General features: G+C 43.1%; 6 protein-coding genes across 7 annotated transcripts; 2 read left to right on the top strand and 4 right to left on the bottom strand.

Annotated features, from left to right (window-relative positions):
• Positions 1 to 3752: 3752 nt before the first annotated feature.
• LOC141161012 (histone H2B 1.1-like) lies at positions 3753 to 4232 on the bottom strand. Its single transcript, XM_073645806.1, has one exon. It carries the CDS (start codon positions 4183 to 4185, stop codon positions 3805 to 3807), a length of 381 nt encoding a protein of 126 aa, XP_073501907.1. The 5' UTR covers positions 4186 to 4232; the 3' UTR covers positions 3753 to 3804.
• A 285-nt stretch (positions 4233 to 4517) lies between these two features.
• LOC141161011 (histone H2A type 1-like) lies at positions 4518 to 5008 on the top strand. The gene has a single exon (XM_073645805.1). It carries the CDS (start codon positions 4518 to 4520, stop codon positions 4908 to 4910), a length of 393 nt encoding a protein of 130 aa, XP_073501906.1. The 3' UTR covers positions 4911 to 5008.
• Positions 5009 to 6057: 1049 nt separating this feature from the next.
• LOC141161359 (histone H4) lies at positions 6058 to 6369 on the bottom strand. The gene has a single exon (XM_073646166.1). The coding sequence runs from the start codon at positions 6367 to 6369 to the stop codon at positions 6058 to 6060; it is 312 nt and encodes a 103-aa protein (XP_073502267.1).
• A 2081-nt stretch (positions 6370 to 8450) lies between these two features.
• LOC141161010 (histone H3) lies at positions 8451 to 8865 on the bottom strand. The gene has a single exon (XM_073645804.1). The coding sequence runs from the start codon at positions 8859 to 8861 to the stop codon at positions 8451 to 8453; it is 411 nt and encodes a 136-aa protein (XP_073501905.1). The 5' UTR covers positions 8862 to 8865.
• Positions 8866 to 16907: 8042 nt separating this feature from the next.
• COG7 (component of oligomeric golgi complex 7) lies at positions 16908 to 59932 on the top strand. Its single transcript, XM_073648161.1, has 18 exons — positions 16908 to 17016; positions 18526 to 18708; positions 25471 to 25619; positions 25697 to 25813; positions 29486 to 29654; positions 31393 to 31475; positions 34150 to 34272; positions 36676 to 36874; positions 40715 to 40842; positions 42641 to 42795; positions 46575 to 46691; positions 48291 to 48356; positions 52857 to 53040; positions 55877 to 56017; positions 56731 to 56814; positions 57001 to 57115; positions 57418 to 57561; positions 59552 to 59932. The coding sequence occupies exons 2-18, from the start codon at positions 18543 to 18545 to the stop codon at positions 59716 to 59718; spliced, it is 2307 nt and encodes a 768-aa protein (XP_073504262.1). The 5' UTR covers positions 16908 to 17016; positions 18526 to 18542; the 3' UTR covers positions 59719 to 59932.
• A 7062-nt stretch (positions 59933 to 66994) lies between these two features.
• SCNN1B (sodium channel epithelial 1 subunit beta) lies at positions 66995 to 135521 on the bottom strand. Of its 2 annotated transcripts, none has more exons than XM_073648160.1 (13): positions 135110 to 135521; positions 114041 to 114360; positions 113659 to 113953; positions 110342 to 110532; positions 109505 to 109611; positions 81350 to 81513; positions 77923 to 78030; positions 74513 to 74630; positions 74223 to 74298; positions 73824 to 73881; positions 73181 to 73242; positions 72135 to 72210; positions 66995 to 69727 (listed from the first exon to the last, which is right to left on the bottom strand). In XM_073648160.1, the coding sequence occupies exons 1-13, from the start codon at positions 135128 to 135130 to the stop codon at positions 69383 to 69385; spliced, it is 1941 nt and encodes a 646-aa protein (XP_073504261.1). In that variant the 5' UTR covers positions 135131 to 135521; the 3' UTR covers positions 66995 to 69382. The 2 variants fall into 2 exon arrangements, with proteins under 2 accessions (XP_073504261.1, XP_073504260.1); XM_073648159.1 differs by lacking the exon at positions 135110 to 135521 and adding an exon at positions 115981 to 116001.
• Positions 135522 to 144179: the final 8658 nt, after the last annotated feature.

Raw genomic sequence — 144179 nt, 5'->3', positions numbered from 1 at the left:
ATACAGGCTACTCTATATACTGTACAGGCTACTCTATATACTGTACAGGCGGCACTATATATTATACACATTGCTCTATATACTGTACAGGCTGCTCTATATACTATACACACTGCTCTATATACTGTACACACTGCTCTATATACTGTACAGGCTGCTCTATATACTGTACATGCTGCTCTATATACTGTACACACTGCTCTATATACTGTACACGCTGCTCTATATACTGTACACACTGCTCTATATACTGTACACGCTGCTCTATATACTGTACACACTGCTCTATATAATGTACAGGCTGCTCTATATACTGTACACACTGCTCTATATACTGCACACGCTGCTCTATATACTGTACAGGCTGCTCTATATACTGTACACACTGCTCTATATACTGTACAGGCTGCTCTATATACTGCACACACTGCTCTATATACTGTACACACTGCTCTATATACTGTACACACTGCTCTATATAATGTACAGGCTGCTCTATATACTGTACACACTGCTCTATATACTGTACAGGCGGCTCTATATATTATACACACTGCTCTATATACTGTACAGGCAGCTCTATATACTGTACACTCTGCTCTATATACTGCACACACTGCTCTATATACTGTACAGGCAGCTCTATATACTGTACACACTGCTCTATATACTGTACACTCTGCTCTATATACTGCACACACTGCTCTATATACTGTACAGGCAGCTCTATATACTGTACACACTGCTCTATATACTGTACACACTGCTCTATATACTATACACACTGCTCTATATACTGTACAGGCAGCTCTATATACTGTACACACTGCTCTATATACTGTACAGGCAGCTCTATATACTGTACACACTGCTCTATATACTGTACACACTGCTGTATATAATTGTTGTGCAGTCTGTGCACTATATACAGCTGTGCTCTATGTGTAGACGCTTCATTTTGTGTCTTCTCTCAGTAGTTCACCTTTTGCACAATAGTGGGGTGTACTTATATTACAGGTCAGGGAGGTGGCAGTCAGCGGAGACCATCGCCTGTGTTACCCTTCTGGGGTCTCAGCAGCTCCAGATCGTCTCCACATCGTACAATCCGCTTTCTGTACGATAGACATTATCCGGGCAGGGAAGCACAACTGGAGTGCGGAGCTTCTCTCGGTTGGGAGGAGACGGGGCCCATGTTCAGTGTCAGTGGATAAAGAGGGAGAGGACAAGAGAAAGAGCAGAAGAGCGATCAGTACCTGAGCAGGAAAGAATCTCCTGAGGAGGATGTGATGACTGAGGATCTAACTGCATGCCTGACCTATACTGCATGCCTGACCTATACTGCATGCCTGACCTATACTGCATGCCTGACCTATACTGCATGCCTGACCTATACTGCATGCCTGACCTATACTGCATGCCCGACCTATACTGCATGCCCGACCTATACTGCATGCCCGACCTATACTGCATGCCCGACCTATACTGCATGCCCGACCTATACTGCATGCCCGACCTATACTGCATGCCTGACCTATACTGCATGCCTGACCTATACTGCATGCCCGACCTATACTGCATGCCCGACCTATACTGCATGCCCGACCTATACTGCATGCCTGACCTATACTGCATGCCTGACCTATACTGCATGCCTGACCTATACTGCATGCCCGACCTATACTGCATGCCCGACCTATACTGCATGCCTGACCTATACTGCATGCCCGACCTATACTGCATGCCTGACCTATACTGCATGCCTGACCTATACTGCATGCCTGACCTATACTGCATGCCTGACCTATAGGCTCCTGACAGCAGAGTGTAATGTTTTGAGCAATGAACTCTCAGCAATCTGCAATCCACAATCGTACGTGTCCTGTCACAAACCTCCTGCCTTTAGCTGTAGAATTGATCTGTAAATGGATTACTGGAAAACTGCTGAGGAGATGATCGGGGAGACATAATGAGATCTGCATGGGAAAGTAGAATTGATCTTTCTAGAAATGTCTCTTGTAGGATAAATCCCCGATCAGTGATTGTGATGCAATGTACTGAAGAAAAAGATCTGCTGCCCTAATCCCGAAACTCTACAGACTCCTGTATGTGATGTAAACGAGGAATAATCGCTGCACACATGCAGGTGTTCCCGATATCGGCCCGACATAGGACCACGTGTTATATGATGACAAAGAACAGAAAATCCATCAAGCACTGAGCGGGAATTCACCCATTGGTAACATTAGCTCCTCCTCTTCCTCTGCGGATTATGAATTTCCCGCTCATTGTAGTTTCCACAACTTCTAAATGTAATGATGTAATTTCTTCCGCTGTGAAAAGAAGTGTCCGGAATTATAGATAAATTCTACACAAATGTCTCATGTTATTCGGAGAAACATGAACTAACCGAATCATGTTATACAGGATGAAGGAGACCCCGGAATATCAGATCTGGGGAGCAAGGGGTGGAGTAAAAAGCCACTGAACACAGGACAACTCGCTCATAAGATTACTGAAAGGATCAGAGCTGTGAAGGACTCATTCATAGGTTTCACTATCAGTCTAGGAAAGAGTTAATCAGCTCTACTAGCGCCACCTGCCATTTACCCTGTGAATAGACAGAACACAGGAGCAGCCACAGCTCTGATGTAGACGGGAGAGGACACAGGAGCAGCCACAGCTCTGATGTAGACGGGAGAGGACACAGGAGCAGCCACAGCTCTGATGTAGACGGGAGAGAACACAGGAGCAGCCACAGCTCTGATGGAGACGGGAGAGGACACAGGAGCAGCCACAGCTCTGATGTAGACGGCAGAGGACACAGGAGCAGCCACCGCTCTGATGTAGACGGGAGAGGACACAGGAGCAGCCACAGCTCTGATGTAGACGGGAGAGGACACAGGAGCAGCCACAGCTCTGATGTAGACGGCAGAGGACACAGGAGCAGCCACAGCCCTGATGTAGACGGGAGAGGACACAGGAGCAGCCACAGCCCTGATGTAGACGGGAGAGGACACAGGAGCAGCCACAGCTCTGATGTAGACGGGAGAGGACACAGGAGCAGCCACAGCTCTGATGGAGACGGCAGAGGACACAGGAGCAGCCACAGCTCTGATGGAGACGGCAGAGGACACAGGAGCAGCCACAGCTCTGATGTAGACGGCAGAGGACACAGGAGCAGCCACCGCTCTGATGTAGACGGGAGAGGACACAGGAGCAGCCACCGCTCTGATGTAGACGGGAGAGGACACAGGAGCAGCCACAGCTCTGATGTAGACGGGAGAGGACACAGGAGCAGCCACAGCTCTGATGTAGACGGGAGAGGACACAGGAGCAGCCACAGCTCTGATGTAGACGGGAGAGGACACAGGAGCAGCCACAGCCCTGATGGAGACGGGAGAGGACACAGGAGCAGCCACAGCTCTGATGGAGACGGGAGAGGACACAGGAGCAGCCACAGCTCTGATGGAGACGGGAGAGGACACAGGAGCAGCCACAGCCCTGATGTAGACGGGAGAGGACACAGGAGCAGCCACAGCTCTGATGTAGACGGGAGAGGACACAGGAGCAGCCACCGCTCCGATGTAGACGGGAGAGGACACAGGAGCAGCCACCGCTCCGATGTAGACGGCAGAGGACACAGGAGCAGCCACAGCTCCGATGTAGACGGCAGAGGACACAGGAGCAGCCACAGCTCCGATGTAGACGGCAGAGGACACAGGAGCAGCCACAGCTCCGATGTAGACGGGGTGGTGGCTCTTAGAAGAGCCTTTGGGGTGATAGCGGAGCAGCAGACGGAGCAGATCACTTGGCGCTGGTGTACTTGGTGACGGCCTTGGTGCCCTCGGACACGGCGTGCTTGGCCAGCTCTCCGGGCAGCAGCAGGCGCACGGCGGTCTGGATCTCCCGGGAGGTGATGGTGGAGCGCTTGTTGTAGTGAGCCAGGCGGGAGGATTCCCCTGCGATGCGCTCGAAGATGTCGTTGACGAAGGAGTTCATGATGCCCATGGCCTTGGAGGAGATGCCGGTGTCGGGGTGGACCTGCTTCAGCACCTTGTACACGTAGATGGCGTAGCTCTCCTTCCTGCTCTTCCTACGTTTCTTGCCGTCCTTCTTCTGAGTCTTAGTGACGGCTTTCTTGGAGCCCTTCTTGGGCGCTGGCGCAGACTTGGCGGGATCAGGCATGGTGAGTATACAGCGATCACAACTCCGAGGAGAGAGAACAATGTTCCTGCTCCTGCAGCGCAGCGGTATTTATAGCCACACATGCAAATGAGCACTGCTGCCTGCTCCTCTCCTACTGGGTAAGAAAGTCATGTGACCTGTGTAAGCTTCGCCCGCTGAGTCTTATTGGTGTTTCCACACGTCTGCTCTCCATTGGCGGCTTCAGATCCATCCAATGATAAGGTAGGAGGTCGGGGCAGCAGCGGATAAAAAGCGACTGAGGAGCCAGAAGGGGCATTATTCTAGAGTTCAGTTCTTTCTGTGCTTTTGACTATTTGGAGAAGATTACAGCGATGTCTGGACGCGGCAAACAAGGAGGCAAAGTCCGTGCTAAGGCAAAGACCCGCTCATCCCGGGCAGGACTCCAGTTCCCAGTCGGCCGTGTGCACAGGCTTCTCCGCAAGGGCAATTATGCCGAGAGAGTCGGCGCCGGCGCTCCGGTCTATCTGGCCGCTGTGCTGGAGTATCTGACTGCTGAGATCCTGGAATTGGCCGGCAATGCCGCCCGGGACAACAAGAAGACCCGCATCATCCCCCGTCACCTGCAGCTGGCGGTGCGCAATGACGAGGAGCTCAACAGGCTGCTGGGTGGGGTGACCATTGCCCAGGGAGGCGTCCTGCCCAACATCCAGGCCGTGCTGCTGCCCAAGAAGACCGAGAGCAGCAAGGCGAGCAAGAGCAAGTGAGCGCCGCTCCTCCACATCTGTCCGAACAACCAAAGGCTCTTCTAAGAGCCACCACATCCTCCTCATCAGAGCCGGCACCGCTGGTGGATAAGAGAACCATCGCCTGCAGCGTCAGATAGAACTACACGATACATTGTTTACTATAGAGTAGAAGCATTAAATGCACAGGTAGATCCTGCTACATGTTACTGGTGTGGTGATGGTGCAGTGATCTAGTATATTCAGCAGTGTACAAGGGATGACTGGTAAATATTTCCGTAGGGGAAGATTAAGCATGGAGTCCAGTCATTATGTTTTTTATTCCACAAAACCTATAAATTGGACGATTACTTTGCTTGGGTTTTCTGCGCTCCACACAATCCTCATGTAGGGGGAGAGGGGGTTAATTCCAATCAGTGCCGTTATCTGTATATTCAGCAGTGATCTGATGCTTCTCCGCTCCATCTACACGTGCAGGAGGCTCCTCACTCACCCGCGTATTATTCTTTGCGGATTCCCTGTGGTGTCGGTTCCGATCCCACCACAGACTAAGACAAGTCTCATGTTCTACCAGGAGCCTGATGTGAGCGCTGCGGGTCTGTAGTGGGGGAAGGAGCCGCTTGAGTAAAGCATGTGTGTGATCAGCAGTCACACGGCCACTAAGGAGTTAAACGGAGGAGGAAACCCCTATATCTGGTTACTACTCATTGGCTAAACAGATCCGCGGTCATCACATTGGAGTCTACATACCGGGTACACAGGGCGGCCATCTATCCAGCTGCCTCATGCAGTGAATATTCGCTGCATCCTACACTGATCTGAAAAAATATCATGTAGCAGAATCAACACATTCATCTCATGGCAAGACTTGGATTTCTGTTCTGTAATAATCGCATCACAGCAGGGTATGAGCTGTGTGCACAGAGCTATATGTATCACCACTCCCCCGCATCCACCGTGTGTAATATTTGTTATAGATCCATAAGAAGACACATCACATCACCCAAACCGGACACCTGAGCGATCTACCAGCCAGAATACAGAGATCACCAGTGCACAGTAGAGATCAGCTCCCGGCACAGCAACAGGAGATTGTAGCCTCTCACTTAGAAGATGTGGTGGCTCTGAAAAGAGCCTTTGGGTTGTCAGGATGGAGCAGAGAATACAATTAACCTCCGAAGCCGTAGAGAGTGCGGCCCTGGCGCTTGAGCGCGTACACCACGTCCATAGCGGTGACGGTCTTCCTCTTGGCGTGCTCGGTGTAGGTGACGGCGTCACGGATCACGTTCTCCAGGAAGACTTTCAGGACACCGCGAGTCTCTTCATAGATGAGGCCGGAGATGCGCTTGACGCCTCCTCTGCGAGCGAGACGGCGGATGGCAGGCTTGGTGATGCCCTGGATGTTATCACGGAGCACCTTCCTGTGCCGCTTGGCACCGCCCTTCCCGAGACCTTTCCCTCCTTTACCGCGACCAGACATCTTCCAAATAGTCAGCAGGAAAATATGACTAACCCGCACGACTCTTCTATTATATAGCGTATAGATGGACCGGAGAGAAGACTGCAGAGATGCCGCGTTTCCAGGGCGGGTCTTACAGAATCGACATTAGCTCCTCCTTCCTCTGCTGATTGGCTGAACACTGAACTGTTTGGGAGTTTGAATTTCCCGCTCATTGTGCAGTTTCCGCAGCGTCTAATATATATCTTTTCCCTGTGATGAGAAATGTGTCAGATACAGTCCATAAATAAAAGGGCAGACACGACACCAACCTCCTGCAAGTGAGATGAAGCTGAGTAGAAGCATCAGATCACTGCTGAATATACAGATAGCGGCACTGACAGTGATTAACCCCCACTTCCATCATACCAGCATATTCCTACCATGCTATTCACATCTCCATGGTCATTTCCGCATCTTACTACTCCCCTCATCATCCCTTGCCATGGCTTCATTCTGTACAATCTACATGTATTAATACATGTGACATTCTGGCTGCTCCCGGTGACTAATCTATAGGATCCTGACTGAGCTCTGTGACGTTTCCAAAACGGGCTTGTCACTTCTGATAGAATTGCTCTTGGGGTGCGGTGATTTGCCAGGAGCAGCAGCATGTGACCATGCCTGGACACGATCAGAGGAGGATTGTGGCAGCCAGGATTATTGCCTCTTCTAAGGACAGTGCAGGGAGGAAGCCGCGGTCAGCAGCACTGCTCAGATACTTAATATTTTGCCACCACTGGGATTTTCCGCTCATCAGAAATGACAATATTTACTTTCTCCTAATAACACTTGTATTGTAATTGACAAAGATCATAAAACTCAGATATCACTTGTTTCTTCATTTGAGGATTTGCACTTAGAGAACATTTGTTATCTTCCTGTAGAAGATAAAGACAACAGCTCAGATTGGGCAAATAAAAAAGGAACCGTATAAATAACATAATCACTGAGCAGCTGATTGATTCTCATTCCAGTGGTCCCATATCCAATGGAGAATACACTGTGATCTGGAAGGTGACTACATGAATGTGCTCAGTGGAGTTTATCTATAGACCGGACACTTCTCTTCACAGCAGAAGTAGTAACACAATTACATGTAGAAGCTGCGGAAACTACAAGGAGCGGGAAATTCAAACTCCCTAACGTCCTGTGTTCAGCCAATCAGCAGAGGAAGGGGAGGAGCTAATGTTAATAGTTACCGAATAGGAAGTTCCCGCTCAGGGGCTGATGGCTTTTTCTGTTCTTTGTCCTTCTGGATCACGTGGTTTCAGGACGGTCGGATATCAGGAAATTTGCTTGTGTTGAGCGATCAATGGTCTCTTGGTTCCATACAGGAATTTCTATCATTTCCAGGATCGAGGGAACAGTATCCGCTTTCTATAATACAAAGTGCAGAACTGATTCTAACAATGGTGACTCCATCACACCAGCAATATTCCGAGTGCCGGGAATATAAAGAAACGAGATACTGCAGTTTACAGAGAACTTTGAAAGAAGGAGGCGGGGATTTTATAAAATGTCGGTTAATATTATCTAGATAAACCTACTACAGAGCTGCAGAGGATATTAGTCTCTTAATCCTGATGCGTTTTCAGGATCAGACCCGTGCGGCTGATAGGAGTCAGCGAGTGTTCACAGGAGATAGCGCTGGATAATGGACGTCCTATAATGATCGCATCATATACACCAAGAAATCTGCGCATTTATTCCTTCAAAACACAGTCCAGGCTCCTAATACATTATATAAAGCTGATATTATTGGATGTGCGGCAGGATCGGTGCGAAAACTAGTGGGGATACGAATATTAAGTGGTTGAATGAGTAGAATGTACTTCGTGTAGTCATCAGATCATTTCTACACACCCTTATAACAGAAATGAAGGGAATAATCCCCCCAGATACCAATTAGACTGAGCAGAGAACTGAGCGCCCCTGATGTTACTGAGCACAAGTGAACACTTAGCAGAATATGAAGCAGATGTGAGGGATCAGCTCGTTATTATGGAGGATTTGGTGGCTCTGAAAAGAGCCTTTGTTATAGTCAGACGTGTAGGACGGATCTAAGCTCTCTCCCCACGGATCCGGCGGGCCAGCTGGATGTCTTTGGGCATGATGGTGACCCTCTTAGCGTGGATCGCGCACAGATTTGTGTCCTCAAACAGCCCCACCAGATAAGCCTCGCTGGCCTCCTGCAGCGCCATGACGGCCGAGCTCTGGAAGCGGAGATCGGTCTTGAAGTCCTGGGCGATTTCTCTCACCAGGCGCTGGAAGGGAAGCTTACGGATCAGCAGCTCGGTGGACTTCTGGTAACGGCGGATCTCACGGAGAGCGACTGTCCCTGGCCGGTAGCGGTGAGGCTTCTTCACTCCGCCAGTGGCGGGAGCGCTTTTCCTGGCGGCCTTAGTGGCCAGCTGCTTGCGGGGAGCTTTCCCTCCGGTGGATTTACGAGCGGTCTGCTTAGTTCTGGCCATAGCTCTGTATAGAGGAGAACAGAAGTGATGAGAGGAGCGGAGAGAGCGGGATATTTATACTCCTCTGCTCCTGTTACCGCGTCATGTGAACACGCCCCCTGCACTGCATTGATAATATCATAAATTAACATGAGCCGCCAAAACAGGTGTGATATCCGCGACCAATCATTATTCCCAAAATCATCCCAACGCCCATTAATCCCGCCCTCAAAAAGAGGGGCAGGGTCTCTGTTCACACTCTTTTCTGGCTGCGGATACTGGCACAGGGTCACACCATGTCTACATGCGGCTTCTACAGCAGGAGCCGCCGTCGTCACTGTTCTTCTATGTCACCAGTACACGGAGCTGTACAGGGTCTACTCTATCATCAGTCAAATCACTGGTTCTCCAATTCTCACATCGAAGTAATAACCGCACACTAATCCTTTCACTAATAAAGACGCAGGTTACAAGTGGTGATTGATTAGGATGATGTAAGAATTAGATTTCTGTAGGTCCCCCATTTTAATAGCTAGTAAAGGCTAGGTATTCAGCTGGGGGCTGATATTAGTAGCCTGGGAAGCTCCGTGGGTATTACCCCCTTCTCAGGCTTCAAACATCTGCCCCAGCCGTCTGCTTAGAGACTAAAATTACGGGGAACCCCACGCCAATTTTTTTTTTAATAAATCCTTTATTTTAACACTAACTGACAAGTACAGTAACCAACACTGTCACTGTACTTATTATACATGTGACTGACATGTTTCTATGTATCTAATCTATGTGTCATGCTCTATTCTTTCTGCTCTAAATTGTCGGGTACCGGTGTATGCCGCTGATGAATTGCTGGCTGGCTTTTTTAAAGAGATGGGTGCATGAAAATCGGAGGGCACTAGTGTGTTCCAAGTGCCCTGCTATGTTTTTCATGCACCCTCCTATATACCCTGCCTGTCTGCCGTTTAATTGAGCACTGTTCCCATCGATTTGGGCAATTTTTGACCTTCTGCAGACCTCCGGGGGGGACCGCCAGAAAAATGCTCGAGTTTCCCATAGAATTACATTGGGCTCGTTGCTCGACTCGAGCTTCGAGCACCCGAGCATTTTAGTGCTCGCTCATCACTACAGATCACCTCACACGTGACAGTGGTACAGTGTAAACACTAGTGATGAGCGAGCATAATAATATAATATAATAATAATAGTTTATTTTTATAGCGCCAACATATTCCGCAGCACTTTACAAATTTTAGGGGGGACTTATACAGACAATACAGAATAAGCATATCTCATATCGAACGGAGTGAGGGCCCTGCTCGCGAGCTTACAGTCTATGAGGAAGTGGGGGAGACACAAAAGGTAAAAAGTACATATATTGTATAATGCAGCCTTGATTTACTGAATAGGATAAATAATAATACATGGACTGGTCGCCAGCCAGTATGTGTGCAGTCCTGACAGAGGCTTTTATGTGCATGGTTGGTTTGAACCCGAAGTTGAAGAAGATTTTAATATGGGGGAAAGCTGGGATGGACAGAGTGTGTTTAGGTGATACGCCAGTCTAAAGAAATGTGTTTTTAGGGTTCGCTTGAAACTGTGGGTATTGGGAATTAATCGAACTGTCCTGGGTAGTGCATTCCAGAGAATTGGCGCAGCACGCGAGGAATCTTGGAGACGGGAGTGGGAAGTTCGGATTATGGAGGATTTTAGTTTCAAGTCATTTGCAGAACGGAGGGCACGTGTAGGGTGGTAGACTGAGACAAGGGAGGAGATGTAGGGGGGTACTGAAGCATGGAGCGCTTTGTGGGTAAGCGTGATAAGTTTAAAACGAACTCTATATTGGATGGGCAACCAATGCAATGACTGGCACAGGGAAGAGGCATCTGAGTAGCGGTTGGCGAGGAATATGATCCTGGCTGCTGCGTTCAGGACGGATTGGAGAGGGGAGAGTTTAGTAAGAGGGAGACCGATTAGTAGAGCGTTGCAATAGTCAAGACGAGAATGAATAAGAGCGAAAGTAAGAGTTTTTGCCGAGTCAAAGGTGAGAAAAGTCCTGATTCATGCTCGCCACTGCTCGGTACTCGCCTGAGCATCTCAGTACTCGAGATGCTCGGAGCTCGCCGAGTACTTTCGAGATGCTGGGGCGGATGCTCGGGTCCCCGTCCTGCATGTTTGGTGCTATTTAGAGCATTTAGAGCCATGGTGGTTGTGGAATTATAGTGATTGCCAAAATCGATGGGAACAGTGCTCACAGTGAAGCATGAAAAGCCGGCAATTCATCAGCGGCATAAACCGGTACCCGACAATTTAGAACAGAAAGAATAGAGCATCACACATAGATTAGATAGATAGAAACATGTCAGTCACATATATAACAAGTACAGTGACAGTGTTGGTTATTGTACTTGTTATTTAGTGTTAAAATAAAGGATTTATAAAAAAAAAATAATACTGTTTTCATGCACCCATCTCTTTAAAAAAGTCGGCCGGCAATTCATCAGCGGCATACACCGGTACCCGACAATTTTGAACAGAAAGAATAGAGCATCACACATAGATAGATAGAAACATGTCAGTCACATATATAATAAGTACCGTGACAGTGTTGGTTTCTGTACTTGTCATTTAGTGTTAAAATAAAGGATTTATTAAAAAAAGAATTGGAGTGTTGTTCCCCGTAATTTTAGCCTCTAGCAGAGGTTAAGCAGACGGCTGGGGCAGATGTTTGAAGCCTGGGAAGGGGGTAATACCCACGTCAGCTTATAATGCCAGCTGACATCAAGCCCAGGTTAGTAATGGAGAGACGTCTATAAGATACCCCCATTACTAACCCCATAGTGAAAGTTAAAAAAAACCACAAACACCCAGAAAAAAGTCCTTTAATTGAAATAAAGACACAATTCTTTAACCCCTTAACAACATCTGAAGTACTAATACGCGTCTGTGCCCTGGGACTTAAGGGCCAGACCCGTATTAGTACGTCATCGCGATCGCGCGCGCACACAGGCTGTGCGGGCGCGATCGCCGCCGGGTGTCAGCTGATTGTCACAGCTGACACCCGGTACTATGTGCAGGGAGCGGTCCTGCACCGCTCCCAGCACATTAACCCCTGCGATGCTGCGAACGAAGTCAATAAAAGTACACATATTTGGTATCGCTGCGTCCGGAACAACCTGACCTATAAAACTGTCCCACTAGTTAACGAAGCAAAAAAAAACTAAGCAAAAAACAATGCTTTATCACCATACCGCCAAACAAAAAGTGGAATAACACGCGATCAAATAGACGCATATAAATAAAAATGGTACCGCTGAAAACGTCATCTCGTCCCGCAAAAAACAAGCCGCCATACAGCTCCATCAGCCGAAAAATAAAAAAGTTATAGCTCTCAGAATAAAGCGATGCTAAAAAATATTTTTTTCTATAAAACAGCTTTTATTGTGTATAAGCACCAAAACATAGAAAAATGATACAAATGTGGTTCCGCTGTAAACGTACTGACCCGAAGAATAAAGCTACCTCATCAATTTTACCACACGCGGAACAGAATAAAAAAAAAAAAAAAACAATTCCTGAATTGTTGGTTTTTGTTTATTCTGCCTCCCAAAAATCGGAATAGAAAGCGATCAAAAAATGTCACGTGCCTGAAAATGGCACCAATAACAACGTCAAGTCATCCCGCAAAAAACGAGCCGTCACATGACTGTCTGCCAAAATCTGGAAAAATTATAGCTCTCAAAATATGGCGATGCAAAAACTAGATTTTACAAAAAATGCGTCTTTTAGTGTGTGACAGCTGTCAGTCATAAAAACCCCATATGATTCTGGCATTGCTGTAATCACACCGACCTGAAGAATAAAGTCGTCTAATCATTTATACCGCACAAGGAACGGCGTCAAAAATAAACTCTTGGGTTAGGATTGGGCTAGGGTTAGGGCTGGGTTTGGGGCTAGGGTTGTGCTGGGGCTAGGGTTAGGGCTGGGGTTGGGATTTTTTTCAAAAGTAAGAAAAAAAGATGACGATATGGCGACTAGTGTTGAGCGCAAGTGCTCGCTACTTGAGTTTGCATCGGGTGCTCTGGTATGCATTGAGTATCGTGGGTATTTGAGTGACATGCTCGAGTCTCCGCCCCATATGCTTCGCGGCCAAAAAACTTTACGGGGATTGCCTGCCATGCACGAGCGATCCCCGCATGTTTTTTTTTGGGTGTCTAATAACCGTGAAACATGCGGAGCAGGGACTCGAGCATGTCACTCGAGCACACGCTGTACATGGTGCATACCTGAGTACCCGATGCAAACTCAAGTAGCGAGCACTTGCGCTCAAGAATAATGACAACTTATTCAATATGATGACCTAATGTAAACAAATTCTGTGCCGTACCTCTGGGTTCAAAATGTTCACTATACACCTTAATAAAATCCTTGAGGGGTATAGTTTCCAAAATGGGGACACTTGTGGGGGAGCTCCACTGTTTAGGCACATCACGGGCTCTCCAAACGCGACATGGTGTCCGCTAACGAATTGAATGGAAAATCGGCTCAAATTGTTAGCGGACGCCATGTTGCGTTTGGAGAGCCCCTGTGTGCCCAAACTTTGGAGCTCCCCCACAATTGACCCCATTTTGGAAACTAGACCCCCCAAGGCACCTATCTAGATGCATAGTGAGCACTTGGAACCCCCAGGTGCTTCACAAATTGATTCGTAAAAATGAAAAAGTGAAAAAAAAAACACATTTTCATTTTTATGAATCAATTTGTGAAGCACCTGGGGTTCCAAGTGCTCACTATGAATCTAGATAGGTGCCTTGGGGGGTCTAGTTTCCAAAATGGGGTCACTTGTGGGGGAGCTCCAATGTTTGGGCACACAGGGACTCTCCAAATGCAACATGATATCCGCTAACAAATTGTCGGCTCAAATTGTTAGCGGACACCATGTTGCGTTTGGAGAGCCCCTGTGTGCCCAAATTTTGGAGCTCCCCCACAAGTGACCCCATTTTGGAAACTAGACCCCCCAAGGCACCTATCTAGATTCATAGTGAGCACTTGGAACCCCAGGTGCTTCACAAATTGATTCATAAAAATGAAAAAGTGTTTTTTTTTTCACTTTTTCATTTTTACGAATCAATTTGTGAAGCACCTGGGGGTTCCAAGTGCTCACTATGCATCTCGAAAGGTGCCTTGGGGGGTCTAGTTTCCAAAATGGGGTCACTTGTGGGGGAGCTCCAAAGTTTGGGCACAGAGGGGCTCTCCAAACGCAACGTGGTGTCCGCTAACAATTTGAGCCGATTTTCCATTCAATTTGTTAGCGGATACCATGTTGCATTTGGAGAGTCCCTGTGTGCCCAAACATTGGAGCTCCCCCACAAGTGACCCCATTTTGGAAACTAGACCCCCCAAGGCACCTATCTAGATGCATAGTGAGCACTTGGAAGCCCCAGGTGCTTCACAAATTGATTCGCAAAAATGAAAAAGTGTTTTTTTTTTCACTTTTTCATTTTTACGAATCAATTTGTGAAGCACCTGGGGGTTCCAAGTGCTCACTATGCATCTAGAAAGGTGCCTTGGGGGGTCTAGTTTCCAAAATGGGGTCACTTGTGGGGGAGCTCCAAAGTTTGGGCACAGAGGGGCTCTCCAAACGCAACGTGGTGTCCGCTAACAATTTGAGCCGATTTTCCATTCAATTTGTTAGCGGATACCATGTTGCATTTGGAGAGTCCCTGTGTGCCCAAACATTGGAGCTCCCCCACAAGTGACCCCATTTTGGAAACTAGACCCCCCAAGGCACCTATCTAGATGCATAGTGAGCACTTGGAAGCCCCAGGTGCTTCACAAATTGATTCGCAAAAATGAAAAAGTGTTTTTTTTTTCACTTTTTCATTTTTACGAATCAATTTGTGAAGCACCTGGGGGTTCCAAGTGCTCACTATGCATCTAGAAAGGTGCCTTGGGGGCTCTAGTTTCCAAAATGGGGTCACTTGTGGGGGAGCTCCAAAGTTTGGGCACACAGGGGCTCTCTAAACACAACATGGCGTCCGCTAATTATTCAAGCAAATTTTACAATCAAAAAGTCAAATGGCGCTCCTTCCCTTCCGAGCCCTGCCGTGCGCCCAAACAGTGTTTTTTCCCCAAATATTGGGTATCTGTGTGCCCAGGGGAAATTGCACAACAAATTTTGGGGTCCATTTTTTCTTGTTACCCCTGTGAAAATAAAAAAAATTGGGTCTAAAGTAACATTTTTGTGAAAAAAGTTAAATGTTCATTTTTTTCTTCCACATTCAAAAAATTCCTGTGAAGCACCTGAAGGGTTAATAAAGTTCTTGAATGTGGTTTTGAGCACCTTGAGGAGTGCAGTTTTTAGAATGGTGTCACTTTTGGGTATTTTCTGTCATAAAGACCTCTCAAAGTGACTTCAAATGTGATGTGGTCCCTAAAAAAATGGTTTTGTAAATTTTGTTGGAAAAATGAGAAATCGCTGGTCAACTTTTAACCCTTATAGCTCCCTAACAAAAAAAAATTTTGGTTCCAAAATTGTGCTGATGTAAAGTAGACATGTGGGAAATGTTATTTATTAACTCTTTTGTGTGACATATCTCTCTGATTTCAGGGCTTAAAAATTCAAATTTTGAAAATTTCAAAATTTTCGCCAAATTTCCGTTTTTTTCACAAATAAACGCAAGTGATATCGAAGAAATTTTTCCACAATCATGAAGTACAATATGTCACGAAAAAACAATCTCAGAATCAGGGGGATCCGTTGAAGCGTTCCAGAGTAATTACCTCATAAAGTGACAGTGGTCAGAATTGAAAAAATTGGCCTGGTCATTAACGTGCAAACCACCCTCGGGGCTTAAGGGGTTAATGTTCTAAATTAAACTCTACTTACCATCACGCCCATTCCAGCTGAAGCCAACGATCTCCTGCAATAAAAGAAAAATAATTATAACAAAAACTGGACATTTTTGGTATCGCCGTAATCGTACTGATGAGCAGAATCATGCTGCCAGGTTATTTTTACCACAAAATATACACTGTAAAAACAATTTTAAAAATAACAATGTCAGAATTGCATTTTTTCCACTATTTCTCTTCCATTTGGAATTTTTTTTCCCATTTTCAGTACATTATGTAGTAAAATGAATGATGTCATTCAAAACTACAACTCGTCCTGCCAAAAATAAACAAGCCCTCATATGTCTATGGGGACAGAAAACTAAAACAAAAAGTTATGGCTCTGGGAAAAAGGAGAGAGAAAAAGGAAAATGCAGAAATGGAAATTGGGGGTGGCGTGAGGGTTTAAAATTTTGAAAACATCTCAATTTATTCATTAAAGAGTATGAGCAGAAATCCCGGCACTTCCAGCCTCGGCTGCTATCACTGAGGTCATTAATGGTTGTCTGAGGAAAGTTCTGCCGCTGAATGCACTTTGGCAAATCATCAAGATCTGCTGCTGGCAGCTGCTTTTCATTCTCAACCAATGACGTTTCAGATGTGCTCAAAGTGAGACAAGTCAGAGACATTGCACCCACGGAGCACATATAGGCCACGCAGGCAGCTTGCAGTAGCATGAGCAACATGCGGTCTGTGGTTGTCATGGCAACAAATGTCTCCTGAGACATTTTGGAGAAATGGCCACACCACTTGTTCTGTGACAAATCTATTAATTGGCAAAAAGTTTAACAAAAAATGGAAAAGGTGTTGCTCTTACAGAAATAAACAAAAAAATAACACACTCTGGTTATTCCTCAGATGTTTATCCTATTATAGGATGGAACATTATCCCAAAAAATATTAAATAGACAAGAAATGCAAAGGAAAGTGTGTGTGTATCTACACGTCCTCCTCTGCACCCCACACAGCAGAGTGAACACACCACAAGGCTCGTGTTTCTGCACTAAATATAGGGGCTTTCCTCAGGTCACACCCGCAGGACACGAGCAGTAAAGCGAGAACTAAACCAAAAACAGCAGTGAGAACTAGAGCGGAACGAATGTCAGCGGTATAAGTTCCGAGGGATGCATAAACTGAATGGACAACGGAAGGGACGTCACGCGTCGTGTCACCATGGTTCCCCCCTCCCCCCCCCCGTGGCCAACCCGGAAGTGCAGTGCCTGCAGTGTGTACAGAGACCGAAGGATTAAGCAAAGTGGCAGTCTGGATTAGGCATCTTTCTTTTCTCGTAAGTATCCGCATGTGGCGCTGTTTGTTTTGTATAAATGTGCTTATTTGAATGTTGTCACTTCTTGGAGGACTACAAGTCCCTGGAATAACAAAAAACGATGCATGGTGTGCAATACTTTGTATTGTGGGTGCTCTTTATAAGACATTGAGTGTCCAGAATACATTTTCGCCCCCCATATACAGTGTCCGACCGATGCAGCTGCCCACAGTATAACTAACCTGCCCTGGGGGATATCGTGCATTGGCCCTGTTCTAATTAAAGGGTAACTCCCTAAAATCATGTTATCCCCTATATGCACAGGGTAGGGTCTACCCTGCTTATCGCTGGGGGTCTGGACCCCCACTAATCCTGAGATCGCTGCTCTGGAGCCCTGAGAACGAGCTCTCCAGCCTTTCCTTTTTGCGCAGGTCGTATTTATTGGAATGGCCCCTATCAATGAATTGTTGGGCATGAGACCAATGTTTCACATGCAGTTTTGTCTCTCGCTCTATCTGAAGATGGGACAGTAGAGGAACATTGCAGCGACGCTGTAATCCTCACATTTACTCCTCCACACTATTAGTTCTTGTGCGCATCAATTAGTTTGTGTCAGTAATGAAAGTGGATCCCATCGGTGCAGAATAGGACAGCAGGGTAACGTAAGCCATTGCACTTAGTTATAGGGTTATTCTTCATCGATGGATATTGTCGGATAGAGCTTGGAAAAACAAACACTTTTGCAATTTACTGTTTATTTTGTTTTGCAGCCGTTCTTGAGATATTAACACTTTTTTCTTTTGTGTACAGCTCGTTGCCTAGGAGACCGACCCCTGCTGCTGTCTAGTTTGTAAGCGCTGTGCTGAAGCTGGATGAGACATGGAGGTAGCAGTATTCTGTCAGGATCCTGACCAGCTTCAAAGCAGTGGTCAACAGCTCAGTAGATAAAGGCTTATGAGCACAGCGCATGTTCTGTTGTCTGGCAGCGGTGGTCGGTCTCCAAGGCAACAAGGTGTATACAAAAGAGGTAATATCTCAAGAACATCTGAGAATATTAATAAGCAGCAAATTGCAAAAGTGCTTGTATTTACACAATTCCCTTGTATGAGGAGGGGAATAACCTTTTAACTACTATATCAGGCTAGGAAGGGGATAAGTGTAGTGTTATCAATAGAATGACTGCCACCAATTCTGAGAGCTTCCTCCCCTCCTTGATCACTGGTATCTGCACTAATATTTAAAAAAAAACCTAAGGGGTTGTCAACTTACTGAGTATTTTGTAAGATAAGGCAGGCTTTTTTCCCATTGACTCCAGCAATGTCCATCACTGGCCTCAACAGTCAGGAGGCTGAGGAATGGGGCATCATCTTTTCCTGTTCTGGAGCTGACCACCTGAGCCTCCTTCTTTGGAGCAAAAGGGGGTCACAGAAGGTGCGTATTCCTCCTTGTCTTATTTTAGAATGCTCCCTTCCATTTTTACCAAGTCCCTAAGGCATTTTACTGTGTAAATAACATTCCTATTTTTCTCAGCTGACCTTCCCTGCAGGATGGATTTCTCGAGGTTCCTCGCCGATGACTTTGAGGTGAAGGATTGGGTGAATGCTGCTTTTAAGTCCGTACAGAAAGATGCTCCAGGGAAGGTGGATGCACACGCTGCAACCCTGGTTATGAAACTGCAGCTCTTCATCCAGGAGGTCAACAACTCAGTTGAAGGTGTGTAAGACACCAGCTTGTCAGTGTAAATGTTCCTGTACACATTAGAGTGAAGTCAGCCAAACCCACCAATTTTAGAGGGACAGGTCAACTATCTAATGCAGGGATGCACAATGTTTTTTAGTCTTTGGGCCACATTGTCACATTGAACAACTTCCAAGGATTACGGAATCATCCCTTTCCTTCTTGGAATTTTAATTTCAATATTGAGGAGTGTAGATAAATATGTTTTTCAGGTTTCCATAAATATCTAACATTTTTAAAAATTTGACTTGAAAACCTGATTTAAACAATAGGTCATTATCTGATGACACATTACTTTTAAGTTGAAGATACAATCCTTTTTTTTCTCCCTAGAGACAAGCTGCTGCCAACAATATCTCTCAGCAGTGCATTTCCCTCTCCACATACAGAGCACATGCATGCTTGGCTAAACTGATCGTGCATGTTTTTGGAGGTCCATCTGGAAATATTGTTCTTGGCTGACAGCCATCTTATGTGCAATCTTAGTGATGTATAACCTGTAGTTCTCCAGCTGTTATGACATTATAACTCCCAGCACCCTTTGCGCTTTTGTCCTGATCAAGCTGATACATTTTGTGTACGCATGTGAATGCTGGGGACAGCATTGCTAAAGGGTTTTTCCCACAAACAAAAGTTCATTTTAATCAATAGATCTTGGAATGATGATAATTTCCACAATTTAATATATTTAAGTAAAATGTTCCTGTGCTGAGATAATCTTATAAATGTGCCCCTGCTGTGTACTGTGTAAAGGCTGTGTCTGACCGTGCAGGAACATGTTCTGATCATACCACATCTGTTGTGCAAGGGGAAGCAAAAGTGTATACAGATATTACAGAAGAGGATTGCAACTGATTATTTCTTTGAAGTAAAACATTGTTTAAAAACAGGCAAGAAATGTTTTGCCTCACAAAAATAATCAGCTGTGATCCCCTGCTGTAATGTCTGTATACTCTTTTGCTTCCTCTCCTGCCCAGGAGCTGTGGTATGATCAGACCATGTTCCTGCACAGTGAGACACAGCAGGGACACATTTATAAGATTATTTCAGCACAGGAACAATTTTTTTTAAACACATCCAATTGTGGAACATATTATTATTATTATTATTATTATTATTCCAAGATCTATTGATTAAAATAAACTTTTCTTTTGTGGGAAAACCCCTTTAAAGCGCACCTGTCAGCAGGATTGTGCTCAGTAAACTACATACACTGTCAGGTGGGTGCCATTACACTAAATAAAATGATACCTTGGTTGAAGAAATCCATCCTGTGGTTCTTTTGTAATCTTTACGTTCAGTTCGGAGATTATGATATGCCCGTGCTCCGGGGCAGCCTGTGGGGGGCGTCCTATCTGGTGCTCTGCTTACATATTCATCTGTATGCTCTTATGACAGCTCACTGTGCCTTCTATTTTACATAATACATCTAGTAGTGTGGGGCTAGGTAAAATAGGAGGCAGGTCAGTGAAGGCACAGTGAGCTGTCATAAGAGCATACAGATGAATATGTAAGTAGAGCACCAGATAGAGCGCCCCCCCCCCCCACAGTCCACCTCGGTGCACGAGCATATCATTATCTCCAAACTGAAAGTAAAGATTGCACAAGAACCACAGGACAGATTTCATCAACCAAGGTATCATTTTAATCAGTGTAATGTCACCCACCTGACAGTGTATGAAGTTTATTGAGCACAATTCTGGTGACAGGTGTGCTTTAAAGTGCTTGTTTATTATTTAGCAATCTTGGTGATCCCAGGTTGGTTTAAGAATAAAAAGAATTGAAACTCACCTCCCAGAACACCATCATTTCTCTCTACTCAGTGTTGTGTTCCCTGGAGATCTCCTGGCATCAACATCCAGTGAAAGCATCACTTGACTGCTGATTGGCTGCAGTGGTCACATGACCTCCCACTGAACATACCAGGAGACCAATGGGGAGTGGGACAGCACTGAGTATGGCGGATCGGCTCCTGTCCAGTTAACCACTTCGCGCCAGAGCCTGTTTTTGCCTTCGTGACCAGGCCAATTTTTTCAATTCTGACCACTGCCAGTTTATGAAGTAATTACCCTGGAACGCTTCAACGTATTCCCCTGATTCTGAGATTGTTTTTTCGTGACATATTGTACTTCATGATAGTGGTAAAATTTCTTCGATATCACTTGCGTTTATTTGTGAAAAAATCGGAAATTTGGCGAAAATTTTGAAAATTTTGCAATTTTCAAACTTTGAATTTTCATGCCCTTAAATCAGAGAGATATGTCACACAAAATAGTTAATAAATAACATTTCCCACATGTCTACTTTACACCAGCACAATTTTGGAACCCAAATTTTTTTTTGTTAGGGAGCTATAAGGGTTAAAAGTTGACCAGCGATTTCTCATTTTTCCAACAAAATTTACAAAAACATTTTTTTAGGGACCACATCATATTTGAAGTCACTTTGAGGGGTCTTTATGACAGAAAATACCCAAAAGTGACACCATTCTAAAAACTGCACCCCTCAAGGTGCTCAAAACCACATTCAAGAACTTTATTAACCCTTCAGGTGCTTCACAGGAATTTTTGGAATGTGGAAGAAAAAAATTAACATTTAACTTTTTTCACAAAAATGTTACTTTAGACCCAATTTTTTTATTTTCACAGGGGTAACATGAAAAAATGGACCCCAAATTTTTTTGTGCAATTTCTCTTGAGCGTGCTGATACCCCATATGTGAGGGAAAACCACTGTTTGGGCGCACGGCAGGGTTCGGAAGGGAAGGAGCGCCATTAGACTTTTTGAATGTAAAATTTGTCTGAATAATTAGCGGACGCCATGTTGCGTTTGGAGAGCTCCTGATGTGCCTAAACAGTGGAAACCCCCCCACAAGTGACACCATTTTGGAAACTAGACCCCTTAGGGAACTTATCTAGATGTGTGGTGAGCACCTTGAACCCCAAGGTGCTTCACAGAAGTTTATAATATTGAGCTGTAAAAATAAAATTTTCATATTTTTCCCACAAAACCGTTTTTCATCCCTTAATTTTGCATTATCATAAGGGTAATAGGATAAATTGCACCATGAAATTTGTTATGCAATTTCTCCTGAACACGCCGATACCCCATATGTGGAGGCAAATTACTGTTTGGGCGCATGGCAGGGTTTGAAAGGGAAGGAGCGCCATTTGACTTTTTGAATGTAAAATTTGTTTGAATAATTAGCGGACGCCATGTCACATTTGGGGAGCCCCTAATGTGCCTAAACAGTGGAAACCCCCCACAAGTGCCACCATTTTGGAAACTAGACCCCTTAGGGAACTTATCTAGATGTGTGGTGAGCACCTTGCACCCCCAGCTGCTTCACAGAAGTTTATAATATTGAGCCGTAAAAATAAAATTTTCACATTTTTCCCATAAAAAATGTTTTTCATTCGCTAATTTTGCATTATCATAAGGGTAACAGGATAAATTGCACCATGAAATTTGTTGTACAATTTCTCCTGAGTACGCCGATACCCCATATGTGGGGAAAAACCACTGCTTTGGTGTACGGCAGGGTTCGGAAGAGAAAGAAGCGCTATGTTGGCTGGGATAGGCAGCAGACACCATGCTACATTTGAAGAGTCGCTGACATGCCAAAACAGCAGAAACCCCCACAAGTGACCCCATTTTGTAAACTACACCTCTCAAGGAATTCATCTAGGGAAGTAGTGAGCATTTTTTAATTTTTTAATTTATACCATTGGGCAGTGAAAAAAGCATAATTATATTTTTACCACAAAAAAATGTTTTACCCTCAGATTTTACATTTTCACACAGGGCAATGGGTAAAAATGGTGCCGAAATGTGTCACACAATTTCTTCTAAAAGTGTCAATACCCCATATGTGGCTGTATCGTACCACTTAGCCATACGGTGAGATTTGAGTGGGAAGGAGCGCTATTTGACAATTGGAGAACAAATTATTGTAGAATAGGCATTTGGATTTGGGAGCACAAAATTTTCTGAATTTCTTTTGGGGGGCAAGGACCATTTTGCTTTTCCAGAGCCTTTCTGCTACCAGTAACTTGGAAGTCCCTTATATTTTTAACAGATGATGGACCTGAGTGGGGACTAGCTTTTTTTGAGGACTGAGTTGAAGCTTTTATTGGGAACATTTTACGTAACATTTATCCGGCGCTCTAGGCTGAGCACTTACATCGGGGTTTCCATCTAATTTTCCAAGTGATGTAATTCAGATGAAACCCCTGCAGGATCCATTCACTGTAATGAGGCAGCAGAGTTACTCTGGACTCCGTCTGGCCTCTGTGTAGCGGTGTCCTTTTTTTCAGAAGTGCACAAAACTGTGGCCAACCGCACTTTTATGCGCGCCTAAAACAAATGACACCGTGGGATCCCAGGCCAGACGGCATCCACAGTGGCCTATATCTGCCTCATTACAGGGAATCTTCCATCATGGGTTCTGGCTGAATCACGTATTTCAGATATTTACACGGAAACTCTGGTGTAAGTGCTCAGCGCAGAGCACAGGATAAATGTGAGCAGAGCCTTACTGGGATCTTTGGGAGACATAATAAACAAATCAGTAGCAGGTGAAGAATTGGTTTTATTTATTTTTTATGCCGTTCCTAGTGTGATATCTCGGGTCGGTGCGATTACAGAGATACCAGATTTATATCGGGTTTTTATGACTGACAGCTGTCACACACTAAAATACGCTTTTTTTTGCAAAATCTAGTTTTTGCATCACCATATTTTGAGAGCTATAATTTTTCCATATTTCGGCCGATAGAGTCATGTGACGGCTTGTTTTTTGCGGGACGAGTTGAAATTTTTATTGGAACCATTTTTGGGCACGTGACATTTTTTGATCGCTTTCTATTCCGTTTTTTGGGAGGTAAAGTTAACAAAAACAAACACTTCAGGAATTGTTTTTTGAGTTTTTTTTATGCCGTTCTGCGTGTGGTAAAAGTGATCAGGCAGCGTTATTCTTCGGGTCAGTACGTTTACAGCGATACTACACTTACTGTATTTTTTTATGTTTTGGCGCTTTTACACAATAAAACAATTTTATAGAAAAAAAAATATTTTTTTTGCATTGCTTTATTCTGAGCGCTATAACTTTTTTATTTTTTGGCTGATGGAGCTGTATGGCGGCTTTTTTTTGCGGAACAAGATGACGTTTTCAGTGGTACCATTTTTATTTCTATTCTGCTTTTTGATCGCATTTTTTTTCCACTTTTTGTTTGGCGATATGATGAAAAAGCATTTTTTTTGCTCCGTTTTTTATTTATTTTTATTACGGTGTGCACAGAAGGAGTTAATTAGTGTGACAGTTTTATAGCTCGGGTTGTTTCGGACGCGTCGATACCAAATATGTGTACTTTTTTTGGTTTTGTAATAATTTACGGATTTATTGGTTTAATATTTTATTTATTTATTTTTATTTATTTTGTGTTTTTTTTTTTTTAATAGTTTAAAAACTTTTTTTTTTACTTTTTTTTACATTTTTACTTAGTCCCTGTATGGGACATTAATTTTTATTTTTCTGATCACTGATCTCATGTAATGTAATACACATATATTACATTATATGAGATCTTCACTGACTGTTTCAGTCAGAGTCTCCTGTCTGACTTCAGCTACATACAGGCTGAAGTCAGACAGGAAGGACACCATATATGGCAGAGCTGGAGGCGGTCATGTGACCTCCAGCTGCCATAGCAACCCCAGGTCCTCAAACGAAACGGAGGTCTTCGGAGGTAAGTGGACGACCCCCTCTCTTCCTGCTGTCTCCTATATGCCGCGATCACTAAAGATCACAGCATATAGAAGACAGCAAAGGGTTAACATCACTGGGACCTGATCTAATCAGGTCCCGATGATGTACCCTGTCAGAGCTAACGCTCTGCACCGGAATCGCAGTGCTTGCAGGACCCTGGGGGTCCTGAGCACTGCGAGACCACCCACTGTTTTTAAACGTCGGCACTGCACAGAGCCCGCAAGCGCCGACGTTTATCTACAGTGGGCGGTCGGGAACCGGTTAAAGAGTATGAGGTTTTTTTTGTTTGTTTGGTTTTTTTAAGTGCTCCATGGTGGTAAGTAAATGTGGCCTCCTTTAACCTCATGCTTTTCTTTGTAAAATCAATAAAATAATGTAGCATATTAATTTTGTGAACAAACACACACATGTTATTACATTCGGTTGCTATTGTGAGAACTCCATTCACCTACATAACTTATGAATTGTCTTCAGATGTGATGCTGATTTCGGTTTGGGATCGATGCATAAATCTATGTCGAATTTGCGTTGTGTGAGCACAGCCTCCTAGAAGAAGAAGGAGAGAAGCTGTGACATTTTTCTCTAAGGGTGTGTTCACATTTTTGCTGTGGTGAAAGATTCATAACACAGTGGACACCCGTGACCCCTATTGACTTGTAACGATGGCCGTTATGATCCTCCGAGATGTTTTCATTTTGCCAGGAACTGCAATGGAAAAACTGCAGCAAAAACTGCATGAATTATATGCAGATTTGTCGAGGATTTTTAACCTTTGCAATCAGACTTAAAATTAAATTTGGATGTAAAATCTACAGTATATGTCATTTTCCACTGCTGATTTTGGTACAATCTCACCCCATTTGCTTCTATGCTGCATGATTTTCCACTTCTAAGCCAAGTAGCTGAGTCTCTAACACATGCACACCTCACACCCCATGATATCACTCCCAGTAACACTCATGTTCTCCGCAGAGAGCAGCCACCAGGCCCTGCAGAGCATGCCACGAGTCTTGCGTGACGTGGAGGCTCTCCGACAGGAAGCAGCTTTTTTGAAGGAGCAGATGATTCTTGTAAAGGAAGATATTAAGAAGTTTGAGCAGGACACAGCACAGTCTATGCAGGTGAGAAATCTCCTCTTATACAAAGACATTTGGAAATTATTTAGCCCCCTTCTCCTGACTGCTGTTTCTCCCTGTAGGTCCTAGTAGAGATGGACAAAGTCAAGTCACGAATGCAGTTAGCTGCAGAATCCCTCCAAGAAGCTGACAAATGGAGTACACTCAGTGCTGACATCGAGGAGACCTTTAAGACACAGGTAGTTTTATAAAGAACTTTCATTTTACCCCCTAATTCCACATATCTAGACTTTGTCTGGTATTATGTCTCAGCTCTGATGACTTGACCAAGCCTGGAGCTGAAGCAATCATTTTTTTCCAATCCCGTTTAGGGAAGATCCACCTTTTAATATAACTTTATGTAAATACTTTTATGCCCAAAAATGACAAAAGTATTCTTGGAGTGATACCTTTATTGGCTAACCAGAAAATACATATTTGCAAGATTTCAGACCACAGGGGCTCCTTCTTCAGACGGGTTTACAAATTATTTAAATATGCATGAAGAAGGAGCCCCTGTGGTCTGAAATCTTGCAAATATGTATTTTCTGGTTCGCCAATAAGGCTATGTGCGCACTATCAGGATTTGCTTGCAGAAATTTCTGCAAGGTTCTGCACCTCTTGGCAGCAAAAACTCAGCAGAAAATCTGCGGCGTTTTTGATGCATTTTAGCCTGCGTATTTGCCATGCTTTTTTTGCAACGCATTGTATAGGAAAAACGCAGGCAAAAACACACAAAGAATAGGCATGCTGCTTCTTTTAATGCACATGAAATTCTGTAATAAAAAATCCTGATCATGTGCACAGAACTTGCAAAATCTCATAGAAAATGCTGGGATCAATGCTTTTTTGGGGCCAATTGTGGTCGGATTTACCACATCAAAAACGCACTGTGTGCACATAGCCTGAAGGTATCAATCTGAGAATACTTTTGTCATTTTTGGGCATAAAAGTATTTACATTATTTTTTCTGACTAACACGGCACCACAATATAATTTTTTTTATTGTACATCAATCTAACTTTATAGAATACACTAGATACAGGGCAATTAACGATAATGAAAGAAATAAGTATAGAGGATGCATTAGTGAGCCGGATAACAGCATGCAAAATTAATTTCATCTTTTTTTCTCTTTGGAATTATTGGGAGATGTAGGACTGTGGATATAGGTGCTGCCACTAGGAGGCGCCTTTCTGATGTGATGCCCCCCCCTCACCTTTTACAGGCTACGGACTCTTTTGGTTTTCCTACCACTACCAGACAAGCTCTCTTTTTGTCGAGTCTGAGTATCTCGTATGCAAATGAAGTCCTTATGCTCCATCTGTTTTTACATTAGGGTTCAGAGCGGGATGATCTGCTTTTCTGGGACTGTAACCGTTCCCCCAATTTCACATTCACTCACTACAACAGTCCATTCTGTCTCTTTGGAACAAGTCAGTGGACTCCTTAGATCATCGTGTTGAGTCCACAAAGACCTTCATTGGTGGTTGACATATCTGGGTATGCTTCCGGCAGATCCTTCCTCTAAGGCCATGGCCTCAATTTTAATATTTGGTCAGTATTCGGTCAGTATTTTTTCTCAGGAGTGTGAGACAAAACCAGGTGAGGAACAATCAGAGAAAAGGTAGAATAGAAACAAGTCACCAATTCTGCATTTATCACCCACTCCTTGTCTTGGCTCCCACTCCTGAAAAAAAATACTGACCGAATACTGACCAAATACTGATAGTAGGGCTGTGGCCTTAGAAGGCAGGAGGTGGTGGCCAATGTCGGTCTCTCACATTCAGGAGTGATGTTCATCCATCACTCCACTCAGTGTCTCTGGAGGAATCCTGTATCCAGAACAACCCTCTGTAACTGAGCAACATGCGAATCAGAAGGTCCAACTTATGCTGCCAGGTACCGAGACCTGAAGACCTTAGCCATAGACTCTCTGATCATTCCATGGACTGAGTTCCTTTGCTCTGTCTCCTCCCTCTTTCTTGCATTCTCAAGAAGGTCAAGACTGAGGGTGTTTCAGCGATGGTGATAGCTCTGGACGGACCTGGCTGGGAATGCTACTCTGACTTTATCAAATTGGTCGCCGATCCTCCATGGTCTCATCAGCCTCATCAGCCTCATCACAACCTTCTTACTCAAAGCCATGTGTTTCACCCCACTTTACCTCAGCTGCATTTAACTGCATGACTGTTGAAGCTGAGGGTCTGAGATCCAAGAGTCTGTCCCTTACCGCTGTGATGACCATGCTGTGTTCTCGTAAGGTGCTACTTTCACTGGTGTTAACAGATGGACCTTCATCACATAGTTTTCTCCATTCATCAGTTTCTTCCTTCTTTCTTCAGTCTGCTCTAGACGAAGGCTACGTTTCTGTACCTTTCCATACTCTTTCATTGTAAGCTGGATTTTCACAAACCATTTAAGTCCTTCCTTCGGGAGTGACCCATTGTGCCCCTCCTTACAGACACCCAGTGGAACCTCAATCTCGTGTCTGTTCTCCATGAAACTTCCTTTGCGCCTCTTTGCACCATCTCTCCAGGGTTCCTTTCATGAAAGGTAGCATTTATGGACATAACTTCCACTTGCAGGGTGTATGAGCTTGATTCCCTTTCCTTCAATGCTCCTTCTGTGTTCTCCATCCGGACATCCTGTGCTGTCCTTTCTTCTTAAAGTATTTTCTGCTTTTCATATCAATGAGGATATCGTCCTCTCCTCTTGCCTATCTCCCATTCATCTTCTGAACCCTTTTGTCTCTGCTCTCTGGATCTGGTTAAAGCCATTAGGCCCTATATGTCAGTTATGGAAGCCTTCCGGCGTTCGTCATGATCACTGATGGCCATGAAAGAGCCTGTCAGCCTTCCAAATGAATTAAGGTGGTTATTGTGTAAAAATCTTCCTTTCAGGTTACAGCTTATTCCACAGGGGCGGCCGGAGCCTCTTGGGCAGACTGGTATCAGGCCTGTGTTTCTCAAGTCTGCAAGGCTGTTTTTTTCCCACCCATTGGGACTACTCAGGAACATCCCATGGTTTTGTGTTTCCCAATGTTATTAGCGATAAAATTAGATTTTTGTACTTGCCATTAAACTCCTTTCTTATTGAATACGTTGGGGGACACCGCTCCCACCCTATTCTTGCATTCTTGGCCGGCCCGGGGCCAGGTCTGTTTGTAATAGTCTTCCCTGGGTTCAGGTTATGTTTTAGAATTTTTTTTTCTGAACTTTGGCATGCTCTTCTGAGCCTAGTGAGGACTTTCCAAGGTGGGGAGGATAAAGGCCGTCAAGGTGGGGAGGATAAAGGCCGTCAAGGTGGGGAGGATAAAGGCCGTCAAGGTGGGGAGGATAAAGGCCGTCAAGGTGGGGAGGATAAAGGCCATCAAGCAAAGACAACACTTTTTTTTCTACATATTGCCAGCCTCCTAGTGGCGTCACCTACACCCACGGTCCTTTGTTCACCCCCCCACACCCCACCCAATATATTCAATGAGAAAAGTGAGCCACTTTAAAAACTAAATACAATTACATTCTTGAAATCTTCCATTGCTGCTGACTGCTGCATGACGCACGGCCGATGCTTCAGGTAGCGAAGTCTTATCCAGTGAGACATCCTGATGGTAGCGGCAGGTCTTGTAATGGCCTTGCGTGTTTGGTCACGGGATATACTGTCTCCGTGGATTTGACATCACTGCCTGGAGGTAAGGCGGTGGGGCATGCAGCACAGGGAATAGTCGTTTTTAAGATAGTGAGTATATTTTAAATATTTTTTTCTTCTCTTTAAAGGAGTTTTCCCAAATCTACTGGGGTCCCAGGAGGCCCTTTGATTCATTGTCTTATTGCTCACCTATAAGAATACCACAATGCCCTTCTCTGTTACAGAACATGACTGTAATCTCCGAGAAGCTGACCAGTATGCAGGTGAGCCTTGCTATGCTGGTGGATACCCCAGATTACTCCGAAAAATGTGTATACCTGGAGGCGCTGAAGAATCGATTGGAAGCTTTGTGCAGCCCCCAGATAGTCGCAGCCTTTAACAGCCAGTCTACAGGTGAGAAGAGCGTCTGCTCCATAGCAGCTGCCTGTTGTAACCTCAAATATGGACTGAAAGTCTCAGGACAGCACTCAAGATATACAGTGTGTGATCTGGGCCCCATAGGGAACACTGCGTGTACTATGCAGTAACAGTCTTGCATTGCACAATCCTCCTCTCCACAAAGAGTCTCCATCATAGGCTGCCAGCGCTCTATTTACTAATCTATGGAGTTGTGAACCCCTTCACTGCACATGGAAAATATATGTGAACTGGGACTTACACCCCAGCATGGTTAGCGGCACAGAATGGCACAACGGGCGACAGGTTGTGCACCCCTGCTTTGTACAATATCTATAAACCCTCATTTGCAGCAATAACTGGTTTCAACAGCAGGTGGCGCTATTGGCCTGCAAAAAAACTTGTATGCGACTTTAGTGAAAATTCTGAGTTATTCTTATCGGCCCTGGCCAATTTTCGTTTTCGCACTTTCATTTTTTTTCCTGCCCTTTCTTCTAAGAACCACAACTCATGGCCATATGAGGGTTTAATTAATGCAGAACGAGTCGTAGCTTTGACTAACACTATTCATTTTATCATATAATTTACTGAAAAATGAGAAAATTCCAAGTGCACCGAAATTGTGAAAAAAAAAAAATGAAACTCTGCCATTTTTGTCAGTCTTGGGATTACGAACTCCATTACAAGGCGGCATGATTCTCCATGTGTTTATTTTTTTTATTCTCTATTTTTTTGTATTAGAAGGTGGTTAAAAAATTCTCTTTTTTATCTTTTTTTATATATATATATTTTTAAGCACTGTGTAAGTTACTTTTTACTTTATTTTTTAGGCCCCCAAGGGACTTAAAGCTGCGATTATTTGATCGTTTGTATCAGAGTGGCTTGAAGAAATAATTTGACTGAGGGGTTGGGATGGGGAATGTCACCAGTGTCAATACTAGAGGCTTTCATCATATTTTTATGTACTTTGAGATGGAACTACCCCTTTTAAGATTCTATACAAATATGTAGTAGGTATAATAATATTAGCCAATACCTCCAATTAGAAATATAGTATAGTTCTTCTGATTCGCTATGCCGCTTACTCTATGTTCAGGGCATCGCAGTAGCTTATGTATCCATGATTACAACCACTCAAATATTGACAATTAGTGGTCGTAACCATAGATACTTAAGCTAGTGCAGCGCCCTGCACATGAGGTAAGCGACATAGCTAATCAGAAGAACTATACTACATTTCTAATTAGGGGAATTTGCTAATATTATTATTCCACCTACCAGATATTGGGATAGGATTTTCTTCTAGCTGATATGGATCCTTTTAATCTTTTCCTTGTTTCTCTTTCTGATTTATACTCTAAAACTAAATTTTATTAAACAATGTTAAAAACACCAAAAAAAACATTTGTGATAGAGAAGATCTATTTCCATCACTTGACTGTGACTGGACAAAAGACAATAGTAAAAAACCAGCGTCCCTACGGGATTTGATTAAGCCCAATCAGGCACTGACGATATATAATATACTTGACTGGCCCTAGTAAAAGCCTGATAAATTCCTGCCTAACATGGGGGTTGGCACCCTATAACAACGATTTTGGCGCCCCCGTTCCTCGGCGGCTGTCCCTTTAAATAAACTTAATAAAATTTAGTTTTAGAGGATTTATGTTCACACTTTACTAAGGCATCCTCTTATGGTAAAACCTGACTGGTTCTTTCTGATTTATACTCACAGATCAGGCAAAAATGTTTGTGAAGGTGTTTAGTGAGATAGACAGGATGCCGCAGTTGCTGGCCTATTACTACAAGTGCCACAAGGTAAGTGTGATAGCCTGTCTAGAATTAAAGCACATCAAAAACTACACACATCCTACACCCTCTGTTTTATTAATTGCCGAGGTATAATATATGGAGAGTCAGAATAATGATCTCTGTAGTGATTCCCAAAGTACAAACCGGGAAGCAACAAATAAAGTTTAGCAAAATGATGATGAACTTTATCAGAAAATTTCCACTAATTCTGGCCCTGCGGCTCCATTGACTTATTGGAGTGCTGCCATCTGGAACATCCATATCGTATTGGCAGGATGGGCTATAATTGTCCGAAAGATGCTGTAAGACCCACATTTATGAGACACCTATGGCACATTACGTCAATATACCCTCCAGAATGATCACTATAGGGAAAGTAATGTAATGTATGTACACAGTGACTGCACCAGCAGAATAGTAAGTGCAGCTCTGGAGTATAATACAGGATGTAACTCAGGATCAGTAATGTAATGTATGTACACAGTGACTGCACCAGCAGAATAGTGAGTGCAGCTCTGGAGTATAATACAGGATGTAACTCAGGATCAGTACAGGATCAGTAATGTAATGTATGTACACACTGACTGCACCAGCAGAATAGTGAGTGCAGCTCTGGAGTATAATACAGGATGTAACTCAGGATCAGTACAGGATCAGTAATGTAATGTATGTACACAGTGACTACACCAGCAGAATAGTGAGTGCAGCTCTGGAGTATAATACAGGATGTAACTCAGGATCAGTACAGGATCAGTAATGTAATGTATGTACACAGTGACTGCACCAGCAGAATAGTGAGTGCTGCTCTGGAGTATAATACAGGATGTAACTCAGGATCAGTAATGTATATACACAGTGACTGCACCAGCAGAATAGTGAGTGCAGCTCTGGAGTATAATACAGTAGGTAACTCAGGATCAGTACAGGATCAGTAATGTAATGTATGTACACAGTGACTGCACCAGCAGAATATTGAGTGCGGCTCTGGAGTATAATACAGGATGTAACTCAGGATCAGTACAGGATCAGTAATGTAATGTATGTACACAGTGACTGCACCAGCAGAATAGTGAGTGCAGCTCTGGAGTATAATACAGGATGTAACTCAGGATCAGTACAGGGTCAGTAATGTAATGTATGTACACAGTGACTGCACCAGCAGAATATTGAGTGCGGCTCTGGAGTATAATACAGGATGTAACTCAGGATCAGTAATGTAATGTATGTACACAGTGACTGCACCAGCAGAATAGTGAGTGCAGCTCTGGAGTATAATACAGGATGTAACTCAGGATCAGTACAGGGTCAGTAATGTAATGTATGTATAGTGACTGCACCAGCAGAATAGTAAGTGCAGCTCTGGAGTATAATACAGTAGGTAACTCAGGATCAGTAATGTAATGTATGTATAGTGACTGCACCAGCAGAATAGTGAGTGCAGCTCTGGAGTATAATACAGGATGTAACTCAGGATCAGTACAGGATCAGTAATGTAATGTATGTACACAGTGACTGCACCAGCAGAATAGTGAGTGCAGCTCTGGAGTATAATACAGAATGTAACTCAGGATCAGTACAAGAACACTGCATTCTCCTTTTATGTACATTACATATAGGCTATGAAATATTTTATGGCTAAGCTCCACTTAAAAAACAGATAAATGTCCTACACATTGTGAATTTTTCAGTTGCTTTATCTGTGAATACTGAAGTAAAGTTCCAACTTTAGAGTAATTTTGCAAACCTTCTTATTGTCTGTTGTAATGTTATTATCTTGGGATACCTTTTGTGGTTGCAGTAGTGAGCTGGGGGTGGGGGATGTGACATTGCCTTTATTCTCGGGGACAGTTCCTGCTTATGAAGTGTTCCTGCTGTGTACCAGTTCTGTGAATGCCCTGTATGAGCCATGCCAGGCAGTAGGAGGTGTGCTGCGTCCTGTAATATCCCTGTACAGCACATACTGTAACGCTCGGCATTCTCAGTGACGCGCCATTGCTCTGTGCCAGCTTTTCATGTGTGTGAATAAGCCCTGACCCTTCTTTGCCCACACGGGTGGAGATTATTTAAAATAGGTCATTGCCGATAACTTGTTAAAGCTCCTCTTATCTTCATAAGCTGACGTTCCCTATAAAACACTGGGTACATTGCCTCCGCTGTGTGGTAAGATCATGGCCGTACCCTCTTGACACAAGTCCAGTGCTGCACAATGTTAGTCATTGCAATGTAAATCTGAGACTCGTCCATATCATTAGTCACTTTAGAGATTTAATTGACCTCTTTAAGGCGTTGTCTGGTCAGAGGAAGTCGTCTTAAGTCATTCAGAGACATCAGTGGGGTGTCCGCCATTCAGGATCCTGCGATACTAAGGGGTTACACTATTGATTTGCAGCGCTGGGGTCTTGGCTTTGTATCTGACCCACGGGGACACCTATGTGAGGTTTGCTTGTATGTTCTCCCCCTGTTTGTGTGGGTTTCCTCCTACATACTGATAGTGTGTGAGATCAGATAGAGACCCCATTTAGGGGATTGAAGTGTATAATGACAACGCCTGTACAGTGCTGCGGACTATGTCGGTGCTTTGTTATCATCAGGAATAAAAGCCATGTAATGAATCTACTGTAAATCGCCTTTGGTAATTCTCCTTGCTCTGAGGTATTATCGCCTATGTCCTCCCCAATAGGTTCAGCTGATATCAGTGTGGCAGGAGGTTTGTCAGAACGAGATGTCCCTGGATCGACAGCTGACGGATTTCTATGACACCTTACTAAGCACATGGCACACTCAGCTGCAGTGGGTCTCTCAGGTATGCCGCGTCTCAAGAAGTCAAAAATAACATTTTTTGCATTTTTGACCTTCCGGATAACTACTAAAGTATGGCCGTTTTTCATATTACAGCCAAGACCCCATTAACCAGCAGGTCTCCCCATCATGCCTATGCACATGAGCTGTAGTCACCCCCTAACCATTGCTGTTAATCAGCAGGAGGAGCCTCCGCTCATAAATACAAGGATTCCTAGTTTACTTTTGATCCAATAAAATATTGCAAAGTAAGTAATCCAGTTCCGGATACAGGGCTTGTATCACTTCCATATTTACACAGAATCGGTCACCAGGTTTTATGCTGTTTTATCAGCAAACAGCAACCAATTCTGTTTAAATGGTAAAATTCTGGGTCCTCTAGCCACCCCTAGGGGGAGTCAATGAGCTGACAGCATACAGATATATTATTTTCTAGTAAATAGATTTACATTTAAAACATTTTGATCATTTTTTTTACATAAACTTTATCTTTATTTATTGAATATATAAAGAAAAAAACAACATACAATCGTGCGGCACTAACCATGCCAAGATTTACACAAAGACACAAACAATTATTAGGAGGTAGAAATATCAACTGTAACAATGTACTGATTATTCAAGTCCTGAGGTTTATACAGGATGCAAAAAACACCATTTGAGCATTATAAAACCAGCAAATTATATCAGACCAGACATTAAACGTAAGCAAAAAGAACAGTACGAGGAGAAGAGAAGAACAACAGTACGAGGAGAAGAACAGTACGAGATGAGGAGAAGAACAGTACGAGGAGATGAGGAGAAGAACAGTACGAGGAGATGAGGAGAAGAACAGTACGAGGAGATGAGGAGAAGAACAGTACGAGGAGATGAGGAGAAGAACAGTACGAGGAGATGAGGAGAAGAACAGTACGAGGAGATGAGAAGAACAGTACGAGGAGATGAGGAGAAGAACAGTACGAGGAGATGAGGAGAAGAACAGTACGAGGAGATGAGGAGAAGAACAGTACGAGGAGATGAGGAGAAGAACAGTACGAGGAGATGAGAAGAACAGTACGAGATGAGAAGGACAGTACGAGGAGATGAGGAGAAGAACAGTACGAGGAGATGAGGAGAAGAACAGTACGAAATTAGGAAGAACAGTACGAAGAGGAGGACAGTACGAAGAGGAGAGGAAAGGGTCGACAGCCTGAAAAAGTGTTCCCAGATGAAACCCAAAGGCTGCAGATCAGTTATCCCCACATAAAGGCCAGAGAGTCATCCAACGTTCTGACATTGGGCAAAAGTCATTCAAAGTAAATAGTCCTGAAATGTAATTACAGCAAATAAGCATATTAGAAAATGTCACCAGTGCAGAAGTTTAAGGCGAGTCCCTGGGAAGTGGAAAAAGGTGGATTGTGATTCAAATTGGTCCGGACCCCGTCCTGATCTCCGCTTCACTGCTCCCTCTCGATGGAAGCACTTGATAAGTTTTACGACCCGTCCGCCGGGCACCTGCGGTCTGAACCTGATCTACTAAGTGACCCTTTCTTATCTGATGTAAATACAAGTTCCCACAGTCTCATTACACCGCATCCCATAATATCACTCAGACCCTCATAGGATGTAGGTCATTTTATAACTCCACGCAGTAGTTTAGGAATACTGTAAGCCAGGAAACCCTTTTCCTCATTCCCCGTACTCTTCACCTTTTATGACAGTGCTCTTTCATGCGATTTTTCTTTTTTTGATTTAATGAGCCTCGAGTTAGAAGATTGTGATCTGACTTTGTAGTAATGTAGATAAGCATCTATTTTGTCTCCAATAGTCAAGCCTCATGCAAATCTGTCACACTGCAATTGTGGGATCCTGGTTACCATGTGCACTACTTTTATATGGGGTATTTCCAGCTTGGGTATTAATGCCTTAAAGGGGACCTGCTGCCAATAAAAATCTCATTGCAGATTGTTAAAGGGGATGATTAGGGTTAGAAAATTATAGCTGCTGTTTTCCTGCAACAGCGCCACACCTCTCCATGGGTTGTGTCTGGTATTACAGCTCAGTTTCTTTCATCATAATAGAGCTGCACTACTAGACAAAACCGTGGACATGTATGCCGCTCTTTCCGGGAGACAGTAGCTGTGTTGTTTTTAATCCTGTTCATCCCCTTTAATTAACCTGTGCATGTACCCCTGCAGATAGGATAAGCGAGGTAATGGGAGCTATACCTCAGTCCGCCTTACAGCAGTGCAGTGAGGCAAGTCCTTTCCTATAGGATGTATTTTGGGTGAGGAATCAGCGCCACATCCTATCTACCCCTAATAAGGAGGACGGACCCATAAGTAGCAGCTTGTCGATGGTTTTCAGCTCTCGTATATTAATATACTTCTTTAGTGCACAGGTCACAGGACTCATCTTGTCGTCACAGATATTTAAGAAGCCTCATGAAGTGGTGACGGTTCTGCTGATACAGACTCTGGCCGCCATGGTGCCATCCATCTCCATCTGTCTGACCACGGCCATGGAGAGGACGAGCCCCGAACATACGCTCAGTACTTTGCTGGAGCTGTTTAAGGCCACTGGCCACTTTGCTAAGGCTCTAGAAGCCGCCATTATGCCCCATATCGGTAAGATGTCTTTTGGATATGTTCATTATTTCATCTTCTTATGTGTTTTTTCTCCATTTTATGTGATTGAATATTATGCCTGTTCCTTTAAAATAGTTGTCACATTAGTACAGCCCCCGTGTGTGCCCATTGAGGACATATGGAGGACGTAGAAGCGGGCCCCTCTATTCCTGTATTAACCACAATAAAGGATCATGCTGAATCGGGAGGGCTTATTTAGGCTCTATGTTACGAGGATGCCCACTCGTTTGTTGGAAGTATTTAGGTGTCTTAATACTTAGTTACTTTGCATAATTGACAAGGATCAATACTTAGCCCCTGACCTCTATTCTTGCCAGTGGCTTTCATGTCGTGGGAGAGAAATCTATGGGGTTTAAAGGGGTTGTCTCCTATACACAGGATAGGTGATTAAAATATAGTCTGACCCCTTACCCCACAGATAATGCATTTATCACTTTTTCTATGAATAGTTGATAATAGTTGCTTGTCGAATAACCCCATTATGTAAATACCCTTGCAAAGTTTCTCAGGGGCCCTAGCGTCTCTATTCCCACAGTTGCCAGGTTAGAGAAGTGTTGCCGTTTAGTTAAAGGGGTTGTCCAGCCTTAGGCTGCAAGTCCTGACTGCAGACTTGTGAATCCTCACATTGTGCTTACTGCGTGCCGTGAAGACTCTCTAGGAGTGGACGGTCATGTAACCGCAAGTATGTGATCTGCATACTCCTGCCACATTCCGACTAGACTTGTCCGGCCTCGCTCTGTACCCTTGTATTGAGTGAGACTGCACCCATCTAGTTGGCATGTGATCGCATGTATGTAAATCACATACCTTAGAATCCTTACAGCGCGCACTGTTCACAATGTGAGGATTCACAAGTCTGCAGTCACTTTATGTGACTGCAGACTTGGAGCCTAAGGCCGGACATCTCCTTTACATTAGATGACTTCCATGCTGCTTTCACAATGAAGGTCTAGATGATTTTGTGACACATAGTGATGTCTCTGACAGATGCTGCTCTATAGACATACTGTGCCATACATCCTCCCATAGGTTCCCATTTTTCAAAAAAATAAAATGGCAAAGTGCCTTTTTTTTTGGGCTGCCATATAAATGGATACATGACATATGTGCCGATAGCTTTCTCAGCAGGTATGGCTAATGTACACAGTGAAAATAGCCTTAGAAAGGTGTTACTTTGCCACTTAATTTTTTTTTTTCATGTTATTTAAAGTTTATTTTTCATTGCATTTTTTTTTTTTAGTTAGAAAAGTCCTTTTTTTTGTTTGTTTTTTCAAAAAATCCTTATTCAAGTTTCACAAGAGCTGTAAAATCACATTACAACCTACAGAGCTTTAAATGGCAAGCTAGTAGATGGTACAGGTGGTCCGTGCTGCTCTTGAGGGCATAGTCACTAATGCGAGTTATTTAGTAAGGATGTTATTGTGCACGCTCCTGCACCATAATCATTTTTTTTTTCCTGTTAAACTGAAGGTTCCCTTTAAATAATAATGTCTGGAATGGGAGAAACGTTCTGTTGCGTAATCTCAGGGGGGGAATGTTCCCTTCCTACAGAAGTACTGTCTGGCCTTGTTCAGATGGTGTCATGCTCTGTTTCTCCTTAAAGCTCCTTGTTCTTGGCTCTCAGACGTTCGCATAGCCGATAGTGTTGGCTGATATCCACGGTAAAAGTTGTAAGAACATTACGGCTCCGCTCCCTTCTGTGGCTGGAATTAACTCTGAAGCTGCTGAGCTTTGCTGACTTGTGAATTCCTCCCTGATATAGAAATAATGAAGATAGATTCATGTGTCCTCTTTAGCTTATACTAAACTGTAAATGCCAAAGTGTCCCACCTGTCCCCTAAAATGGCATCCTGTGAGATGTATTAGTATTTGAAGCTCCATTTTTCTGATAAAATCCCCTGCTGCCACCACTAGGGGGAGCTCTGGGGCTTACTGCAGACTGTTGATATGTGAGCTTCTAAGCTCCCTCCGGTGGTGGCTGCAGGGATAATTTTTATATTTTCTGAGTCTTTTTTTTTTAGACAAAACTGGACTCCAATTCTTTTAAAGATATATTAACACCACAGAATTAAGAATGGTGGTTTTAAAGTCCGTGTCAGTTGCAGAAGTTGAAGACGGAATATAAAGAACCTTGCTAAGTGTTAAATGTTATTTAAGATCTAATAATTTCCTTTCCTTGAGATAGGCCATCAATATCCCATCTGAAGAGGCAGCGGCACTCCGATTAGCACATTGACCATTAGCGCTGGTAGTGGCTGTCCCTGGTATTGCAGCTCATCCCATGTACTGCAAACACCAATTACTAAGTATACAATGGCCTCTTTTCTAGCAGTATCACAGAGTTATAACCGAGTCATGAGTTTTACAAGACAGCAATGTGTTTGATACCGAGCTGTGTACCCAATGAAGCATGTCACATGTGAATCTGAGGGACCTCTAACCTAAAATTTTAATACACTGGTACCATTGGAAGCATGTCATACTGCAAACCTGGATGTCCAAAATATTTGATTAAGCCTTATTAATGTTATCAAAGTGTAGAACCATCAGGGGGGATTTTGCAGGAGCTCTCCAGGTGTATTTATGGATGCTCCCAATGCCCATTCCTTACACAGGATCTTAAAACACCTTATATTGTCTGCTTGGCACCTGTGGGTTTTGCAGGGGGTCCTTTCTTGAAGAAACGTTCTGCGGTAAAATCTGTGCTAACGTTTGTGTCTGTACACATACAGCTGACCTCTCCTCATTGGTGCCAACTTCCTAATATCTGAAGTGCCGTAGTGGCATTTACCTGGGGCGCTGAACAGATGCCCAAATTGGATGCGGACCAGAAATCATTGGCTAAAGAAGCCCCCCTCCCCCATCAAAGATTTGATCCTCTTAATATATTGCAATGATCATATTATACAGCACTGTGTACTTACAATTACTCATTTTGCCTTTCTACCCAGATAATTCTTCTCTTTTCCATTAGGTCTATGACATCACGTGATTAAAAACTGACCAGCTGAATCCTTCCAAGCTCTATGTAGAATCAGGAGGTCAATTTTCCCTGTACGAGTCATAAGTCACTGCTAAAGTCCCTGGCAAGGGGAGGATGGAGCAGCTGGGTCTGGAGGTGAAGAGAGGAACGGCTCATCCAGGGAAAAGAGACCTCCTGTTTCTACATAGAGCAGAGAAAAGAGAAGAATGAGCTGGGTAGAAAGGCAAAATGAGCAAGTGTAAGTGCACAGTGCTGTATAATATGATGACGGCAATATATTAAGAGGAGAAAAACTATGATGGGAGGAGAAGGAGGAGGAGTGCTTCTTTAAGATGAGGATACTCCAAGTTGTAGAAAAAAGCACAACCTATACCACACAGCTCTTGATAAGGATTGTAGACTGGATGGTCGTTGTTAATAATAATAACATTATTATTATAGCGCCATTTCTTCCATGGCGTCTTACATGTGAAAAGGGGTATACATAATAAAACAAGCACAATGATCTTGAACAATACAAGTCAGCGACTGGTACAGAAGGAGAGGACCCTGCCCCGAGGACTCAGTCTACAAGGGATGGGTGAGGATAGAGCTGGTCATGTAGCGGTATGGTGGAGCGAGGGTTACCATAAGTTGTCGGAAGTGGTGGCTCTTCAGGTTCCTTTTGATGCCACCTAAGCTGTTTTGTTGCCCAATGCCAGCTGCATTGCTTCCCAAGTAAATTGCGTGGCCAGGAATATAGTCAAGCACAGATGTAAGATGCACACAGTTGATTTCCCTGTTTTTTTTCCTCCTATATATACATATTCATTGCAATTCATGTGTTTCTGTGTCAGGAGAGCACAACATTGTAAAGGTGACGGAGCTAGTGGAGGCCGTGTATGGAGCGTACAAACCATTCCAGCTGAAGTACGGGAGCCTGGAGGAGTCACACCTGTTAATACAGCTGAGCGCAATTCCTCTGGTGAGACAGATAACTCTTAATGATTCTGATCAGAGATTAATGGGCATACACTGTGTTTCAGCACACCTGAGAATTAACCTGTTAATAATTGTAGACTTGCTGCCTTATCGTACATACGGTGCTGACTTGCGTGTTCCTAGCTTTATTTCTATAGATTGATGCTTGTAGCCATATTAGGCTCCTAGTGGCTCTGCGAAATGGAGTTGAATATGAGCTGAGTGAAAGGTGACACTTTACACGCTGCCGACATGCCATAACTCAGTAGAATTGACCGTGTCTTACATGACTCTGGTAGTCCGCTTATTGCATTTTGGGAGGACAGTATTCTTTAGTAGCCATGAGGAAGCCCTTAATCATAGAAGCATGGTGTGCAATGAATGATTCCCCTAGAAGCCCCACTCTATATCCATTCCAGATGATGCGTGGGGGTCTGACCTCATGCAGCCTCTCTCATCATGAGGATGGAGATCCCTTACACCCCATTTGAATGAGCAGTAATGTGCTCCATTCCCTGAGTATGGGTTGTGGCGGTCACACATGGGCATTGTTGCCTCCATAGACCTATAGAAGTGTATTGATTGTTGCTCAATTCTAACAGAACTTTGGGGGCCCCCATTCTTTACATTATATGGGGTCCAAGCAGTCAAACCTCCACTGATCATACGTTTATCAGCTATCCTGTGAGTCTGTAGCATAACCCCATACAAATAGTGCAATGAGTGACCAGAGCTAGTGCCAAAAAGAACTCCCCATACCTTTGTGCCCACCGTGTATAGTATGTAAAAAAATAATACAACACCCTAAAATGATATTCCAAGATCCTATTCCAACATGTAGCAGGTGTAATAATAATGTTATTAGCAAATACCTCCAATTAGAAATGCAGTATAGTTCTCCTGATTTGCTATATTGCTTACTCCATATACAGGGCATTGCAGTAGCTTAGGTATCCATGGGTACGACCACTCATATAGTGCTAGTTAGCTCTTAGTGGTCGCAACCATGGATACAGAAGCTACTGCAGTGCCCTGCACATGGGGTAAGCGACATAGTGAATCAGGAGAACTATACTACATTTCTAATTGGAGGTATTTGCTAATATTATCATTACACCTGTTACATGGTAGGATAGGATCTTGGAGATGTGACTGTGCGGCTGTCCATTCACTTTAGAAAAACGTTGACGAATTATCCCAGCTGAGCGTGGACAGGGAAGTTAGTAAGATTGAAAAGTTTTTCTTGGAATTACAAAAAAAAAGTAAGTAAATGATAGAATAAAAAATAAAACCAGAAAATCATTACTAGAATAAAAAATAAAAGAAAATCATTACTGACCTGGAAAAATTCCTGTTGCTCCCAGTTTCAGTGGGTCTAGCTAAATAGACCCACTGAAACAGATTAGATTATCTGTGGAGGGGGGGATGGGGGTGTTCACAACTCTTTTTCTTTTAGAGCAAAGAAGGATCGAGCATATTGAATTTACATGCCTGATCCTTTTGTACTTCCTGGAAAGAAGTCATTGCCTTCGGTGTCTGACAGCGATTTACTCCACTCTCTAAGTACACGTGCATGCTCGGCCATGTGTATATAGAGCAGTCCAGAGAGATTGTAAGTGCTCGGTTATATACCGATCAACCTGCCCTCGCTTCGCCTGGTGTATAACTCCAGTGCAATTAGGAGGTAGAGAAATGAGTATATACAGAACAGCGAGGGCCAGCAATATAAGACCCTGAGTGATCTCTATTGGGCAGGATTAGATCCAGCGCTTGTATCATCAAGCTTTGTTCATGTCACGCAGGAACACGGCGAGGCTCTCGACTGCGTCCAGGAGCTCTCACACTCCGTGTCTCGGCTGTTCAGCCTGGCGTCAAGCGCAGTGGAGCGATGCATCAAACTGACAGATGGACTGGGGGTGTGCGGCCTGCTACAAGCATTGCATTCTCTATTTAAGAAGTGAGTATGGTCTCCAGTACTGACCTATAGAGAACATAGTAATGACTTCATGACACAAGGCTGCTGGGAGACACGGGGTGCCCTTCTTTGAGTCATAGAATGAATTGGACCTTTATTGTGTAGAATCAGGCATGCAATCACATTGGAAGATTATGTAGAGTCATCGGTACATGATCAGATCAGTGGTATCCGCATGTTGGGGACCTTTTAGATCGTAGTCATTTTCATTCTTTGGTAAAACTGGCAATAAGTTCTGTAGGCTGCACCCCCGCCTTATAATCAGATCAGCAGTATTTATTTGCTCACAAACAAAATTGTTGGTACCTTCTGGTAAAGTAAGGAAAACCCACAATAGTCACTGAAATAACTTGAAACTGATAATCAGTAAATTTAAATTGAAAATTACTTTTATCATCTAACGAAAATCAGATGTTGCTTTTTAATTGCGCTTCAACAGAAATTGAAAAAAAAAAAATGTATGAAAATGTCCTGGACAAAAATGATAGTACCCATAGACAAGATAGAAAATGATTTGACCACGGGGACTTGTTAAACTAAGATGTATCCTGTAGTTAGCATCAAAGATGTCTACAAACTTGTAATCGCCTATTTGTAGGGTGAAAAGTAGTCACTGTGCTGTTTGTTATCACAGTGGGCTATCACACTGAACAAGGAGCGAAGAAATCTAAGGAGAGAGTTGTCTCAGGAGATTAGAAAGAAAATTATAGACGCAAATTTTAAAGGTAAAAGCTATAAGACCTATCCAAACAGATTGATGTTCCTGTTACTAAGGTTACACATATTATTCAGAACTGTGAGGTCTATGGGGCAGCAGCCGACCTCCCTGGATGTGGCCACAAGAGGAAAACTGATGACAAATTGAAAAGATGGATAATACGAATGAGAACCAAAGAGCTGAGAACAACTTCCAAAGAGAGTAGAGGTGAACTCAGAGGTTAAGGTCCCATCAGTGTCAGATCACACCATCGATCGCTGTCTGGGTCAAAGTGGACTTCATGGAAGATGAACGAGACGGAAACCACTGATGAAAGGAAATGATAAGAAATCGAGACTGGAATTTGCCAAAATGCATATTGACAAGCCACAAATCTTCTGGGAGAATGTTCTTTGGACAAATGAGAAAACAGTTTTTTAGCAAGTCACATCAGCTCTATGTTCACAGACACAAAAATGAAGCAAAGAACATTGTACCTACTGTGACACGTGAGTTAGGCTTAGTGCCCACAATGCAGAAATTAAGCAGAAATTTTCCTGAGCATTTCTCCATCTCCTTGGCAGAAAAACGCATACGTTTTTTACATGCGTATTTGCATGCGTATTTGCCATGCTTTTTTCCAATGCATTGTATAGGCAAATACACATGCAGAAACGCACAAGAATTGGTCATGTCCGTATTTTTTCTGCGAGTAAAATCTGCACAGAAAAAAATCCGGACCATGTGCACAGAACTTGCAGAATGTCATAGGAAGTCATGGGATAAGGTATGCAATGCGTTTCTGGAGCGTTTACGCACTGCAAATACGCACCAAAAACGCATCGTGGGCGCACAGCCTTAGGTTTGTTGATGTTCTGGGGCTGCTTTGCTGCATTTGACACAGGGGGTCTTCAATCTGTGCAGGGTACAATGAAATCTCAAGATTATCAAGGCATTCTGGAGAGATATGTGCTGCCCAGTGTCGGAATACTTGGTCTCAGTCCAGGTCATGGGTCTTGCAACAGGATAATGACCCAAAACACACAGCTAAAACCATCCAAGAATGGCTGAGCTCAAAGCACCGGACTCTTCTTAAGTGATCTAAATCCTACAGAACATCTGTGGAAGGAGTGGAGACCTGTCATCTGGAGAAGACGCCTCCACACCTGAGACAGCGGGAACAGTCTGCTCACGAGGAGGCGGCCAAAATATCTGTGGACGGGGACAGAAGTCTCATTGAGAGCTACAGAAATTATTTGTTTGCCTCTGAAGTTTGTGCAACAAAATATTAAGTTAAGGGAATCATAATTTCTGTCCAAACCATATTCATTAGTGTGATCTAAATGTTTCTGTTGAACTAAAATTCAGAAGCAAAGTCCAATTCTCATTACAGATATTCAGTAAATTTACATTGAAAATTCCTTTTGTCAATTTCAAGTTATTTCAGTGACCATTGAGGGGTTTTCTTACTTTACCAGAAGGTATCCACAATTGTGTCCGTATGTGTATATGGTCACCACTGGAATGTAATATGTTATTAATTCATCACTGAAGATGCATATAATCCTTACAAATCATTTTTAGGTCCATCTTGATTAGTATCTTAATATAGTGGTTACAGCTCTGCATAGACACAGTTAGAGGGGGTATTACTGGATTTTGATGTTAGAATAGGTCATCCGTATCAGTGAGACGTGGTAACCTCCGTGACACAGCTCTATCCATTGCATACTGGCTGTGAATGGTTTTGCAAGATTTCTCCCATATAAGCTAAGGGGAACATTTGCAGTACTATTCACAGCTACTGACCATGAAGGTGTCTGGAGTTGGCCCCCCACAGATGTGACATAGATCATCACTGGGGGGAAAGCCCCCTTAGGGCCAGTGCACATGATGAGCATTTGGCACATATATTCCACATGCTTTTGCATACAGAAAATCCATCTACATGTTATGGAAATTTTTCACAAGTAAATTCCCCTGCTGTGCGGATTTTAAAATCTGAACCATGTCAATTTTTTGTGGGGAATTAATTGGAGTATTCACTCTTGCAATGCATAGCGTGAAAGTCTCAACAAATTCCGCAGCAAAAGCTGCATGTGATAAATTTTGAGGCGGAAATGCTGCTTATACGCTGCGGAAAATCCACATCAAATCTATACATTGAGCCTTAAAACGGGCGTGCCTTCAGTTCAAAGTGGCCAGTTTTTTGCTCTTATATTATTCCGTCTGCTCCATTGAGTATTTTGCTTCTTTGTTGTCTTTTTTTTTTTTTTTTTTTAAATCCACCATACATTTTCTGAGATATGGGCACTTTTCTTTAGTGCTAATTTTTACACTCTTTACCGATGGGGCATCATGGTTCACAGGGTTTTTAGACTGTTTTGCATAATGACCCTGCAAGCACCACCCCCTTGGTAATGATCCTGGCTCATAGATGTGCTTTATAGTGTGGGATATGCAAATTGCCTCTTCAGAGAGGAAAAGGACTTGAACTCTAGTGCGACCTATTGGAAGTAGCAGTCCTAGAGTTCAAGTCCTCTTCTCTTATTTTCCCAGAGGAGCATGCATAGTGTATAAGTCTCCTCACTCTGACATGCCAAGCCTGGCTTGTCACTCTACACAAGGAGAAACGTTACCTCTTAGATTATAGTGTGGGACTCACGTCTATGAGGAGGCTTTAAAAAGTCGAATAAGCGAAGGAAATCTTTGGTGCTCGGGGACTCGCGTCCTCGTTCTGACTCGTGTGGTCAACAGCATCAATAAATTAATGTCACCGCTGTTGCATCAGCACCCATGTCCCAGACTCTGTAGTAATTGGCAACATTACAAAATGGGCATTGGGCCAGGATCGTTCAGCTATGACTGATTTATCGGGGGAAAGTTTGTGGATATCATTAGCATTTACTGGCATGGCTGTTGTCAAACAAAGGCAAAGCCCAGTTTTGCTTACTTACCGCTCACAATCTGGCAGCGTCTATGCAGCCTGACATACAGGTGTGAAAAGGCTGTCACGTCACGACTCGGCTCCAACGCCTTTACCTCATTGTCCTTTATTTCCCAGATATGTATCGGATTTCACAAACACACTGCAGTCAATAAGGAAGAAGTACAAACTGGACAACGTCCCCGCCGACTCCTTTTTCTTGGAAGATTGGACGGCGTTCCAGCACTCCGTCAGGTAGAGGGCCTGGGATCTGTCGTCTCTGTATGTGATGTGTAGGCGAGGGTCAACGATGTACCAAAAAATGGTTGACGGTATCTCTACAGATCAGAAGACTTATCTGTAGGGGTCACAAGTCTTTGTGGTTGTTAAAGAGGTACTCCGATGAAAGCTAGAACTTGCCAAGAAAAAGTCCAGACTGCTTCTTCTGCCTTTCCCCGAAAATTAAAAAATGCCTGTTGAAATGTGCCGGGTTCATCTCCATCCCATCAGACACTTTATTTCTGCTTCCTACTTTTTTTTTTGCAAATATGACTCTAAAAGGAAAAATAGTTGAAGATATGCAGAATTTTGCAACCATTTTTTTTTCATTGGCTCAATCCTTCTAAAAAAAAAGTGAAGCAAAAGAGAAATAATGAATAAAATAATTAAAAATTAGTTAAATAAAATAAATCAAACAGTGGGGTCATAAAGTCACATGTTTTTATTGTAGCGGAGGTACATTTGGTTGGATATCCAAGAGAAATAAAATTGGGAAAGCCTCACCGTGTTGTGGAGATAATGGTTGATCTTATAAAGGCTGCGTCAATCGATAGACTGCTGACCATCGGGAAGTATGCAAAAAAAGAAAAAAAAATGGATCGGCAAAGAAAATATAAAATTTGGTAGGATAGCCTGAAGAAGAGAGCAGGTAAAAAGGAGGAGGGTAGAAGAAGGATCAGACTACACAAAGTTGGTTTGTAGTCTGTTACCATGGAGACACACAGTCTGTTTAGGCGCTGTAGACACATAACAATAGGACATTTGTAATCAAGGGGTAGATGTTTTGGGGAGAAACAACTTTTTTATATGGTTTTCATGTAGGAAAGGGGGACAGCACACAGCCAGAGTGAGCCGTACCTTGGACCTGAAGACATTGTTTCTTTACGTATTTTTCCCAGTCAATTATGTCATTCAGGGCCCCGATAAATATTGCAGTCATTTCTAGTGTGATGTAAGACTAAGCCGGTACACACACCACCTGCTTGTGTCCACAAAGGGATGGGACACCGTGTAATGTGTGCTGTCCGGGAGAACTTGCAGAGTCAATGTCTTGGACTTAGTCTTGAGCTTACAGTGACTAATAAGATGATAAAACTGTGTGATTTGGCAGCTTAACTTTCCTGGATTCTTACAAAACGTGTGGCCTTTATACCACATTTTATTGTAGCTTCTGACGTATCCTATCAATATAGTTTCATCATTATGGGGGTCTATGAGCTGAGACCACCACCATTGCTGGGGTGAGCACTCCTAATTGGCAGTGCATCTTGTATGCTACCTACAGCTCCATTAACCTAAATGGCTTCTTTTGACTTTAAAGATTTTTGGAATTGTCTGAATTAAATGTCAAAGCAGCAGACCAGTGCCAGAGCCCCTAACTCTATTGATCTATGGGGGTCTCGGCCTTTACAAATGGTGAGGTCATACTCCTGCAAGAATACACCCGTCCCTGCACCAAGCTGATTGGGAAAAGAGATTCTCTGGCTAAAGAAACAGCGTTCCGGGGTTCCCCCATAGTGATCACTGCATTGATGGGGGTAATCTGCCATTCTTATTCCTTCTTCTGTCATCTAGGATCATAGCCACTTGTGGAGAATTGCTGCGGCAGTGTGGCGACTTCGAGCAGCAGCTGGCGAGCCGGTAAGGAGAATCATTCGAGTTTTCCCATTTCTGTCATTTGTAAAGTATTTTTAATATTACTATTGATATAGAATAAATGTGATTTATTCTATATCAATAGTAAGATTAAATATATTTAATATTAAATAATAATTAAATTATAATACATGTGTGTGTGTATATATACAGTACAGACCAAAAGTTTGGACACACCTTCTCATTTAAAGATTTTTCTGTATTTTCATGACTTTGAAAATTGTACATTCACACTGAAGGCATCAAAACTATGAATTAACACATGTGGAATTATATACTTAGCAAAAAAGTGTGAAACAACTGAAAATATGTCTTATATTCTAGGTTTTTCAAAGTAGCCACCTTTTGCTTTGATGACTGCTTTGCACACTCTTGGCATTCTCTTGATGAGCTTCAAGAGGTAGTCACCGGAAATGGTTTTCACTTCACAGGTGTGCCCTGTCAGGTTTAATAAGTGGGATTTCTTGCCTTATAAATGGGGTTGGGACCATCAGTTGTGTTGTGCAGAAGTCAGGTGGATACACAGCTGATAGTCCTACTGAATAGACTGTTAGAATTTGTATTATGGCAAGAAAAAAGCAGCTAAGTAAAGAAAAACGAGTGGCCATCATTACTTTAAGAAATTAAGGTCAGTAAGTCCGAAAAATTGTGCAAACTTTGAAAGTGTCCCCAAGTGCAGTTGCAAAAACCATCAAGCGCCACAAAGAAACTGGCTCACATGAGGACCGCCCCAGGAAAGGAAGACCAAGAGTCACCTCTGCTTCTGAAGATAAGTTTATCCGAGTCACCAGCCTCAGAAATCGCAGGTTAACAGCAGCTCAGATTAGAGACCAGGTCAATGTCACACAGAGTTCTAGCAGCAGACACATCTCTTCAACAACTGTTAAGAGGAGACTTTGTGCAGCAGACCTTCATGGTAAAATAGCTGCTAGGAAACCACTGCTAAGGACAAGCAACAAGCAGAAGAGACTTGTTTGGGCTAAAGAACACAAGGAATGGACATTAGACCAGTGGAAATCTGTGCTTTGGTCTGATGAGTCCAAATTTGAGATCTTTGGTTCCAACCACCGTGTCTTTGTGCGACGCAGAAAAGGTGAACGGATGGACTCTACATGCCTGGTTCCCACCGTGAAGCATGGAGGAGGAGGTGTGATGGTGTGGGGGTGCTTTGCTGGTGACACTGTTGGGGATTTATTCAAAATGGAAGGCATACTGAACCAGCATGGCTACCACAGCATCTTGCAGCGGCATGCTATTCCATCCGGTTTGAGTTTAGTTGGACCATCATTTATTTTTCAACAGGACAATGACCCCAAACACACATCTAGGCTGTGTAAGGGCTATTTGACCAAGAGGGAGAGTGATGGGGTGCTACGCCAGATGACCTGGCCTCCACAGTCACCAGACCTGAACCCAATCGAGATGGTTTGGGGTGAGCTGGACCGCAGAGTGAAGGCAAAAGGGCCAACAAGTGCTAAGCATCTCTGGGAACTCCAAGATTGTTGGAAGACCATTTCCAGTGACTACCTCTTGAAGCTCATCAAGAGAATGCCAAGAGTCTGCAAAGCAGTCATCAAAGCAAAAGGTGGCTACTTTGAAGAACCTAGAATATGCGACATATTTTCAGTTGTTTCACACTTTTTTGTTAAGTATATAATTCCACATGTGGTAATTCATAGTTTTGATGCCTTCAGTGTGAATGTACAATTTTCATAGTCATGAAAATACAGAAAAATCTTTAAATGAGAAGGTGTGTCCAAACTTTTGGTCTGTACTGTATATATATATTATAATATAAATAATATTATTTACATTATTGATCCCCTCTCTTCATTAGTTAGAAATGTGAAGGGTTACAAGCCTGAACACACATGGCTCCTTGTTTCCCGTCATATCAATGTCAGATGTCAATATTTCCCCTGCTGTTTGAGAACGAAAGTGGTGTCCTCGTGGTACTGTGCCAGCCTTGTGCGTACCCGTTCTGTTTGTTCCTGCCTTACTTTCCTGTTTGTCACAAATCAGACACCATTGTCAGCCTTAATCCGCCACTTCGGAAAGGTGTGATGCTGTTTGGTATTTTCAAACTCTTACTTACAAATGACCGGTAAGTGTAGCCCCGGTATATACATTCTGGAAGGCAGGATCGTTCCAGTAGTATAAACCAGACGTACATTATGGATGGAATGAAGTTTTTCGCAGGTGCAACGCCACTCCATATCTCGCCTGGTCTTACAACTTGGTCCTAGTCACTTGAACAGGGTTGAGCTGCAATACAAGACACATCCCATAAACAAGAGTGGTGCTGGTTCTGTCTAATTCTGACAACCCAAAGAGTGCCCAAATTATCAGACTGTCTGGATTATTGGATGCCAGATTAAAAGATTTTTACATAATTATTATTATTATTTATAATTTGATGTATTATTAATATTTATTATTATTATTATGTTTTAAAGAGACTTATCATTTCTCCTAATTCCTGACCAAATTATAGTTCTGAAGTTCCTTTTCTTAGAACCCTGTATTGTGCTGTTCTTCTTTTATTCCACCTGGAAATGTATAATAATAGTATAATAAATTGACAAATGAGGGTTACCATTCCCACTGTGAGTCCCTATGTATTCTTACACAGTCTGCGCTGATTGGATAATGTTAGACTCTGGAGGGACACGCACCTTTGACAAGAAACCTAACACTGTTCTCAATTTTTTTTTTTTACATTTTCCACAAGGAATAACAGAGGAACAACACTTTGCTGAGTTTTAATGAGTTAAAGGGGTTTTCCCATCTCCCAAGATCCTATCCCAATATGTAGTAGGTGTAATAACAATAATATTAGCAAATACCTCCAATTAGAAATCTAGTATAGTTCTTTTGATTAGCCCATGTGCAGAGCATTGCAGTAGCTTAGGTATCCATGGTTACGACCACTAGCAACTAACTGTTACTATGAGTGATTGTAACCATGGATACCGAAGCTACTGCAGTGCCCTGCATATGGTCTAATCAGAAGAACTAGGCTGCATTTCTAATTGGAGGTATTTGCTAATATTATTATTATTACACATACTACATATTGGGATAGGATGCTGGAGATGGGAATACCCCCTTAAACCCTTCACAATGTATCCACACGTCATAGGTCGTGTTCCTGCACTTTATGCGGGCTCCGGCGCTGAGCCCGTATTTTTCCCGGCACATGACAGCTTGTCTGTACAGCTGTCATGTGACCCTAACAGCCACAGGTGGAATCCCGATCCAGCCGCTGCTATTAACATGTTAAATGCCGCTGTAAAACTCCGACAGCAACATGTAACATGGCCGCATCGGAAGCGCGTCATAAGACCCGCCTATCAGCGCGCCCGTCACATGATCGCAGGTCGTCATGTCATCAGTTGGCATTACAACCCAGGGTCTGCAGGAGACCCCTGTGGTTGTCATAACTGATCTGCTATGAGCGCTGCCCAGCGGTCGGCGTTCGTAGCAGATGAGCATTTTTGTTACATATAGCAGGGCTGAAGCCTTCCTAAGTGTAACACAGGGGATCAGATGATCGCAGCTGCTGGTCTCCTAAGGAGACTATTGAAGCAAGTAAAAAGTAGAAAAAAAAGTTTTTTAAAAAAAATAAAAGTTCAAATCTCCCTCTTTTCGCCCCATTTAAAATAAAACAAAAAATATATATGCACATATTTGGTATTGCCGCGTTCAGAATCGCCTGATCTATCAATATATAAAAAAATTATTCCAATTGGGAAACGACGTAACGAGAAAAAAATCAAAATGACAGAATTACGTTATTTTGGTCTCCCCAACATTGCAAGAAAATGCAATAATAGGAGATCAAAAGATCGTATCTATCCCTAAACTGTCAAAAAATAAGCCCTCACCTAGCCCCAGATCCCAAAAAAATGGAGACGCTACAGATCTTGTAAAATGGCGCCATTTTTTATTTTTTTTTTTTTTTTACAAACTTTGGATTTTTTTTCACCACTTAATAAAAAGAACCTATACATGTTTGGTATCTGCAAACTTGTAATGACCCGCGGAGTCATAATGGCAGGTCAGTTTTAGCATTTAGTGAACACAGTAAAAAAAAAAAAAAACTAGTGTGGAATTGCACTTTTTTTGCATTTTGATTGCACTTGGATTTTTTTCCCGTTTCCAGTTCACGCTATGTTAAAACCTATGGTGTCGTTCAAAAGTATAACTCGTCCCGCAGAAAAACAAGCCCTCCCATGGCCATAGTGGCGGAAAAATAAAAAGAAATATGTCTCTGGGAAGAAGAGGAGCAAAATCCGAAAACGGAAAAACCCAAGGTCGTGAAGGGGTTATGGTACGCTTCTGATGCGAGGAGGGGGGAATTCAGTGCTAGGTTACCTTTACGTACAGTCTTACGCTGCCCTGTGTTGGATTATCAGGCTTTCTGGACTTTTGGGTGCTGGATAATTGAATATTTACATATAATTATTATTGCAATTATTTCAGGATCCTGTCCACAGCTGGAAAGTACCTGTGCGAGTCCTACAGCCCCCGTAGCCTCACCGGCATGCAGGAGGCAACCTCCACCGAGCGCAAGAGTTGCAAAAACCCCTGGCAGGAATACAACTACCTCCTGAAGGGGGGCCCAGCCGAATATGCCAGTCTGATGGAGACCTTGTACATGTTGAAGGTGAGTTCCCACCTTGTGAACACAACTTTTGATTGCCGTTTACGCACCACTGAGATGAAAGTTGATACTCGCTGAGGACAATGTTTCCCTCATCAGCGACCTTATGTAATAAGTGTTATCATAGGCTCCGCTCCGCCAGTGTTTGCTCTTCTGAAATCCATCCTTGTTCAACAATCAAACTGATTATATTTTCTCCGTCTTCAGATTTTGCATATCTCCACATCGCTTTTTTTTCTCCTCTGCTGTCAGTCATATCAGTTTTTGTCTAAAATAAAGGGCATTAAACCTAAAGGGGGGATTTACCCCCAACCCCCTACACTAGATTTATGGTCACAAAAAGATGCAAATTATGGTTCACCCAATACCTATAAGTTTTTTGTTGTAAGTAAGCTGCTGACAGACAGTTCTGCCAGTGTCTTTGTTCTTTAGGAAATAATCTTACGTTTTAGGTTAACATGCCCGATCCTTCTCTCCCCTGACATAACTTAGGGGCCCCATACACATCACACATTAACTGGCTTCAACCCAATGTGTATAAGAGCCTTTAGGCTCAAGGCTTTCCCTATGTAACTGTCTTTATATTGCCCAGAGCTGCATTCACAGTTCTGCTTTTGGAATTCGTTCACGGTCCACCCTCATTGCAACCAGTGCTTTTTGTATAATCTTATGTAATAATAGTTTACAGTCATTTTGGGAAATTATTTTTTTTTTTAAATTAACGCATATCATGAGTGCCTGATCTGTACAGACACTGAACCAGCAGTGCATGCAGAAAATGGGCAGCTCAGAATCGGCATTTCAGCTTTAGGTGAGACTAGACCATATATAAAATAATGCAACTCAGGATCAGTGCAACATAAGGAAAGCAAAGTATTGAAAAATAGTTGTGGACCTCACCACTCTATGTGCCAGTATGTAGAGGGAGAGCTGCCATGTAACACTGGCGCCCCATATGGCAATCCAGCCGGTAATTGCATTATATGGTCACACACTTAAAGGGATATTCCCATCTCCAAGATCCTATCCCAATATTTAGTAGGTGTAGTAATAATATTAGCAAACACCTCCAATTAGAAATGTAGCAATCGCTCTGATTCGCGATGTCACTTACCCCATGTACAGGGCATCGCAGTAGCATAGATATCCATGGTTATGACCATTAACAACTGACTGTCACTATATGAGTGGTCATAACCACGTAGTAGGTGTAATAATAATATGAGCAAATACCTCAAATTAGAATTGTAGTGTAGTTCTCCTGATAATCTCGGTTGCTTTCCCCATGTGCAGGGCATTGCAGTAGCTTAGGTATCCATAATTACGACCACTCATATAGTGACAGTTGTTTGTGGTCGTAACCATGGATACCTAAGCTACTGTGTTGCCCTGCACATGGGATAAAAAAACATAGCGAATAAGAAGAACTATCCTACTTTTTTTCATTGGAGTTAATTGCTCATATTTATAATAATAATAATAATTATTATTATTATTACATCTACTACATATTGGGATAGGATCTTGGAGATGGGAATAACCATTTACCACTACCTTTTTCAGGCCCCTTGTATACATCCTTTCTTTGCCTTGATTTGACCCAATAGTGGCATAGCCATTACCATATACCCCAAAATATCAGCATCCTAATTGGCAGTGATTACCAGGTGAATCAGCCCCACATGGTATAAAAACAAAGAAATTTGTGCAATTGTTCCTGTGCTTTCCGCCAACCTCAAGTTTAGGAACTGATTGTTCTGTTCAGGGCCGTTACACTTGTGGCCGTCATCCATAGCAGCACCGCCACTGATCTGCCTGGCACAGTCCCCGCTGTTTCCGCTCTTGCCATACTTCTGCTGCCTGTACTTGACATACAATAGGGCAATGTTCCCAGGGTGTCGTCTTCTTCAATCAGCAGTGTCTTTACAACAGCTTTGTTTTGTGTACTTACAAGATTAAGGAAAAAAGAAAAGTATTAACAGCAGAGGAACATGTAAAGCTCATCTCTGGTACATGAGAACCAGCCATGCCCAACTATAGTGGAAATCCACTGATGATCTGATGGATACTGCTGCTTAGACTGACTTATTACGTATCGCCATTGACATGAAAGACTCTAAAAGAGAGGGATAACCTCTTTAAATTGATTGTGCCCCTTTTCATAGTCCTTTAGTGATATTAGTTACTACAAGGAGGATCTAGAATATCCATCATTATTTGATTGGTGGGGGGGCTGACTGCTGAAACCCCCATAGCACTTAATAAGATTCAATAGGACTCAATGACCCAAGCAGATTTTTTTTTTTATTTTCAGCTACCAACCCAACTGTGTGTTATATTGTGGCTGAGATGTCATTCTGAACACAATACCAAATCTATGTTGGAGAAAAGAACTTGATTCCTTCAATTTAGGCATCATTAGGGGTCCCAGTGGATTAATCTCCCATGATCTACTGAGCCTCGTCCCACCCGGTTGAGCAGGAGAATGAATGGTTGGGTGGTCTTTGACTTGAATGGAGAGCAGAAGCCATAAGCACAGTCACCTCTCTATCCAGCCCACCCCTGCCCGAGATGGCTGCCTTATACAGCACGATGGGGTATGACTGTTCCCCCCGATGGGTTGGGGTCCGCCACATCTATTAGGAATGTATGGATTTTTCTGCAGATATAGACTGACTGTCTTACTGCATTATGCTGCGTGTAGATATGTCACTTTTTGAAGTGGTAAGTCCCATTTCTCGCAGTGACCTTTTTATTTTTCCCTATTTATACCTTCTATATTTTGTGTCCGGATAGTTGTGATCTCGGTTGTGATACCTTTTATGTCTTGTGTATCCAGGAGAAAGGAGCAGTCAATGCTAACCTTCTGGCCTCTGCCCGCGCTGACCTCACACGCCAGAACCAGGTAGCTCATCAACTCGCCTTTGACTCTGTCTTCCTAAGGATAAAACAGCAACTTCTCCTCATGCCCAAAATGGAGGTGAGTTGTCATTTCTACTTTTCCTTTACTTAAAGGGGCAGATTAAAGAGTGGGAATCAATCATGGTAAAAGAAGAAGGGAAGCCATAATCGACCCCCTTCCACACACCAATGCTGCTGCTACACCCATCTCTGACCATCAGGTTTTTTGTCCTGAGGAAGAAGTTTGTAATACTTCGAAACGCGTTGACGAAAAAAAAAAAAAAGAAAGTGCAAACCCACTTGTGTGGACTTGGATTTAGAATTTCGATTACCAGCAGTGCGGATTATCCACAATTTTCCTTTCCTGAGATCGGAAGCGATGAGATCCCGACCACCAGTTACCTGACCCTCCGGCCAATCAGTGGTAAAGTCACTGGTGGTCATGACGTCATCATTTCTAGTCTACCAAAACCTTTGGAGTGGGGGTAAATTCTGGTGGTAAGTTTTCCTCCTTTTTTTCTTTTACAAAGGTGGTTTCCCACTGTTAGTTTGAAAAATGCATTTGAGTGCCACCACTCCTTCCTGGCTGCTAGAAGCATTGTCTAGATGGCCGCTGGGACTTGTACTGCCCGGTTTCTGGACTACTTTGTAAAGTTCCTGTATATCTGTGAGGACCACTTAGCACCTTTTACTTTTTATTCCCTTTGAGGACTGTCAGCCACTTACCCAGGAGGGATCATCTCGGTTGTCAGTGCTTTATATCTGATCTTCTGCATTGTATTTTATTATCAGAGTTGGGGATACGAAGACCACGGTGAAACATTGACTGAAGACTTGCCGACATTCAGCCTCACTCCTCTCGAGTACATCAGTAATGTAAGTGAGTGACAGCCAACGTCAGGTGCATCCTCAGATATTCAGAAAGCCAAGTGACAACCAATAGTGCTACAATCGCTGCTTCCACAAGAGTTGTCACCCAGCTTTTCCTGACCCTGAATAGTTCTGTAGGAATATTTTCAATGCTTACATATTTGAACTGTAATGTCACCTTTGCATTTTTAGATCGGTCAGTACCTCATGTCTCTTCCTCTGCATCTCGAGCCCTTTGTAACCCCTGAAGATTCGGCGCTGGAACTGGCTTTGCATGCTGGGAAATTGCCTTATCCTCCCGAACAAGGTGGGTCTACAGCCATCTGTCTGTAGGACTTTAGCCACGCTGGAAGCATCGATCACTTGCTTGATTTATAGGTCAACTCCACCTTTGCCTATTCACCTGTTAATGCCAGTTTACTGCCAACGTTATTAAGTTGATGTTTATAAAGGCTTCCATATATTATACACCCAGTAAACATGCAAAGCACTGCCAAATATTAACACTTCTCAGACCTACAAGAATGGCCATCAATCTAGGGTCATTATGTTTGCCCATAAGCTATAGAAGCAATGGCCGATTTCTATCGCTTTTTGTGTACTTTGCAGGGGAAGAGACTCCAGAACTGGACAACATGGCTGATTACTGGCTGGGATCACTAGCCAGAGCCACCATGCAGACGTACTGCGATGTCATCCTACAGATTCCAGTTCTCACTCCACACTCCAGCAAGCAGCTTGCAACTGATATAGGTGAGAGATGGCTATTCATTATGTATTATAGAGGACAGGTATTTTATGTGATGACTGCAGGATGTTGTCTTGGATGGTATTGATTGCGATGGAGCACCATTGATCATGAGATTCTTTCCTCTTGTTCAGTTGTGATTGCTTCTGATCCAACAGTACTGTCCATCTACTTTTAATATGTCCTATGTTCTCCAATCCGCAAAGTGACTACACGTAGAGTATTTGACTATGTAGTATAGCTTCATCTAATAGAGTTGATCAAAAAGATTTGCTGAAACCTGGTCCAACGGCCACATCATTAGTCTGTGGCTGCTGGACCAAAGCCCTGCAAACCTCCTCCTACCTACTGGCATCCCCGGTGCCTTTTCTGATTAGTAGGCCGTCGCAACGTCATGCATGATGTCGTGCAGGACATACTAAACGGAAAAGATCTCTGGGATGCCGCCAGGTAGGAGAAGAAAAACGCTGGAGAAACAATATAAAGCACAATAGGGTCTCATCCGATGATGGATTAAAGTAAGGTGCATGAATGTGCCCACCTGATAGGGTTGTGTCAAACACAACCACTATAATAGCTCAAAAGTGTCAGCTGCTGCAAGCCCACAGAGGAGATCCGATAAAAACAGGAATGGAAAGTAATGGGTTAACGGATTTGCCGATGATAACCAATGGACGAATCCAGGAGACCGAAGAATATTTAATGTGGTTTATTATCAACGCATTTTGAAGTCATCCGACTTCTTCATCAGGACAAACCACAAGAACCTTCATCAGGCCAAACTACAAGAACCTTCATCAGGCCTAATTATAAGTACCTTCATCAGGACAAACCTCAAATACCTTCATCAAGATACACTATAAGTACTTGTGGTTTGTCCTGATGAAGAGGTTGGATGACCTCGAAAGTCGTTGATAATAAACCACGTAGAATATTCTGGAACCCGGCACGTATTTTCATCTCTGGTGGTCTTGTAACGCTATCCAAAAATGCTGGACAAATGTCCTCAAGGTTGTTTCGCAAGTTCTTAAGATTAATTTACCTGTTTTACCAGAAATATGTCTGCTCCACCTGTTTCCAGGTGACCTCTCCCGAAAATAAATCTCTTTGCTAAGACATCTCTTAGCTTCTGCTAGATTGTTAATACCCACAATGTGGAAATCAAATCAACCCCCCACCTTAGACCAATGGGAACAGAAGGTGGAGTAGATATATAGATTAGAAGAACAGCCTGGGAGCTTAGGAAACACTCTCTTCACGGAGATATGGTCCCCCCGACGCCTTTTCAAAAATTCTCTTAACTGAAATATACTGTAACTGTTACTTTCCTCCGCCAATTAGAGACAAAGTTAAAAGCCATATGTCTAATTATAAGAATATTTATACTACTAGGAAATAATATCGCGTGGATTAGACTCACGTACTGATACAAAAGATAACTCACTGATTAACCCATTTTCTAATATTTAAATCCAACCCACCCAACATAATCTGAAAACCTAAATATTCTGTTTTAACCTATCCTCCCTTCTACTTCCATGCCTTCCCCCTTGTTCACCCCCACCCCTTATCCTACCCCCCATCTTTTCTTTTTGTTTTTCGACACACCTATTTATACATTATTATAAATGAGTAATAATCAGTTGTTAAAATCTCTGTTGTGTATAACTGTGCTCTATATTGATACTTGAAAGGTGTCGTTCTTTTCTTAGAAGGCTTTACTTAATACTGTATCGCGTTGTGTACTTTTACCTTTTTGAAAAATTAATAAAAAAGATTTTAAAAAGAAAAAAGAATATTCTTCGGCCTCCTGGATTCCTCCATTGTTTATCGTCATCAGCTCTGTTATCACACTACTGCTTTTACCAGGAAGGAGAAGGTTCACGTGGCTCTGGTCCAGCTGCCACAGGCTCTCGATGTGGTTGTCGGACCAGGGTCCAGTGACACTCTTTGATCATCTCTGTAATCTATCCTTGTTTTATATTGTCTTCTTAGATTATTTGATCAATGTCATGGATGCACTTGGTCTGCAGCCCACCCGCACTTTACATACCATTGTCTCTCTGATGAAGACCAAACCTGAAGACTTCAGACAAGCGGCAAAACCCTTACCCAGGAAAATCTCCTCCTCCATTGCAGCAATGAGAACCATTGAGTACTAATCTACCTGTAGTATTGCCATTCTTCACATTGGGCTTTCTGGTGTCAGATCAGAATCTGCTCATGGGAATTTCAAGAAGGATCTAACAAGGTCTGTATTCAGGACAGATACTCATAAAGTTAATAGTCTGCGGGGGCGTAACATGTCTTTGTAATATGTGAAATCCTGTAAACTTTACTGCCAAATATAAAGAAAAATGAATATATTTATTAGAACCTGTCTGGAGTTCTAATTCTTTTTATAGAAAACTTTAATATGTTTTGAAAGTGTTTTTACCAAAGGCACCTGAGTGACTTTCTAACTTATGTAACAGCCGCGCACACCTCCCCCGTAACCTCCTCAACCTCTGGTGTGCTGTAAAATATAATTGGCTGTAACATTTGTAGGATGTTCTGGTGACATGATGGTAACTGTAATGACATCATATAGGATATTAAAGTTGTTTTACATTTGATTTTTTTTTAAGTCAGTCTGAAGATTGGTGCCACTGTCAGAAGCTGCCATCCGCCACAGACACCTGCTGTCACCAGTGAGTGCATGAGTTTGCTGTAACACAGAAGTGTTACCTGCAAGTTTTGCACTGATTTGCCCCTGCAGGTAGTCTAGGATGCCAGGGCACAGGCTAATGGACCATGTACACTGGCCACTCACAGGCAAGTAACGAGTGTCAGTCGACTATATTCAAGCCGTTTTTACCCTTTCCTTTGTTCTGCCCCATGGTTCAATTGATCAGCAAGGATCCCTGGCTCTCCCCTCCGATCCACAGTGCTTCTGTCATTATTTTGGGTTTGAACCCTTGAGATGGTGTTTTGTGGTCGGCTTCTCTTTTCGCCAAGTCACAACAGACACACCTTTTTTCTGGGTGTTTTAGGTTCTATTATTCTTGCTGCAGTCTGTTTAGCATAACACATGTGTTTTCATTTGTCTGTCCTATCACCTTTCGGGTGCGGCTTTATATTCTTTTTCCCGGGTGGCATTTCCTGCTGGTGATAGTTTTCATTTGGATGTTCTGCCTGTAAGTTAGAGCCAGTCAGAGAAAATTCCAGCTAGAGTTCATCTCTTTGCGGTATTTATTCTTAACTTTGCACCTACCTTCGGTTTGTTGTTAGGATGTTAGGAAGTAGGCGACGTATAATTTTACAGTTTGTACTCTTTACTTTTTTTCATGGTTTACTTTACTCACTCTGGGATCTTTTTTTTTTTTTTTTTTTTTTTTTTTTTAGCACACTTTCCCTTCTGTAGGTAATTTTCACTCTGACCTGCCCTCCCGTTCTTTATGAGGAATGTGAAGCAACTCAACCTTTTAGGCAGTTTAGGTCCGAGTTGCCATCTTCTTGTCTGTAGTTAGGGCTATCTCAGCTCACACAGAAACCATTAGGGACTGTGGGTCTGGATCTCTAGTCTGTACGGGAATCGGCAGGGCCAGTTGTAGTTTTTAGTTTGTTACCTAATTTCCCGAGTGAGTTGCTACATAAGCATAACAGCTTCATATCAGATAACCGTTTGTAAGTTTAGTGACACTTTTTAAGTTGCATTCCTCAAGCTGTCAAAATATGTAACTAAGAACAAAGGGTTTACCACTTTCCACATCAACCTATCCTTTCAGAGCTTATTAATGTCATAGATGGAGACACTCTCGAGTAGCGAGAGATGAGAACCCCTGCAAAGAGCAGTTCATGCTCTCAAGGACTTAAAGGGTTATTCCCATCACCAAGATCCTATCCCAATATGTACTCAGTGTAATAATAATAATACTCGCAAATACCTCCAATTCGAAATGTAGTATAGTTCTTCTGATTCGCTATGTCACTTACTCCATGTGCAGGGCATTGCAGTAGCTTAGGTATCTATGGTTATTACCACTAACTGTCACTATATGAGTGGTTCTAACCATGGAAACCTAAGCTACTGTAATGCCATTACATATCAATTATATGATATTATCCATATTAGTCATGGCCCTGCACATGGGGTAAGAAACATAGTGAATCAGAAAAACTATATTACATTTCTAATTGGAGTTATTTGATAATAATATTATTATTATTATTTTATTATTATTGGGATAGGATCTTGGAGATGCGTATACCCCTTTAAAGAACTGCTCATAGGACAGTTCTTAACCCCTTTACAGCCTGTGGCGTATTAGTAGGCACTAGGCTGTCCTCCCCTGTTCAGCGCTGGCTCCGGCGCTGAGCCCGCACTGAACCGGGCACATGTCAGCTGATTATTACAGCTGACATGTGCCCGCAACAGCCGCGGGTGGAATCGCAATCCACCCGCGGCTGTTAACTTGTTAAATGCCGCTGTCAATCTCTGACAGCGGCATTTAACATCTCCGCACCGGAAGCGCGTCACTTACCCCGCCCATCGGTGACCCTGTCACGTGATCGCGGGTGGGCATGACAACCCGGGGTCTGCAGCAGACCCCAGTGGTTGTCATGTGCTAATCGCTATGAGCGCCACCTAGTGGCCGGCGCTCATAGCACAGGAGCATTTCTGCTACGTAGAGGTGATCTGCTCATCACCTCTATGTAGCAGAGGCGATCGGACAGTTGCTGCTTCTAGTCTCCTATGGAGACTATTGAAGCATGCAAAAAGTAAAAAAAAAAATGTTTTAAAAAAAATTAAAAAAATATTAAAGTTTAAATCACCCCCCTTTCGCCCCATTCAAAATAAAATAATAAAAAAAAAATCACTTACACATATTTGGTATCGCCGCGTTCAGAATCGCCCGATCTATCAATATAAAAAAAGAATTAATCCGATCGGTAAACGGTGTAACTAGAAAAAAAATTCTACACGCCAGAATTATGTTTTTTTTTGGTCGCCGCAACATTGCAATAAAATGCAATAACGGGCGATCAAAACATCGGATCTACCCCAAAATGGAATCAATAAAAACTTCAGCTCAGCGGGCAAAAATAAGCCCTCACCCGGCCCCGGATCACGAAAAATGGAGACGCTACAGGTCTCGGAAAATGGCGCCATTTTTTTTTTTTTTGCAAACTTTGGAATTTTTTTTCACTACTTAAATAAAAAAGAACTATACATGTTTGGTATCTACGAACTCGTAATGAGATGGAGAATAATAATGACAGGTCAGTTTTAGCATTCAGTGAACGTGGTAAAAAAATAAACATCTGTGGTATTGCACTTTTTTTGCAATTTCACTGCACTTGGAATTTTTTTCCTGTTTTCCCGTACACGATATGGTAAAACCAGTAATGTCGTTCAAAAGTACAACTCGTCCCGAAAAAAAATAAGCCCTCACACGGCCATATTGACCAAAAAATAAAAATGCTATGGCTCTGGGAACAAGGGGAGCAAAAGACGAAAATGCAAAAACGGAAAATCCCAGGGTCCTTAAGGGGTTAAAGTGATTCTTATTTTATTTCATTTAAGTCTGCATACAATTAAAAGGTAATTCATCTGCGTTAATTTCTAGGCTTAGTTTAATCAATACTGCCTGCATTTGCAGAATTGTGTATTTCTTTTTCTGCTGCTCCCCTTCCTTGGCGTCTTCCTTTTTTTGGGTGACCACTCTGTTCGTACCTGTCTTTAAGTGGTCTCATGAAATTGTGGGTGCTGTGCGATGGATGACCTCTTCATGTTCACTCCAACAAGGGCAAGAGGAAAAAGTGCTGTCTGCTACTTGTTTACATGGGGAGTGGGATTTTATACAGCAAATGGAGTTGGTTTAAACGTTTCCAGTTAAATGTGGCAAAAACTGAGGGTTTATGAAGTGCACAGCGAGGTAATGGAGGTTTCTGGGTTATTTATGGGATCCGGCTCCTCCAGTGCTTTTCACTATGAGTGGGTAACGTTTTATCAAGGGTTAAATGTTAACCATCTGTTTTGTAAGTGAAGTGTTAGCTCCGGATTTCGCTAAGCAAACACTGAGGCATGAGATTTGCGTATAAAGACACTGTTACACATTCTTCTTCCCTTTACAAGCTTGTTAGGATATACCATTAAATCAGACGCTTGGACTAATGAATAAACTCACAGCAACCTGCATACGAAGAACGAGAAGTGGCCGGAGAACGAGAAGTGGCCGTGTGCTCTCAGTCCTAGAGAAGGACATTTCTAGAGGAGGTCCTCATGCCTGATCAAAGGGGTTTGGCCCAAAAGGGACATTACACCAGGGTAATAAATGCCTGATCACTGGAGGGAGCCAACACAGGAGTCATGAAGAGGAGATTGAATGGAGCAGCGCTCTTGCACATGTCCTGCTGGTCTATTCAATGTCTATGAAGATGTTGATCAGTGGACTTGGCACCCCCCGTTTTAGTGTTTTACAGTCACACACTTTGGTGGATTGGTGATAAATGTACTTAGTGGGATGACCCCTTTAACGCTGCTTAGAAAATTTAAAGGGATGTTAGAGGGGAAATCCTACATTTTACCTGGCTTAAATGTGTTGTCGGTGATTAGAAAAAATAAAAAAAAAGTTTTTTTCTTTTTCTTTTTTTTCTAGAAACTGTGCCATCTTTGTCCATAGGTTGTGACTGGTATTACAGTTCAGTTCGATGTACTGCAATACTATAAACAACCTATAGACAATGGTGGTGCATTTTCTAGAAAATAAAAAATCCCTTCAGATCCACTTACTGATAACTGATGGGTCCTGATTAGTGATGAGCGAGTGTGCTCATTTAACTCTTTAAACGAGCACACTCGGGTTCTCGCCGAGTATTTGCGGCGTGCTCGGCATCTATGTTTGAGCCGCCGCAGCTGCATGTGTCACAGTTGTCTTAACAGCCGTGACACATGCAGCCGCGGCGGCTCAAACATAGATGCCAAACACGCCAAAAATACTCGGCGAGCACCCGAGTAGGCTCATTTAAAGAGTTATATGAGCACACTCGCTAATCACTGGTCCCAATTTCTGATGGGTCCCTATCTCCACGATCGCTAAATTGACGGATGCAGTGCTATATCTGGTGGCGGGCAGGTACTGCAGCTCTGATTCTTTAAGGCACGCAGAGGCGGCCATAGATCACTGTAGGGATCAGTCAGGGGTAGCCTGTGTTTGTACTCAGCGATCAGTAAGTTATGGGTCATCCTAGCATGAAATGCATTTCTGGAGCCAAGGAAGGGATTTGGGTAAACCACAGGGAGCGTCTCCCTAAAGATGAACACTGTCACTGAAGTCTTTGGATACAACACTAGTAAAATCCAGTCTATGGTGCAAGATTTGCAGAATGGATACATTGTCTTTTTCATTTGCTATGATTCACTTTTTTTACTGCCTGGCGGCCAATAAATGTGGGTCTGTTTGGTTGTCACTATTTTAAGTATTTTCATTTTTAATCGCACCTTTGTCTATTGAGAAAACTGCTCATAGCCGCGCCTTGACCTACCCACGATTACCAGGAAAGGTTATAGGTTCAGTAAACAGGCCAGGCTACCCACCTTCCTCTCAATGGCAACCCTCCCTTCATCTGAATCTGGGAAAGCACTCCGTCAGATGCCGATGATGTATCTAGAGCAGTCATAATGAACCCAACTTAAAATGTAGGGCCTTGGACTAAATCTATAGGTCACAGATCACAATGGGTCAGGACTTGGACAGAAACAACAGAGCAGCTGTTATCCGTCTCCATGATTGGATATAGAAAAGCGCATCCATGTAGCCAATGAAAGAGCGTCTTTGATTTGGATAATCCTCAAATGATAGAAGGATCTATCTGCTGGATCCCCCGCAACACCTTTCATGCCTTTCTATAAGTTGGGAACAAGTTACTACAGGTTTAAGGGAATTATCATTTTCGATTTCCCTTTGCGTTACACAGCATTTTGTCACGCATGTCTTGACCTTGAGAATCACGGGACGCTACATTTGAACTGTATACAATACATTTGGTAAAATAACTATAAATGTAGTTTTCCATATAACAAACACTTCAAAGTTACATTGTCTGTTCCAACATTTACAAGTGAGTGTTTAACCTGGTATGGGATGGTCTCTGGTCTCCACTCATGTGTCTTATAAGACTTCTAGAAGCTAAAGAGTAATTGTTGTTTTAATTTTTATTTCATAAATCAATAGTACACATGAATATAAGCAACGGTGTAATAGATCTTCTCAAGGAAATCTGCTTCTTTCTCCCCCCGGACTGATCTTTCATTCTCAATTCACGGGTAAAATCTCTACACAATGAAGACAGATTTTCCCATTACTGAGATAGGAGATGACAGTTGGTGCTTAAAAGATTGTGTGGAGGAGGGAGGAGCTAGAGGAATACACAGACATTCTATAGAGAGGGGAGGAGCTAGAGGAATGCACAGACATTCTATAGAGAGGTGAGGAGCTAGAGGAATACACCGACATTCTATGGAGAGGAGCTAGGGGAATACACAGACATTCTATGGAGAGGGGAGGAGCTAGAGGAATGCACAGACATTCTATAGAGAGGGGAGGAGCTAGTGGAATACACCGACATTCTATGGAGAGGAGCTAGAGGAATACACAGACATTCTATGGAGAGGAGCTAGAGGAATACACAGACATTCTATGGAGAGGGGAGGAGCTAGAGGAATACACAGACATTCTATAGAGAGGGGAGGAGCTAGAGGAATACACCGACATTCTATGGAGAGGAGCTAGAGGAATACACAGACATTCTATGGAGAGGGGAGGAGCTAGAGGAATACACAGACATTCTATGGAGAGGGGAGGAGCTAGAGGAATACACCGACATTCTATGGAGAGGAGCTAGAGGAATACACAGACATTCTATGGAGAGGGGAGGAACTAGAGGAATACACAGACATTCTATGGAGAGGGGAGGAGCTAGAGGAATACACAGACATTCTATGGAGAGAGGAGGAGCTAGAGGAATACACAGACATTCTATAGAGAGGGGAGGAGCTAGAGGAATACACAGACATTCTATGGAGAGAGGAGGATCTAGAGGAATACACAGACATGCTGTTGCAAGTTTTCCTAAAACAACAGTTACAGTTCTCCATAGAACTTTATGAGAACCAACTGCCATCTCTAATCTCAGTAATGGGAAAATCTGAATTCCATGTTTTGCTAATTTCCTTCTACCCCTTATGCTAGATAAGTGCAAGTCAATGTATTTTCTGGCCATGATGGCAAATAATATTGTTACCATATCCGTATATAGTGAAGTCACCATGTGAAGTGCCCATTCTTGAATATTCTGTATTTTCACTTTTACAAATGAGCAAATTGTATTAACTTGGCTGACATGCACTAGTGTAGGTGGAATCCTTTAATCTGGCATTAATGGCAGCAGGCGGTGTTGGATTTAATGATTTTTTTATTAAGGATTTTGAAATATAGTAAAGAATGCATTTACAAAGATAATGAAATATCCAAATAAAATGTCTCCAACCAAGAAGTGTCAAGTGCTGGTTTATCAAATATTCTGAATTATCAAATGGTCGTACAAAAAAAAAAATATAGAAAATATACTTGTAATAGAAAATAGAACATTGGAAGAAAAAAAACAAATAAGAAAAACTTATACTTTGTATAATATGATATCGCTATTCATTTCCTCGGTCTTATATTTGCCTACTTGTGCTCAGTTTTCAATCATTTTTGACCTTTCAAATTATTCTGAAGATCTGTCCAGGAAGCGAAAATAAAAAAAGTTGTGTGTGTGTGTGTGTGTATATATATATATATATATATATATATATATATATATATATATATATATATATATATATATATATATATATATATACATATATATATATATATATATAATGTATGTGATTTTACAATCTGTCTGCTGGGGTTTTTTAAAGTGGTAGTCCATTACTTAGGATAGGTCATCAATATCAGATTGGTGGGATTTTACCCCCAGCACCCCCATCAATCAGCGGTTTCCAGCTCCACCAATGACGATATGTACATAGCGTATCGAGCCGGAACAGCACAGCTCCATACGTTATGTAGTGGCCAGTCCCAGGTCATACAGATCAGTTCCTATTAAATTGAAGATCGCAGACCTATGGTTAAAGGGACTGAACATAATAAAAAAAAATTGCTGTTTTTTCCACCATAAACAATACTTGTCTCAGTCACTTCTACGACGCCTAGTTGTAAAAAATGGACAGTGAAGTTTAGCAAAAAGTTCTGCACTGCCCTGATGTGGTATCCAGCCCATTCTTCTGTGGCAGCGGGACCTGGACAGTCTTCTCTTTTGTGGTTGGCATTATCTGCCCAGTAGGCCGTGCACTTCTGGCATTTACTAGGTCTCTTGACGTCATGATGTTGCAGGGACTAGTGAACAATGGAGGTGGCATGGACAAACAACTACATGAGTGAACATTGCCATCGTCTAACAGGCAAAGGACAACACAAAGCTTTTTGTTCAAACCTAGTGGACTGCTGTTTTTGGGAGAAGGCAACCATAGTTTCTCATCCTGTAAAAATCCTTTAGAATTAGATAAAACAAATGATTGTATATCTGCCGGTACCTGTCAAGTTCTTCAAAGGGTTGTGTCATCTAGATCAGGATTCCCCAACTCCAGTCCTCAGGGCCTACTAACCGGTCATGTTTTCAGGATTTCCTTACTATTGCCCAGGTGATGGAATTATTGCCTGTCCAGGTGATGTAATTATCACCTGTGCAATACTAAGGAAATCCTGAAAACATGACCTGTTGGTGGGCCTTGAGGACTGGAGTTGGTGTACCCTGATCTAGATAACCCTACACTTACCAACATTTCAATGGGACATTTAAGCCCTACCCCTGAACTGCTCACAAAAAGGGGAGGGCTGTCCACTTTTGCTAACCCCCATTCCTTTTGTGCTCATGATTGCCAAACTGTCTTGATAAAACTGGTTGGCAAGTATGCAGCCCCTTCTTTAAAAACACCCACCCCCATCAATTAGCTGATCATTGCTGGTCCTGCTCCTAGAGGCTGTTTAGTCCAAATCTACATTTTTTTCAGTACCGACTCTCCCGGGGCGATGTAGTATTATATGATATGTTTTGGCTAACCATGTCATAGGTGGCAAAGGTGAGACTGTTGGGGAGAGAAAGACAAGGGATCTTCTTCAGGCAACCCACTTAAATGATTGGACTAAACTACCAAAGACAGACAGGGCCCTCAAGGACCCGGCATAGGTTGAACTACTAGGTGGCACCAACATTTTCCTAGACATCGAGAAAAAATAAACTACGGACAGGGCACTCGAGGACCCGGTGTAGGTTGACCTAGTAGGTGGCACCAACATTTTCCTAGTCATGGAGTCATCACAAAATTTAGTGGCAGTAAGAAATTCCTAAGAATATTGGCTACCTGGCCTGAGATTTTCCAAGTCCTGATCTGTACAGACCTGAAAGTGAATCACGATTGTCCCATACAACATAATATAGACTCTACCTAGTCATTTACTAGGAATCTCATCCATAAGTAAAAAACAAAGGTTCCGACTCTCAGGAAAAAGACTTCAGTAATTAAAATACATTTAATTCTAAACCTCTGAGTAGATCAATACTGAAAATGACCTGTAACGGGCATCATTCTGCTCCAAAAATAAATGTCTTCGCCCCAAAAATATATAATAATCTCTGATACTAGTAGATTTCATGAATGTGATGATTAGAGGAGCAGACGATTGATTAGTAATGCGTGTTTTAATAAAAAAAAAAATGTAAAAAAAAATAAAATTATTCTTCATCACTAGATATGACTTCAATTGCATCATCGATGTGCTGCACCCGTAGAGAGTCATACTTCGGAGGTGGGGTGCCCGGTATAGGCATGGGCACTACATCTTCATGTTGGAAGCCAGGGTTTGCGTATGCCTCCACCAGCTCGGACACTGTAGGTGGTGGATCAGAGTACTCAGGCCGTCGCTTCTTCTCTTTTCTCGATTTGTTCCATGCGTGAAGCTTGAGTAATGTTATCCAAATACAGTCTATAATGATTTCTCCAAACTCAATGATGCACAAGACCGAGCCCCCCATCCAGAATCCAAACTGGCCACCCAAGTTTGAGAGCAGCCATACCACCTATGGAACAAAAAGTACCATGAATGAGTTCCATTGTTTCATCTCCATGATATCATCAGTATCTTAAAGGGACAACTGCCCATTTAGAGATCATAGAGTGGGATATCCTGCTATGATAGAGGCGAATACAGTTTGTCCATGGATTACATGAAAGGCAGTTCTTTAGAATGGTCAACATGTAACTCAACCCTTAAGAAATCCATGAAGCAAGATTTGAGTTATTATCAAGCCTGTTTTGTTCCTCTCAGGCCTTACCATTCTGGCCTTCAAATACAGGGGTACCGTTCGACCGGTTAGTTGCTGACAACCACGAAGTTATGGCTGTTAAGCAGTAGTGTTTCTATATGACTAAATTAGTGAGCTCAATGCCAGATTGGCACCATGCTAACAGCAAAGAGGGTGAAGAGCTGCAGAGCAATAGTCTTGTATTGAAAAAAATAGCCTACTGTTTTTGTGTTTACAGCTCCCATGCAGACTTATGCATCTCCATAAATACAGACAACAAGCAAAACCTGAAAGTAGTCTGATAGTCATGTTATTCTACTTATTGAATACGTTCTCTTATAGGGAGTCTGACCGCACAGAATGACTGTTCAAACCAAGTACCAAGCATCATGGTGGGGCCAAACATTTCAGTCCCCCTTCCCACCTACTTGTTTTCCTTCTATTTCCAGCCTTCTCTGACTCTAAAAAGCCAGAGCTGTCAATCAAAGAACAGGGGGGTGGAGATAGATGGAAAACATCAGTCATTCTGAGCTGACCGAGTCCTTTAGAGGGAGTCTGCCAGCACAAAATGACTGTTTAACCTAAGCACAGGCGCTCGGTGCACTCTTGCTGTGGCCAAACACTTCAGTGCACGTTTCTGCCTTCTTGCTTTCCATCTGTTTTCTTACCTCTTGATTGACAGCTCTGACTGTACAGGTCCATAGAAAGATTGATAAACAAGTAGGTGGGAAGGTGCACTGAACTGCTAGCACCAAGTGCCTGTTGTTGGTTTGAACAGTCTTTTTCTGCTGACAGACTCACTTTAACTTCACTGAAAATTAAGTTTATTTGCAGAACTTTCAAACTTTTCCTAACCATCTTTATCATACCAAGTTGGACTCAGAATGGTTATCATTCGGTATTTGATATGGGATATTAATTGCCAAAGAGCACTTCCCTTAAAGGGGTTGTCCATAATTAAAAAAACAGCACCAAACCGATCTGCAGATTGTATGGTATTGCAGCTCAGCCACATTCACTTTAATGGAGCTGCAATACCAGACACAACCCATGAACATGGCTTGTGTAGGAATACATTTTTATTGATTGTGATATTTGCATATTGATTACCTGGTAATAAAATGGTGAAAGCACCTAACCCAGGCAAAATCAATATTGTCTCAAACCCAAGGGAAAGTCCAGCAACTTCCATTTCACACAACTATGATCTTCCCTGCCCTTTATCACCCAGTAGTCACTATGATCTCCCCTGCCCTTTATCACTCAGTAGGCCCTATGATCTCCCCTTCCCTTTATCACTCAGCCCCTATGATCTCCCCTGCCTTTATCATCCAGTAGTCACTATGATCTCCCCTGCCCTTTATCACTCAGTAGGCCCTATGATCTCCCTAGCCCTTTATCACTCAGTAGGCCCTATGATCTCCCCTGCCTTTTATCACCCAGTAGTCACTATGATCTCCTCTGCCCTTTATCACTCAGTAGGTGCTATGATCTCCCCTGCCCTTTATCACTCAGTAGGCCCTATGATCTCCCCAGCCCTCTATCACTCAGTAGGCCCTATGATCTCCCCTGCCTTTTATCACCCAGTAGCCACTATGATCTCCTCTGCCCTTTATCACTCAGTAGGTCCTATGATCTCCCCTGCCCTTTATCACTCAGTAGGCCCTATGATCTCCCCTGCCCTTTATCACTCAGTAGGCCCTATGATCTCCCTAGCCCTTTATCACTCAGTAGGCCCTATGATCTCCCCTGCCTTTTATCACCCAGTAGTCACTATGATCTCCTCTGCCCTTTATCACTCAGTAGGTCCTATGATCTCCCCTGCCCTTTATCACTCAGTAGGCCCTATGATCTCCCCTGCCCTTTATCACTCAGTAGGCCCTATGATCTCCCCTGCCTTTTATCACCCAGTAGTCACTATGATCTCCTCTGCCCTTTATCACTCAGTAGGTCCTATGATCTCCCCTGCCCTTTATCACTCAGTAGGCCCTATGATCTCCCCTGCCCTTTATCACTCAGTAGGCCCTATGATCTCCCCTGCCCTTTATCACCCAGTAGGCCCTATGATCTCCCCTGCCCTTTATCACTCAGTAGGCCCTATGATCTCCCCTGCCCTTTATCACCCAGTAGGCCATATCTGTACCCTTATAACCCAGCCCCTCCCCCAGTATTCGGCACTCACATTGGTGGTTTCTGACTCTGAAACGCTGCGGTAATTGAATTCCTGGAAGTAGATGTTCACTCTGATGATGCCATTCCTGATGGAAGAGGGAATATGTTTCATATTTGCAATTTTTTCTATAGAGTAACATTGATAAAAAAATTGGAGAACGATGGTTGATTTCTCTGAGGCCATTTGTGTTATGAATGAATGGGAACTATGGCCTCATTGCCCATCGGTGATAATGCGCCATCACACTAAGCAGACTGTCGAGAGGTAATGTGTTTAGGGACTGATCAATCAGAAATCTTTAGAAGAATACTGGTGAGAGTCAATTACCTGAAACCTGAGATAAATGAAAACCAAAAATGATGTTTAGGCTGCGTTCACACTTTGCAGCCATGTTGCAGTTTTCCAGAATGGTGGCAAAAACGCTGCGCTTCTACACAACACGCAACACGTGAATGTCACCGATTAATGACTGACTTGGAAACATATCAACCAATATAACAATATATATGCAGGGCTCTCATAGCTCTAGCAGATCCATAAGAATACTTGGAGTGGCAGTGCGCATGATCAACTTCTTCTTCTTCATTCACATGGGGCTCTCAGAATCACTGGGGGGCCCCAAAGGTCGGACCCCCAGTGATGGGGAAGTTATCCCTTATGCTGTAGATAGGGGATAACTTGAATACCCCTTTATTGCATTATTCTGATACACTTCTCAAACCCCACGACAGGCCACTATTCACAACACAACCACTGGCTACCCCTATCCAGACACATATAATATATCAAACTCCCAACATTGTATTATATGTTTTGTTTTGTTTTTCCAAACCTGGTCATCTCATGAAATATGGCCAAGAGGAAGATAAGAAGGAGACATCTGTTCCAACATTTAAGGGCAGGAAATGTGTGACACAATAAGCTATTTGCCTAGGTGGTCCTTTTGAAACACAAAATCAAGATTTTGAGTCCATCCTATTCTTGATTGTAGCCAAGGATGGAAAAGTTTTAGGGTCAGAGGACTCTTAGGATCATAATGACAGACATTTACCAACCTGTTCACAGCTATCTGTTGGCTGCCATCTTTTTCATAAGAAAGAACATGAAAAATCCAGTCCTGAAATTACAATATACAAAATGTCAACTATTATAAAAGGTTCCTGAGAACTTCAAAATATGACATGTTTGAATGTACAGTATATAGTGTGTAAAAAAGAAAATTGGGATTTTTTTAATTAAAGGAACCATGCAGGAACACTATGTATAGATATACTCTCTTAGGTGTCCACCTCCGGTGGGTAAACTTAAGGTCATATGTAATTCTCAGTTGGAAAGGGTCAATGGTCAACCAGTCTTCGACATCTTCACAAGGGTTCCAGTAGATGTTTGTTCCAGGAGATATATATATCATGGAGATGATCAGAGAAGAAAATCATTCTCAGGAACATTTCCTATCTGGACCAGTCATGATTAAAGTTCTGGCATAGGACAGAGAAGGTTGTGTAACTGATTTCCCAGCGTATTTTACAAAACGTTGGGCTTAGATAGACCAGTTCTAATTTATTTTTAGAATGCTAACGGGTAACCACACATGTTATTCATATTCATATTTTCAGAAATGTGGACAATTACTTTCATAGCTTAGGGCACGCCCAAAACTTACCACCAAAGGACAGCATTTTACATGGCTGTACATACCTCTGCTGCGGCGGAGGGCCAGTCAGCCATGGAGATTGTCATTTTATAGTTACTGTCACTGTAACAATAAGAAAAAATGTAAAAAAAAATCAGTCTATATATCAGGTCTGAATGTCTCGGTATGGATGGTAACATAAATGCTAAAATTCTGGCTGCTTGCGGCCACCACTAGGGGGAGTGTTGCACACTGCTGCATACTGTATTATTACTGCAGCTTTTGCAATATGCTTGCAATACTCCCCCCTAGAGGAGACTTCAGGCCTTCAAAAATTGTATAATTTATCTCTGTGCTATATCGAAAATTTTAAGTTTGTAACAAAAAAATGAAGCTCAAAATATCGCAAATATATATATATATATATGTCACCACAGAAAGTAAGAAAATGGATCATTACTTACTTGCATGGCTGCTGACAAAGGTTGATACACCTTTCTCTTTCCATCACTGAATCTTTCATCTGGTAATAACACGACACTGCCAACAGAGACTTAAATTATTAATTTTTTAGGAGGTGTAGCTGCCCCTGCCATTCCCTTTGCACACCCCATTCCCCGACTCTCTCTGCCCCGGTTCCCACCGCTTTAAAATAAAGAAACCTTCTGGTATCACTGTTTTTTGGGGGGGGGGTTTCAGCAGTGCCTTAGGGAGCAAACTTTCCACAGCATTCCCTTTTTTTACTTTTACGTACCCCAGTCTGGATCATCCTTGTTGTTGCAGTAATGGGCCGAATCCGGTAGTGGATACAAGTAGTGAGCACAGTTACACATATTCACCATCCCCTCCTGGAAACATGAGCGCAGGCAAGACTGTCGAGGAAAAAATAAGAATATATATAAATCACTCCAATCCATTAGACTACTCGTTATGTGGCCCAAAATGCGTGAGAGGGGGATTCAAGGGGCAGACAATAAAGTGTAGGTCAACCCACCGAAAGGATTACAGTCGAGAACAATTTTGCATCTGCTGCTTAATGTCCATACTTAAAAATGATATACCGATATGAATAAAAATAAATATAGGAAACTACTTATTTTTTTCAGGCTCCATTGACTTTTATGGGGAGTAACTTGAGACTATGAACTAGCAAATCTAGCCTAATATATGAGATTTTAGGCAGCAAATCTATAGGTACCATTTTGTCTCATCTTTCCAATAAACATGCAAGTTCGGCTCAACTGAGCATGCATATTTATTTTAATGTTGAAAGCAAAATGAGACCCTTCAATCAATGGCTGATTTCCCACTGATAATCTGATATACATGATCCCAATTTCCTTGACATCTGGGGGACAGTTGCGCTTAAATCGGTCATCTGGTTTAAAGAACTCATTTTGAATATGCCGGTAGAACATTCTTACTAGTGTAGGGTCCCCCCCTGTTTCGGACCACCATCTATTAGCCAGAGGTGAAAGGATAAATCTAACACTGGAGGACACATACAGCCACTGATTCTAGAGAGAACAGTGTAACTCTTCACTTCTCCTGCGGGGGCACTGCAGGGAAATTGACCTCTTGCTACCGGGTTATGCTATTGATCACAGCTGATTGCTGATGATCACAGCAGTAAGTCAAGGGTGTGTCAGAGGTGACTGACAGTCGCCCTGCAGTTGGTTGCAGGAGATCTCTACGTTTGGCATTACAGACATCTTCTTAGAGGCTGGCTGTCTCTAGGACCCAGTGGCTTCCTCCCTCTGGCTAATTAGCGCCCTGGTCTTAGTGTATAAATACCTGGTGCGTCTGAGAGGGAGGTGCTGGCGATATTCATTACTACTTGTGAAGGATTAGCAAGAGCAGTACTTCGTCCTCTCTGGAGCTTGAGGCCGTGTGCTTATTTGGAGTCATCTAAAGCTAAGCAATCCCCCCCGTTTGTCTACCCTTTTTGTCTATAGAGTTTAGTGGAGATTGACTAGTGCTCATCTCATCCCTTCCCTAGCCTTAGCCATACACCAGGGAAAGTCAGGGTGAGGCACACATGCAGGGATTGGTAAAGAGCCAATATAGGGATTGTAGTTAAGACAGGGTGACACTAGACCAGATTAGGAGGTCTCCACTCCCCCCCTTTACCTAGTGTCTAGGCTCCTTTTCCCTCTTCCCTCTGTGTTGCACTAAGTCTTTCCCACACCCTGTGTGACACAGTAGGACACTCTGTGAGCTATTCTTATATTTGTGTTTAGCGTGGGGTCTCCTGTTCATCTATTAGATGTGAAGGAAGCTACAAAGGACATACTGGATCTCTCTCTGGAGAACACAAACATCCACTGATGTTGGAGAAACTGTAATTCCTCACTTCTCCTTCGGTGACACTGCAGGATAATTGAATATTTCCTGCCAGGTTATCCTATTGATCACTGCTGATTGCTGAGGATCACAGCAGCAGGACACCCTGCGATTTATTCTTCGTCTATAAGTCAAAGGTGAAAGAAGCTACAAAATACATATCTATCACTGGAAACACAAACATCCACTGATGCTAGTGAAAACAGTGTAATTCTTAATTTCTCCAGTTGTGGCACTGCAGGAAAATGTAATATTTCCTGCCAGGTTATCCTATTGATTACTGCTGATTGCTGAGGGTCACAGCAGCAGGACACCCTGCGATTCATTCTTCATCTATAAGCCAAAGGTGAAAGAAGCTACAAAGGACATATCTATCACTGGAAAACACAAACATCCACTGATGTTAGTGAGAACAGTGTAATTCTTAATTTCTTCTGTGGTGGCACTGCAGGAAAATTGAATATTTCCTGCCAGGTTATCCTATTGATCACTGATGATTGATGAGGGTCACAGCAGCAGGACACCCTGCGATTTATTGTCATGTTGACCCTTTCAATAAAAATGATTGTCCAAAGCTGAAAAAACCCTTTAGAGGAGCCTAATTTTTGTAAAAGTACAGGTTTTTTTTGTAACAAATGCTAATTCTTTTTGGCATGAAGTGAAGATATGTAAAATCCATTATAACCCCAGAGATTAAATGATATTTGCTTCTAAGGTACAGGTAATATGCAGCAGAAACAGGCACTCACCAGCTGTTTTCTACACTCCTCGATTTTTGGGCCTCTATGTGCCAGTCCTATTTCATGCTAATGATTTTTGCAGAACACCAATCAGGCATGAATGCCAGGTGCCCTGAACACTGTGCCATTTGTGCGTTCCTTCGGTAACTTTATAATATCACTTTTAAGGACACCAGATTACATTACCACCATCTACATGGAATGTATTATGGCTAAAAAGGAAAAGTACGGAGTTGGGTTTAAAAATAATCTTAAAGCGGTTGAATGAGATTAATAAAAAGGTTGTGTATATTTTTCTGAGATTCCCCCCCTTTCTTTTTGCAATAAAGTTTGTACCATTTGGCCATGTTCCAAGGGAGTTGGCCCACTGAACCTTATCACCTATTAAGAGTGTCCAAATATTGCTGGGAGGGGGGGGGTCGACGCTTTAGTGGAATGGTAGTCAAGCACGTGCATGATCCCTCCATTCATTGTCCAGTGGACCGACACAGATTGCCGAGTACATTGATCGGCTATTTTGTCAGCCACATAGACCAAGAAAGGAGCGGGCATGCCTACTTGACCATCACTCTTTTCAGGCGAGGCACTCCAGAGCCCCGTTCTCGCGATCAATGTGATGCCAATGGTTAAGCCCCCCCATTGATTCACAACTTATCACCTATTATGTGGAACTCTGACATGCCAGGCCTGGCTTCTCATTCTCCATAAATAGAAACCTTACCCTTTAGATCCCAGTCTTAAATCTCTCACCCAGCCAAATCAGATCTCATACTTTGCATTGATGAGGGGCAACTCCCCAAAACACTGTTTCTGCAAACTGAGATTCTGATTTGGCTTTTATCCTAAGTCATATCGCAAGACTTGTTAAAGGGTCGATATTGACTTTTAGAATTGCCCCTTCTAATAGGTGGCGCTAGAGTCCTCCTCCTCTCTGAAGAGGCATTTTGCATATATTTAATTTCCCAGAGGAGCATGCATGGCCTATAAGTCTCCTCACTTTGACATGCCAGGCCTGGCTTGTCACTCTCCAAATTTAGAATCCAACATGTATTTATATTTATCTTCCAACTTTTGTCTTTACCTGGATTGAGTACGAACTGTTATATTTTTCATAAAGATTCGCCACGGGAATATCGGAGCCATCTACTGTACATGACGAGTATGGAGCCTCTAAATGTTGTGTCTGGTCCTGAAAGATTAATATAGATGAAAAATGTACAATATGTGAATTATTACTCTGATACATTGTTTCCTTTGTGAGCCTAGTAATATGTCCAGAGCAATATGCACCAATAAATCACTCAGGAATTTATAAACCACTACTCCACCAGGGACTAGTGGTTGAGCCACTGGGGCTTGAGCCACTATGGATTGGACTGGCAGGACATTTACAAACCGCTAGACTACCACAATTTTTTTTTATAAACCAATTGATCATTAGTGAGCTAAAACAACAGGGGATTTATACACCACTAGGCTCCCGGGGACAATGTAAGTCGCTAGAATAATAGGGATCTGAACGATCACTAAACCATCAACATGTTGACAAACTGCTGCAATATCACAGCTTTTACAAAACACTTTAGCATTAGAGAGCTTTATAAGATACCGGTCAAACACGTAATGTATAGACCACTAGGCCACCAGAGACTATATAAGCCACCAGAAAAACAGATCTTTAAAGCCACAGGAACATCTAGATTTTTACAAATACTATTATCATTTCTAAAACACTTTAACATGAAAGCTTTACAAGGCACTGGCCCAAAAGGCAATTTATAGACCACTAGTCCACCTGGGACAATGTGAGCCACAAGATTATCAGAGATCTTAATAACTATTAGACCATCAGGTGGTTTCCAAACTTCTAGAATACCAGTTTTTATAAAACATTTTAGCATTAGTGCGCTTTATAAGACACAGGTCAAACAGGGAATTTATAGACCACTAGGCCATCAGGGCTTATGTGAACCACATGACTATCAAGGATCTTAAAAATCACTGGACCTTTAGGAGGTTTATAAAACTCAACAATACAAGTGACTTAGAAAACCACTTGAGCATGAAGAGTTTTATATAACACAGGACAACCTGAGATTTTAATAATCTGATATGCTGCCAAATCTATATATATAATTGTCTTATCCCGTCTGTCTGTCTGTCCAGGAAATCCCGCGTCGCTCATTGGTCCGGCAGCCGCCAATCAGCGCCGCGGGATTTCTGAAAAAAGATGGCGGCCGTTAGCGGCTCATCTGCGGGACGGAGCTCAGCGGCGATGCAGCCGGGAGATGAGCGCCCCGAGGCGCTCATCTCCCGGCCGGTAACAGCAGAAGGACCCCGACCGCCGGACCCATCTGCGGGACGGAGATGCAGCCGGGAGATGAGCGGCGCGAGGCGCTCATCTCCCGGCCGGTAGCAGCGGAAGGACCGCCGGCGTCGCTGACCTCCATGCGGAAGGGAGGACCGGGAGCGGCGCTGCGGGTCGGGATACTTCTGCTGCGAGCGCCCGCTTATGTCCCGGGTTCTCGCAGCCGAAGTAGCCGAACAGGCAGCCGCTCCCCGGTCCTCACCAAGACGATTCGATGATTGGTCGCGGTCTTCGGACCCGACCAATCACTGATCTTAGCGCAAAAGTTAAATACCGCTGTGCTGATTGGTCGCGGACGCTGCCCGCGACCAATCACCGATTTGGGCGCCACATTTAAATATCGTCCGCGACCAATCAGCACAGCGGTGTTTAAATGTGGAATCAAGATCGGTGATTGGTCGCGGCCGATATTTAAATTTGGCGCACAAATCGGTGATTGGTCGCGGGCCAAGACCGTGACCAATCACCGATTTGTGCGGCACATTTAAATAGCGGCCGCGACCAGTTGGATGTCAGCGCCGCTCCCCGGTCCTCCCTTCACACCCTAGCCGCATGGATGTCAGCGGCGCTGCCTGTGCGGATACTTCTGCTGCGAGAACCAGGGACATGAGCGGGCGCTCGCAGCAGAAGTATCCCGACCCGCAGCGCCGCTCCCCGGTCCTCCCTTCACACCCTAGCCGCTGATGTCCCCACAGTATCAGCATGGTGTTACAAAGGTCCGGACATTTGTGTTAAAAATCGCTGATTGGTCGCTGGCGCTGCCCGCGACCAATCACCGATTTGGGCGCCAAATTTAAATATCGGCCGCGACCAATCACCGATCTTGGCTCCACATTTAAACACCGCTGTACTGATTGGTCGCGGACGCTATTTAAATGTGGCGCCAAAATCGGTGATTGGTCGCGCCCAGCGTCGGTGACCAATCAGCACAGCGGTGTTTAAATGTGGAGCCAAGATCGGTGATTGGTCGCGGCCGATATTTAAATTTGGCGCCCAAATCGGTGATTGGTCGCGGGCAGCGCCAACGACCAATCAGCGATTTTTAACACAAATGTCCGGACCTTTGTAACACCATGCGGATACTGTGGGGAGATCAGCGGCTAGGGTGTGAAGGGAAGACCAGGGAGCGGCGCTGCGGGTCGGGATACTTCTGCTGCGAGCAGTCGCTCATGTCCCGGGTTCTCGCAGTGGAAGTAGCCGCACAGGCAGCGGCGCTTCCCGGTCCTCACTAATACGATTCCGCTCCCCGCTCCTCACCAATACGATTCGCTGATTGGTCGCGCTCTCCGCACGCGACCAATCAGTGATCTTGGCGCTAAAGTTAAACACCGCTCTGCTGATTGGTCGCGGCCGCTGCCCGTGACCAATCACCGATTTGGGCGCCACATTTAAATAGCGGCCGCGACCAATCACCGATCTTGCCGCCACATTTAAACACTGCTGTGCTAATTGGTCGCGGACGCCAGCCGCGACCAATCAGCGAGCTTGGCGCCAAATTTAAACAACGCTCTGCTGATTGGTCGCGGACGCCAGACGCATCCAATCACCGAGATTGGCGCCAAATTTAAACAACGCTCTGCTGATTGATCGCGGTCGCTGGCCGAGATCAATCAGCAGTATTGGCGCAAAATTTAAACAACGCTCTGCTGATTGGTCGCGGCCGGCGGAGAGAGTCAGATACTACAATAGAAAATTACTTCCTTTTGCTGATTTTTCATTGGAAGACTGAAGAAATTAAAGAACAATTGTCAACAAACCAAAGCTAATACTCGAGTGCCACTTTTTATACAATCGTACATTTATGGAACTGAAGATATGATCAGTCCTGGTGACATATCACGTGCAGATCCTTCAGTTGCTGAAAATAAATTTATATACACGCTTGTGTCAATTCTTAGAACGCCGGCTACCCTCTCCACCTCGACTCCCTGGGAGGTTGAGAACATAAAAGTCAACAAATAAGATAACATCCACTTCCGAGAAAAGAACATTGTTATAATAACAGGCATAAACATCTTAGTAAAAAAAAAAACCTATTATGAGACTGTCTTAGGTTGGATTCACCCAGTTTTAACCAAACCAGAAACTGGCCATCGTCCAATCAGATAAAATTGTTTTGTGCACTTTCCCATCAACATACCACGAGGACGGCTATAGAGGTCTCGGTCCCAGGCATGGCATAAATCCCCAGATCCTTAAGAAATGGAAAGCTTCTCTGCTGGTGGAGAATAAGTCTGGCAGCGGCTGTGCTCTGCAGAAACGGAATGTATTCTTCCTGGTCAATGTCAAGGACCAACTTTAGTCCTGTGGGGAAATAAATTGGGTCATACACTAAATACTTTTAGGTCAAGTCCTACTGGCGCAGTACAGTGTCAGACTGAAGAGCATTGGGCCCACCAGAGGATTTGATTCTGAGGGCCCACCTTTATCCCCCACTCAAGAGCCCCATAGTAGCTGCAAAGTTTGCACTGTGAACTCTGCTGAAGGAGAAGCCAGGGCCCACCGGAGGATTCCCCGGTTCTCTGATGGGCCAGTCCAACCCTGGGTGCAGAAGTCTAAGAACAGTATCTAAAGCTGTGGTCATGAAAAAGGACTACTGGAGAAAGATGGGTCTGAGTGTTCTATTTTGTCCCTTGAAGGGGTATTTCCATCTCTATTTTTTACAGTACATCCACCTTAAAGGGAATTTAATGTAATTAATTGACCTACTGTTTAACTCAAATTTTTGTGTTGCATATATTTTTTTTACTTTTTTATTTTTGACATTTTTTTTTTCATAATCTATAATCTGCTTTTAATTATCTATTTTGCACAATCTATATTAAAAACAATATTTAACAATCTTGAAACTTTACTACTACTACTGTATTTTTTCAGGAAGAGTAGTTTTCAGCAGGCTCCTTATCATCAGAGGCAGAATTACAGTGACAGGTACACATTTGATAACACAGGATCCACCAATCACAATAAGCTATGTCACAGCTGACCCTGCTGCCTTCACAGTGACCTTTGCACACGCTCATTAGATGCTTCATTACAAAATTATAGGGTCAGAGTTTTTTCACTGCTGCTAACGTACATGTGTTGTTTCCTGAAACAACAGGAAGTTAGAGCCTATAAAAAACCCTCAGTGGCTACTGTGAAAATTGCTGATTTCTCATTTTTATTTTTAATAAAGATTGTGATATGAAAAAAGAAAACATTGCCAAAAATATTTAAAAAATACATATAACACAAAAAACGTATTTAAACAATAGGTCATTTTCTGAGGATACATTCCTTAAAAGAACTGTCATTTATCATAAGAACCCACAATTGTTGACTCAAAGCTCAGCCCTAAAACAAAACTTTGCCACTCACATTGGGCGAAACACCCTGATTCTTTAATAGGACATACGACCCCCCACCTACCATATATTTATGTCAAATCTAGTGAATATGTTATAACTGTCTTTAAGGCACAAAATAAGATACTTTGACCTATTGATCTTTAGTAGAAGTACTAGGCACCAGGTATATATTACACTATGTGGTGTAGGACTTGGTATATGGCCATGAAGTGTGGCATCCAAATCTACGCGCCCATACTGTACTTTCATGAACCTCTGATTTCATATATGATAGATGAAGATTTGTGCTAGAGGTGGAAGTGGTTTAAATATATTTTGACTGGTAAGATTTCTTCTCTTGGTCCTACCCTGATGTGTAGCTTTTTCCACATTTCCTGCTGTTTTCCTGTTATCTCTCAGGCTAAACAGTAGACATGATTTTCTCAATTCTCCTAAAATGAGCCCATACTTTACTTTCATCAACCTAGATGGAAGGGGGTAAACACAAATTTGGGACTTCAAAGATCTCCTTGTCTCCTCTAATTTTGTTACATCACATTTCTATACAATTTTTGATATTTTCTCTGTTATCTCTCAGGCTAAATAGTAGACAATATTTATAAAATTTTCCTAAAGGCACATGGCTTAGCAGAACCTCAGATAAGCCATTAAGAATTTGCTACTAAAATGATATTAATAGTCATCAAGTGACAGAATCCAGCAGAAGTTTGATTACAGCTCTTGATGTGACTGGGAAAGTTGCCATGATGTAACTACTGCTGCGAGATCAGGAGAAGATAAGTAAAGCATTTGCAACTTTACTCAATATTACTTGTAGCTTTAGCCAGTAACATAATGTTCAACTATGGGGCTTGTGAAACTATTTTAGCTCAGACAGATTTTTCCACACATGGTAAATGCCTTGTTAAAAAGAACCCATTATCAGAAGACTGAACTAATTAAAATGTAAAAAAGTGATTAAAGTCTTGAAATTGCTATCACCAGTGTACAGGTTGCTTTTTACCTACATTTATTCAAGTATAGTAGTATGATGAGCTGAGCAAAAGTAAGATCAAAGTTACAAAAACTTTTGCATGTTACTAATTTATTCATGTTGTATTTTTAGGCTGTGTTCACAGAGAAGCATTTACATGAGTTTCATTTTCTATAGGTCTAAACTGTAATTTTATACTTCAAAAAAGACAAAGATCAAAGTTCCAAAAACGTTTGGATTTTCCTAATTTATTCATGTTGTATTTTTAGGCTGTGTTCACATAGATAAGTATTTACAAGACTTTCATTTTCTATAGGTCAAAACTGTCATTTTATGATTAAAAAAAGACAAATCTCAGTTGAAATCTTTACTTTTAGATTTAGTCTTGGTTTGGAAAAAAATAAAAAGTTGGAGACAATGTGAACACGGTCTTAACAGCATCTAATAATACATTTCACCTTTTGTATACTATTAAAAAAGCAGAATGCTGGACAATAAATAAATAACATAATAAAGGATATGTTTTAAAATAAAAGTAGATCGCTGAAAAAAGAAATCAATAAAATAGTAAAGAATAGGTTTGAAAACAAAAAAAGTAGAATGCTGGAAAAATAAATAACTCAATAAAATAATAAAGAATATGTTTGAAAAAAAAAAAAAGAAAGAAAGGCATATATATTTTTTCACTTTCGTGTAAAAGTGTACTTATATATTTTCATTAAATTATTAAAGGTTCACTTTAATAAAGGTCCCAAAGTATTTTAAGGATAGGGTGATGATAGGGCAGGAGGCGGAAATTAAAATTTCACTAAATGCTCTCCCCCCATAAAAAGTTAAGATGATACATACTAGCCTGACTTATTTGCTGAGTCCTATTTTCTGTTCTGAAGAAAGTGGCCACGAAGAATTTGACAGTATATATAAGGGATCAATCATATAACAGTTGTGTATTTAGAAAATGTTAATGTAGTCCCCTAAAATACAAAAGTTTTCCAAAGTTTTTCAGTTATAATTAAAAAGTGTTAAGAAAGAGGCAGTTGTTTGGGAAATACCACAACTTTTGTACATAGGTTTAGTCTGGTACTGCAGCTCGGTAACATTCACTTGCATAGGGCTGAAATTCAATACTCTGAATTGTAAAGCGCTGCAGATTATGTTGGCGCTATATAAATAAAGATTATTATTATATTATTATTACCAAACTCAACCTATAAATGGATAAGGGGCTGTTTCTTAAAAAAGGTAGAACTGTTTTTTTTTGCTTAATTTTTTTTCAAATCTTAAACGTCCTTGTTGAAACATGTCACAAGATACCATCAACATGAAGATGTGGGTCATTGTCGCCCTAGAAGGCGTCTTACATGTCAAACACAAACATGAAGGGAATGTAACATAACTGCAGCAACAGAAAGAGACATCGCACTGTATAAACCATAAATACAAGGGATACAACGTGAAATGAATATAAACAGCTACGAGACAAGTTATTGCATGTTTTCTTCAAACTTTTATATTATTACAAGACTCTAGTAAAGAAGTAACAAGTTGCCCTGGGCCTCCATTGTTTAGGGAGCAGCACCTTCAGTATAACTGCAGACCTCAGCATTATATGCCATTTCTGGGCACTGTATACTGCTATTTTAAGGACAATATATGGCAGTATTGCTTGAGCAGCGTATCACACTGTTATTTGGATACTATATGGTTTTGCATTTGGTGCGTTATTTGTGTCACAGATTTTGTTACTTAGCTCATTATGCCGCTGTTATTACTGTATAGCACTAATACGTATGTGCTTATTGTATGCCACTATTTTTAGCATATTGTATCACTATTACGGTACAATAGCACTATTATATGATTGCATTATGGCACTATTATTATAATACTGTATGGCACTGTTATCAGATTACTGAATGACACTGTTCAGAGATTACTATATGGCATTATTACTAGGATACTGTATGGCACTATTATTAGGATATTGTGTGGAACTATTAGTTTGGTACTGTATGGATTTAGTATTAGCAAACTGTACAACACTATAGTTATGCCGTTGCATGACACTATTATTAGGATATTCTATGCCAGCCAGTATAGTTGTAGTATTACATGGTACTATTATTAGGTTAATATATGGCACTATTATTAAGGTACTTTATGGACCTATCAGTATCATACTCTATGCCAGTATAGTTGTGGTATTATATGGTACTATTATTAGGTTAATATATGGCACTATTATTATGGTACTGTAAGATTCCATTAGGTTACTGTATGGCACTATTATTAGGATATTCTATGCCAGCCAGTATAGTGTAGTATTACATGGTACTATTATTAGGTTAATATATGGTACTATTATGGTACTGTATGCCACTATCAGATTACTGTATTGCACTATTAGGCCACAGCCCCTCTATCAGTATTTGGTCAGTATTCGGTCAGTATTTTTTCTCAGGAGTGGGAGCCAAAACCAGGAGTGGGTGATAAATGCAGAATTGGTGACTTGCTTCTATTATACCTTTTCTCTGATTGTTCCTCTCCTGGTTTTGGATCCCACTCCTGAAAAAAATACTGACTGAATACTGATCAAATACTGATAGAGGGGCCGTGGCCTTAGTAGGATATTCTATGACACTATAGTTGTGGTATAGTATGGCACTATTATTATGGCACTATTATTATGGCACTATTGTTAGGTTACTGTATGGCACTATTATTATGGCACTATTATTATGGCACTATTATTAGGTTACTGTATGGCACTATTATTATGGCACTATTATTAGGTTACTGTATGGCACTATTATTATGGCACTATTATTATGGCACTATTATTAGGTTACTGTATGGCACTATTATTATGGCACTATTATTAGGTTTCTGTATGGCACTAATAGTTACTGATAGTGGGGCCGTGGCCTTAGTAGGATACTCTATGACACTATAGTTGTAGTATAGTATGGCACTATTATTATGGCACTATTATTATGGCACTATTATTAGGTTACTGTATGGCACTATTATTATGGTATTGTTTAGAACTAATTTTAAGATACTTTGTGGCGCAATTATTATGGAGGCTCCGGATCTTCCATAGACCCCAGTCCACCTCCGTATCCTTATCATATCTGCTCTTCATTATTAAGGTATTGATGTCAGAACATTAGAAAAATAAACTCTCTGTGCAGAGTAATAGAACTAGAAGTGGACACAGGAGACATTGAGAAATTCTGGGCACTAGTTCTGAATACACGAGCCCAAGAGAGATAAAACCTTGTTATATGGGCAACTGTTTTTGGATCCCATTCAGCTCACAGATTTTATTTCCATATTGTATTTTAGGACATTAAAAATAACTGTAAGCTAAGATCTGCTCAGTTTTTAGGACTTGCAATTGATACACACTGAAACATACAAATCTAATGAGATGGGTATCGCAAAGTTTCTGGATCCCAAAGCAAAATCTTCTTCAGGCCACCACCACCACCACCTATCAGATAGGACGTATCCCACAACTGAGGGCATTTAGATCACAGGTAATGCATATAAATCCCTTTACTACACCTTAAAATGAATATAGACCCCATACCAAACCCCTCCAAAAATATAAACCCAAAGTCAGACCCCTATACAAATTTACAACTCCGAACAAAGACTAGACCATTAGTTTCGGCAGCTTACAGTCCTCATTACTCCCTGGTACCACTGTAGTCACCATCTTGATGCCAGCATCAAAAAACATTAGGAGGCTTTTATCATTACGTTTGCAAAATTTTGCACAATTTGCAACATTTTCTTGTTGTAAATGTGTGCACCACATTTATTATTGTTTTACACCATTTTTTAGTACCTATGCTAAAACTAAAAAATGGTGATAAAATGGGATGTGTTTAACCTTTTGGCATAAAGTGCAATGTACAACATATTTACGAGAGCATTCCTATATAAAATTTCATCTTTAACATGCGTAAAATGTCGCACTTTGTGCAACAATCAGCATTAGTGTGTAACACTTGACAGATTGGTCTCTTCAGGTCTTTTCTAATATTGGGAAGTATACTACCATGCTTAAATAGATGAGCTGGCATATTCTGTGCCAAATTTATCATTAATGTGCAATATTTAATAAATATGGAGTGACGGAGTTGAAATGAGAACACTAAACATTTGTTGCAAATTACGTAAATTTTGATAAATGTGGCCCACTGTCTGTGATGGCCCCTCAGAGTGACGAAGACTGGAGGAACAAGAGGAGGAGAAGAGCCGTCACCTGGGAAACATGAGAGTTCTTCAGGTCTCCTGAAGGTCTCCTCTTTTTTGAGAGGGTTGGCAAGAATGTTCAATCGACTACATATAATAACTGGGTCCATATAAAGGGATCTGGACACCTGACAGGTGATCTGAAGACCCTAGTATATATTTCTGGATTCTTCCATGTCCTCTACTGACCCTATAACAGGCTGTTGAAATTCTTGCAGGACATGTCTGTGTGCGTTATGGAATATTAAAGGGTTGTCCCCAAACAGGTGAGTTATCAGCTATCCACAGGATAGGTAATAAGTTGTGGATTGCTAGGGGTCAGACTAATGGGATCCCCACTGATCCCCAAATGAAGGGTCTGCTGTAGACAGCTGGAGACAACAAATGAAGTGGCTCCACATCCAGTACAATGACTGATATCACCTCTATATACAGTAGATAACAGGATCCACCATTCACAATCAGTGATATCACAGCTCACCTCCTCCTCCTGTACAATGACTGATAACACCTCTACATACAGCTGATAATACAGGATCCACCATTCACAATAGGTGATGTCACAGCTCACCCCCTCCTCCTCCTGTACAATGACTGATAACACCTCTATATGATGCGCCCCTGGGCCTGTGACGCGCTGCGTTGCGCACGCGGGAGCTTACCCGGAGCCGGATCTCTTGAGGGTTGTAGTCTCGTGGCGGTGATCCGGTCCGTGCCCAGGGAGGCAGACTAAGTGGCGCTGTATTAGCGGTAGATGTTGGACGACTACGCCACCCGTTGAGTACAGCTAAGGAGCTGCTGCTGCAGGGCAGACCGCTGAGGCCGGTGGTAGGATTGTGCAGCGTGATAGTATAACCCCCAACGGGAGGGGTATGGCCTCAGGGCAGCCGACGTGGATGATGGGGGTAGCAGGAACCACTCAGAGACGGTACGGTGTAGTTCAGGGTCTTTACTGGTGACAACGATAGACCCTCCCGGAGTACTGGCTAGCGATTGGGGCCTGGTCAGTCCTTGAGCAGATGGGATCTCCCCTGGCCAGGCGGAGTTGTAGGCCTCCCAAACTAACGATACTCTTCTGGCTACCTTGCTAGAAGCGGGTATAAGTAGCCCACGTCCCTGAGTGTACCGTGTGGTGCTCACCCGTATGGCCAGTGACTCGGGGCCTTCTAGTAGCTTCCGCTCCACGACGGCGGTGCTGGTCCCACGCGTGTGACCGTGCCTTCGTGTTTCTGGGCCAGAGGACCTGCAATCCCCTGCCGGTCGGTTTCTGCTGCTGGATAGGAGTTAGTCCCCACAGCCTCGGACTCCGGGTCCGGAGATAACTTCTCAGTCAGGGCGAGCTCTGCAGCTGCCAGCCCCTGACTCCTTGTAGTACTGCTCCCACAGATCTCCTGATGTTCTTTCCTATATCTACTTCTCTTCTCTGTCTCTACTTCTTCTCTACTCACTAACCCTGCCTCAGCCCTAGGTTTATATAGGGGAAGTTCTTCCCCTCCCAGGACTGGGCAGGAGGTGTGGCATGCACAGGATCCCTGACCAAGAGACCTCCCACCTGCTCTCAGACATAACATTGCCGTTACTGTGGAAACCAGACCCCTGGGGTGCCACATTCCCCCCTAGTGAAATTTAGTACTCCGGGACTAAACATATTTTTAGAAAAACATAACAAGGTATAAACAATAATAATACAATAAGAAAAACACATAAAGATGGTTACGGCGTGTCCGCAACCGGGTGCAGTCTTTGAAGAAAAGCAAGGTGTCCATTTCACCAAAACAGGGAGACGTAACCAGGTAGGGGTCTGTCCTGCCCCGAGTCCTTAACAGTCTTTAGTCCGTCCTGGGTTACGCTCCAACTATACACAAAGGATTCCCGGTAAATCCACCAAGGACTCCTATAAATAACTAGAAACACATAATTATACACAAGCAACAGAAAAAAAAACAGGTAACCACAAATAAAACAATTTATACACTTCAAATCCTCCAACGTGCGGGTAACTGGCCTCTAGTGGCCCTAGTGGACCTACGGAGTTGACTGTCTAGCCCTGAACTACAGGGTGTAGGAGCTGTCAAGGGTAAACCGGGCAGCTGTCTACCGGCTCTTTGACTCACTAGGGGTACGGCAGGCTCACTATAAGCAGAGGGTTGATCCTACTGTTCTGCTTGTGTGGAGTCTTCTGCCTCCTGGACGGGCTGCTCTTCCAGCTCTACCTGTTGCTCCGTAGGCACTTGGGATGCTGGTTGGAGGAACGTGAGGACGGGTACCACAACTGCACCATTGACTTGAGTCCAGGACCGAGGGAAGTCTCCGAGCACAGTACTAACCATATCTTCCCTTTCCTCTACGGGTCGATGGTCTTCTTGTTCCTCTTCAGGGTTCCGTAGCTGTTCAGGACACTTCTTCAGGTGATCCCGGGATACAATGGCTATGGTCTCCCCTCCGTCTTTACTGATGGTACAGACTTTCGGGTTCTCATGGCTTGAGGGCAGTACGGTGTACGGGTCCTTCTCCCACTGGTCGTCCAACTTGTGGAGCCGTCTTTTCCTCTTCAAGACCTGCTCTCCGGGTACCAGGGGAACAGCGGGAGCATACTGGTTGTAAGTTTTCTCTTGTCTTTCCCTAGCCTGACAGAGACTTCGCTCCACGCTCTCCTGTACTTTCCGGTACTGCTGCTGCCTCTCTGTGTCCCAGTCTGCTTCTGGTGAAGTGTCCTCAGGTGTCAGGACTCCTATTTCCAGGTCAACAGGTAACTTACCAGGTCTCGCCCTTATTAGGTAAGCCGGGGTACAGTTGGTGGAACCTACCGGGATGTGGTTGTATAGGTCCACTAGATCGGGCAGCTTCTCAGGCCACAGACTGCGTTCTTCCAGGGGCAACGTTTTCAGGAGATCCATTACCACCTGGTTCATTTTCTCACAAAGTCCATTAGTTTGCGGATGATAGGGTGTCGTCCTTATCTTCCGGCAGCCATACAGTTTGCAGAATTCCTGGAAGACCTCCGCTTCAAAGGCAGGTCCCTGGTCCGTCAGCACTTGGTCCGGGTACCCGTGTGGACGGCAGAAGTGCTGCTGGAAGGCTCTAGCTGCTGTTTGAGCCGTTAAGTCCTTAACGGGGACGACAACCAAGAACCGGGAGTAATGATCCACAATGGTTAACGCGTAGACGTAGCCACTTCTTCTTGGGGTCAGTTTTACATGATCCAAGGCTACCAGTTCCAACGGCTGCCGGGTGACGATGGACTGCAGGGGAGTCTTCTGGCTGGCACGGTCCTTCCTTCTTAGGTTGCACGGGCCACAGTCTCTGCACCACCTCTCGATGGTTCCCCTCATGCCTACCCAGTGGAACCGCCCACGCAGCAGGAACTCCAGCTTCTTCCATCCGAAGTGTCCAGCCCCGTCGTGGTATGCTTCCATCACCATGGCTGCGTCTCTCCGTGGCACCACTACTTGCCAGATTAGTTCATGCGTCCGGGAGTTAACCATTCTGCGGCACAACTTCCCCTTGTAAAGGAACAGTCGACTCTTCTCAGCCCACAGTTGCTTGGCTTCCTCCGGAGCGTCTGGGTCAAGGCGAGCCTCTGGCCGAGTCAGCATCTCCTTCACCAGCCGGACGGCAGGGTCACTGTCTTGCGTTTCCTCCCAGTTGTAGTGAGGCAAGGGGTTAAACGTAGCGGCTTGCTTACTCCTTACCCGATGGGAATACTGGATAGTCCCATGACGGTGGAACGCGGGGAGTTCGACTTCTTCCAGTCCCTCTGGATCTTCTCCTACGTCCGGTAGGTTTGGCATCCTGGACAGGGCGTCCGCATTGGTATTGGAGCGTCCTGCCCGGTATTTGATTGTGAACTCGTAGTTGGACAGACGGGCCATCCATCTCTGCTCTACGGCACCGAGTCTTGCAGTGTCCAGGTGTGTCAACGGGTTGTTATCCGTGTACACGGTGAACCGGGAAGAAGCGAGGTAGTGCTTAAAGCGTTCGGTGACTGCCCACACCACTGCCAGGAACTCTAGCTTAAATGAGCTATAATTCTCAGGGTTTCTTTCGGTGGGTCGCAGTTTTCGGCTGGCGTAAGCGATTACTCGTTCTTTCCCCTGCTGGATCTGGGACAGTACGGCTCCTAGCCCGATGTTACTTGCGTCGGTGTAGAGGATAAAGGGCTGGCTGTAATCAGGGTACGCCAGGATTTCATCCCCCGTGAGGGCCATCTTCAGCTGGCGGAAGGACTCTTCTTCTAACTTCTCCCATCTGAAGGGTGGCTTCTGGTTCTTGGCCTTCCGGGACTGGCCTATCAGGAGGTCCTGCATAGGAGCTGCCTTTTTGGTGAAACCGGGGATGAATCTGCGGTAATAGCCTACCAACCCGAGGAACTGCCGCACTTCCTTTACACTGGAGGGACTTGGCCATTCCTTAATTGCGGTGATCTTATCAGGGTCGGGAGCCACTCCATCAGCGCTCACCACGTGTCCCAGGTACTGCACCTTTGGTTTCAGTAGGTGACACTTGGAGGGTTTCACCTTTAGGCCGTAGCTTGCCAGAGCTTCGAACACTTCCGCCAGGTGTTTCAGGTGGTCCTCATACGTCTTGGAATATACGATGACATCGTCCAGGTACAACAGGACCGTCTCAAAGTTTCTGTGGCCCAGACAACACTCCGTTAATCGTTGGAAGGTTCCTGGTGCATTGCAGAGTCCGAACGGCATGCAAGTAAACTCGCTAAGTCCCATCGGGGTGGTGAATGCGGTCTTCTCCCGGTCCGCCTCTGCTACAGGAACCTGCCAGTACCCACTAGTGAGATCCAAGGTAGAGAAGAAGTTAGCAGATCTTAAAGCAGCCAAAGACTCCTCTATCCTTGGTAAGGGGTACGCATCCTTGTGTGTGATACGGTTGATTTTCCGGTAATCTACACACATCCTCATGGTGTTGTCTTTCTTTTTGACTAAGACTAGTGGAGCTGCCCAGGGGCTACAGCTATCCCTGATCACCCCAGCCTCCTTCATGTCTCTAAGCATCCCCTTGGCGTGTTGGTAGTGTGCAGGGGGTACGGGTCGATACCTCTCTTTTATGGGAGGATGGTCTCCCGTGGGGATGTGGTGTTCTACCCCCTTGACTCGCCCGAAGTCTAACAGGTGTTTACTAAACACTCTCTCGTACTCTTGAACCACCCGATAGACTCCCTGTTTCTGGTGTGAGGGAGTGGAGTCAGTACCCAAATGTAGTTGCTGACACCAGTCCTCCATTGTTTCTTTAGAGCCGTTACCTTCCTCCGGGGAAGATGGAGGCAAGGGTTCTACGGACTGTATGGAATTTTGATTGATGGTATACAATTTGGCTAGCGTGGCATACCAGGGCAGGTACACTTCCCTCTTCCCGATATTTATTATGCGAACGGGCACCCTCCCATGGCGTACATTGACCACCCCCCGTGCTGTCAAAATGGTGGGCCTACTGTCTGAGTAAACTGGTTCTACCATTGCCTGGTAATCTCTACCTCTCAGACCAATAGCTGCCCGGCACCAAATCATCATTTCACTTTTTGGGGGCATGGCAATAGGGAAAGGGTCACACATAGTGTTGAGCATTCCGATACTGAAATATCGGGTATCGGCCGATATTCACTGTATCGGAATTCCGATACTTAATTCCGATACTTTTATAATATCGAATACCGGAATCGGAAGTTCCCATAATGCCTGCGCTCTGCAGTGTCTCTGAAGGATGACAAGCTGGATGGCAGCGCTCAGCTGCGATCCAGCTTGTCATCAGAATGCCATCCCAGCGTGGGAGAATTCTCCTGATTGTTTAAAAGCCGGCGCGCGGTAAAAAGCCGCCGGCTTTTAAACAATCACGCAGCCCCATACTGCTTCCCCGCAGCCTCCCACCCCGATCCTCCGCTCCCCTCGCCACCTCCCATCCCGATCGTAAATTAGGACCGGGCGGGGAGCGCAGCACCAAGGAGCGAAGGACCCGGGCGGGGAAGCCGGCAGTGAAAAGACTTCACCGCCGGCTTTCCCGTTCTGTGCTGCGCTTTCCCGCCGGTTATTTCAAATGAACAGCTGAGGTATCAGGTGATGCCGATCAGCTGTTCATTTGAAGTAGCCGCGGTGCCCTCAGAGGGTTCATGTGAGTTCATGCTTGACTGCATGAACTCACATCAACTTTCCCACGGCCGCACAGGTCAGCCTCACCTCCCGGACCCGTCATGATTAGTGTGTGTGCGGGGTGTGTGTGTGTGCGGGGTGTGTGTGTGTGCGGGGTGTGTGTGTGTGCGGGGTGTGTGTGCGGGTGTGTGTGCGGGTGTGTGTGCGGGGTGTGTGTGTGCGGGTGTGTGTGCGGGCAGACATAGGCCGATGTGACACTACTACTCCCATCGGCCTATGTCTGTCCCCCGTCCACTCCTGCCAGCAGGATCAGCTCGATGGGAGCAGTAGTTCCCATCAGCCTGATCCTGCTATTTAAATTGCCCTACTGTGTCCCCAATAAATGTTAAATACATGTCATTGGTGGCCAGTGGTTACCTAAAAGAAATTAGTTCATACATTACCTGTCCCCGCCGATCGCCACCTGAAATAAAGTAAAAAATAAAAAACTACACCTATACTCACCTAGACACCTAATTCCCCGAAGCCATCGATCTCCTGTAATAAAATATAAAATAATAAACCACAACCTTATCCTTACCCCTCCGTAGTAGTCCACGAGTGTCCCACGAAGATCTCCAGTTCAGAGCAGCCACATAGAATGTGACCGCTCTGAACCGCTGCCGCCGCTAGAATGACGGGGCCGTAAGGGTTCACCGGAGTTCAGGCAGCGCTGCTCCGGTTAGCTCCTTTACAGCACTGCTGTATCGTGAGAAATTCCCACGGTACAGCACTGCCGTAAAGGAGGTCTCCGGAGCTGCGCTGCCTGAATGCACTCCGGTGACCTCAGTCAGTGGCTCCCGCTGCCGGGAGCGGACGTGTTCCCGGCAGCGTGAGCTTACAGCAGCCATGCACAGCTGTCACCATCTCCAGATGTGACAGCTGTGCATGGGAGATCAGCGCAGGAACGTGGACAGGTAACTATTTTTTTTTTAGTAAACTAAGAATTAAATAAAATGGTGTTTTATTTCAAATAAATTATTTTTTTCTGGGTGTAGTGTGTTTTTTCTTTTTAACACTTTGTAGGTTAGTAATGGGGGTGTCATATAGACGGCCATCATTACTAACCTGGGCTTCATGGCAGCTGGCGCTGACATGAACCCCACCACTATTACCCCCTGCCACCGCACCAGGGCAGCGTGGAAGAGCGAGGCTAAGTGCCAGAATTGGCGCATCCTATGGATGCGCCATTTCTGGGGCGGCTGACGGCTGGTGTTTCTAGCCTGGGAGGGGGCCAATATTCATGGCACCCTTCCTGAGCTATTAATATCAGCCCCCAGCTGTCTGCCTAGCCTTTGCTAGCTATTAAAATAGAGGGGACCCCACGTCATTTTTTTTTGGGGGGTCCCCCATTTTAATAGCTAGTAAAGGCTAGGTATTCAGCTGGGGGCTGATATTAGTAGCCTGGGAAGCTCCGTGGGTTTTACCCCCTTCCCAGGCTTCAAACATCTGCCCCAGCCGTCTGCTTAACCTCCGCTAGAGACTAAAATTATGGGGGATCCCACGCCATTTTTTTTTTAAATAAATCCTTTATTTTAACACTAAATGACATTTGAGGACTTAATAAAGATGCAGTCCCTAAATTATTATTTATTTTTTAATAAATTTTTCCCAAAACTTTTGACGTGGGCTTCGCCATATTTTTGTATGCCAGCCAGGTACAGCATCCAGCTTCTATGAACGCGCCATTTTCCGGGGCGGCCGCGGACTGCAATTTTCAGCGGGGGGGGGGAGGGCAAAAAGCTTGGGCCTCCCTGCGCTGCAGATTCCATCCCCCAGCTGCCTAGTTGTACCTGGCTGGACACAAAAATAGGGAGAAGCTCCACGTTTTTTTTTTTTTAATTATTTCATGAAATTCATGGAATAATTAAGAAAAAAAGGGCTTCCCTATATTGTTGTGTCCGGCTAGGTACAAATAGGCAGCTGGTGGTTGGGGGCAGCCCGTTCCTGCCTGCTGTACCTGGCTGGACACAAATATAGTGTGAAGCCCCACGTCAATTTTTTTTTAATTATTTCAGGAAATTCATGAAATAATTAAAAAAAAATTATGTGGGGCTTCGCCCTATAATTGTGTCCAGCCAGGTACAGCAGGCAGGAACGGGCTGCCCCCAACCACCAGCTGCCTATTTGTACCTAGCCAGACACAACAATATAGGGAAGCCCTTTTTTTCTTAATTATTCCATGAATTTCATGAAATAATTAAAAAAAAAATGTGTGGCGCTTCGCCCTATTTTTGTGTCCAGCCAGGTACAACTAGGCAGCTGGGGGCTGGAATCTGCAGCGCAGGGAGACCCAAGCTTTCTGGGTCCCACCCGCTGCAAATTGCAGTCCGCAGCCGCCCCGGAAAATGGCGCGTTCATAGAAGCGCCATCTTCTGGCGCTGTACCCAACTCATCCAGGGCCCTGGTGCGGTGGCTCACTGGGTAATAAAGGGGTTAAGGCCAGCTTGGCATTATCAGCTGGCCCTAAGCCTGAAATTCATGGGGTCACGCCAATATTAGACATGACCGCCATGAATTTCTAGTAAAGTATTTAAAAAAAACACAAACACCCAGAAAAAAGTCCTTTAATTGAAATAAAGACACAATTCTTTATTGTTCTAAATTAAACCATACTTACCGCCACACCCATTCCAGCTGAAGCCAACGATCTCCTGCAATAAAAGTAAAATAATAAAGCAACCTCATCCTTACCTTTCCATGGTTCCCAGGACAGCTTCAGCTCTGCTACATCGAGATGACAGGCTGGACCGCAGCAGAACGCTGCCATCCAGCCTGTCATCCCGCGGACACTGAGAAGCGCAGGCATGCTTGCGCTCCTCAGTGTCTTTCTGTGACGTCATCCAGATGAGCCGAGGTCATGTCCAATGAACTCAGCTCACCTCATGCACGTCACTGACAGCGTGGGAAAATTCTCCTGCACTCAGCGCTTCAGCGTGAGAATTCTCCCACGCTGTCAGTGACGTGCATGAGGTGCGCCGAGTTCATGGGACATGACCTCACCTCATGCACGTCACTGACAGCGTGGGAAAATTCTCACGCTGAAGCGCTGAGTGCAGGAGAATTCTCCCACGCTGTCAGTGACGTACATGAGGTGAGCCGAGTTCATTGTCGGCTCATCTGGATGCCGTCACAGCCAGACACTGAGGAGTGGAAGTATGCCTGCGCTTCTCAGTGTCTGCGGGATGACAGGCTGGATGGCAGCGTTCTGCTGCGGTCCAGCCTGTCATCTCGATGTAGCAGAGCTGGAGCCGTCGTGGGAGCCATGGAAAGGTAAGGATGAGGTTGCTTTATTATTTTTCTTTTATTGCAGGAGATCGTTGGCTTCAGCTGGAATGGGCGTGATGGTAAGTATGGTTTAATTTAGAACAATAAAGAATTGTGTGTTTATTTCAATTAAAGGACTTTTTTCTGGGTGTTTGTGTTTTTTTTAAATACTTTACTAGAAATTCATGGTGGTCATGTCTAATATTGGCGTGACCCCATGAATTTCGGGCTTAGGGCCAGCTGATAATGCCAAGCTGGCCTTAACCCCTTTATTACCCAGTGAGCCACCGCATCAGGGCCCTGGATGAGTTGGGTACAGCGCCAGAAGATGGCGCTTCTATGAACGCGCCATTTTCCGGGGCGGCTGCGGACTGCAATTTGCAGCGGGTGGGGCCCAGAAAGCTTGGGCCTCCCTGCGCTGCAGATTCCAGCCCCCAGCTGCCTAGTTGTACCTGGCTGGACACAAAAATAGGGCGAAGCTCCACGTTTTTTTTTTTTTAAATTCATGAAATTCATGGAATAATTCAGAAAAAAAGGGCTTCCCTATATTGTTGTGTCCGGCTAGGTACAAATAGGCTGCTGGTGGTTGGGGGCAGCCCGTTCCTGCCTGCTGTACCTGACTGGACACAAATATAGGGCGAAGCCCCACATCAATTTTTTTAAATTATTTCATGAATTTCCTGAAATGATTTAAAAAAAATTGACGTGGGGCTTCGCACTATATTTGTGTCCAGCCAGGTACAGCAGGCAGGAACGGGCTGCCCCCAACCACCAGCTGCCTATTTGTACCTGGTTGGACACAACAATATAGGGAAGCCCTTTTTTTCTTAATTATTTCATGAATTTCATGAAATAATTAAAAAAAAAAAATACGTGAAGCTTCTCCCTATTTTTGTGTCCAGCCAGGTACAACTAGGCAGCTGGGGGATGGAATCTGCAGCGCAGGGAGGCCCAAGCTTTCTGCCCCCCCCCTCCCCCCGCTGAAAATTGCAGTGCGCAGCCACCCCGGAAAATGGCGCGTTCATAGAAGCTGGATGCTGTACCTGGCTGGCATACAAAAATATGGCGAAGCCCACGTCAAAAGTTTTGGGAAAAATTAATTAAAAAATAAATAATAATTTAGGGACTGCATCTTTATTAACTCCTCAAATGTCATTTAGTGTTAAAATAAAGGACTTATTTTAAAAAAAATTGACGTGGGGCTTCGCCCTATATTTGTGTCCAGCCAGGTACAGCAGGCAGGAACAGGCTGCCCCCAACCACCAGCTGCCTATTTGTACCTGGCCGGACACAACAATATAGGGAAGCCCTTTTTTAAAAAAATTATTTCATGAAATAATTAAAAAAAAATTGACGTGGGGCTTCGCACTATATTTGTGTCCAGCCAGGTACAGCAGGCAGGAATGGGCTGCCCCCAACCACCAGCTGCCTATTTGTACCTGGTTGGACACAACAATATAGGGAAGCCCTTTTTTTCTTAATTATTCCATGAATTTCATGAAATAATTTTAAAAAAAAATGCGTGGGGCTTCGCCCTATTTTTGTGCCCAGCCAGATACAACTAGGCAGCTGGGGGCTGGAATCCGCAGCGCAGGGAGACCCAAGCTTTCTGGGCCCCCCCCGCTACAAATTGCAGTCCGCAGCCGCCCCAGAAAATGGCGCGTTCATAGAAGCGCCATCTTCTGGCGCTGTACCCAACTCATCCAGGGCCCTGGTGCGGTGGCTCACTGGGTAATAAAGGGGTTAAGGCCAGCTTGGCATTATCAGCTGGCCCTAAGCCCAAAATTCATGGGGTCACGCCAATATTAGACATGACCGCCATGAATTTCTAGTAAAGTATTTAAAAAAACACAACACCCAGAAAAAAGTCCTTTAATTGAAATAAACACACAATTCTTTATTGTTCTAAATTAAACCATACTTACCACCACGCCCATTCCAGCTGAAGCCAACGATCTCCTGCAATAAAAGTAAAATAATAAAGCAACCTCATCCTTACCTTTCCATGGCTCCCACGACAGCTTCAGCTCTGCTACATCGAGATGACAGGCTGGACCGCAGCAGAACGCTGCCATCCATCCTGTCATCCCGCAGACACTGAGAAGCGCAGGCATACTTCCACTCCTCAGTGTCTGGCTGTGACGGCATCCAGATGAGCCGAGGTCATGTCCAATGAACTCCGCTCACTTCATGTACGTCACTGACAGCGTGGGAAAATTCTCCTGCACTCAGCACTTCAGCGTGAGAATTTTCCCACGCTGTCAGTGACGTGCATGAGGTGAGCTGAGTTCATTGGACATGACCTCACCTCATGTATGTCACTGACAGCGTGGGAGAATTCTCACGCTGAAGCGCTGAGTGCAGGAGAATTTTCCCACGCTGTCAGTGACGTGCATGAGGTGAGCTGAGTTCATTGGACATGAACTCGGCTCATCTGGATGACGTCACAGAGAGACACTGAGGAGCGCAAGCATGCCTGCGCTTCTCAGTGTCTGCGGGATGACAGGCTGGATGGCAGCTTTCTGCTGCGGTCCAGCCTGTCATCTCGATGTAGCAGAGCTGAAGCTGTCCTGGGAACCATCGAAAGGTAAGGATGAGGTTGCTTTATTATTTTTCTTTTATTGCAGGAGATCGTTGGCTTCAGCTGGAATGGGCGTGATGGTAAGTATGGTTTAATTTAGAACAATAAAGAATTGTGTCTTTATTTCAATTAAAGGACTTTACTCTGGGTGTTTGTGTTTTCTTTTAACTTTGACTATGGGGTTAGTAATGGGGGTGTCTTATAGACGCCTCTCCATTACTAACCTGGGCTTGATGTCAGCTGGCATTATAAGCTGACATCAACCCCAACCCTATTACCCCCTGCCACCGCACCAGGGCAGCGTGGAAGAGCGAGGCTAAGTGCCAGAATTGGCGCATCCTATGGATGCGCCATTTCTGGGGCGGCTGACGGCTGGTGTTTCTAGCCTGGGAGGGGGCCAATATTCATGGCACCCTTCCTGGGCTATTAATATCAGCCCCCAGCTGTCTGCCTAGCCTGTGCTAGCTATTAAATTAGGGGGGACCCCACGTCATTTTTTTGGGGGGGTCCCCCATTTTAATAGCTAGTAAAGGCTAGGTATTCAGCTGGGGGCTGATATTAGTAGCCTGGGAAGCTCCGTGGGTATTACCCCCTTCCCAGGCTTCAAACATTTGCCCCAGCTGTCTGCTTAACCTCCGCTAGAGCCTAAAATTAAGGGGAACCCCACGCCAATTTTTTTTTAAATAAATCCTTTATTTTAACACTAAATGACAAGTACAGTAATCAACACTGTCACTGTACTTCATATATATGTGACTGACATGTTTCTATCTATCTAATCTATGTGTGATTCTCTATTCCTTCTATTCTAAATTGTCGGGTACAGATGCTGAATTGCCGGCCGGCTTTCTTAAAGAGACGGTGCATGAAAACACTATTATTTTTTTAAATAAATCCTTTACACTAAATGACAAGTTCTGTAAGCAACACTGTCACTGTACTTCATATATATGTGACTGACATGTTTCTATCTATCTAATCTATGTGTGAAGCTCTATTCTGTCTGTTATAAATTGTCGGGTACAGATGCTGAATTGCCGGCCGGCTTTTTTAAAGAGACGGTGCACGAAAACACTAATATTTTTTTTAATAAATCCTTTACACTAAATGACAAGTACAGTAAGCAACACTGTCACTGTACTTCATATATATGTGACTGACATGTTTCTATCTATCTAATCTATGTGTGAAGCTCTATTCTTTCTGTTGTAAATTGTCGGGTACCGGTGAATGCCGCTGATGAATTGCCGGCTTTTCATGTCATTCTACATTATTCTTAGTTGTTTTACTTCATGTAGAATTAACCTACAAGGAAAGAAAGGGTTTATTTTCATTCCGATATTTGTGTCCCATTGACTTGCATTGGTTTCCGGTATCGGAATCGGCGATATCCGATACTTTTTGGGTATCGGCCCGATCCAATCCGATACGATATTTCCTGATATCGGAAGGTATCGCTCAACACTAGTCACACATTCTTACGCTACCAATCTCACCACCGGAGAGTTTTAGCTGTTGCCGTCGCATCAGTGCCCGGATCTCTTTCTGGAGCACTCGCTGCTGGCCGGAGCTGGCGTTCTTGGCAACCTGCTGTAAAAGGAAAATCACCTCTGCAAGACAATTTTCAATTGCATTAGTTCCTAGAGTTATCTTTGGGTGACTCTCGTGTTTGTCAATGTCTACAATGATCAGTCCCTGTGCTGCCAGTTCGACTCTACCGATTTTAATGGTCACCTCTTTAAATCCAATCTGTGGCACGGGCTGACCATTGCTGGCGATGATACTCAAGTCGTCGTCAGGGTAGCGGGTGATATCCGAGTCATTCCAGTACTGCTTGAAGAGCACGTACGGGATGGTGGTGACCTGTGACCCGGTGTCCAGTAGGGCACTCATAGGAATGCCATCCAGTACCACGGGTAAGACTGGACGTCCTCCCACATATTTGTCGCGCCAGTTCGATGGGCCTGGTGATCTTTTTCCTGGGGGTTGGCCCTCTACCCCAGGTTGTGCCAGTTTAAAGGACAGTACCTTGCCATATGTCCGGGTTGATTGCAGCGGCGGCAGATGGGTCGTCCGTCCTCGTTGTATCGGTCGCTGGGTCTTCCTCTGGCCGGTGGGGTCCTCCTTGGTCGACGCCACGGGATGTCCTCCGGTCCGGATGCCAGCTGGATCTTCCCTGGAGTGGAAACCTGTAAAGACTGCACAGTTTGGGTTAGCGCAGCAACGCTTTTAGCTAGCTCTTGGACCTGATGGTGCAGGTCTGGAGCCGGGTCATTGTTCAAAGCCTGCGCATCAGCTCCCACAGGCCCTGCCGACAAGGGTGCCGCCTCCTGGTGGTAAGTGGTAGTGGGGCGTCTGGGGGTCACAACGCCACCTGGTGCCGGTTCTCGAAGCACCCGGATGGCTCTGTCCTTGAACTGTGCAAATCCCAGATGAGGGTCCTGTAAGGCCATTGCCCGCAACTGGGTTCGGTGGGCATTGCAATATAAACCCTCTATAAATTGTTCAGTCAACAGCCTGTCCTCGTCTCCCACGCCGTCAGGGTCGGTCTGCTTAATGGCTCTCAGGGCCTCTTGTAGGTTCAGGGCATAGTCCCTTATACTCTCATGTGCCCGCTGTTTGCACCCGTAGAATCTAAGCTTGATCTCGGCTGAGGTGCGGGTATCAAAGGTGTCCCTCAGCCGGGTTAGTATCCCTGCGACAGTCCTCCCCCCAGGTGGCCAGGACTTTACCTCCCTTTGGGCTGCTCAGGTTAATTGGGCCACCAGGATGCTCACTTTTTGCTCCTCTGTGAGGGGGTACACCTGGAAGAGGCTATCCAGCTTTTCTCTAAAGTCATGCAGGGTATGTGACTCCCCTGAGTACTGGGGTAGCCAGGCTGCCCCCGGGATATAGGGCATGGTGAAAGGCATGACCGCAACAGCGGTGGCGCTGGCGGGGGTTGAAGCGGTGAAGCTCTCCTCCGTATCCGACATCCTTCTCCCCCCTAGTGGACCGTGGTCTACCTTGCGATGATCCTCTTCCGTAGGCCGCGGCTCCGCAGTGGATTGTCAGGGTTGAGGACCTTCCGTCGCGCTCCTGTGACGTCGGCGTCTGCTGGGCTCCTTCCAGGACCTTACGCAACGTCCGGACGTGAGGCGGGGCTTCAGTTCTCGCGCGCTTTCGGAGTCCACGCCCCTCTTCTTCCCGCGCGGCGTCCTCAAGATGGCGTCCAATGGCGGGAAAACTCCACGTATGGCGGGAAGAAGGCCGAAGATGGCGCCGGATGGCGGGAAAACTCCACCGATGGCGGGAAGGAAGCGGAAGATGGCGCCGGATGGCGGGAATCTTCACCACAGGTAAGTTTGAACAGTCTTTTTCAGGCACGCAGTACCCGGTGGTTGCGGGCACGAAATCCTGCCGACTACGCCAAAAGTTGACGCGCCCCTGGGCCTGTGTCGCGCTGCGTTGCGCACGCGGGAGCTTACCCGGAGCCGGATCTCTTGAGGGTTGTAGTCTCGTGGCGGTGATCCGGTCCGTGCCCAGGGAGTCAGACTAAGTGGCGCTGTATTAGCGGTAGATGTTGGACGACTACGCCACCCGTTGAGTACAGCTAAGGAGCTGCTGCTGCAGGGCAGACCGCTGAGGCCGGTGGTAGGATTGTGCAGCGTGATAGTATAACCCCCAACGGGAGGGGTATGGCCTCAGGGCAGCCGACGTGGATGATGGGGGTAGCAGGAACCACTCAGAGACGGTACAGTGTAGTTCAGGGTCTTTACTGGTGACAACGATAGACCCTCCCGGAGTACTGGCTAGCGATTGGGGCCTGGTCAGTCCTTGAGCAGATGGGATCTCCCCTGGCCAGGCGGAGTTGTAGGCCTCCCAAACTAACGATACTCTTCTGGCTACCTTGCTAGAAGCGGGTATAAGTAGCCCACGTCCCTGAGTGTACCGTGTGGTGCTCACCCGTATGGCCAGTGACTCGGGGCCTTCTAGTAGCTTCCGCTCCACGACGGCGGTGCTGGTCCCACGCGTGTGACCGTGCCTTCGGGTTTCTGGGCCAGAGGACCTGCAATCCCCTGCCGGTCGGTTTCTGCTGCTGGATAGGAGTTAGTCCCCACAGCCTCGGACTCCGGGTCCGGAGATAACTTCTCAGTCAGGGCGAGCTCTGCAGCTGCCAGCCCCTGACTCCTTGTAGTACTGCTCCCACAGAGCTCCTGATGTTCTTTCCTATATCTACTTCTCTTCTCTGTCTCTACTTCTTCTCTACTCACTAACCCTGCCTCAGCCCTAGGTTTATATAGGGGAAGTTCTTCCCCTCCCAGGACTGGGCAGGAGGTGTGGCATGCACAGGATCCCTGACCAAGAGACCTCCCACCTGCTCTCAGACATAACATTGCCGTTACTGTGGAAACCAGACCCCTGGGGTGCCACATTTATACAGTAGATAACAGGATCCACTATTCACAATAAGTGATGTCACAGCTCACCTCCTCCTCCTGTACAATGACTGATAACACATCTATATGCAGTAGATAACACAGAATCCACCATTCACAATATGTGATGTCACAGCTCACCTCCTCCTCCTATACAATGACTGGTAGCATCTCTATATACAGTAGATAACACAGGATCCATCATTCACAATAGGTGATGTCACAGCTCACCTCCTCCTTCTGTACAATGACTGATAGCATCTCTATATACAGCAGATCACACAGAATTCGCCATTCACAATATGTGATGTCACAGCTCACCTCCTCCTCCTATACAATGACTGGTAGCATCTTTATATGCAGTAGATTCTTCCATGTCCTCTACTGACCCTATAACAGGCTGTTGAAATTCTTGCAGGACATGTCTGTGTGCGTTATGGAATATTAAAGGGTTGTCCCCAAACAGGAGAGTTATCAGGTATCCACAGGATAGGTAATAAGTTGTGGATTGCTAGGGGTCAGACTAATGGGATCCCCACTGATCCCCAAATGAAGGGTCTGCTGTAGACAGCTGGAGACAACAAATGAAGTGACTCCACATCCAGTACAATGACTGATATCACCTCTATATACAGTAGATAACAGGATCCACCATTCACAATCAGTGATATCACAGCTCACCTCCTCCTCCTTATACAATGACCATTTTTTAATAGATCGTGAGTGATATGAAAAATAATACAAAAAAAATCAACATGAACAATAAAGTACACCCAGCACATTTAAACAATAGGTCATGTTCTGATGACACATCCCCTTTAATCTGCTACTAGAAAACTATGTATAGGAAAGTGTTCAGTGGAAGGGTGACATAAATGTCTTCGCCACCCATCACCGACCTACTGTATACAATTATCTCCAGGACAAATTAATAACTTATAATTATGTCTGCCCATAGCAAATGGCTTGTTCCTGAATTCAGAATTAATAACACCCATGCTCTGAGCTGTTTCGTCTCATTGCGGGCACCACTATAATAACAAACGTGACCTGTAACGACTCACACAGATGACTGTCACTTAACAGGCGGAAGTCATGTATTGTCATATTGTGCCCCTCTAAGGATATGCCCAATCCTGCAGTCATGTATCACTCCTCTCTCTCTGCCCTCTTCTTGGTAACCTACAGATGGGAGAAAAGGGAGTAACACTTGGCTCCAAAATCAGGATGTGTGCAGCCAGTAGCCATGGAGATGTATAAGTCTGCACAGGAGCTGTATACACAAAACGGTAGGAGATTTTAAATCGAGAACATTTTCAAAGTTATGACTTTATGTCCCTACGTTCCTTCATTGGCCATAGAGCGACAGATATAATCCCCATAGATGACATGGATGGCCTGAGCCTAACAAAAGAAAATACGCATCTGGCATTATCCTGTATTTGCTGTATATGACTTGTTCTCTTCGAGGTGATGAAATGGAGAAGAACATATGATGTAACACTAGACTGGCACACAGTGAGTTGGCATTTCTCTGTAGAACCCAGTTTGTTCCTGTGTGTGCCTTGAAGCACAGTGATTGCCTACAAATCCCATTGTCCTTAATTACCCGGCCAACTATAAAACTAGTAGGATCGGCCTTAGATATAAGATCTCACGTAAATACTCATTTATGGTCCCCATTTCAATTAAATGTTGGGTAGAGTAGATCTTAGTAGGTCTTCTTCAAAGCTAAATCCCATTGTCCTTAATTACCCAGCCAACTATAAAACTAGTAAGATCAGCATCAGACATAAGATCTCACGTAAATAATTATTTATGTTCCCCATTTCAATTAAATGTTGGGTAGAGTAGATCTTAGTAGGTCTCCTTCTAAGCTAAAGCCCATTGTCCTTAATTACCCTGCCTACTATAAAGCTAGTAGAATCAGCGTCAGACATAAGATCTCACGTAAATACTTATTTATGGTCCCCATTTCAATTAAATGTTGGGTAGAGTAGATCTTAGTAGGTCTCCTTCTAAGCTAAAGCCCATTGTCCTTAATTACCCGGCCAACTATAAAACTAGTAGGATCAGCGTCAGACATAAGATCTCACGTAAATACTTATTTATGGTCCCCATTTCAATTAAATGTTGGGTAGAATAGATCTTAGTAGGTCTCCTTCTAAGCTAAAGCCCATTGTCCTTAATTACCCAGCCAACTATAAAACTAGTAGGATCAGCATCAGACATAAGATCTCACGTAAATAATTATTTATGTTCCCCATTGAAATTAAATGTTGGGTAGAGTAGATCTTAGTAGGTCTCCTTCTAAGCTAAAGCCCATTGTCCTTAATTACCCGGCCAACTATAAAACTAGTAGGATCAGCGTCAGACATAAGATCTCACGTAAATAATTATTTATGGTCCCCATTTCAAATAAATGTTGGGTAGAGTAGCTCTTAGTAGGTCTCCTTCTAAGCTAAAGCCCATTGTCCTTAATTACCCGGCCAACTATAAAACTAGTAGGATCGGCCTTAGATATAAGATCTCCCGTAAATACTCATTTATATTCCCCATTTCAATTAAATGTTGGGTAGAGTAGATCTTAGTAGGTCTTCTTCTAAGCTAAAGCCCATTGTCCTTAATTACCCGTCCATCTATAAAACTAGTAGGATCAGCCTCAGATATAAGATCTCACGTAAATACTCATTTATGGTCCCCATTTCAATTAAATCTTGGGTAGAGTAGATCTTAGTAGGTCTCCTTCTAAGCTAAAGCCCATTGTTCTTAATTACCCAGCCAACTATAAAACTAGTAGGATCAGCATCAGACATAAGATCTCACGTAAATAATTATTTATGTTCCCCATTGAAATTAAATGTTGGGTAGAGTAGATCTTAGTAGGTCTCCTTCTAAGCTAAAGCCCATTGTCCTTAATTACCCGGCCAACTATCAAACTAGTAGGATCAGCGTCAGACATAAGAGCTCACGTAAATAATTATTTATGGTCCCCATTTCAACTAAATGTTGGGTAGAGTAGCTCTTAGTAGGTCTCCTTCTAAGCTAAAGCCCATTGTCCTTAATTACCCGCCAACTATAAAACTAGTAGGATCGGCCTTAGATCTAAGATCTCCCGTAAATACTCATTTATGGTCCCCATTTCAATTAAATGTTGGGTAGAGTAGATCTTAGTAGGTCTTCTTCTAAGCTAAAGCCCATTGTCCTTAATTACCCGTCCATTTATAAAACTAGTAAGATCAGCCTCAGATATAAGATCTCACGCAAATACTCATTTATGGTCCCCATTTCAATTAAATGTTGGGTAGAGTAGATCTTAGTAGGTCTCCTTCTAAGCTAAAGCCCATTGTCCTTAATTACCCAGCCAACTATAAAACTAGTAGGATCGGCCTTAGATATAACATCTCACTTAAATAATTATTTATGGTCCCCATTTCAATTAAATGTTGGGTAGAGTAGATTTTAGTAGGTCTACTTCTAAATGCCATCGTCCTTTATTACCCAGCCAACTATAAAACTAGTAGGATCAGCGTCAGACAAAAGATCTCACGTAAATAATTATATTCCCCATTTCAATTAAATGTTGGGTAGAGTAGATTTTAGTAGGTCTCCTTCTAAGCTAAAGCCCATTGTTTTTAATTACCCGGCCAACTATAAAACTAGTAGGATCAGCGTCAGAAATAAGATCTCATGTAAATAATTATTTATGGCCCCCATTTCAATTAAATGTTGGGTAGAGTAGATCTTAGTAGGTCTTCTTCTAAGCTAAAGCCCATTGTCCTTAATTACCCGTCCATCTATAAAACTAGTAGGATCAGCCTTAGATATAACATCTCACTTAAATACTCATTTATGGTCCCCATTTCAATTGAATGTTGGGTGGCATAGATCTTAGTAGGTCTTCTTCTAAGCTAAATCCCATTGTTCTTAATTACCCGGCCAACTATAAAACTAGTAGAATGGGCCCTAGATATAACATCTCACTTAAATACTCATTTATGGTCCCCATTTCAATTGAATGTTGGGTAGCGTAGATCTTAGTAGGTCTTCTTCTAAGCTAAATCCCATTGTCCTTAATTACCTGGCCAACTATAAAACTAGTAGGATCAGCCTCAGATATAAGATCTCACGTAAATACTTATTTATGGTCCCCGTTTCAATTAAATGTTGGGTAGAATAGATCTTAGTAGGTCTTCTTCTAAACTAGGGGATTATTCTTTTCCATTTACTCCTGTTTGCTGAGAATTAAACTTCAACTCATAAGGAACTGAATAAGTCGACCACTACAAGAAGCATCAGACTCGTCCACCGGAGAGCCAGAAGTTATCCCGGTTGGCCCTGGTACTCATGAAATAATTATCTACCTAAGGTCCAGCAATAGACAACCCTCTTTGGAGGTGAGTCTGAAGTTAATCTGTTGAATCTTGTGCCTATTTCCTAGGCAATAAGCCATAAATATCCTATTAGATGTTACCAACAATGTGTCATGTGTGCACAATACGGATGAAGGTTACCTCAAGGGGTCATCTCCCCTCTGGTGTTCCCAATGGATCTCCACCCAAAGATGCCTAAAGGTACCATATATTGGCCTTATAGTGGCCAGATAGAAAAACATGGCTGCATTCTTCCTTAAAAAAACAGCACCACATCACTTCAGAGAATGTGTCTAGTATCAGGGCCAGTGGCAGCAACCCGTGAACCAGGGCAAGAGCCAGGGGCCAATTGTGCATGGAGGGCCCACTCGGCCCTGTGCATCCTGGATGTTTGGAGTGGGCTCAGGACCTGAGCATGTTCTATATAGTGTGGGTGCCGGCTGTGTTGTACAGCTGACACCTGAATATAAGCGCTATGATCAAAGCTTGCTCTGATTGCTGCAGTTTAACCCCTTGTATGCTGCTGTCAATTTTGATAAAATCTACACCATGTACAGCCAAAAAACAAGCCCTGATACATCTCTATTGACTGAATAATAAAAAAAGTTATAGCACTTGGAAAGCAAGAAGAACAAATCAAAAGCGAATACGGGCCCACCGGGACTCTGTCACCCAATGTCCTGCGTAACCCTGGTGCCGGCCCTGACTTGTATTATAGCCTCATTCACTTTAATAGAGCATAGCCTCCATATTACAGACAGCCCATGGACAGGTGTGGCGCTGTTTCAGGAAGAAAGCGACCATGTTTTTCTAATTTTGGAATTTTCCAAAACCACCAGCTTCATCTTTTGGAAAGAATACCGAGAATCTGAAGTTTCTCCATGAATTTAGGTTTTCATTTTGCAGCTTGAAGAAGCACACACCTACCGAAGTCTGCTCCGGGGTTAGCAGAAGCCAACAAGTCCTGACCTTCTTGGCCCCAGTTGAAGATGTAACAGTTTCCATAGTCCTGGTCGTAAATTTGAGTAAAATTTCTGCAAAAGACAAGACTGCTCTTATTTTCTGTCTTAAGGAAACGGGATAGAAGGGAACAATCAAAGCCAATGTTTTGCATAGTCCTTGGTGGGGTTTGTATTAGTTGAACCCATAAGTGGGCTGTCAACTTACCGTTTTACCCAACCCTATGGCCAACTTATATGTCCTGATTTACAAGCCAAAAGGTTGGTAAATATTTTTTTGGACGGCAAAACCCAGCACTTTAATGGTATGAGCACCAGTGCTAGCTTTATTAGATTTATTATCGTTCATTGCCCAGTGTGAAGACTATGGCCCAGATTGATAATTTTTAATTTTTATTTTTTTAGGTCACTTTTCTTTTTTTTTTTTTTGTTATTTGTTGACATACTCTTCAAAGTGGTGCACACAATTCATGAATTTTGCGTGGATTAAATAAAACACATAAAAAAAGTGTCTTTAAAGTAAGCACAATTGAAAAGATGAATATGGCGCATATTAAAAATAGGCGCGAAACACACAAAACTAGACAAAAAAAAACTTGCGAAAGAAAAAATAATTTGGCCCCTATAAGTTTAACAGATTTCAAAGTTGTGTCACTAGGTCGGCAAATGTGGAGGGAAAATTTAATTCTGAATTCTGCAGAATTATGAATGCAGCTCTGGAGTATAATACAAACAGTATAATTGAATCAATACAACAGACAATAGCTGGATATAAATGTGAATTTTTGCTTTATTCATCAGGTACCTGTAACTGCAGGCTTCGCCTCCGAACATGCAGGTGAGGATCATATCTTCGGCCTTGTAGCCCATTTCAATCTTTTCATTTTTGTCTATTCTCGAAAAAATGCTGGAAAACTGCAGAAGGTACCATTCCCGTATGGCTTGAATGCCGCTGGTAAAGTTCCTGTATTCACATTGTGTCCCGTTGTTGGTGCACTATAGGAGAAATTCAAGGTTTTGTTAACAATGTATGAAATATTACATAGATCATAAAAGGCAATGATTCTCCTTAAAGTATGCACAATAGCTCTGCCTAATCGCTGTCCTGTAAGAGTTTGATCGTGAGTTGGGTAGTATAATCCCGGTGGGGGATCTGTAGGGACCAATACTCTGTCGAAATTCCTGTTCCCAAAAAATCCAAACTGACACGAGCCGGGGACGCCGCTTCATTGTGTGACACAGTAATTCTGTATAAAAGTAACTGGCAAACGATATCTGGATAGAACCTGCCAGAGACTGATATAGAATGAAGGCTTTGTATCTCCGCGCTCTATGTTCCAATGAATTGTTTACCGGCTTCTTTTTTAAGTGGGCAGACAGGATTTTACAAGGATTAAGTCAACTGATGATGAGTGCCAGACGCTTGTGTCACGTGTAGTAACCTGCTTGTCGTCTGCACAGACAGAGAGCAAGTGGCGTAGTATTATGCTAGGACAGGGGCAATGGTGAATTTACCTCTGACCACATATATTTGTAAATACTATTGGAAAGAAACTAGCTTGTTACTCTTTTTTTGTAGTCTCTTGAAAAGTTGAGTCACTTTATACATTACATTACTGATCCTTTACTGATCCTGAGTTACATCCTGTATTATACTCCAGAGCAGCACTCACTATTCTGCTGGTGCAGTCACTGTGTACATACATTACATTACTTATCCTGTACTGATCCTGAGTTACATCCTGTATTATACTCCAGAGCTGCACTCACTATTCTGCTGGTGGAGTCACTATGTTCATACATTACATTACTGATCCTGTACTGATCCTGAGTTACATCCTGTATTATACTCCAGAGCTGCACTCACTATTCTGCTGGTGCAGTCACTGTGTGCATACATTACATTACTGATCCTGAGTTACATCCTGTATTATACTCCAGAGCTGCACTCACTATTCTGCTGGTGCAGTCACTGTATACATACATTACATTACTGATCCTGTACTAATCCTGAGTTACATCCTGTATTATACTCCAGAGCTGCACTCACTATTCTGCTGGTGCAGTCACTGTATACATACATTACATTGCTGATCCTGTACTGATCCTGAGTTACATCCTGTATTATACTCCAGAGCTGCACTCACTATTCTGCTGGTGCAGTCACTGTATACATACATTACATTACTGATCCAGTACTGATCCTGAGTTACATCCCTGTATTATACTCCAGAGCTGCACTCACTATTCTGCTGGTGCAGTCACTGTGTACATGCATTACATTACTGATCCTGTACTGATCCTGAGTTACATCCTGTATTATACTCCAGAGCTGCACTCACTATTCTGCTGGTGCAGTCACTGTGTACATACATTACATTACTGATCCTGTACTGATCCTGAGTTACCTCCTGTATTATACCCCAGAGCTGCACTCACTATTCTGCTGGTGCAGTCACTGTGTACATACATTACATTACTTATCCTGTACTGATCCTGAGTTACATCCTGTATTATACTCCAGAGCTGCACTCACTATTCTGCTGGTGCAGTCACTGTGTACATACATTACTGATCCTGAGTTACATCCTGTATTATACTCCAGAGCTGCACTCACTATTCTGCTGGTGCAGTCACTGTGTACACACATTACATTACTGATCCTGTACTGATCCTGAGTTACATCCTGTATTATACTCCAGAGCTGCACTCACTATTCTGCTGGTGCAGTCACTGTGTACATACATTACATTACTGATCCTGAGTTACATCCTGTATTATACTCCAGAGCTGCACTCACTATTCTGCTGGTGCAGTCACTGTGTACATACATTAATTTTGTTCTCATTTTGAGTTACATCTTCAGTAATACATTCACACTTTTGCACGCTTTAGAGCTTAAATCCCCCAGCACTTCTCACTGGCCCCATTACGTCTCCAGTTATTTGTGGTATTTTTAGAGCAGGTTCTATACAGGACTCAGATGTAGGATAATCTGTCCCAGCTATGTGATATATATATACCTTTGTTCTCATGTCATTTATTCTTTCTATTGGAAGCACGCATAAGATTTTCCATCCGAATGAAAGCCGTGACCTACAGGGGGCAATTGTGAAGATAAAGCTTTTCTTCTTTTCTATCTTTTTACAGGAAAATGCTGGAGATTATGTTTTCCTATAAAGGTGCTGGCCTATTGTATGCCAAAAACATATCTTATTACTTGGATGCGTCATCTCTTGCTGTTGGGTGGGAACCTCCTGAGCTCCGGGATCACTACTACAGCAGCATTGTTGGGTCACATACACCTCATCCTTAATTTAGGAGTGTAACTGAGGAGAAGGGCTGATTAGTCACTTGCCTGTAGTGATGGACGGTGGGTGGGGAACCAACAATCCATTCTTCGTTGACCCTTGTATTTTGTACAGAAAACAAAATATTTTCCTCTTGGTAAATCTCCATTAGTCTACTCTACCACCATATCTAGAGGGGATGATTTGGTGGCTAGAGTCACCCTTAGGCTGTACACCAGCACAAACACCCTTTATTATAATCTCCTGTGTGGGATAATGTGGAGGTAACAACATACCCTCAGACATTTTTGGCCCATCATAGGGATCTGAGCCAACACAACTGTGGGTCATTGATTTATTTCTTGATAATAAATATCACCCACCTGGAAAAAGTCAGTATAGTCAAGCAGTAGTGGAGTTTTTGAGTCACCTTGGGTTGGACGTTGCTTACTGAGTCCAGACATCATCGAAAGTTTACAAGCACAATTACATCAGAAATGTTTTATAATCTCACATATTGTTCCAGAGAGCTGCAACCCTTCACCGATTTATGGTGACAAGCAGTACACAAGCAGAGGTCACCCAAGTTCTCCTCTACCTCTCACGTTTACAGCATTGTGACTGGGACATCTTGTTGACTACTATTAACGGTTTATATGACTTTTATAACGATTGGAAGGTGTAAAGGACTTTTGTGGATTTGCACCTCTAAATCTGACACATGTGAACTATCCCTAAGTTGCGTACTTCAATGTTGACACCATGCTCTAACCGTGAATTTAGGTAGCACAGTGCACACCGAAATATCCCTTTAGTAATATTAAACGCCTACCAGTTGAATCGCCACCTTGAATCTCTCCGCGTAGAATGTTTGGTTTTCTTTGGTTGCAATAATGTCAGAGTAATCGGTGTTGCTGTCAAATATGTTATAGACCACTGGGTTGTCAGGGTCATTTTCGTTAATGATAACTATCGGCATGTGATTCCACAAACTCGGGTCAAGGGTCCCATTTTCGTTGCTTGGAGTCGGCACAGCAAAGTCCCCTTGGCTGAAATACTGGATCCGGTCCAAAGCCGTATCAACAAGCTCATCCAAATCATTCAGGTACGGCTTAACACGTGAGTATCTGAAATGAGAAGATATGAGCGACCTTAACATCACGAGAGATTTGGATCCAATAGATGTGACAAAATATATGACTCTTCATACTCACTTAAAAGGATTGGCATTGCAGAAAGTCACGGCAGGAAATACCATGGTGTTAAAACCTATGGAGAGGGACACACTGACCCCATAGGACAGATACGTTTGTATGACAAGACCCCACTGCCAGAAGACAAGGGAAGCAAAAAATAAGGTCAAGATAAACCACATCACTCTCTTTTTGGGTCCCTCACAGATAATTCGCTTTGGACCATGGGTATTTGTGTTATTGCAGAACCAGACGAGGAGCTCTTTATAGGTGTATCCTGGACCCTTCTGCATCCGGTGTAGGGCCCTTGTGAAATACCGTTTAACATTCTTCATCTTGTTCTGTAAAGGGTCGAAACGTTGAAATTGTCAATATAACAAATTTTTTAGCATAGTTTACAAAAATATATATACATGTTAAATACATTCTCTGTCCCTTAACAGCTGTGGCATAATTCCTAAAATTTCAAAAACTCATATCAGAAGTTTAAGCTCCACTCTGGGCTCAACCCAATATGGGTATGAACAGCTATTTGGAGCAGGGCTTGGACGAATCCCATTCCTTTGTGGTTAGATTTCCAGGATTGTCCTGGTGAAATCCAGATTGTTGACTTTTAGGCCACAACCCATACATGAAAATGTAAATAAAATTGGAGAAAAACTAAACAAGTTAGTAAACTCAGTAAGAATACTCAATGCCAGTTAGTAGCTGCAAAGCTAATGGAATTTTACACAACTGCCAATCTATGCAGAAAGACTTCGCCTCACATACTATTAAAGCCTAGCCGATGATTTGGGTGTGCTATTGTCGGCCCAAAGTCACGTAACACCAGATATGCTCCCAACTAATTTATTTATTGAACATTACCATAGGAATTTACGAGTTTAGGCAATACATTCAATAAGGTCAAAGGTTATGGTGGTATAACATGGCTCCTATTCTAATCAGTGGGGGTCTTCAGGCTTCTCTTCTGCAGTAGTTCTCAACTCCAGCTTTTAAAGAGGAGTTCTGAGCAGTGGAACCACATCCATGACCATGGGGACAGAGTTTGTCCTGATGGAACAAGCACAATCACTTTAACTTTGAGGTAAGAGACACATGGAGGCCACTTTTATTGTGATTCTCTAGACCAGTAGCTTCATTTTGCAGATGCAAACTCTGGGTGTTAAAGAGGAGTTTTGAAGATTGGAACGATATCTATGCTTATTGGCAAAAGATGTCCTAATGACTCAACCTCCTTCACTTTGAAATAAATGTCATATGAGCTTACTTTTATGAGTGTCCTCTAGAGCGGAAGTTACTCTGGCTTGTAAAGGTGTGTTGTGAGTGAAGGAACTGTATCTCTGATGTCTATGTGAACTATCTGAGCTTATGGACAGAGCTTAAAAGATTTTATAGGACATTGCCTTGCTAGCCTAATTGTTGAGTAGAGGAAGTCCGACACTGGCCGTGCTATGACGATAATGGCAGAATCAGTCCCATTCACAGTCTTATATATGGTCCTGTACCTGTGTAAATACTGAAGGGGACATGTTACCAAATATTATTTCATATGCCAAAACAATACAAATCAGAGTGTTTCAGCTCCACTCTCCTTTTGCCTCCATATGGTGCCCCTGTATGGCTCCATATTACAGAAGTATTGTTCCCTAGAAGCAATGTAGAATAATGGCTCCATAGACTTCTATGGGTACTCTATTTATGGCTCTGTACAGATCCAAATTTGCGCGGTGCTGTAACATTGACACATGGCCTTATTGCTGATAGGAAACAATTTAAGACTAGAAATGATACCATCCAAATCACAATTATCAAAATAGGGTATAGCCTATGCCCTTATCTTTAAACTTTCATTTCGTATACTCCCCAGACTCGTCAGACAAGAAACTAGATACTTCCAATTGCTTCATCATTTCACAACTCCATTAATTTAAATTATTTCATCATCTGCCAGCACATACCGACATACTCAGCCAATAAACGCATGCTGGATCTTTGAGTAGTAGCAGAATGAAAATATGCAAGACCAGAGGATTGTCCATAAAATATAACATATAGCTTAAAGGCAATGCCGACCTAGGTCAACAATGCTAATATTGTTCCACAGCATCTAAAATAAAAAAAAAAGAAAGTACTTTTGTAAATTCTTTTTATTAAATGTATTCCTCTATGTTGATCAGCTCCTATGTAGCGCAATCCTGTTTCCATGGTAACAGACTACAAATAAGCCCTGTGTAGTCGGATCCCACAGTCATACTTATTTATATCTGTCCGCTGCATCTTTCTTGTCTTGTTCGTCATAAGTTACAAATACTGACGGACATACTGTCCCCAGCACTAGACAGAGTTCCCCCAAAATAAGAGCACCCCATCAATAAAGCCTTGATAATGTCTTACATATAGAGCCAGAAAAGTGTCCCCCATTAACAATGACAAGCTAATAAATTCCCTAGTAGTAACTTTATCATCTTCTGCAAGACAACCATATAAACTGGCAGAATTAGCAAGTACGCCCTAATGGTGGGTGAATCAATCAATCGAGAGGATGGAACATACAACCACATTCACTCAAATATAACATGGGGTCAATAGTCAACTATGGAGTCAAAGTCAATGCACTACCAAGCCAAATGAGCTTAAAAGAATAGATCATTTGGGCTAATACAGAGTTAATATGGACAGCAGTATGTGAAAAAAATACCGGGGAAAGTCACAAACTAAAAATTAGATAGAAGATACTGGGTGGAAGATGTTGGGTCTTCCAGCAACCCTAAACAAGATCTTGGGCGGGTGAAAAATTAAGATGGTAGCACTATCTGTTTCATAACATGAGGTTTAGGTAGTGCTATTTTTCTTGTGTAGACCACCAAAAGAAGAATTTTAGACTGGGCAATGCTCTCTGGAAAAAATGGATGCAAATTCGCTTTCTTCCTCTTGGAAGATCACTCATATGCATCTCTACATGAGGATAGGGCATCCAAATTGTACTTATATTAGAAAATACTTTTTGACAGTGAGGGTGATCAATGAGTGGAACAGGCGGCCACGAGAGGTGGTGAGTTCTCCTTGAATGGACGTCTTCACATAGAGGCTGGACAGACATCGGTCTGAGATGGTTTACTTAAACCCTGCATTGAGCAGTGGGTTGGACACGATGACCCTGGAGGTCCTCTGTAACTATAACATACTAAGTTTCTATTATATAAACACGTGGTCAAAATTGTTGGTACCCCTCGTTTAATGAAAGAAAAACCCACAATGGTCACAGAAATAACTTGAATCTGACAAAAGTAATAATAAATAAAAAATCTATGAAAATGAACAAATGAAAGTCAGATATTGCTTTTCAACCCTGCTTCCACAGAATTAAAAAAAAAATTAAACTCATGAAATAGGCCTGGACAGAAATGATGGTACTCTTAACTTAATATTTTGTTGAACAACCTTTTGAGGCAATCACTGCAATCAAACGATTCCTGTAACATTGAATGAGACTTCTGCACCTCTCGACAGGTATTTTGGCCCACTCCTCATGAGCAAACTGCTCCAGTTGTCTCTTGTTTGAAGGTTGCCTTTTCCAGGCGGCATGTTTTGGATCTTTCCAAAGATTCTCAATAGGATTTAGACGAGGGCTCATAGAAGGCCACTTCAGAATAGTCCAATGTTTTCCTCTTAGCCATTTTTGGGTGTTTTTAGCTGTGTGTTTTGGGTCATTATCCTGTTGCAAGACCCATGACCTGCGACTGAGACCCAGCTTTCTGACACAGGGCAGCACATTTCTCTCTAGAATCCCTTGATAGTCTTAAGATTTCATTGTACCCTGCACAGATTCAAGACACCCTGTGCCAGATGCAGCAAAGCAGCCCCAGAACATAACAGAGCCTCCTCCATGTTTTACAGTAGGGACAGTGTTCTTTTGTTGATATGCTTAATTTTTCCATCTGTGAACATAGAGCTGATGTGCCTTGCCAAAAACTTCCATTTTTGTCTCATCTGTCCATAGGACATTCTCCCAGAAGCTTTGTGGCTTGTCAACATGTAGTTTGGCAAATTCCAGTCTGGCTTTTTTATGATTTTTTTTCAAAAATGGTGTTCTCCTTGGTCGTCTCCCATGAAGTCCACTTTGGATCAAACAACAACGGATGGTGCGATCTGACACTGATGTTCCTTGAGCTTGAAGTTCACCTTTAATCTCTTTAGAAGTTATCCTGGGCTCTTTTGTTACCATTCGTATTATCCGTCTCTTTGATTTGTCATCAATTTTCCTCTTGCGGCCAGGTCCAGGGAGGTTGGCTACTGTCCCATAAATTTCTGAATAATATGTGCAACTGTAGTCACAGGAACATCAAGCTGCTTGGAGATGGTCTTATAACCTTTACCTTTAACATGCTTCTCTATAATTTTATTTCTAATCTCCTCTTTCCTTTGCTTCCTCTGGTCCGTGTTGAGTGTGGTACACACCATGTCACCAAACAGCACAGCGAGTATCTGTAGCCCTATATACAGGCCCACTGACTGATCACAAGATTGTAGACACCTGTGATGCTAATTAGTGGACACAACTTGATTTAAAATGTCCCTTATGTCACATTATTTTCAGGGGTACCATCATTTCTGTCCAGGCCTATTTCATGAGTTTACATTTTTAAAAAATTATGTGGAAGCAGGGTTGAAAAGCAATGTCTGACTTCCATTTGATCATTTTCATAGATTTTTAATTCATTATTACTTTTGTCAGATTCAAGTTATTTATGTGACCATTGTGGGTTTTTCTTTCATTAAACGAGGGGTACCAACAATTTTGACCATGTTTGTAGCTTCTAATGTCCGAGAAACAACAATGTCACCTTCTCTTTCTCTCAATATACTGGTTCTACGTGAACATTTCAGCCTTTGGTGTAGGACATATATAGAATTTACTATATGTATTTGCCTATAACATGAATAGGCAAGAATTAATAATTACCTTGGGTTGGAAATGTCTTTGGTTGTGTTTCGCAAGTAAACATGTGGCTTACACAGAGAAGAAAAGAATTGTAGCACAAGTTCCAGGAAAGACATTCACAGCTTCAAAAGAAACTTATTTTTAGCACAGGGACATTGAAAGAACAAATGGGTGGTGCTCTCCTTAAAGTTGGTGGAGTAAAATGGCTGGAAAACTAACCCAACTAGTTCAATGGTTGGGCATACTGACAAAGATGTATCTGTACTTCTTGGATCTGGCGAGAATTGAAAACACTGAGGAATTGTGTTCTACATACATATCTGGTGACGTCTACTTACATTGATATTATTGCCTATGACTCAAAGTGTTGTATATTGTACCTAAATGCTTTTAGGCTAGATGACAACCTAATCTATCATTTTTGAGTTAATTGAGTCTTGGATCCATTAGCAAATGATTTAGAGTGTCTCCAGAGGAGACGTGAAGTCCTTGCATAACATGGATCAAAGTTAAATTTGTAATATTTCTCCCCTTTGGGAGCGCTGTTGGGAAACAAAGCTTGCTGTCAGGTTCCTATCATGATGAAAGACCCAATAAGTCGGACCGATTTTTGCCAGATTTTTAGCACAGATCAATTATGTACTAGTACATTGTCACTCTTTTACTGGCCTTTTTAAACAGGTTGCCTGTACGAAGCAATATATGGGGCCCATAATACTGAATGTAGCAATATATGGGTCCCATAAAACTGTATGGAGCAATATATGGGGCCCATAATACTGTATGGAGCAATATATGGGTCCCATAAAACTGTATGGAGCAATATATGGGGCCCATAATACTGTATGTAGCAATATATGGGGCCCATAATACTGTATGGAGCAATATATGGGGCCTATAATACTGTATATAGCAATATATGGGGCCTATAATACTGTATGGAGCAATATATGGGGCCCATTATACTGTATGGAGCAATATATGGGGGTCATTATTCTGTATGGAGCAATATATGGGGACCATTATACTGTATGGAGCAATATATGGGACCCATTATACTGTATGCAGCAATATATGGGGCCCATTATACCGTATGCAGCCATTTATGGAGCCCATAATACTTTATGGAGGACTATGTGGTGCCGATTATAATGTACGGAGAACTATGTGGTGCCCATAATACAGCATAGAGGACTACGTGGTGTCCATAATACTGTATAGAGGACTATGTGGTGCCCATAATACTGTATGGGGGACTATGTGGGGCCCATTATTCTGCATGGAGGACTATGTGGTGCCCATAATACTGAATGGAGAACTATGTGGTGCCCATAATATTGTATGGAGAACTATGTGGGGCCATTATACTGTATGGAGGACTATGTGGAGCCATTATACTGTATGGAGGACTACGTGGGGCTCATAATACTGTATAGAGGACTATGTGGTGCCCATAATACTGTATGGGGGACTATGTGGGGCCCATTATTCTGTATAGAGGACTATGTGGTGCCTATAATACTGAATGGGGGACTATGTGGTGGCCATAATACTGAATGGAGGACTATGTGGTGCCCACAATACTGTATGGAGGACTATGTGGTGTCCATAATACTGTATGGGGAACTATGTGGGACAATTATACTGTATGGAGGACTACGTGGGGCTCATAATACTGTTTAGAGGACTATGTGGTGCCCATAATACTGTATGGGGGACTATGTGGGGCCCATTATTCTGTATAGAGGACTATGTGGTGCCTATAATACTGAATGGGGAACTATGTGGTAGCCATAATACTGAATGGAGGACTATGTGGTGCCCATAATACTGTATGGAGGACTATGTAGTGCCCATAATACTGTATGGAGGACTATGTAGTGCCCATAATACTGAATGGAGAACTATGTGGTGCCCATGATACTGTATGTAGCACTATGTGGTGCCCATAATTCTGTACGGAGGACTATGTGGTGCCCATAATACTGTATGGAGGACTATGTGGTGTCCATAATACTGTATGGAAGACTGCGAGGGGCCCATTATACTGCATAGAGGACTATGTGGTGCCCATAATACTGTATGGAGGACTATGTGGTGCCCATAATACTGTAAGTAGCACCATGTGGTGCCCATAATTCTGTATGGAGGACTATGTGGTGCCCATAATACTGTATGGAGGACTATGTGGTGTCCATAATACTGTATGGAAGACTACGAGGGGCCCATTATACTGTATAGAGGACTATGTGGTGCCCATAATACTGTATGGGGGACTATGTGGTGCCCATTGTTCTTTATGGAGGACTATGTGGTGCCTATAATACTGAATGGAGGACTATGTGGTGCCCATAATACTGTATGGAGGACTATGTGGTTCCCATAATACTGAATGGAGGACTATGTGTTGCCCATAATACTGAATGGAGAACTATGTGGTGCCCATGATACTATGTGGAGGACTATGTGGTGCCCATGATACTATATGGAGGACTATGTGGTGCCCATAATACTGAATGGAGAACTATGTGGTGCCCATGATACTGTATGGAGGACTATGTGGTGCCCATAATACTGCATGGAGGACTATGTGGTGCCCATAATAATGTATGTAGCACTATGTGGTGCCCATAATTCTGTATGGATGACTATGTGCTGCCCATAATACTGTATGGAGGACTATGTGGGGCCCATTATACTGTATGGAGGACTATGTGGGGCCCATTATACTGTATGGAGAACTATGTGGTGCCCATAATACTGCATGGAGAACTATGTGGTGCCCATAATACTGTGTGGAGGACTATGTGGTGCCCATAATACTGAATGGAGAACTAACTGGTGCCCATAATACTATATGGAGGACTATGTGGTGCCCATAATACTGTATGGAGGACTATACTGTCCAGTGTAAATGAAAAGTCTGCAGTCAGTCTGTGTGACTGCAGACTTTTGACTCCCCCCAGGTCACGCACTGTGCGCTGCGAGGATTCGCCGGTTTCTGAGCTATTGTGGAATTTACAATAGATATCACTCATATAACGTAAGAAGTAAGTGAGATCTTTGGCATTGTACTATACCTATATTTCTCTGCCATATCTGTGCATCATAAATTGTGGTATGTGTTAATGGGGCCACTGAGACTCTTTTGCCCGGGGCCCATGAAAACCTGGAGCCAGCCCTGCTCATGGGAAATGTTTGTTCCGTCCCCATACAGATGGGAAACAATTGTTTTGTCCCCATACAGAATCATTTCTTGTTTACACAAGCAATTATACTCTTCAGAGAGGAAAAGGACAGGAACTCTAGTGAGGGTAGCAATCCTAAATGTCAATATCGACCCTTTAGCAAGCCTTGCAACATGACTTAGGACAATTAGCCAAACAATACCCTCCATTTGCAGACTCATATTTTGCCTCTCTGGGTTATTTGCTGCTGATAATGATTATTCTGATCCCAGTATAAAAATTCCAAGATCTTGTGATAGCATGTTTATACAAGAAGATCATCGGGAATAAGCAACCACCAGTTAATGGCTAAGCTAAATGCACCTTATAGGATAAAATAATTTTTGAAAATTTTTCTATGAAAAAAGCTTATTTTCTTAGACTTCCTGGAGAGTGTTCTTCAAGTGGACGGATATTGTGAAGGGGGTTTTCTTCACCATGAAAAGGATTCTGCGATCATCCACCACTGTTGTCTTCCGTAGACGTCCAGACCTATTTGAATTCCCAAGCTCACCAATGCACTCTTTTTTTTTGCAAAATATATCAAACTGTTTATTTGGCCACTCCTCTAACATTTCTGCTATCTTTCTGATGGATTTCTTCTTTTTTTTCAGCCTAATGATGGTCTTTTTCTCTTCCTCTGAGAGTTCCTTTGACCGCATGTTGTAGGTTCACAGCAACAGCTTTCAAATGCAAATGCTACACCTGGAATCAGCCCCTGACCCTTTTCCTGCTTAATTGATGATGGGTTAATTTAATGATTAATGGCCCATTAAAAGAGCTTTTGAGATAATTTTCCAATTACTTTTGGTCCCTTTAAAAGAGGCAGCTACATATTAAAGAGCTGTAATTCCTAAACCCTGACTGCAATTAGAATGTGAATACCTTCAAATTAAAGCTGAGAGTCAGCACTTTAAGCTCATATTGATTATATAACTGTATCTTGAATATGTTTTGGTAAACAGCTAAAATGCCAAAACTTGTGTGTGTCACTGTCCAAATATTTCTGGACCTAAGTGTAGTTGTCTGCTTATCTAGTGATTTGATTATCTTTTCCTAAAGCCTATTCAGCAAGATTTTTGGTTCTCATATTATATAATTTGAATTAATGTCATATAATATTAAAAGGATTACAGTCAGTACAAAAAATGTCATAGATGTCACAGATTCAAATCAGATTTTTTGTCAATGGGGGTCTGAGCTAAAAGGAGCAGAAAAGTATAGCTGTATATACTTGAGGGCGCTCAAATTCACTTGGCTCCTGGACTTTATCCAGCCCTGCAATAAGAATCCTTTTTATGACTGTATCACAATTTTGAGGATCAACTCAATCGGGGTACAAGCACCTATTAGCTTATCCTAAATGGGGCATCAGCATTTTTTGCCTATCAACATAGTAAATGTGCTTTAGAACTGAAACAAAATGACAAAACATTCTGGAGAAATACTATTTACACGGACACAGGTCCCATTGGGTTGGTCCATCAGTTGGAACTGATGTCAGGAATTAATATGTTGGTTTAAATTTTATAAATTTTATTTAATCCAACCGTGTAAAGGTAGATGACCATGTGTAGTCTCATGTAAAGGTAGATGACCATGTGTAGTCTCGTGTAAAGGTAGATGACCATGTGTAGTCTCGTGTAAAGGTAGATGACCATGTGTAGTCTCGTGTAAAGGTAGATGACCATGTGTAGTACCGTGTAAAGGTAGATGACCATGTGTAGTCCCGTGTGAAGGTAAATGACCATGTTTAGTTTCGTGTAAAGGTAGATGACCATGTGTAGTCCCGTGTGAAGGTAGATGACTATGTGTAGTCCCGTGTAAAGGTAGATGACCATGTGTAGTCTCATGTAAAGTTAAATGACCATGTGCAGTCCCGTGTAAAGGTAGATGACCATGTGTAGTCTTGTGTAAAGGTAGGTGACCATGTGTAGTCTCGTGTAAAGGTAGGTGACCATGTGTAGTCTTGTGTAAAGGTGGATGACCATGTGTAGTCCCGTGTAAAGGTAGATGACCATGTGTAGTCCCGTGTAAAGGTAGATGACCATGTGTAGTTTCGTGTAGATGACTATGTGTAGTCTCGTGTAAAGGTAGATGACCATGTGTAGTCATATGTCCATGAAACCAGGAGATCAGATCATCCTCAACATTGATGGAGGCCCCATCATCACACCCGTTTCACAATCTGAATTTTGGCTTTGTGGTTAGTTTTCACTTTTTCAGCTTTGTAATTAATATGAAGCCAGTAAGTGCCATTCAATAATGTTTAGTGCTCTGGTATGTCCACATAATTGCACAGGAATATGGTTCTAATTGCTCAGTGACACAGTCTGGGAGATGTGTACATTACTGTGTAAGTGCTTGCAGAAGAATGAGTCAAGTGCTGTTGTTCAAACATTTCTGTCCAAGATCGATTTGAGGTATGTGGTTGTATAATAATACAAAGAAACTAAATACAAGTCAACAAAATACATGTGGAAAAGAAAATAAGAGCTCCAGCGTTGATCAAACCATGCCAGCACAGTACTACTTTTAAGAAGGAAGCACACATTTGGTAACATTTCTTAAAGCACATGGGAAAATCTAAAATTAATCATTTCCCCAATAATGCTACATAATTATGTAGATTTTCCGTTCATTATTCTAAAGCCCTCCATAGTTAATAGACTAATGTCAGCTGATATTGACCGGTTCGTATGATACTAATATCTATAGGGGCCCTGGACAATTGATTGTCCTGGGATTAAGGATCCGGCATGTCTGGACTGCCGATCCTTTTGTTCTTCTGGAGATAAGACACCGCCAGCACTCCTGTGTAAGGGAGAGCCAGTCGAGACGATTGTCGGACGAATGATTGGCCTAAACCACTGTTCGGCCGATAGTCATCTAATCTGTATGGGGTCTTAAGGAGAGAATTTATCAAGACTGGTGTTTCATGCTGCTTTCATCAACCAACTGCCCAATGAAGTAAACTGTGCCAAATTTATTAAAAGTTGCACAACTCTTAATGTCACATCTTTGGGCTGTCCGTGCATCTAAAAATGAAATCTATGGCAGATTTGGGCTGTTGTAGATATCGGCTATAATGTACACCAGTTTTCTGGTGCACCAAGAAAGGTCCTTTCTAGTTTAGGTCCTCTGTTCAACTCTAGGACCTCATCATTGACTGAAAATGGCCTCATTGGTAGACGAACAGCGTAAAGTATGGTAAGATGTGTAAATAGTCACTTTCTTTTTTAAAGAACTTACTATCTTACTTTGATTTCTTGATATTTTTTTCCAGTTTTGAACACAAATCTCACAACTGGTCAAAGCCTGACTTCTTCCAGGGCATCCACCTAATAGCCTTATAAAATAATCTCTAATTAAAGTCATTCCGCAAAACTGAAAAGATGACTATATGTTCCTGATAATGTTCATCATGTCCATGCACCCTAGGCGAGCAATTTACCTTTTTTTCTATCTTGGATCTGTAATTAAAGTTTTTATTTATAATTCCCACTTTGGGACTTCTTATCACGATTATGTAATTGCTTGAATGCTACAGAGCAATACATCAATATTATATGTATTAAAGGGAACCTGTCACCAGAAAAAAACTATTAACCTGCAGATATGGGCTTAATCTGCATGTTAATAGCGTTACTAACCTGGCCGGCTCCTGCACATAGCCGAATGCTGCGGGGAGAAAATTATCCTTATTCTCCCCGGCACCATTCGGTTTTTAGTCATGGGGGCGCCGCCGGCGTGAGTCCATTCATCGCTCTCAGAATACAGAGCAGCAGCTATAACCACACCCCCGGCCCTGACTGACAGCCGGCCGCAATGTAAAGCGAGTATCAGTCAGTACCGGGGGTGCGGTTACAGCCGCCGCTTTGCATTATCAGAGCGATGACTGAACCCACACCGGTACCGCTCCCGTGACTGAAACTAAATGTAATAATACCATGATCTGCAAGATCCCAGTGAGTGCTGGTAGAGAAGAGGGCAAATACAGTGATGAGACATCCCCCAACCCAATGGTTTTATCCAATTGATCTCCCATATTATAAACAACAATTAAGGATTTATTCTTAAAATTCCACTTCTATAGTACTATACTACTGATAATTCTACTGATACTAACATTTCCATACTTGTTAACACCTCAGTTGACAGCTTACCTACCAATTTTAGGGGTTGCCTAGTTTTGACAACCCTGTGGCCTACAGTAGGTACCCATAAGGGTACCCAAAGAAGTAAATGGATATCTATTAATTTCAATAAGCATTTGGTGGTATTACATAGTGGGGGACCCTTCATTTTCAGCTAATAGGTTTAATAGAGGGTGACTATTAATACTACAATACTATAGTACTATCCACTACTATAGTAATATACTACTGATGTAACATTACCATACCTGTAAAAATTTCAGTTGATGGCTTAACTACCAATTTTAGGGGTTGCCTAATTTAGGTAACTCTCTAGTCTATGGTAGATATCCATGAAGGTACCCAAAGAAGTAAATTAATATCTATTAATTTCAATAAAATGTTGGTGGTATTACAGAGTAGGGGACCCCTCATTATCAGCTAATATGTTTAATAGAGGGTGGCCATTTCTCTTGCCCTGGAGTTGAACTGGACATTTGACCTTCTGGACCTTTACAGTGCTCTTATGTTGGTGTGTCAGGTGTCAGCCTCTGCCTCACTGTTCCTTTGACGTGATGCCAGTTTGTCGCTTTCAGTCATTTCACAATGCTTCTTTCGACATCCCTCAGGTAACAGCGAATTCTCCGAATTCTACATTTCCTCATAAAGATTATATTATTGCACTTAAACCAAACCATGACCTGAGTCCTATACAAACCTATTATTCTTGATTTTTTAGAAGGATTTAAAGGACAGAAAGTTGTCGGACGGTAAAGAAAACCTGACACCCCGACGGCAATAAACTGTAAAAATACAAGTCGTGCAGTCTGTTGACAAAACTAGCAGATAAGAGAATACGGCAGTTTACTGAGCATTTCCCACAAACTGCAGTAGCGAATGTTATGTTGTCATCATAACATTTATACAAAGTGCCGGAGTTTAGAGGCAATTACATCCCGAAGATAAGAATCAACTGGAATTCAGCTTATTCCAGTCACTTGTAATAAAGTAGAAGTCACACGATATAATGGTGCTCAAAATGTCTCTTTCCATTATATACATATAGAGATGTAATATGTTGGACCATTCAAACCGAACGACCCCTTTTTTTCGTCACGTACATCCCTTGGCTGTTGGATATGCCACTCCTGACTGCAAACCATCCAATTTTATGGGAGTCTACAGTCAACGATTCTTTTGTAGACTCCAAACTACATTGGTGGAAATGGACTACACAGGGTGCCATGTGCCTGGCACTGATGGGGGCAACTTCCAATGGTTTGGAGGATGATTACATTTCCAATAAGTCACTACCGAAGATGGAGCTGTGCACTGAAGTTGTGCTCCTGGCAAAGGAGCTTTGTCCTTCACTGTCATCTATCACTGTAAAAAGACATATAGAAGGTCAGGTCATGACTGTCACACATATCAGAAAACTCAATTCAAGTTGTTTTTCAACTTTTGTACTTTTTCTAAAGAATCTGCACAACAAGTAACGAAGCAATCACAAAACCGATGTCCTCTCCAAAGACAGAAAAATATGGTTAGTATAAGGGAAAGTTAAAGAAAATATGCCTTAAGCTGTGTTGTCAAAGTCAGTGAGGACAAGTTGGTAACAAAATGTGGCACAATGGTCAACAGGGATCCTGGGAGATTTAATACTCTTATATAGGACTGTAAGATAGTCACTAATAGCTTATAAGTACAATATGTGATTAGTATGTTAGTGCTTTAACATACCATGCAAGTGGTTATAGAGCTCCTCCTGTACCAGTCGCTGTCACATTGTGTTCAAGATTATTGTAACTGTTCTTGTATTATACCCCTTTTCACATGTAAAGTGCCATGGAATAAATGGCGCTATAATAATAAATAATAATAATAATAATAATAAATAGAGGACCTGTAACTTGTCATAAATGTATTTTATTACCTGGTGTAAATGTTCTCCTGAATCTAGCGTTGCTTTTCTCTTGTTTCTGCTCCTCTCCTTTCCTGAGATATGGCCTCCACTTTCACATACAGTACAGACCAAAAGTTTGGACACACCTTCTCATTTAAAGATTTTTCTGTATTTTCATGACTTTGAAAATTGTACATTCACACTGAAGGCATCAAAACTATGAATTAACACATGTGGAATTATATACTTAACAAAAAAGTATATAATTCTACCTCTTGAAGCTCATCAAGAGAATGCCAAGAGTGTGCAAAGCAGTCATCAAAGCAAAAGGTGGCTACTTTGAAGAACCTAGAATATAAGACATATTTTCAGTTGTTTCACACTTTTTTGTTAAGTATATAATTCCACATGTGTTAATTCATAGTTTTGATGCCTTCAGTGTGAATGTACAATTTTCATAGTCATGAAAATACAGAAAAATCTTCAAATGAGAAGGTGTGTCCAATCTTTTGGTCTGTACTGTATATAAATCAGGTCTTTTTACCCAAATAGGTGTGATCCTTGACCATAGAGAAAAGTTCAGGACCACACCTACTTGAATAAATATTAGAAATTTATATACAGGGAAGAGGAAGCCATATCTCAGTAATGGAGAGGCTCAGAAACGAGAGAAAAACATCACCGGATTCAGGAGAACATTTACACCAATCAAAAAATCACGTATTTATGGCAAGTGATAGAGTCAAAAATTACTTAAGACCCCAGCACAACTGTCTTATGGTTGGCACAGCTCCATGCCCACCAAGACCCCATAAGAGAATCAATGACTCTATGGTCAGACCCAATAAAATAAGGGCCGTTGTTGGCAGTCACAGCCCAGTTAGGTCACCAACAATCCCATCCAGGCTGACCTTATAGTTGAAAGCATCAAAGTTTCCAAAAAAAGTTAAGCCTTAATTTGAGGTTAACAAGGATACAAAATACACTTGGAGGGTTTCTGACGGTCGTCAGACAGGCCTAACTGTATCACTAGTGGCTGGAAATCCTAACTTCTTCTTTGGGATAGAAAATATCAATATTTCAAGGCTACTCTTCCATGAGGCATGCTTGAAGTTAACTAACATTGTGTTTCAAAGCCTCAGATCAGTGGGATCATGCCTCACTGATGGGTCTCTGTACATGCATGGCTATCAAGAGTCCTCCATTTAAAAGGGGGCATATTAATAAGGTGTCTGATTAGTAGAGGCAGCCATATCTCAGTGGCCACTATTCAGAGATCCTATACAAAATAATTCTGAGACAGCCTGAAGTCAGCATGGCTTGTCCATTCACTGCTACACAATGACCTGTGCCATGGAGCTTCAGCCTAATCTTATTCTAGAAAGCCCTAAAGGCATATCCTCATAGCAATTTGGATGTCCACCTTGATAACTTGGATTCCAAGAAATCTATTTATATTTCTATCAATCCTGCTGAAAATGAGAGAAAACATGTATGTGGCCACCAGACCAGATCTTTATAAAGAGTTGGGATTTTGAAAATTCTAGAATGTTGAAAAATAAAGGTCACATATAGAGGTCGAAATTATCAACAGGAATAAAACTAAATTTATTTCAGGATGTAGGTTTTGATGGTGAAAATATACACATGCTACTAGGCCCCCTTTACAAGTTCACTCCCCTGATTCTTTAAGTCATGTCAAGGTTTGGACCTGAAAGGGATCCTGTTTCTTGCTATAAATATTAAATATTTAAAATTTGGCATAAATGCCGCTGTTCTCCCGAATCCGGCGATGTTTCCTTTTGTTCCTGGGCCTCCACATTCCTGAGATATAGCTCCTTCTTTCCTATACATAAATTTAGTCTTTTTGCCTATTGGTCATGGTCTCCAATAAAAAAAGACAGAGAATATTTGATGATCACACCCACTTGGATTACAAAACTAGATTTACATACAGTACAGACCAAAAGTTTGGACACACCTTCTCATTTTAAGATTTTTCTGTATTTTCATGACTATGAAAATTGTACATTCACACTGAAGGCATCAAAACTGTGAATTAACACATGTGGATTTATATACTTAACAAAAAAGTGTGAAACAACTGAAAATATGTCTTATATTCTAGGTTCTTCAAAGTAGCCACCTTTTGCTTTGATGACTGCTTTGCACACTCTTGGCATTCTCTTGATGAGCTTCAAGAGGTAGTCACCGGAAATGGTCTTCCAACAAACTTGAAGGAGTTCCCAGAGATGCTTAGCACTTGTTGGCCCTTTTGCCTTCACTCTGCGGTCCAGCACACCCCAAACCATCTCGATTGGGTTCAGGTGTGGTCAATGTGGAGGCCAGGTCATCTGGCGTAGCACCCCATCACTCTCCTTCTTGGTCAAATAGCCCTTACACAGCCTGGAGGTGTGTTTGGGGTCATTGTCCTGTTGAAAAATAAATGATGGTCCAACTAAACGCAAACCGGATGGAATAGCATGCTGCTGCAAGATGCTGTGGTAGCCATGCTGGTTCAGTATGCCTTCAATTTTGAATAAATCCCCAACAGTGTCACCAGCAAAGCACCCCCACACCATCACACCTCCTCCTCTATGCTTCACGGTGGGAACCAGGCATGTAGAGTCCATCCGTTCACCTTTTCTGTGTTGCACAAAGACACAGTGGTTGGAACCAAAGATCTCAAATTTGGACTCATCAGATTAAAGCACAGATTTCCACTGGTCTAATGTCCATTCCTTGTATTCTTTAGCCCAAACAAGTCTCTTCTGCTTGTTGCCTGTCCTTAGCAGTGGTTTCCTAGCAGCTATTTTACCATGAAGGCCTGCTGCACAAAGTCTCCTCTTAACAGTTGTTGAAGAGATGTGTCTGCTGCTAGAACTCTGTGTGGCATTGACCTGGTCTCTAATCTGAGCTGCTTTTAACCTGCGATTTCTGAGGCTGGTGACTCGGATAAACTTATCCTCAGAAGCAGAGGTGACTCTTGGTCTTCCTTTCCTGGGGCGGTCCTCATGTGAGCCAGTTTCTTTTTAGCGCTTGATGGTTTTTGCAACTGCACTTGGGGACACTTTCAAAGTTTTCCCAATTTTTCGGACTGACTGACCTTCATTTCTTAAAGTAATGATGGCCACTCGTTTTTCTTTACTTAGCTGCTTTTTTCTTGCCATAATACAAATTCTAACAGTCTATTCAGTAGGACTATCAGCTGTGCATCCACCAGACTTCTGCACAACACAACTGATGGTCCCAACCCCATTTATAAGGCAAGAAATCCCACTTATTAAACCTGACAGGGCACACCTGTGAAGTGAAAACCATTTCCGGTAACTGCCTCTTGAAGCTCATCAAGAGAATGCCAAGAGTGTGCAAAGCAGTCATCAAAGCAAAAGGTGGCTACTTTGAAGAATCTAGAATATAAGACATATTTTCAGTTGTTTCACACTTTTTTGTTAAGTATATAATTCCACATGTGTTAATTCATAGTTGTGATGTCTTCAGTGTGAATGTACAATTTTCATAGTCATGAAAATATAGAAAAATCTTTAAATGAGAAGGTGTGTCCAAACTTTTGGTCTGTACTGTACATAGGAGAAGACACCATATCTCAGGAATGCGGAGGCCCAGGAACAAAAGAAAAATAACCAGGTTAGAAAAAATTACACATTTTTGGCAACAGGTCCTCTTTTAGAACCTCAGTTGACGATGGAGGCATTGCTTACTGGCTTCGTCTGCGGAGAAGCCCGTGGGCCTATCTATAGGAATGCCTGCAGTGGCATCTGGGTTTTGGAACCTGAGTAGATCCAAATCTGCTCCATGGCACCATATGAGAAGACCAATACTATTATACAGATACAGTACATCATAGTTGAGGGTGGGTCTTGTTTTCATTGTTACCCATGAGCTTCCAGCTATGGCACCGACATGGCGTAATCAAGTGGTGTATAGTTGCAAAAAATTATTACATTGCATTTGCCATTTGTAATAATTTAGAAAAATGTGAGCCAAATGCAATTCTTAGAATAACACAAATCAATGGTACAAATGTAAGAAGTTATCAAAGCTACAAAGTCAATGGGCATGGAGATTGTTATCTCTTCTGACACCATCTGTTCGGGGAGAGTCAGGAGGTCCCTCTACACATCAGAGGGTTGGCTGGTCCTATAGAAATTGGCGGGTTTAGATGACTTTTATCTAATGTCTATCGGACCCTTTAAGAAGGTTGAATCTTTACAACATCCGATGCTCTCCCTAAATCTGGGAGTGGAGGATAGCAAACGGAAATCATGTGGAGAACGATTGCCGGAAGACCCCTAGAAAAAGAGCATGTGAAGGACAGTTATCCACAGAAGAAGATTTGGATATCCGTAGTGACCCTTGTACCAAAATCTAGACTGTGGTCTCTCCTGCCCTAAAATGTAGGGGAATGAGTAAATATCATGACGCTTGTCTCCAAGAGATTTCGATGATCCAGCATGGTCACCTGTTTTAGGCAGCTGGCAAAACTCATTATGGCAATGTCATTAAAGCCCATTGTTTGGGTTGAGTTCCCTCTTTTAAGGGCTCGCTCACACAAGCGTATAACACGGCAAAGTGCTATGGGATGTTTTATCGGATTGCACTCGGCTCAGTGTTATACTATGGGGCAATGCAGATCTGCTATCCGATCCGGCATGAGAGAAAGGTTGCAGCATGTTTTTCGAGTGTCTCCGCAGATCGGATCACGCGCACCCATACAAGTCTATGGGTGCGTGTGAAACATCGGACTGCACTCATATGTAATCCGAGTGCAGTCCAATTTCTGCAGACACAGACCATGGAGAAGATTGAGAAATTAAGTTCTCTGTCTTCTCTGCACCTGTAATACGATTTTCTCATGCGAGAGAATCGGATCACATTAAACTGATGCTTAGATCAAACTCTGGACATGTTACTGATCTGCAAATGTTGAGAAAATGGAAGCAAATTTTTCAAAGCATCTGGGTTTATTCAGGATGGAATATGAGCCCACGTGCAGAAATCCCGGCACTTACAGTCTCGGCTGATATCAGTGAGTTATTAATGATCATCTGAGGACTGTTCTGCCACTGAATGCACTTGGGCAAATCATCAAGATCCACTGCTGGCAGCTCTCTGTGTAATTGGCGACAAATGACATCCTAGATGTACTCGATGGGAGACAAGTCTGGAGATGCTGCAGGCCATGATAGCACATAGGCTGCACACTTTTAGGCCACACGATTATGCCACATAGGCTGCACACAGTAGTATGAGCAACCTGCAGTCTGGTGTTGTTGTAAGGAGAAACGGCAGCTGTGACATTTTTGAAAAATGCCCGTACCATTGGTTCCACGGCAAAATCCATGTAACACCAAGTTGTTCATGCATCTGGAATGAAAGCTAGAGAGGTTCAACTTCCATACATTATGACACCCAACACCATAATTCTGAAGGTAAGAAAGGTGTGTTCCCTTCTGAAGACCTCTTCGTGGCACTGGCCATGTGGTCTCACCAGATTTGAAGAAGGGCACGTTGTGATCCATTCCATACTGCAAAGTCACATACCAAGCCTAACTCATTCTTCACAAACCACCAGAAGATGTTGGCACAACATTGAACTACGAGCCAGACGTCCAGCCACAGGTGCTCCATTGACCTCACTTTACCGCTCCCATAGGCTTCATGGTGCAAAGCAAGATGGCAATGGAGGAAGGAATGGAGGTCTATCCTCTTCAGCAATAAGTCCCACTTTTGCCTTGGATAGCTGGAGATTGATCTTAGAGCTGCAGAGTCCAAGAGGTAGGGGGCCATTTTCACCTCGAAAGCAAGTGGAATTTTCCATTATGATGACCTACTGGACTGCAAAGGGTCCATATATTGTTCTTGCACAGGGGCCCTTTTCTGTCTGTGTCCGCCAGTTTAAAGACCACATTGTCAACACTCACTATGTAGAGGCTTTCAAATGGGTATGTGAGAATGTCCAAGAACTTATTGTTCAGCACAATATCTCCAGACCTCAAGTTGCTCGTGCTGCTGTGAGCCACCTCGGTGGCCTATACATTCTACCATGGCTGCAGCGTCTCCAGACTTGTCTCCCATAGATAATTTCTGGGACCACATTGGATTGTGATTACACAGGAGCTGCCAGCAGCGGATCTTCATGATTTTCCCAACTGCATTCAGCAGAAGAATCTTCCTCAGGCAACCATGAATAATCTCACTGATAACAGCCAAGGCTGTAAGTGTGGAGGTTTCTGCACATGGCGATCATATTCCGTACTGAATAAATTTGACATTTTTTTCTCATTTTTTTCATCACTAGCATTTCAATAACATGACTATCCATCCTGTGATTTACATAACTCCACAACTTTTATTTCTTGATGTTGCAATGTCAATGTTGAGTGTGTGTATATATATATATTTTATCCTCAAATTTGACTTTACAACACAATGAAGGAAAAGTCGTGGAATTATGGCAATAATATGCATAGTTTTCAAAATTGAAATTACATGCATCATGCAATGTGTGGCATATATATCTATATATACATGATACACACACACCGTGCCTGAATGTCAGGAATATAGATAAATTCCTATTTGAATAAATAAAAAAATAAATATATATATACTCAGACATATGAATATATTGTGTATATATCAGATAATACAGACATTATATATAGATAAATCTCCATACAAATCACACACACTATATGTGCGCACATAGTCCTTAGATCCTGATAACACCTGATACTCTATAATTGTATTTAAACAGAAAATTATAGAAGTGACCGAAAATATTGGAGTATCACATTCATCAAGTACAAAATCTGAGTCCAAGCACCGTCCCCACCACCCACCCATCAGCCATACCTGAGCGAAGCCCCCCATCATCTACTGGAGGAGCAATCCAGCGCCAGGTGAGGTGGGTACAGCTAGTGCCAGTCTCCAACACTGCGGATACTGTAGTACAGCGCCAGCTCAGGTGGGCACAGGTAATACAGCTCGGCGCCTACTGAGGAGGGCACAGCAGGATAACACTGCAGCAGGGACTGTGGCGGCAGGTGGCACAGACTGGCAGCAGCTCCGCGGGTTCCTAGTAATGCAGATTGGGTGCGGGCAGGGTGGGCAGGATGCGGAGGGCTCAGCTCCAGGTCCGGTCCCGCACAGTTTGGGATGACAGTCCCGGCAGCTTCCTGGCTGTAGTAATGCTGGGGACACCGGCAGGATACAGGGAGCCGCCTACTGCCAGCACTCTGCTCTCCTGCTGCCTACCTGTATATCTCTGCTCGCTGTAGCCCTCTCTATCATTTATCTCTGCCATGTATAACTCTGTTCTATCAGGCATCACTGCTCTCTATAACTCTGTTGTAGTTTTATCATTGCTCTCCATGACCCTCTCTATTATCTGTTATACCAGGGCTGCTGTCTCTGTGCCCCTCTTCTGTCATCCATCACTCCTGTCTGTACCCCTCTCGGTTTTATAAATTTACCATCTCTCTCTCTCTCCTATCATACATCCCTGATCTCTAAGTCTCTATTCTATCATACATCCCTGCTCTCTAATTCTCTATTCTATCATACATCCCTGCTCTCTAATTCTCTATTCTATCATACATCCCTGCTCTCTAACTCTCTATTCTATCATACATCCCTGCTCTCTCTCTCCTATCATACATCCCTGATCTCTTAACTCTCTATTCTATCATACATCCCTGCTCTCTAACTCTCTATTCTATCATACATTCCTGCTCTCTAACTCTATTCTATCAAACATATCTGCTCTCTAACTCTATTCTATTAAACATCTCTGCTCTCTAACTCTCTATTCTATCATACATCCCTGCTCTCTAACTCTCTATTCTATCATACATCCCTGCTCATTCTCTATTCTATCATACATCCCTGCTCTCTAACTCTCTATTCTATCATACATCTCTGCTCTCTAACTATTCTATCATACATCCCTGCTCTCTCTCTCTGTTCTAACATACATCCCTGCTCTCTCTCTATTCTATCATACATCTCTGCTCTCTAACTCTATATTCTATCATACAACACTACTCTCTATATTTATCTCTCTAATGTATCATACTGCATTGCTGTCTCTCTCAATTCTATAATTTTACCATTGCTCTCTATTCTGTTATACCATCATTGCTGTCTCTATCCCTCTCTCCATTCTGACATACATCGCTGCTCTTTCTTACACTCTCTATTCTGTCACACAGCACTATTCTCTTTAACCTTTTCTCTGATGTATCACCGCTAACTCTCTATTTCATCTATTTTTCTATTCCTCTCTCTAAACCTCTTTTATACCATCCTTGCTGTCTCTAATCCTCTCTCTATTGCTTTATTGTATTATATGTCATTACTCTCTATGACCCTCTCTCTACTTTATTTTACATTAACACTTTCTAATCTCTTTATTCTATCATGCATCTCTGCTCTAATACTGTCTCATTTTATCATCACTCTCTCCACCCCATTAAATGTCTAACCACTATATAACTCTCTAAATATTCTAAAATTATATCACAACTTCTCTCAAATCTTTTCTCTATCCTTTCATGTATCATGGCTCCCTAGCCCTCTCTCTATTTTATCTCTGCTCCCTCTAACCCTCAGTCTATCATACATCACTTCTTTCTCTGAGCGTCTTATAGTTCTATCACTTTACCACTACTCTCTATAATCCTCTCTTATTGCTCTTTCTAACACTCTATTCTATCATACATTGCTACTCTCTAACACTTTCTCCATTTTACCATACATTATTGATCTCTAATCCTCTCTCCATTCTATGTTATATCCCTAACCCTTTTTTTATCATGTATCAGTGCTCTCTATAATTCTCTTTTTCTATAATACATTACTGCTCTCTCCAATGCTCTCCTTTCTATAAATGTATCACTACTCTCTCTAACATTATCTCTGTTCTATCATTTTAGCATCTATCTATATTTTATTAATACTTCACTGCTGTCTCTAACTCTCTGTTTTCTAAAATTATTTTACCGCTCTCTATAAGCCATTTTCTATCATACATGGCTACTCTCTCTAATCCTCTCTCTATTCTATCATATATCACTGCTCTCCCATTCTATCCTATATCTATCTGCTCCCTGACCCTCTCTCTATTATATACGGTGTCTTTGCTCTTCCTATTTTATCTGACATCAAATCTCTCTCTAACCATTTCTGAATTCTATTATTCCATCACTATTCTCTATGACCTTCTCTCTATATTATGATATACCACTACTCTCTATAACCCCCTCTCTGTTGTCATATATCACTGGTTTCTCGAACCCTCTCTCTATTAAGTTGTACATCACTACTCTCTATAATTATCTCTTTATTCTTTCATGTATCACTGCTCGTTCTAACCCTCTTGTTATTCTACAGTGCATCCCTCCTTTCTGTATTCTTCTTGTCATTCTATCATACATCACTGCTCTCTATAATCCTCTCTGTTCTATCATACATCACTGCTCTCTATAATCCTCTCTCTATCCAATTATACATCACCACTCTCTCTGACCCTCTCTCAATTCTAACATATGTGACAAATTTTCTAGCCTATTTGTCAAATATCACTGCTCTCTAACCATCTCTCTATTTTATTATTCCTCTACTGCTCTCTCTAGCCATCTCTCTATTTAATCATACATCACTGCTCTCTATAACCCTCTCTATTCTATCATATGTTATTTCTCTCATCAGAGCTCTATCTATTCTATGATAGATTACTGCTCCTTCCAAACCTCTATTTTATCATATACTACTACTATCTCCAACCCTCTCTATATTTTATAACTATATTACTGCTCTTTCTACCTCTACTCTATCATTTTATCATTTTCTCTCTTTAGTCCATTTTCTATTCTATTTTACCATCACTGCTCTCTCTAACTTTCTCTCTATCTTACGTCACCGCACTCACAGCCACTCTCTATTCTATCACACATTATTGCTCATTCTAATCCTCACTTTGATCAATCGTATATGTCAATGCTCTCTCTAACCTTCTCTCTCTTCTATCAGTATACTACTGTTCTCCCTAACCTCTCTTTATTCTCTTATACCATAATTGCTATCTAGAGCATGTCCCTCTCTCTATTCTTTCATACATCACGGCTCTCTATAACTCTCTTTTTATGCTATCACTAGTGATGAGCGATCGTGCTCGCCACAGCTCGGCGCTCGGCAAGTATTTCCGGGATGCTCGTCCGGGAGCTCGGGTCCCCTTCCTGCATGTGTGGCGCTCTTTAGAGCGCCAATGAACATGCAGGGATCGCCTGCCACTCACTGTAATGCCATATTGGTTGTGGCATTACAGTGATTGGCTGGCCGCACAGCATCATCGGGTCTGTTTAAGTCCTGGTGACCCTATGCTCATCACAGTCTACCCCGGAAACAGGCAGTGTAGGGAGAGGTGCAACTGAGTGAGGGACAGAATTAGCGGTTTATTGGTTAGGTATTCCACAGCAAGATATATATCCATCTGAACTAACAGTCCTTCTGAGGACTAATCCAGCAGCATATATTACTGGTGATAGCAGGAGTTAGGCAGGCAGAGATTGGGGACACTGTATAGAGCCAAATATTACCCTCCATTTAAAGTCTGCCACTTGGGTGTTGTTTATCCTATTCACACTTGGTCACTGACCAATACCACATCTATAAGGCCACTTCCTAAAACCGTGGTCATCAGACGTGATCACATATTACTGCGGTAATAATCGCTGTGACATTTTTTAGAGCGGGCCAAATATTATCCTCCATTTAAAATGGGCAAGGGACAGGGAAGTGGACATGATGGTGATGGTGCACGCAGAGGCCGAGGCCGTGAGCAAGACGAAACTGTGCCTGCTGAAGGAGCACAACAGACACCCCCATCATGTCGAACTACCTTCCTGTCCCAATTACTAGGGGGCCGCGGAACAACACTCTTGAAGCCAGAGCAGTGTGAAAAGGTTATTGGTTGGATAGCAGATAATGCTTCCAGTCACTTAGCCACCACCACCACCCTGTCTTCCACATGGTCAAGTCTCAGTAGCTGTGAGTCTGGACCACATATTCCTCACCCTGATCCTCCTTCCTCCCACCATGCCGAGTGTCCAGAGACAACTGATCCCACAGTTGGACACTCCGAAGAGCTGTTTACTTTTCCATTTATAGATACAGGCCTCTCACCTGCCCGCTTCAAGCGGGGCAAGAGGAGATCGCATGAAGCGATGCCCAAATATTTGAGCAGCCAGTCACACGAAGGCAACAGTGGGAAAGTGTCACAAGAGGTGGATGATGATGATGAGACACAATTGCCAGAAAGTCAGGAGGAGGCCCAGGGTGCATACATGGTAGACGAGGTGGTGGAGGATGAAATCACTAAACCAACCTGGCAAGGTGACATGCAGAGCGAGGACAGCAGCACACAGGGGGAGGGAGGCAGAGCACCACAACAGGCAGGAACAAGCAGTGGGGTGGCCACAGACACAAGGCGAGCAGCTGTTCCCTGCAACACCAACACGAGGGAAGTTGCCAGTCCAACTGATAGGTCTTCCAGAGTCTGGCTCTTATTTAAAGACTGTCCAGATAACTCCAAAAAGGCCATTTGCAACCTCTGCAATGTCAGCATCAGCAGGGGCGGCAAAATTACCAGCCTGACCACCACCAGCATGATTAGGCACATGACAGCAAAGCACCCGACTAGTTGTGCCGAACACCAGGGTCCAGAAACAGTGTCTGCGAGTGACAACACTGCTTCTGTTGTGCCTGCACGCCAATCCTCTGTCCATGATGCAGGCAAAGATCCCTCCCGCCCTGCACCTGTCGTACACTTGTAACCATCACTATCAGCGTCCACGTCCTTGTCCCAGCGCAGCATTCAGTTGTCCCTACTTCAGTCCTTTGAATGCAAGCGCAAATACTCAGCCAACGCCCCACCGGCCACACTTCTAAACTCACACATTTCTCGAATGCTTGTACTTGAAATGTTGCGTTTTAGGCTCGTGGAGATGGAATCTTTCCGCAACCTGATGGCAGCGGCCGTCCCTCGGTACTCGGTCCCCTGCCGCCACTATTTCTTCCGGTGTGCCGTCCCCGCATTACACAAGCATGTGTCCCAGAACATTAGCTATGCCCTCAACAATGCAGTTACTGGGAAGGTCCACCTAACCACGGACACATGGACAAGTGCTTGTTGCCAGGGAGCGTACATCTTGCTGACGGCACATTGGGTTAATATAGTAGAAGCCAGGATCCAGTCGGACCTTGGTATGGAACACATCCTCCAGACGCCGAGGATTTCGGGCCCTGGATCAATCAGGGTTGTCCCCACATGCTACAGCTCCTGCACCTCATCCTCCTCAGCCTCCTCCTCCTCCTCAGCCTCCATCTCCAAAATTACCACATCAGTCGGAAGCTGGAAGCACTGCAACACTGCCTCAGCCAAGCGGCAACAGGCAGTGATGAAGCTAATATGCTTAGGTGACAAACTGTACACCGCTGTAGAGTTGTTGACAGCTGTAAAAGATCAGGCAGATCTGTGGTTGTCACCGCTGAACAAACAGCCAGGCATGGTCGTGTGTGACATTGGCTGGAACCTGGTGGCGGCTCTGAAGCTAGGCAAGCTCGCACACGTACCATGCCTGGCCCATATACCGCGTGTATGTCCATTTTCGAAAGTCACCTACAGCTTCCCCCGCCCTCGCCGTGCTTCTGCAGCATTTGCAGATTCTAGCTCACCAAATGATGTGTGATGTCACCGTACTTGGAACTCAACCTTACAGATGTTTGGAAGAATTTGTGAGCAGCAGAGAGCAGTTGTTGCATACCAGCTCTAACACGCTTGTTGTTATTCAGTTCAGCCTCCGCACATAAGAGCTCATGAGTGGGCATGGATGTCAGATATCTGTGCCGTCCTCCAAAACTTTGAGGACTTCACCAAAATGGTGAGCGGCGATGATGCCATAATTAGCATCACCATCCCGCTTCTCTGTCTACTGAAACGCTCGCTGCTCAGAATTAAAGAGGAGGCATTGCAGGCGGAGCACGATGAGATGGAGCAAGGAACCATACAGGGTGATTACACACAGCCAAGCCTCATCTTATCCCAATGCGGATTTGGTGATAATGAGGATTAGGAGGAAGAAGAGGAGGAACAGGAGCTGGTTTCCTGCGCTACACACGGCACTACCCACACAACTGTCATACCTCTGTTCAGCGTGGGTGGCCTGAGGAGAGGGAGAACGAGGAGGAGAAGGATGAGGAGTAGAGCACGGACAGTCTTCCTCTTGGTCAGGACAGGGAAGACTTAGCTGTTACCAGTCTGGCACACATGGCTGACTTTATGCTCCTCTGCCTTTTCCGTGACCCTCACGTTGTACACATTTTGGCCGACAGCAATTACTGGTTGGTCTCACTTCTAGACCCACTCTACATGGAGAGCTTTGTATCTCTCCTTCCCGTGGCAGAGAGGTCTAGTAAAATGTTGCAGTACCAGAAGGCCCTTTTGAGTAATTATTAAAAAAACTCCCATCTGAAAACGCTGGCGGCAGAGGTCACAGTTCCTTGGACAACCAAGGAGTACAGGCGAAAGAGACACAAATACGATGCAGCAGAGGCAGGCGAACACTGTCAAAGTTCTGGGACAGTTTTCTCAGACCCTTCCAGCGCCCAGGCCCTGATACCCGGGGTACTCTCACAAGGAGGGAAAAATTTTGGAAGATGCTGAGGGAGTACCTTGCTGACCGTACCAAAGTCCTCCGTGATTCCTCTGTGCCTTATAACTATTGGATATCCAAGCTGGACACGTGGCATGAACTGGCTCTCTACGCCTTGGAGGTCCTGTCCTGGCCTGCCGCTAGCGTTTTGTCAGAGTGGGTTTTTTGTGCTGCCGGGGGCATTATAACTGATAGGCGCATCCGCCTGTCAACCGAAAATGCTGACAGACTGACTCTTATCAAAATGAACAATGGCTGGAATGGGCCAGACTTCTCAACACCACCGGATTATAGGGGAACATAAAGTCAAATCCAGTGGCTTTTTTGGGAGGTCTATTCCCATGCACCTCTTCACCCCCAGAAATGAGTATACGCATCCTGATTTTGTCTATTTTTTGTTGTCCTCCTCCTTCTCCGTCTTCTCATCCTCCACCACCATATCACCAGGGTGACCGTGATGCAACACCCACATAATTTTATTTAAGGGTGTTCATGATGCCCATAAGAAATTTTTTTAGAGGCCTACCGCTAACATTCTGTATGTCATACAGTTTGTTTATGTATACCCCTAAGGGGTGAATGTTTTTCAGCCCATGCACTTAGTGGATGGACATTACCAGTATAGGAGACCCACTCTTTAACAATTTTTTTAATGAGGCCCTCCTCTACGTCACTTCAAAGTGGTATTGGAGTGTATCCAAATTTTTGGCAGCCCTTGCAGTCACTGCATACGCAATAATAGTATAAGAGACCCGCTCCTTTATAATGGGAACATTTTTTTTTACTGAGGCCCTCCTCTATGTCTCTTCAAAGGGGTATTGGGGTGCGTCCAAATTTTTGGCAGCCCTTGCAGTCACTGCATACGCAATAACAGTATAGGAGATCCGCTCCTTAATAATGGGAACAAAAAAGCATAGCTGGCCGATAGCCCTCTAATAATAGTGAGGGTCGACTGCTGGCCCTTTAGCAATAGTAAGGGCCACCTGATGGCCCTGTAAAAATAGGCTTTGTGACTTTCAGTGTCCCTCCATCATAAATGAAACAGGATGTGTAGAATGTAAGCCCGCAAGGGCAGGGTCCTCTTCCCTCTGTACCAGTCTATCATTGTTAGTTTGTTTACTGTAAGTGATATCTGTATTTGGTATGTAACCCCTTCTTATGTACAGCACCATGGAATCAATGGCACTATATAAATAAATAATAATAATAATAATGTGTCTGATCATGTCCCACACACCACATGGCCAGCTAAGGTAGTAAAATGTTAAAATTACATATACTGGTGAATGTATTTTTCACCGTTGAAAGTAATGCCAAAGTGCAAAAACGTATCAAAAGCGCTACGTGTGAACATAGCCTAAGGGGTGGAGGAGCTTTTTTTGTGGGTTTTTTTTTTTGCCTTATACAAAAGTCATTACCCTTGAAAGGATGTCCCTTAACGTTTTTTCCAGGAAAGTCCATTTTGGCTTCAACTTTGTATGATTTATTGTGAATCTGTAAAAGTGGTGTAATACTTTGACAACATTGTTGTCCCGAGCATTGCGATTTGGTCGACCCGAGCAATGAGTACCCGAGCATTTTAGTGCTCGCTCATCACTATCTATCATACATCACTGATCTCTCAAACCCTCTCTCTTTTTCATAAATTTTCCATTGCACTCTTAAACTTTTTAAATATTGTAAAATAATGTAACTGCTCTCTCTAACCTTTTCTCCATTCTAACGAATATCACGGCTCCCTAACCATCTCCCTAATCTATCATAGATCAATATTTTGTAACCTCTTCTTTACACTATTGTACATTACTCTTTCTCTGACCCTCATCATTTTACCATCGCTCTCTATAATCTATTCTTTATTCTGCTCTCTTTACCACCTTCTCTTTTCTATCATACATCACTACTCTCTGTAAGCTCTCTGATCTTCATACATCACTACTCTCTATAACGCTCTATGATCTTTCATACATCACTACTCTCTTTAACACTCTCTTCTTCATACATCATTACTCACATCATTACTCTCTATAATGCTCTCTAATCTTCATACATCACTATTTTCTATAACACTCTCTGATCTTCATACATCACTACTCTCTATAACACTCTCTGACCTTCATACATCACTACTCTCTATAACGCTCTCTGATCTTCATACATCACTACTCTCTATAACACTCTCTGATCTTCATACATCACTACTCTCTATATCC

Source organism: Phyllobates terribilis, unplaced genomic scaffold (assembly GCF_046119375.1).
Source record: "Phyllobates terribilis strain yellow unplaced genomic scaffold, ASM4611937v1 Scaffold_9__5_contigs__length_417890890, whole genome shotgun sequence".
Classification (NCBI taxonomy): Eukaryota; Metazoa; Chordata; class Amphibia; order Anura; family Dendrobatidae; genus Phyllobates; species Phyllobates terribilis.
Note: the sequence above shows the minus strand (reverse complement) of the source record. Positions and strands in the feature narration are given on the sequence as shown.

Excerpts from the sequence above, each read along its gene's own strand:
- LOC141161359 (XM_073646166.1), bottom strand. The coding sequence starts at position 6,369 with ATGTCTGGTCGCGGTAAAGGAGGGAAAGGTCTCGGGAAGGGCGGTGCC.
- LOC141161010 (XM_073645804.1), bottom strand. The coding sequence starts at position 8,861 with ATGGCCAGAACTAAGCAGACCGCTCGTAAATCCACCGGAGGGAAAGCT.
- COG7 (XM_073648161.1), top strand. The coding sequence starts at position 18,543 with ATGGATTTCTCGAGGTTCCTCGCCGATGACTTTGAGGTGAAGGATTGG. Across the intron at positions 36,875-40,714 it reads CGCCATTATGCCCCATATCG|GAGAGCACAACATTGTAAAG; the intron begins GTAAGATGTCTT and ends TTTCTGTGTCAG. Across the intron at positions 46,692-48,290 it reads GCGTTCCAGCACTCCGTCAG|GATCATAGCCACTTGTGGAG; the intron begins GTAGAGGGCCTG and ends TCTGTCATCTAG.
- SCNN1B (XM_073648160.1), bottom strand. The coding sequence starts at position 135,130 with ATGATGGGGGGCTTCGCTCAG. Across the intron at positions 114,361-135,109 it reads TGATGGGGGGCTTCGCTCAG|AACAAGATGAAGAATGTTAA; the intron begins GTATGGCTGATG and ends GACCCTTTACAG. Across the intron at positions 78,031-81,349 it reads CCTCTATAGCCGTCCTCGTG|GACCAGACACAACATTTAGA; the intron begins GTATGTTGATGG and ends TTAATCTTTCAG.
- LOC141161011 (XM_073645805.1), top strand. The coding sequence starts at position 4,518 with ATGTCTGGACGCGGCAAACAAGGAGGCAAAGTCCGTGCTAAGGCAAAG.
- LOC141161012 (XM_073645806.1), bottom strand. The coding sequence starts at position 4,185 with ATGCCTGATCCCGCCAAGTCTGCGCCAGCGCCCAAGAAGGGCTCCAAG.